Source organism: Chanodichthys erythropterus, chromosome 3 (assembly GCF_024489055.1).
Source record: "Chanodichthys erythropterus isolate Z2021 chromosome 3, ASM2448905v1, whole genome shotgun sequence".
NCBI classification, from domain to species: domain Eukaryota; kingdom Metazoa; phylum Chordata; class Actinopteri; order Cypriniformes; family Xenocyprididae; genus Chanodichthys; species Chanodichthys erythropterus.
Window position 1 is genome coordinate 30,436,408 of NC_090223.1, and position 144,179 is coordinate 30,580,586.

The window sequence follows — 144,179 nt, forward strand, 5'->3', positions numbered from 1 at the left end:
GTTCATATTTCATGGTGTCTCAAAATAGCACAGTTGAGTACACTTAGATGTTCTTAAGATTATCTTTTTAGAAGAATTTTTAATATATTAAGTACAAAATTAGTAAAATAGAGCACTTTAAGTACATTATGAAAGTGTACTTTTTTCTACCTGGGCACTTAAAACAAGGTAAAATATTTGCCAACAGGGTAAGAAAAATAAAGTTAATTCAAAGGGAAAATTATTGTACTTTTTTAAGCATAAACTCACATAATATTGATACATTTTTCAGAAAGCAAAACAAAATCATCATTTAGCTTCTCAAGTAAATGTATCTTGATTTAAGAATGTTTAGATATTTGTACTGGAAAATAATACTAAGTAAGAACTTTTTTTTTCAGTGTCACAGCAACAATCTATACAACTTTGCCCATTTGTAAAAATATTTTGTCTTGATTTCTTTGGCAAATGTATCCACAGCACTAAAACTCTCCTAGATAAGCTGTTTGAGCAAATATCCAGCAGGGAGCAGTAACGTAATCCCCCTTTCAGTCGCCAGCACTTCCCGTAACTCCTGCTCACCTAAAGTCCCTCTCTCGAAGCCCCACCTCTTACTGTCTCCTTCTCTCCATCTTCTCCTCCCTTAACCCTTTTGAAAAACCCATTCAAACCTTCACTATTCTCTCTCTCTCTCTCTCTCCTGCCCTCTTCGCTCCTGTGCTCTGATTGGTTCCAGATCTGCTCCACTCGCTGACTCGACATTCCACAGCTGGCCACAGCACCGTTTCACCTCGAGGCCTTGCCAAGAGTCGAGGGGGGAAAAAAGGAAGGCAAGAAAATAGGGAAAAGTTAAGGACTGAAATGAAGAATTAGAGAAAGTAAAGAAAGAAGTACAAAGTGTAAGTTTCATTCCATGTACTGTTTGGATTCAGCGTTTACATGAGCTCATCACACCAGCTGAGATCAAGCAAATCGTTACAGTGAGGTCAGACTTCCTGTTGGGCAGCTCTGTGTTTCAGCATGTGATTAGAGAGAGAGATACTGCGGTGCTTGTGACAGGCTCATTCTCATGCACTTTCATCTGTCTATTTCTGTCCGCAGTTCTTTTTTTTTGGTTCTGCACCACTGAACTTCAAACGTACCATCGTTTCATTTGATGCGTAATTATTATGATTATCATTTTCAGAAGGATCCCTGAGGGACCTGGATTCTGACCCAAAGAACATCAAATTCAGCTGCACAAATTTTGAAAAAGAGCAACAAAAATGTCACAACAAATAACTTCAAAAGTCACAGTCTGAAAAAGAAATACTGTTGTGGCATTACCTTGTAGTGTGTGTGATTGTGCGCTCTCATAGTCTGGAAGTTCCAGTCAATGTGATTTTTCGGGGGACTTTGTTCCCTTTTGGCACTAAAGGATAACTATGACATGAAAAATATGCATACAAACTGTATTTCCATATCCGGATAAAGAAACAAAAAAAAAAAGAAAACAAACAAAAACAAAATGCTATTTTCCACACTAGCCAATCCAAACAGCTCCTCTGAGATGGTGGAATTTGATTGGCTGACGGACTTAGATGGATGGACCTTGGGAGAAAAAAAGTTTCGCCTCTGTTGATTTTGGTTGATCATCTGCTGCGCTCTACACAGCTTTCTCAGTGTCTTTAAAAACCACGAAACAAAACCGCAACTCTTTTTTCTTAAACGTAAATTCTCTCAGTCAGTTGCTGCCTTAGCAGAATTATTGTGCTTGAATCAGTTTGAACACCTCCAGCATTATTCGCCCTGTTCGTTCAACTCCATGTCTGAAACGAGAATGTTTTTTTCTGCTTCTTCGGAGGGGGCGGAGTTAGTGCGACTGTACCGAGCGCTCTCATAGGCGCCCGTGGAGCCAAAACTCCGCCTACGATACAGATAAATCCCACCCACCACCAGAGCAATCAGAACGAGCGCTGCCACCAGGACCTGAATTAATACATGGAGATGGTCGACCTCAGCTGGAAGAAAAGAGAAAAATCAAAATATTCAAATAAAACAATTACAAGCAACCTTATGATTATTCATTCAGTAGATTTTTTTAAATAATGTTTAGGTAAATGTGAGGTTTAAATATGATTATAACTTACAGTGAAATACAGGTTCTGTTGCGGCTCCTATTGAAAAAAAGGAAAAAATGTAAATCAATGTATAAGTATTTTTCCTATTTCATATATTCTTAGATGTTAATTTTTTCCTTGAGGTCAACTTAGTCTAGTTTTTTTATTTGTTTTATTTCTTGTTATATACTACCATTTTGTGTTGGTAAGATATTGTACTGTTTTTGAACAAGGCTGCATTTATTTGATCAAAAATACAGTAAAAACTGTAATATTGTGAAATTACAATAAGCAATTTATTATTTTAAAGGGTTAGTTCACCCAAAAATAACACTTCTGTCATTAATTACTCACCATCATGTCGTTCCACACCCGTAAGACCTGTGTTCATCTTCAGAACACAAATTAAGATATTTTTGAGGAAATCCAAGAGGCTTTTTATCCTCCATTGAAAGCAACGAAATTACCACTCGTCACTGCATGACTACGGTGGTTCAACCTTAATGTTATGAAGCTAAGAGAATACTTTTTGTGCGCAAAAACAAACCAAAAATAACGACTTTATTAAAAAAAAAAAGTTCTATGCTCTGTTTGACTGTTAAGACCCCGGTATACTTCAAACGAAATCGAAGAACGAACTGATATGACGTAATTTTGAACAAAATCAGGCCAAAACGAAGTTTGTTTTGTGTTCTTTTTGGAAGTTTGAAACGGCTTGCCAAAGCGAACGTTCAGGAAAAGTTCGCTCCAGCTGCAAAACACCTTCGTACTACCATTGGTCAGTGACAATAACGTAACAGGAGGTGTGCGCCGAGGCTCCGCCTTCATTCGCGTGGGACACGTCCTTGACTCATTTCGTGTGTTTGAGTTCGTTGAGGTAAGAGCTCCGCAGGTGAAAACATGAACACACTGGATAGCCGCTTTATAGTACAAAATGTGTTGTGCAGTAACACTGTTTTTCATGTTTGATACTGTAAAGCTGTTTGATTTTAAGCAATCTATTGAATAAAGTGCTATATGAAGACGTGACGTGACTGTTATTATGTTTGGACGCTTTTCTTATACTTTCTATAATAAATGCTTGCTGTTTTCTCATTTTTTGTTGTGTTTATTTTGTTACCGTGAAGAAAGTGCACGGCACATATTTACATATTCATCTAACCGTCGCTCTCAGCGGTGTGTGCGGCGTCAGATGTCCGTTCACAGTATATCGCTGGTCATGCATTTCGAACTTTGTTTTACCCCTAAACGAAGAATGAAAAAGAACTTTGTTTGAAGTATACCAGGGGCTTTACACAATTGGTGCAGTGCTGCGTTTCCGTGTTTACGTCCGAACGCCGGCTCATTATTGGCCGGCTCCTGCGTCAGCATCACACGTGAACATCTTCGGCCAGTACTGAGCCGCCGTTCAAAAAAGTAGAACGCAGAACCTAGAAGCCTGCTACAAAAAATACCATAGCAGAAATGACAGGGGATTTCATCAAAAATATCTTAATTTGTGTTCTGAAGATGAACAAAGGTCTTACAGGTGTGAAACGAAATGAGGGTGAGTCATTAATGACATTATTTTCATTTTTGAGTGAACTAACCCTTGAAAAAGCAATTTATTCCTGTTAAGGCAAAACAGGAAAAACATACTAATAGGATGATTTGCTACTCAAGTTACATTTCTTATTATTATCAATGTTGAAAACAGTTGTGCTGCTTAATATTTTTGTAGAAACAATAGGTGCATCCCAATTTGCGTACTTATACACTATTCTATGACGTTTTTAAGTATAAATAGTGTGAGTAGTGTGTTAATACAGAAAATTCCAAAAAGAAAAAGTACACTTTAAATACCCGGATGATACACTAAATTAACAGAGAAAAACAAAGTGTGGAATAAGTGTTGCAGATTTAATTATGTTGCAGAGGGGGAGGGGCTATCAGACTCCAATGTTTAATGACAAAATATCCTTATAAAATTCACACACTACACGGATAAGTACACAGTACATAAGTACATAGAGTATAAGTGCATCATTTGGGACACAACCTTTTCTACTTTTTCAGGATTCTTTGAGTTCAAAAGAACTGTTTTTATAATATCATAAATGTCTTTACTGTCAGTTTTGATCAAGTGAATGCATCTTTAAATTACTTTTGCCTGACCATTTATCACCTGCTTACTGACCTTCAGAAATCAATGAGGCTAAAAAGACTTCTATGTACACATACTTTTGGATATAAAATGAGCAACAATACTTTGCTATGCTTACACATGAGCTACGGGTTTTACTTTTTCTGCCCCATCCTTCAATAACAACTTTTTTGCAAACTCTTGATGACATTGTCATTACACATAGGAATGTTTTAATAAGTTTGTGCTTTTGTGTAGCTTGTTTCTATATGCAGTTATATGGTATGTTTCCAATATGAATGTGACAGTTCATACCTCGTGGTCGTTTACAGATGACTCCATGTGTGCGGTTTTTACAGGACCCAGGCCTCCAGAGGCCAGTGTTGCTCTGAACCCAGAAGCAGCTGTTGGCGGACAGCATGTTCAGATTAGCGTCCTGCTGCTCCCAGTTACTGTAGTCCACTGTTTCACTGTCGGACCACTCCAGACTACCTTCTGTAGAATCAAACACATAGACAGAGGTCTAGATAAAGGAGATCCAAATCATAAAGGAAACAAGTGTTAATTATTAATCTTCTTGCCTTTGGAGTTAAAAATCATTCCAAGCCAAGCGCCATGGGCCTGTTGTTGAAAACTTTGCATGTGTTCCCACACAAAACCGTTCTCGTTTTCATCTGATATTGACAACAGTTTAGCTCCCACTGAGAAAGAAAAAACAAGATTACTTAAGATTATTGCATGTAATATGTTCCTGTGCCGTTCTTGTTGGTATTTCCTGTGAATGGACGTTACCTTTGCCACACGTGCGCATGGCCTCGTGTTTAAATTGTAGCTCGTGCAGGATGAACGAGTAGCAGTGGTTTCTGAAAGGAACCCAGGACCAGTTACCTACAGGTTGTGGGCAAAAACCCGGATACATCCACCTGTGGTCTATCCTTTTCTCTGACACAGAAACAGAACAAGCAAAATGCAATTAGACCACACCTGCAAATGTTGTGCAAAAATAACCCCACAGACAGATCCAAACACACATTTGCTATGTCTGGAATGGAATACCAGCATACTGCACAATATAATTCTGGCTCAACCAAACTTGAATGATGCACAAGAACCCACTTCTGTTTATGTTCGCTGATCAAGGTTTATATGTGATCAAAGATCAAGTTGCAAAGGCAGTCAATGGATGGACAGCCATCTCTCAGATTTCATCAAAAATATCTTAATTTGTGTCCCGAAGGATCTTACAGGTTTGGAACAACATGAGGGCGAGTGATTAATGACAGAATTTTCATTTTGGTGTGAACTAACCCTTTAACTGTGGATGCATATTGCACATTTGTGTCAAAGTAGTAGGCTACTTCATCTGGGAGTTCCATGCACATAAAAAATTGACATACTGTCCACAGCATACTACAAAAACAGTTCTGGTAGTATGCCATTCTGAAATATACTGTAAGATTTTCTTACCCGTGTTAATTTCACAGATGGCTGCATTTAATTTTGTATTACAAGCAGCAACAGTCCATTGGCCCTCAGTGGTCATGTGACCACATCCATACATGTGATTGGGCTCTCCATCCCGCCAGTCGCTAAAAGTGATCTCCTCTTCGCCCAACCATGTGTAGCTCCGCCCCTGGAAATACAAGAAGCTTTTGCTGAAGCTCTGACATGTCAGGAGAAGAGACGTACAACATGCACACAATGTCACTCACCCCATCGTTGTGTAGTGCAATCCAGGCGGGTTTGCGGAGAGTGCTGAGGAGGAGGGTGAGGTAGGCATGCTGCCGAGGGTCCCGTACTGCAGCCAGTGTTCCGTTAACGGATTCACACACCTGCAGAGCTGCATGCCAATCCAGACGCTTCTGCAGGATCCGGTACTGCACTCCATTAAATTCTAATGAGTCATCTAATGATGGGGGAAGAGGGTCTATGCCAGGTGGCAAGGCAGGGTCTGGAAACAAACGCACACAGGATATATAACACAGCATATATTCAATGCATATTTGTGTGTGCCTGTCAAATTTGGGACGTTCCTGTACCTTTATCCTTCATGCAGATGAAGCCATGTTTCTCTGCGTCACACTTGCGAGATGCCCACATGCCCATCATCCGATGAGGACTACCATGGAGAAGCACTACGCAGTTACCCTAATGGGACACACACATATGCATATATTAGGCAGACGGTCAGGCAGACAGACAGACGGTAGGTAAGTAAGTAGGAAGATAGACAGATGGTTGAATGGACGGACGGACGGACAGCCAGACAGATGTCCAGCAACCAGCGACACCTGCAGGTAAAGTTACAGCTCAAGTCCACATCTCTTGCCTCCTCTGAGACCATTGAGTTTAAACAGACCCCCTAAAGCATGCGATGGGTTTGGTGAAGGGTAATTGATAATGAATTGGGGAAAGTCATGTGAGAAGAAGCAATGCCTCCATTGCGCTATAATTGGATATGATTGGTTAGGGTTGGATATAAGGGGTGTAACGGTACACGTATTTGTACCTAAAATTGTCGGTAAGCGTCTTTCGGTTCATACGGAGTACAGAGTTGTAGCCCATTAACCACTTTTAACCACCATTGACCACCAATAAGCAATAAGCTCTGTGTTTTACTACTTTCAATAAGAAACAAAGTGTCATCCCTCAAATTCTGTCCATTTTATCACGAAATTCAAACAATAAATGCTGTTTTGTCACTCTTTGATGTGGCGTGACAGATCGCTGTATAGGAGCACGAGTGAACGCGATCATCTCTTCTTCTTTAATACTAGTTACAGAATAACATTTAAATGAACATCAGAAGGTATGTTGAAAGATATACAACTTACAGAAATGTATCTTATGCAATCGATCAATTTGTGTTTGAACCGCGGAAAGACATCAATGAAACAGCTTGTAAACAATATAGCATTTTTCTCAGAAATGCCATTCACAGCTTGTTAGTTCACTAGAGAAATGAAACCTTTCACTAAATATATGCACTTTATTAGCCTATATTCATTATATTTTACTTAACCTGTATTGATTATTTAATGTATATGTTTAATGTGTTTAATAAATCTGTCATGAAAACAAGTTATTTCATGATTATTGGTTTTTGTGCGATAAATCTTGTTTTCGTGCATGTTCATGTATCTGTCTGAATGAACAAAAATGATGGCGCTAATGGGAAGACTAATTATAAAGTAAGTAAACAACTCACCCACTTAGATATCACTGCTTTATGTCACTTCAGAATCAAACTTAAAATGACCTAAAAATATGAAGACTGCTTGGTTTTTAGTGAGAAATCAGCTTAGTGAAATTAAAAGTACATCTTTGTGTTTACTGAGCTTGTTTACGAATGATCTGAAAATAAGGACTATTGAAAAGAACAGCTGAACATCAGTACACAAATAAAATATCTTGTTTAAATTGTTACTGCCTTTAGTTATTATTTTGGAATAAATGTAAAACTGTGCAAAAACCAGACAGACAGACAGACAGACAGACAGACAGACAGACAGACAGACAGACAGACAGACAGACAGACAGACAGACAGATAGATAGATAGATAGATAGATAGATAGATAGATAGATAGATAGATAGATAGATAGATAGATAGATAGATAGATAGATAGATAGATAGATAGATAGATAGATAGATAGATAGATAGATAGATAGATAGATAGATAGATAGATAGATAGATAGATAGATAGATTGATTGAATGATTGATTCTGGGCATTCATAAAAAAAATCTGTGCAAAAACCCGATAGACTGACTGACTGACTGACTGACTGACTGACTCATTCATTCATTCATTCATTCATTCATTCATAAAAAAAATCCAGTACCGGGCTTTTCATTTGTCTGTTGTCCACAGGTTCTCCAGGGGCCCAGTTAGTGTAGCTAAGCAACCCGGGTTCAAACCACCTGAACTGAGCCTGAGATTCTGAAGTGAGCCCCACCCACACATGGAAACTGCTGTTGGGTAACAGAGTCACAAGGAACGCTGAAGAGAGAGAGAGAGAAATAGACAAAATTCAGAGGTTAGTCTGTTTCCATTCACACAAGTTATTGCAACACAAACAAATTGAAAGCAGGGCCCTAAACATCAGAGACATTGGGGCATGTAAGTCCATATATTTATAATAGCTGTCTATGATTCTTATTCTTTCACAATTTTCTTTCTTGCTTTTTCATGTAACCTAGCTTTTCTTCTGTAGCGTGTGTGCGTCAGTGTGTGTGTGTGTTTGATTTACCCTGAACTCTGTGGTTTGGCACTGTCACTATCGTGGCTTTGTGTGTCAGACACGTCTTGGAGGCAGCCTCCCAAGTGCTACGACTCGACAGCTCCTCTCCAAACACCTTATAACACTGGTGGAAAGAGGAGAAAAACAGAAATCTTTCCTTATATTCTAAAGGAAAAAAAAGATATAACCAAAATGCAATATCTTGCTTCATTTGTGAAACGACTGTGAAAATTTGTAAAATTTGCTACATCTGTGAAAATTTAAAAAAATAAATAAATAAATAAATAAAAATAGACCACTTTTCATGATCTAATCAATTCCTAACAAAATTCCTGATAAAAATTCCTGATAAAATCAAGACAGTCAACTACTGTGAAAATTTGTAAAATTTGCTACATCTGTGAAAATTAAAAAAAAATAAATAAATAAATAAATAAAAATAGACCACTTTTCATGATCTAATCAATTCCTAACAAAATTCCTGATAAAAATTCCTGATAAAATCAAGACAGTCAACGACTGTGAAAATTTGTAAAATTTGCTACATCTGTGAAAATTTAAAATAAATAAATAAATAAATAAATAAAAATAGACCACTTTTCATGATCTAATCAATTCCTAACAAAATTCCTGATAAAATCAAGACATGACCAACATTTCTCTCAATTAACATCCCATTTCAAACGGAAATATGTCACATTACAAAAAATAAAATTACTGTAGTTGGGATCACTGTTTTTTGTTGAGTTTAAGTATGCTTATAAAGACGAACAGTTGCAGTCAAAGTAATCAAACATTTCTTAAAAGGTATTAAGTATATATATACATATATATATATATGAATAATAGATTAACCAAAAGAAATGGAAATAATCAACAAAACAAAATTTTAATGCAACAGCCTTGGAAGTGTAAAAGCAGACAGGATCTGGGAAAGGAGTTTTCACCTTGTGTAGGAAAGGACTCCAGCCCTGAGGACAGCCGGCGGGTACGAGAGGAGGAGCGGGTGTGGGGGGGATGGTACCCGTCACATTTACCCTCTTACACACGTACGGAAGATCGACGTGACACTTCTGGTCTGACCAGTCACCTGAGAAAACATTAAAGCAATTTACTAAACTCATTGATGTTGAATCACATATTATTGCCTTATATTAGACATTCAAATTTTTTTAACCTTAAGCCTGAGGACTACTTTAGTTTATTAAATTATGAATGTTTAAAAATGTGCAGTTAAAAACGTTGCATGTCAAATCAAGGTAAAGATGACATATTTTTTTGTTTCTATATGAAAGTGTAAAAGTGCTCAAACCTTTTGAGGCGGAGATTTGGACACATTTGGGCTCTTTGCTGATTGGTCGAGGCTGTCCTAGTCCCCAGGACACATAGTTGAGCACCGAATGATCAGACCACCTTAATCTCCCATCATTCTTAAATGTGTGTAACCCAACCCACCACAGATCATTTTCTTTGCGGGACATCTAGACACAGTAGAAAAACACAAATCTTGGTTGGTATTCCAAGTACATTTCATATTGAGTCAAGATTAAAAGTAAATATTTGTAAATATACTCTCCTACGTACAAAATATTCACCCCAAAATGAAATGTAATGTCATTCCAACTCCATATTTCTTACCATCTGTGAAACTCAAAATTATACTTATATAGGATATTCACAATATAAATCACTGTTACCAGTCAACACCCTGACATTCTGTCTAAAATTTCATTTTGAGTATTATCAAAGTCCCTTTAAGACAATTCATTTCACTCGGCGGCCATCTTTGAAACGCCTCTCGGGCATCCTGGGCATCATGCAGCTCCTATCTCTTTGAATGGGGAAACATCAGATTCTTCAAAACTGTTCGTCAACCTTACGATTAAATTTCATATTTGAAATCACCAATGAAATCTAATAACAACCGGCTCATAAGTTTAGTTTCTAAACGCTCGAATCATGACCAAAAAAAATGTATTTTTCAGGATGGATCAAGCTAATGCGCAGACCTAAATGGTCGGAGGCGCGCGTCTGACTGTTTCTATAGAAACCGGTGATTCTAACGGCCGCTGAAGTGATGCAATGACTTTACCAGTCAGCGATTGGCTCTTATTTAGAAGGCGGGACTTATTCCGCCATATTGCGCGTTACACTTTCTCCCATTCAAAACAATATGAGTGACACGTCTTGTGTTATTCTATAGTCTGTTATTATATAAGAAAGAAAATAATGTGAGTTTGGAATGACATGAAGGAAATGCTGCAGTTTTTTTCATTTTTTCATTTTCATTTTAATTTGATGCCAGATCACATTCATTTTTATAAGCATACATCTTAGACGAGAGTGTGTGTGTGTTTGGGTCTGCTATGTGTGCGTACCTTGCGTAAAGTGCTAACCAAAAACTGATTTTCCTTAGGAGAGTGCATAGAGACTAGGGAAGCGTCGAACCACGAGCAGATCCTCTGAGCCTGGTCCCACGTGGAGCGGTGTTCAAACATTTTATACTGGGCCTCCTCAAAGTCAACCCACTCTAAACCAGTGTCTACACAAACACACACACTTATAATAATCTCACATTTCTTAGATTAAACATCATATTCAGCTCACAAACAAGCTTGTTTTGATTATATTACAGTCTTACATTTCTAAAAGCAAAAAAAGATAAAATGGTAACATGCACTGTGACAGACCTTCATGGCTCTCGGGTTCTTCTTCTACCTTCCCTTTGGGTATTTTGCAGATCCAGTCTAGCTCAGACTCACAATGTGATACCAGCCAGTTGGTGTCAGCCATGTTAGCTGCTCCGCACTCAGCAGAACCATAATTCCCTCTGCCAAAGTTCTGATAGGTCACCTGAAAGAGAAAAAAAAGAAAATCATTGACTTTATATGTTAGAATTCCTAGCACAAATCTAATGTGGTGGTACCATAGTAAAGTAATGGCAGCAGATCACAATACCATGGTACATTGATATTTGCCATGGTACTACAAAGAATACAATGGTAGTACGTTTTTGTAAATTATCTTTTCTTTGGCATTGGTTCTCAACCAGGTCCTCAGCAAACTTCCAAATTACTATTAAAATAGTCAGTATACACACTGCTGTAGTGCAATGAAATACAATGAAAAATTCACAGCATTTTAAGAAACTCACAGCAGATCCGTCACTCCATGTCCAACTGTCACTATTCCGGCGTGAAATCCCGATCCATAGCCAGTGCTGCTCGTGATCCTCCGCCTCCCTGCACACACAGCCAATCAGAAGGCAGAACTGTTATACAGTACTACACCTTTAACCAGCAGTCTACACATGATGCATTCTACTTATAAAAGCTGAGTTCGGCTTAATGAGGCGCCGTGCAGACCGATCCGTGCTTGACAAACGCAATGCATTCCGGTTAGAAATTTTTCACGATCGGCCTGATTCAACAAAGACAATGTTATGTTCATGTGTGTTTTGAGCTTATTCTGACACATTCAGCTTGGCTGATGCTCACAAATCCATGTTTTTATAGCAGTAAATACTGTGTATTTTCATGTCATTTTAATGTTATATTGTGTCATGTTTATCAAAATAACACTGTTTTTAAAAATTAATTAATAATTAGAGCCACTTTATTGGTATTTAAATACTATAGGCTTGTGTTGAACTTTATTCTTGTACATTTGACACTGTATTCTGCAGTACAGAAGCAGTGAATGAAAAGTGTTTCTGTTGCTTCATGAAAGCATCTGAGACATCTGTGTATTTGACAAATACTGCATCTAATCCACTTCATCTGTGATAAAGTACACAAACACCTTGTGAGTGTCACTACAGGAAGCCGAAAATGTCTGATTTCATGTCTCCATTTTCATCTCCTCCCTGCCTGCAGCTGGCAGATAACATCTAATATACATCGAACACCTATTGTCTTAGATAATAACTTATCTTACACATAACAAACATCTAACTATTTTAAGGGTATTTGAGTGTAAAAACTGGTGAAAAAAGGAAACTTTACAACAACATTCATTCTCACACAAATCACATTACAAATACACAGTGTTTCTTAAGGGGTGGATTTTAGACCTATACCCTTCATCACACACACCTACCCAAAGGCCTCATGGAGGATCTGGAAGACAAAAGCCTCTTCCTCCGGTGTGCTGAAGCTGGCGAGCTGAGCTCCATGTTTCTGGCAGAATTTGTAAGCTTGAATCCAAGTCAATCTCTTCTCCAGTGCACCTGCATGAAAGACCTACAGAAGTACAGCCATGAGGCAACACCCTTATCACTGACACCAGGGCTAGACAAAATTCAGTTTTTAAGAATATGTAAAATTTTTTATAATTTTTATACAGCCACGCTAACCGGACATTGAACTGGAATTGAATTGGAATGACTGGAAGAAGAATTTATTGGATTGTAATTCAACTCAAAAGATTTGTGATTATCAATGTTTTGATAAATTTATCATTAACTGTGACATTTTATTCCCTGATTTATAAAATTTCTTATTAATTTCTATTAAAAACAGTTTCATTACTGTCAAAACAATGAATGCAGTCATCAATTTCAGCAACATGAAATGTCCACTACATTGTTTTCAGATTTGTTTGACAACATTATAAGACTTTGTTAAATTAGAGCAATATGTGAAAATAAATGTTAATATAATCTAATTTCTCTAGAGTTTATGATTAATTCATACAGAAACTTTTTTAAAATACTTTTTTTTATATATATATTTCAAGCAAAGTCAAATTTATTTTTATAGCACTTTTCACAATATACATTGTTTCAAAGCAGCTTTATAGAAAATCATGATGTTAATGTTTAAAATATCTACATTTCTTCATGACTTGTAGTTGCATTTAGCAGATTAGAGCTGGACGATTTTTTTGGACGAGTTTACATTTTGCAACAATACACGCAGTCAAGCAGATGAAATCACTCTATGCTCTATGCGAACATATGGTACAATTATGCAAATAAAGTTGGACATACTTATATATCCAACTTTTTATAAAGAGCTGGGTTATAAAAAAAATTAATTTTGCAATTTAAAAAAATCATTTTGATTTGAATCAATCATTTTGAACTTGTATGTGGATAAAGTGGGATATAAAATATGTGACCGTGGACCACAAAACCTAGCCTGGTAATACCAGACTCTGCTACTTCACTTTGCTTCGTAGACAGAGTCTGGAATGGCATAATAGAGAAGTGTTTTCTCTCTCGCCAGGGGGCGCTTGTCTGAAGTTTAAAATCATTGGTTACCCGTAAGCCAATCAGATACGTTTAGTTATGACGTATGTTATGTGCCTGTACAGCCGCATCGAAGCACAGACATCATGCATCGAACTCAAATCTATGATTGAACTTCCACTGTAAACCTGTTGTAAACACATGATAAAACAAATGTTTATCAAACACTCTTCTTGTTCTGGCTTCAGTTTGAAAAAGAGTTGAATGTTCTCCATAACAGAGCGAATTGCATCCCGTGTCTCGTTTCCCATTTCCGCGGTCGTTTCGGTTTTCGATTTCTCTAACCTACAATGTAAAACTCGGCGCTTAACATCTACGTCACGGCTCTCAGCCCGCCCTCTGTTCGTTGATTGGCCCGGCTGTTTCCAGACCGGTGGTAAACAGAAAGCTCTGACGCTGTCTCAGACTGAGTACAGAAGCGAAATGAAATTGAGCGGAAGTAGGAAGTCTGACGTAGTCAGGCTACACAAAACCAGTCATGAGGGTAATTTTTTTTTAAATTGAGATGTATACATCAGCTGAAAGCTGAACAAATAATCTTTCCATTGATGCATGGTTTGTTAGGATAGGACAATATTTGGCAGAGATACAACTATTTGAATATCTGGAATCTGAGGGTGCCAAAAAAAACTAAATATTGAGAAAATGGCCTTTAAAGTTGTCCAAATGAAGACCTTAGCAATGCATATGCACTCACAAAAATACATTTTTGATATATTTACGGTAGGAAATTTACAAAATATCTTCATGAAGCACGATCTTTACTTAATATCCTAATGATTTTTGGCATAAAAGAAAAATCTATAATTTTGACCCATATAATGTGTTGTTGGCTATTGCTACAAATATACCTGTGTGACTTATGACCGGTTTTGACAGGCAGGGTCACATATATGGATCTGTGTGGTAATGCGGTTTATATTTAGCAACAATATTTAATCATAATTCTGCATCCAAATACAAATTCAGTTCAAATTGGAATTTCCAAGGCATTTTCAGTTCCGAAGAGGCGCACAGCTGTGACAGACACACCTTGTAGCAGTGGTGGAACTTATTGGTGCTTTTCCATCCTGATGGGCATGATCCTGTCAGAGAGGGTGTAGGCTGAGGAACAGGAGGGCTGGGGATGAAAGAAGAGTCCTGATTCTGTTTGCAAATGTATTTGGAGCGGACACTGGCACAGTCCTTCACCTCCCACAGACCCATGGCCTGACCTGCCACCATCACCACACAGCCTCCCTTCATCCGTGCTGCGCATCAAGCAGGTTCATGATTAGCATTTTTATGGTTTAGTACCAAATGATAAAAGACACAAGCTACTCAGGTGCACACATGTGTGTGCGTGTTTTTGTACCTGGCTCGTCTCTGTTCCAGTTGGTGTATGTGAGCTCGTCCCCTGTTATCCAGCGGAAAGGGCCGGTGCTGTTCTCATTATACAGGCCGAGCCAGAACTGGTCATCAGACCGTCCAAACACCAGGCTGCTCACAAAGGCCTGCTCAAACCTGGAAACACACACATGTGCACCTCATAAGTTACTTCATAATTCAGTGACTTCAGGAAAAAGCACACAAGCTGAATACAAATCCAGTCCATGTTGCTAGGCTTGAGTCCAGTACCTGTTATTAATAATGGCGAGTGTAGCATTGTTGCTAGCGCACATTCCTTTTGCATCATTAAAGGTTAGAGATTCTTCTCCAACCTTGAAACACGAAGGACTGTGCCATCTCCAACCCTGAGGAGAGTCAACAGAAGGAAAGAGAAAGAAGTTTGCTGTGTTAAAATGCATTTTATTATTCTTGCTTGAAAAATAATGCACTGGTAGATGCTCCTGAACAGCTCAGCATATATTTTAACCCAGAGATTTTTAAATGTTTAATGTATTGTTACAACTGAACGTAATCCATTTGTGGGGGGCATAATGTGGCAATTTGTACTTTAATTGTTTGCATTTAATTTTTCTAATTAAGTGCATGTCCACCAGCACAAACCAGCATAAACCAGTCTGGACTAGCAAGGAATCTTGGTCAAAGCTGGTTCTGTCAGTAGGTGAATTTTTGACCTATGGCAAAATGAATGATCCCCCATATGTGGTTTACTGGGACTCTCTATAGCCGTAATGGTTTTTATACTGTACAAACTGTATATTCTATCCTCCTACACTACCCCTAAATCTACTCATCATCACATAAAACTTTTGGCATTTTTAGAATTTTGTTTTGTAAGCCATTTGATTTACGAGGACGTGTAAACCATGTTTACATTGTAATACCCATGTCATTATACACATTCGTGTCCTCGTGAACTATTTCTACAAGAACACACATACACACACACTGACACACACATTTTAAGGAATGTATCTAAGTGACACGTCAGCGCTTGGCAAGAGGCAGTAACTTGACCTGTCTGCCAGCTGTCTGCTACGCTGTTTAAGACATCACAGAGAGACAGATGTGTTCCCTCACTGTCTGACAATCACAAAATCACGATGACTCCATATTTAGCAGCCCGTTCCAAAAACTGAACAAATTAAATTCTTAAAACTAGATTTTCATCTGCAGAAAGTGCAACCTGTGACAAAAAAATAATGCATTCCTGTGATGCAATGCTGAATTTTCAGCAGCCATTAGACTTCAGTGTCACATGACCCTTCAGAAATAATTCTAATATGATGATTTATTGCTCAAGAAACATTTCTTATTATTATCAATGTTGAAAACACTTAAAATTAAATTTTGATTTGTTTTTTCAGAATTCTTTGTTGAATAGAAAGTTTGAAAGAACAGCATTTATTTGAGATTAATCTTTCATAACATTATACTGTAAATGTCTTTTCTGTCAATATTGATTAATTTAATGCATACTTGCTGAATAAAATAATGAACTTAAAAGTATTAAAAATCATGATAACCCCAAACTTTGAATGGTAGAGTTAATCAATCAATCAATCAATCATAATAAACCAATCACAATTCAGTTTGCAAATATTATGTTAATTTTAATGACTGAACATTCTATCAGTATAAGTCAAAAATTGCTGAAAATGAAGTTTGAATGGGGCTGGAGTAAAAGTAAATTGTGGAGTAGAAAAATAAAAGAAAGAAATAAGAGATAATATATTGTAAAGCACTGCAATTTTATGAAATTGACAAGGCACACATCACTTTTACTACTGTTCTCATTTGTGATTAAAACAACCTCCTAACCCAAAATATTCATAACCATCCATTTGTGCTATACAGATATGAATGATATCTCAAATTGTGTGGCTTACTGAGGAAATGTGTGCTGTATTACTTCTGCAAGTATTAGGACTTGTTTTTGTCCGGTGGATGATAAACAGGTAAAAAAATCCCATAGACCTACATTAGAGGACACATATCTCTGGAGCAGAACATCACAGTGCAACCAACCAGAACTGCACAGCATCAGGCTAAAAACCAATCAGACACTTTTACAACCAAAGAGCAATGCCCTGGTTTCAAATGTGCAAGAACTGTTTTAAAGCTTTATGGTGTCCACAAGTAACCTCTGAACTCTGACCTAGCTGATGGCGTGCAGGGTCACAGCTCTTATTTAACCAGGGTCACAGCAAGGTAACAGTAATAATGCACACACTCATTTAAAACAAAGATGGTTTCACAAAGAGAGACCTGAATGAATTGTATGGAGGGGTGAGAGACGTGGGCAATGAGAATGAAATTTAGCCGACGTATGCATATTTTGTGTCTGTGAGAGTGTAACTTGGTCCATGACCTCAAACTTTTTGAAAACAGTTATGAAGACTAGCGTGTGTGAGTCAGACTTCTCTGTTTATTGTATGCTTGTGGCAGGTCTGGGTCTACTGACCACATCTGGAGTTTTAACAGCATGACACAGCAGCGACTGTGAATAGAGGCTTTATGTAGAGAAAAAGAGGGCGACAGAAAGTATGTAAGGGGGGGAAATCCAGCTAAACAGAAGTAACAAACAGAAGACTGCAGGAGCTGCAGAGAACAAAACAAGAAAGGATAATTAGAGGATTAAAACAAATAAAAAAAGGATGAATGACAAAGACGAATGGGAGACAGAAGGAGAAAGGCAACAGCCTGATTTACCCGTTTGCAGCCGTGGTCCTCTATCCGGTCGTCAGCTTTCTGAGCCGGTTTCTTACAGATCGAGGGCAGCGAGTAATTACATGGGCTATCGTTCCAGCGGCCCTCCTACAAACACACACACATACTGTATAATGAGGGGTTATCGTTATGAAGCTGCTGTAAATTTAGCCTTTTAGGATTGCTGTCTTAATCGTGAGTTTAAAGAAAAACAGATTCATAGCCATTAACATCAGTCAGGCAGTTCTAAAAGGATATGGTTTGAAACACTATGGCCCGGTTTCACAGACAGGGCTTAGCCTAAGCCAGGATTAGGCCTTAGTTCAATTAGGGTATTTAAGTAGCTTTTATAAACGTTCACTAGAAACATTACTGGTGTGCATCTTGATTCAAAACAATGGTGCTGGCATATTTTAAGATCTGTCAGTACAAGTTGTTTTCAGTTAAAACGGCTCAAACATGCATTTTAGTCTGGGACTAGCTTAAAGGGATAGTTCACCCAAAAATGAAAATTTGATGTTTATCTGCTTACCCCCAGAGCGTTCAAGATGTAGGTGACTTTGTTTCTTCAGTAGAACACAAATTATGATTTTTAACTCCAACCGTTGCTGTCTGTCAGTCAAATAATGGGAGTGAATGGGAACTCTATTAATAAGAGTCGAAAAAACATGCACAGACAAGTCCAAATTAAACCCTGTGGCTCGTGACGACACATTGATGTCCTAAGACATGAAACGATCGGTTTGTGCAAGAAACCGAACAGTATTTATATAATTTTTTACCTCTAAAACACCACTATGTCCAACTGCGTTCAGCACTCGTTCTGATCGCGCTCTGACAGCGGAAGTGATGTCTAGCACTCATTGAAGTAAATGCGCGAGACATTACTTCCGCTGTCAGAGCGCGATCAGACCTCACTAAGTGAGTGCTGAAAGCAGTTGGACATAGTGGTGTTTTAGAGGTAAAAAATTATATAAATACTCTTTGGTTTATTGCACAAACCAATCGTTTCATGTCTTAGGACATCAATGTGTCGTCACGAGCCGCAGGGTTTAATTTGGACTTGTCTGTGCAAGTTTTATTTACTCTTATAGTAGAAGTTTCCATCCACTAGCATTATTTGACTGACAAACGGCAATGGTTGGAGTTAAAAATCATCATTTGTGTTCTACTGAAGAAACAAAGTCACCTACATCTTGGATGCGCTGGGGGTAATCAGATAAACATTTAATTTTTGGGTGAACTATCCCTTTAAAGGGTTAGTTCACCCAAAAAAGAAAATTCTGTCATTAATTCATGTCGTTCCACACCCGTAAGACCTTTGTTAATCTTCTGAACACAAATTAAGATATTTTAGTTGATAGCTCCGTGAGGCCTCCATAGGGAGCAATGGAAACTTCCTCTCTCAAGATCCATTAATGTACTAAAAACATATTTAAATCAGTTCATGTGAGTACAGTGGTTCAATATTAATATTATAAAGCGACGAGAATATTTTTGGTGCGGCAAAAAAAATTAAATAACGACTTATTTAGTGATGGACGATTTCAAAACACTGCTTCAGGAAGCATCGGAGCACAGATGAATCAGTGTGTCGAATCAGCTGTTCGAAGTGCCAAAGTCACGTGATTTCAGCCGTTGGCAGTTTGACACGCGATCTGAATCATGATTCGACACACTGATTCATTTGTGCTCCGATGCTTCATGAAGCAGTGTTTTGAAATTGTCCATCACTAGATAAGTCGTTATTTTGTTTTTTTGGCGCACCAAAAATATTCTCGTCGCTTTATAATATTAATATTAAACCACTGTACTCACATTAACTGATTTAAATAGGTTTTTAGTACCTTTATGGATCTTGAGAGAGGAAGTGTCCATTGCTCCCTATGGAGGCCTCACGGAGCCATCGGATTTCAACTAAAATATCTTAATTTGTGTTACGAAGATTAACGAAGGCCTTACGGGTGTGGAACGACATGAGGGTGAATAATAAATGACAGAATTTTCATTTTTGGGTGAACTAACCCTTTAAGCCTTGTCTAACCAGGGGTATATCTTTAACTGAAACACATTATGGGTGAATCCCAAAAAAAACCTGCCAAGAACACATCTGTATATTTCACCCCAAAATTATATTTTATTTTTTATATCATTTTTTTTTTTATTATTTTCTTGACAATTAAGCTTATTCTACACTACCGTTCAAAAGTTGTTGTTTTTTTAAATACTTTTATAAAAAAGTATATACTATAATACTATAAAATTATATATACTATTATACTATAAAAACAGATTTTTTTAATACTTGTTCCATTTATTTGATCAAAAATACAAAAGAAACAATGATATTATAATTTAAAATGGCATGGTTTCTATTTTAATACATTTTTAAATGTAATTTGTTCCTGTGACGTCTTCAGCATCATTACTCCGGTCTTCAGTGTCACATGATTTTTCAGAAATCATTCTAATATGATGATTTGATGCTCAAGAAACATTTATTATTACCAATGTTGAAAACGTATGTACTGCTTAATATTTTTGTGGAAACTGATCCTTGAGTCGTGATTCTTTGATGAATTGAACATTCAAAAGAACAGCATTTATTTGAATTAGAAACATTTTGTAACATTATAAAAGTCTTTACTGTCACTTTTGATCAACTTAATGCGTCCTTGCTGAATAAAAGTGACCACTGACCCCAAACTTTTTTATATACCATGTATACACACATATATATATAATATATACTCACAGGACCCCAGATGGTGACACAATCCTCGTTAACACTTCGGAAATTGTTGGGTTCAAACGGATGCCAGTAAGTGAAGATGACTGGAGTGCGATCCGTCCATTCAAAGTTCATCTGCATAGCTGTATCATGTAGACCAATCCACAACTCCTCTATGTCTAAGAGAGACAGGAAGAGAGAGAGTCTGAAACATCATGGAGATTGTGCCAGATTATATAAAATATTAAGCTTGTTTTTTTTTTGTTTTTTGCTTTTTAATTATTATAATTACTATATATTTTATTTTTAATGTCCAAAATGTACAAAATTTAGTGAGGTTTATGCTCAACAAAAAAGACAATTTACAAGTCAATTTACAAGACAATCTCAAGTTTTTACTAAAAAGACTAAAATACTGGTAAAGAAAATCTTATATTTATTAATTTGTATATTTATAAATGGGCATTAGCATGTCTATACCTTTCTTCATATGCTTAGTGATAAATTCGAGCTCTGGCAGGGTGTGGATGCTAACGAGGTTAGCATCCATCTTCTGACACATTCTGTGGGCGGAGCTCCAGTCCAGGTTGTCTGAGTTCAGCCTATAGCAGCCCGCCTGGAAGTTCTGCCAGCCTACATCACACTGGTACCGCCCGTCATCTGCCCAGGAGTCTGTTTCACACACAGACACAGGTGAAATCTTCAAGTCAAAGCAGACTTTCAGGTAGATCAGCAGAATCCAAACTAAAATCTCCAAGGCATGCAAAAAACATGCAATTTTGGGTCAAGATACTCAAATTGCATGGCTGGGCCAGACAAGGTTTACCTCTGAAATAAATCAAAGCATATTTAATCATTTAAAGTATAAGTGTAAGCAGCGGTAACAACGCTGTGTAAATTTATATGTGAACCACAAGCCACAAATGTGCATTCACACACTGCGCACATACCTGTGGTGAAGGGGTCAAGTGTGGCGTTCGGGCGTTTCTTGCAAATGTAAGGCAGAGCCACTGAACAGTCCCGGTTGTTCCAGCGACCCTGAGCATCAGTGCTGATCACTCCACAGTTTTCCTCCTCATCATAGCTTGGCATTTCTACAACACACACACAAACACGCATGAGATAATAACACATCCTTCCTAGTAGAAATGCAAATGAGCTCTTTCATATCTTCTGTGCCAAATAAAGTAAAAACTACTAAGAACTCTAAAGAGAGCAGAACAATGCAGAAAAAGTCTTAAAGTTCAATAAAGTAAAAAAGTTTCATATGTAAGAAAAATATGTAGTCAGCTGGTCATTATACTGTTTGATCACTGGTCATTATCAGGGGGTAAATAATGATCTGCTGACTGCACATTACCCCATTTATTACATGGACTAACAAGTAAACAAACAAGTAATAAATTCAGCACCATTCAAAAGTTTAGGGTCGGTACGAGTTTTAAATGTTTCTGAATGTAGTCTCTTATGCTCACCAAGAACTGTTTTCTAAATGATTATATTTTAAAATGTAATGTATTCCTGAATTTTTCAGCATTATTACTCCAATCTTTCAGTGTCACACGATTCTTCAGAAATCATTTGATGCTCAAGAAACATTTCTTATTATTTGATTTCAGCACTGATTTTAGTTGAAATCATTTAATTACTGTATGTGAGAAGAAAACTGTAAAGTGCTACAAAAGACATGAAACTACCACAGTTATGCAGCAAGATGTAGCTAAACTTAAACAGTGTTGGTGTCATTATATGAAAATATTTGACTGCAGAATGCTTCAAATGTCCAGAATCACATAGAGAGCCACATAATAAATAAAAAGTTGCTGCTATTTTCAATAGCTAAAGTTCTACTAATTCAGTATCAGGGTGGATGTGGTTATATGAGGGTGTGGCCTCACCTGCTTCCCAGTTTAGGTATTTGAGAGGGGCGGAGTCAGCCCACTGCCAGCCACCATTGAGATCCAAGTCATTCAGACCCATCCACAGGGTGGCGCTGTAGCCAGTTAGCAAACCTATGGTACACACATACTTTATAAACACATTCCACAGAGTTTTAAACAAAAGTGAGAGTAGCAATTTTGGTCTTGTTTTTTAATCAGAAAAACAAGAATCCTTTGAAAGAAACCAGAATCCTTTTTAATCTCTTTCCAAACCAAATAATTTCAATAATGCAATAATGTTTATTTCCATCAGTCTCTCACCGTTGATATAGATTTGTTCCTCTACTTTAGTGATGCTGAGCAGGTCTGCTCCCTGCTGTTGGCAGCTGGTTCGTGCTTCACTCCAGGACAGCGTGGCCTGAAAGTTAAACTGGTAACAGTTATCCATCAAAGGGTTTATGTCCCAAAACGTCTCACAGTCGGAACCTTCGGAAAGAGAGAGGGATGCATTTTAGTGAGCAGGAATGTGTGCTCAATGATGTACAGTAGTCTCACATTCCAGCTGCCAGACTAAAACAGTGAAAGAATGTCCTGAATTTAACAGGTCAGGTCTGTGAATGACATGAACAGGATTCAGCTGAATTCACTCACTCTTTACTGGGCAGAAGCCCCAGCGTTGGTCCTTTCCATAATCATGAGTAGTGGCACACCAGTGAAAGCCATCTTCCCTGCCCACACTGGTGCAGCTGTGGAACCACTGGCCATCATACAGGAAGGGGAAGTAACATGGGCTGCCGTGAGAGTTTCCTTGGATGGTGTAGATTTCTATAAAAAAGTCCAGAAAGCACTCTTGATTACCAGGGAAGACAGATAATTATAAATATAAAGCTTGAATATGGACAAAAATGTCTGCCAAATGAATAAATGTAAATGCAGAAGAGGAGAGGGAATGTTTTATCATGAAAAACATAAAAACCATACATTTGATAGATAGATAGATAGATAGATAGATAGATAGATAGATAGATAGATAGATAGATAGATAGATAGATAGATAGATAGATAGATAGATAGATAGATAGATAGATAGATAGATCTATTCAAACCTTGGATGGGCCTAAATCAGGGTGTGTCTGAGTCATATCTGAATGCAACAAAAGGGGAAATGAAACTAAGGGACAACTACACAACTTTCTCAATATAAAGTAACCAACGAACTAATAAACACATGATTTGGGCAGATCTTGCTTTACCTATAGTAACAGAAGGGTTTGACATATGAAGATCCAGTCATATTGTAGAATGCTTTACCATGCTCCTATCCCATAAAAACTGTTGTATTCTTCTTGCTGGTGGGATTCTCTTTGACTTGATTACCAGGGAAGACAGATAATTATAAATATAAAGCTTGAATATGGACAAAAACGTCTGCCAAATAAATAAATGTAAATGCAGAACAAGGTTATAATCGTTAACGAAAACGAACGAAAAAACGAAAACTAGGTGGGAAAAAACATTGTCTTTAACTGAAATAAAATAAAAACGAGGCATTACAAAAAAACGACAACTAACTAAAACTGTAATTTGTGTTTGGCAAAACTAACTAAAATAAAATAAATATATAGATTAAATGTCCTTAGTTTTCGTCTTTATCAATGTCTTTCATAGAGCAAACGTTTAGCTGCATTTCCTTTCCCTGCGTCTCTACACACACACACACACACAGCCCCTCCCATCAGTGCACACCGCGTCTCCATGAGAACGAGTGTTCGACTTTGAAAGCAAGTTCGCTAAAGGTTGGTATCTCGTGAACACCTTTACACAAACACACATTAAGAAGTGGTATAAAAATATTTTTAATTCTGAATATAACTTTGTCAGCGTGTTAATGTCGACGCGAGAAGTGATTGCTACTGCAGCACGTTAACTAGACGCAAGTTTGAGGTAAAATGCACTTGTTGTCGATGTCAAAACACTAACGTTATATAAGCTGTGATTCAAATATTAAATAATGTAATTTGTTTACTCTTACACTGAATATTTGCTGCTTTAATCCAAATGTGTTTGCATAGTTCACCCAAAAAGAAAATTACTGTGAGAAAAAAAATCAAGTTTACAGAGTTTTAGTGTCACCGAAGGTAAACTGCGTTGCTCATTGTGGTTAACGTTACCTCTTAACGTGCTCTTGCTGAATGGCAAGGATTGCACTATGGACTATTGTACCTTTTGTATGTTTTCTTTTTTTTTTTTTTTAACTGTATTTTATTTTTCATAACGAACAAGCTGCGATGTCACATTTCCGCTGATTTGTTGTCTGTGTGTGAGGCGCGGGCGCGATTAAACAGCTGTCTTCGCAGGGGACTTGCCTCATCGTCATGGCAACGGTTCGTAGTCAGATCAGATTACGTCAGAGTTGGTTGCCGTTTGTTGGATGGTCAGACTACCAAACTAACGCCGATTAAACATGTTGAGTCCGGTGAAAACCGACTCAGACCAACGCCAACAGGGGTATCACACCGATCCGATCAAACTCCAACAGAGTTTGTTGGCGTTTGTCGGTGCGGTGTGAATTGGCCTTTACACTGAATGTATGCTGCTTCAATCCAGACGAGTAGGCTATTGTAAATTTAGTATAGGGTGTGAAAATTGTACACCTGTGGTATTTGTATAGGGTGTGAATTCTGTATAGAAGATGTGTAGATTTTTGGTAGATTTTTTGGCAATTTTGTGAAGGTGTCACACACACACTAAAAAAATTGAAAAGCTGTATTTAAAGTTTTTTGTTGTTGTTGTTATTTGTCATGTTCTTTTCTCAGATTGAGCTCCCTGACAATCTGACAGAAATGTCTTGCTGTGGCTTAAAAATGGGTTGAATAGGCTACATGCGGTTCATGTATGTCTTCTTTAGTCTGTAGGTTTTTTACTGGCACACGTCACTTACACATTTTGCACTTACTGCGGAGTGTTGAGACTGTTCACATATTTGTGCCCATATGTACATTTTATGTACTGGTTTTATTTTTTAATGAATATTTTCTAAAATTGTATGATGTTTTTGTTGAGTTATTATTACACAATACTTTTTCTGACCTTTTTGAATCTTGCCCTTGACAAATAACCCAAATTACAAAAAAAGACTAAAACTAACACTAAAACTAATAAAAACTAAACTAAAACTAAGCATTTTCAAAAAATAAAACTAAACTAAACTAGCAAACCCACTTTTAAAAACGAATTAAAACTAAACTGAATTTGAAAACAAAAATATTAAAAAATAATAAAAAAAATGAATGAAAAATGCAAAACTATAATAACCTTGATGCAGAAGAGGAGAGGGAATGTTTTATCATGAAAAACATAAAAGCCATACATTTTATAGATAGATAGACAAATAGATAGATAGATAGATAGATAGATAGATAGATAGATAGATAGATAGATAGATAGATAGATAGATAGATAGATAGATAGATAGATAGATAGATAGATAGATAGATAGATCTATTCAAACCTTGGATGGGCCTAAATCAGGGTGTGTCTGAGTCATATCTGAATATAACAAAAGGGGAAATGAAACTAAGGGACAACTACACAACTTTCTCAATATAATAGCCCCATGATATTGAGTAACCAACAAACTAATACACACATGATTTGGGCAGATCTTATATTATTGGGTGTCGATTAGGAGATGCCCCAGAAGGTCAGGTATATTATTGGGTGTCGATTAGGAGATGCCCTGTCTCCTAATCGGAAAATCAGGTATATTATTGGGTGTCGATTAGGAGATGCCCCTTCTCCTAATCGGAAGGTCAGGTATATTATTGGGTGTCGATTAGGAGACGCCCCGAAAGATCAGGTATATTATTGGGGGTCGATTAGGAGACGCCCCGGAAGATCAGGTATATTATTGGGTGTCGATTAGGAGATGCCCCAGAAGATCAGGTATATTATTGGGTGTCGATTAGGAGATGCCCCAGAAGGTCAGGTATATTATTGGGTGTCGATTAGGAGATGCCCCAGAAGGTCAGGTATATTATTGGGTGTCGATTAGGAGATGCCCTGTCTCCTAATCGGAAGGTCAGGTATATTATTGGGTGTCGATTAGGAGACGCCCCGAAAGATCAGGTATATTATTGGGTGTCGATTAGGAGATGCCCCGGAAGATCAGGTATATTATTGGGTGTCGATTAGGAGATGCCCCGGAAGATCAGGTATATTATTGGGTGTCGATAAGGAGATGCCCTGGAAGATCAGGTATATTATTGGGTGTCGATTAGGAGATGCCCCGTCTCCTAATCAGAAGATCAGGTGTCGATTAGGAGACGCCCCGGAAGATCAGGTATATTATTGGGTGTCGATTAGGAGATGCCCCTTCTCCTATTATTGGGTGTCGATTAGGAGATGCCCCGTCTCCTAATCGAAAGATCAGGTATAGGGTGTCGATTAGGAAACAGCCCGGAAGATCGGGTATATTATTGGGTGTCGATTAAGAGACGGCCCGGAAGATCGGGTATATTATTGGGTGTCAATCAGGAGATGGCCCGGAAGATCGGGTATATTATTGGGTGTCGATTAGGAGATGGCCCGGAAGATCGGGTATATTATTGGTTGTCGATTAGGAGACGCCCCGGAAGATCAGGTATATTATTGGGTGTCGATTAGGAGATGCCCTGGAAGATCAGGTATATTATTGGGTGTCGATTAGGAGATGCCCCGGAAGATCGGGTATATTATTGGGTGTCAATCAGGAGACGGCCCGGAAGATCGGGTATATTATTGGGTGTCGATTAGGAGACGCCCTGGAAGATCAGGTATATTATTGGGTGTCGATTAGGAGATGCCCTGGAAGATCAGGTATATTATTGGGTGTCGATTAGGAGATGCCCTGGAAGATCAGGTATATTATTGGGTGTTGATTAGGAGACGCCCCAGAAGATCAGGTGTATTATTGGGTGTCGATTAGGAGACGCCCCGGAAGATCAGGTATATTATTGGGTGTCGATTAGGAGACGCCCCGGAAGATCAGGTGTATTATTGGGTGTCGATTAGGAGACGCCCCGGAAGATCAGGTGTATTATTGGGTGTCGATTAGGAGATGCCCCGGAAGATCAGGTATATTATTGGGTGTCGATTAGGAGACGCCCCAGAAGATCAGGTGTATTATTGGGTGTCGGATTAGGAGACGCCCCGGAAGATCAGGTATATTATTGGGTGTCGATTAAGAGATGCCCCGGAAGATCAGGTATATTTTTGGGTGTCGATTAGGAGACGCCCCGGAAGATCAGGTGTATTATTGGGTGTCCATTAGGGGATGCCCCGGAAGATCAGGTATATTATTGGGTGTCGATTAGGAGACGGCCCGGAAGTTCGGGTATATTATTGGGTGTCGATTAGGAGACGGCCCGGAAGATCGGGTATATTATTGGGTGTCGATTAGGAGACGGCCCGGAAGATCAGGTATATTATTGGGTGTCGATCAGGAGATGGCCCGGACGATCGGGTATATTATTGGGTGTCGATTAGCAGATGGCCCGGAAGATCGGGTATATTATTGGTTGTCGATTAGGAGACGGCCCGGAAGATCAGGTATATTATTGGGTGTCGATCAGGAGATGGCCCGGAAGATCGGGTATATTATTGGTTGTCGATTAGGAGACGGCCCGGAAGATCGGGTATATTATTGGGTGTCGATCAGGAGACGCCCCGGAAGATCAGGTATATTATTGGGTGTCGATCAGGAGACGCCCCGGAAGATCGGGTATATTATTGGGTGTCGATTAGGAGCGCCCCGGAAGATCGGGTATATTATTGGGTGTCGATTAGGAGTGCCCCGGAAGATCGGGTATATTATTGGGTGTCGATTAGGAGCGCCCCGGAAGATCGGGTATATTATTGGGTGTCGATTAGGAGACGCCCCAGGTGATCAGGTAAACCTCAGTTAGGTGCGTAGAGGAAAATCTACCACAATAGACAGACAGACAGACAGACAGACAGATAGATAGATAGATAGATAGATAGATAGATAGATAGATAGATAGATAGATAGATAGATAGATAGATAGATAGATAGATAGATAGATAGATAGATAGATAGATAGATAGATAGATAGACAAATAGACAGACAGAAAGATGCAGTGAAATATTTGATACTTAATAGTCAGTTCATGTCTATGTGAAACTTCTGCCTCCCTTCTTGAACTCTTAACCCGCCCCCTCCTTCCCTCTTTGCATTTTCACACTTTCTTCCTCTCAGTTGCCCCTCTGTTGGAATGTAGCTGTTACTATAGAAACCCCTGGGCATTCTGTCTGACTGTACAGATTAGCTCTCAGTCAACAAAAAGAGAAAAAGAGAGGAGGGGGAGATGTGAAGGAAGTGAGAGAGATGAGTTGCTAAGACAAAAGGAAGATAACTTCATAGGAAAAACAGAGAACACGTCAGACTCGAGAGAGAGTGTGTAGTTGTGTTACAGTTCTACCACTGCTGTAGCTCAGAGATGTGGAAAAGTAGGACACTCTCGATAAAAACACATATTCACTTCCAAAAACTTCTCTCTCAGTTGAACTTTTAGAACTTACGCAGTTTCATTCTTGTATATGCAAACACACACACACACACACACAAAAACAGCTCTTTGTTGGCATATGTCAGTGGCAAATTTCTGTCAGGAACAACCCGCCATGGCAGTGAGACCAAGAAACACAGAGGTGAGAGGAATCTGTGCTGTGTGTGAAGTGTCTTCTTCTGAAGGACTTTAACCTTTTGCAATATTTTAATAATAATATTTTTTAAATAAAGTATTATTGTATTCCAACTATGTTTTGAATGTGTATAATATGTAATATTATAATATTCATTTAATTAAATATTTTATTGCAACTAAATTCTGTTCTGAATGTGTATAGTATTTAAGTATTAAAGTATTATTGAAGTACACCGATATCTCATGAGGTGGAGAATGATTCATTAAAAAGAATTGGCTGATAAGAGTCATTTGTTCATGAATCAGATTACTCTGGTCTTGCTAAGTTTGTTTTTATAACCAGCAAGGACAATGCTATAGAAAGATATGTCTACTCTATTTATTGTGTTGTTGTTGTTGTTTTTGTATTATTTTGTGGCACCCAGTAGTATCTCTCTCACTCTCTCACATCACATTCAATTGGGACTGAATCTGACAAATGAACTGAAACATCATTTGTTTAGTCATGGTGCTCTAGATTCAGTAGCATCAAAGCACAAGCTCCATCAACATGGGCAGAAGAAAGCAGATGTTCAAGAACTAACATACAATTTCATGACATTTGGTTAACGCTAACATAACCAAATGTCATGAAATTTTAAAAATATAATGCTTTAGCCTACTATAAAACCACAATGACCATCAGTAATGTTATGACCTAAAAATACATGTAAGAAACTACTGTGGGGTAATGAATGACTGTGATTTGAGATGTAAATTAGTCACTATGAGACAGATTGTCTGATGAGACTCAGACTGAGAGACGGCTGGGCCTCAGCACTGTATACAAACACAGATTAGACTTTTTAATTGGCTTCTTTTTTGGTGACTAGCCGATCCAAATTTGGAGTTGCCCTTGGCAAAAACTCCACAATCATGGAGAAAATATTTTAGTCTAAATATCACTTAGGTCCAAAAGACATGTGGCCTTGTTTAAACGTCCTTTCGTCTGTCCGGACAAACCTTCCCTTACACTTTGTTTCTTTTTTTAAATAATCCTCTCTTGATCCTTTTATCGTTTCTTTTTTCCAGCCCCTTTAATTTCAATATTTTCTAAAACACAATGTCCTAACCATGTGTGACAGCGACAAGCAATAAAAGTCATGCAAATCTGAGTTTTTGTCCAAACCATCTGCGACAAGAGGCTGGACATTTTGTTGATTGCTGGGTTTATTAGTCATGTTTGGTTGCCCCTCCACAATGCAATCTCATTGGTCCAAAAATCATGCTTAACATAGCTGTACACTACTATTCAAAAGTTTGGGGTAAGTAAGACTTTTATTTATTATTTTTTGAAAGAAATTAATACTTTTATTCAGCAAGGACGAAATGTAAAATGATGAAAAGTGACAGCAAAGACATTCTTAAAGGTGCCCTAGAATTTAAAATTGAATTTATCTCGGCATAGTTGAATAACAAGAGTTCAGTACATGGAAATAACATACAGTGAGTCTCAAACATCATTGTTTCCTCCTTCTTATGTAAATTTGATTTGTGCAAAAGACCTCCGAAGAACAGGCGAATCTCAACATAACACCGACTGTTACGTAACAGTCGGGATCATTAATATGTATGACCCCAATATTTGCATATGCCAGCTCATGTTCAAGGCATTAGACAAGGGCAGCCAGTATTAACATCTGGATCTGTGCACAGCTGAATCATCAGACTAGGTAAGCAAGCAAGAACAATAGCGAAAAATGGCAGATGGAGCAATAATAACTGACATGATCCATGATATCATGATATTTTTAGTGATATTTGTAAATTGTCTTTCTGAATGTTTCGTTAGCATGTTGCTAATGTACTGTTAAATGTGGTTAAAGTTACCATCGTTTCTTACTGTATTCACGGAGACCAGAGCCATGTCATTATTTTTCATTTTTAAACACTTGCAGTCTGTATAATTCATAAACACAACTTCATTCTTTATAAATCTCTCCAACAGTGTGTAATGTTAGCTTTAGCCACAGAGCACTATCAAACTCATTCAGAATCAATGTAAACATCAAAATAAACACTGTACTTATGCGATTAGACATGCTGCATGACGAACACTTTGTAAAGATCCATTTTGAGGGTTATATTAGCTGTGTGAACTTTGTTTATGCAATGTATTATAGAATTGCGAGCTTGGGGACGGGGAGTGCGAGCATTTAAAGGGGACACGCACTGAATCGCCGCATTTTTAATTACTCCCAAAATTAGGCAGTTAAAAAATTGTATAAAAAAATCTATGGGGAATTTTGAGCTGAAACTTCACAGACACATTTAGGGGACACCTTAGACTTATATTACATCTTGTGAAATAGGGTTCTAGGGCACCTTTAATGTTTCAAATAATTTCTATTTCAAATAAATGCTGCTTTTTTTACCTTTTTATGCATCAAAGAATCCAGAAAAAAAACTGAATACAGTTTCTGCAAAAATTTAAGAGGCAGCATAACGGTTTTTGCTTCATGAAATTAAGCTTGAACCACTGTAGTCACATGGACAATTTTGACAATGTCTTTACTACCTTTCAGGGCCTTGAAAGTGGTAATTACATTGCTTTCTATGGGGGATTGGAAAGCTCTCGGATTTCATCAAAAATATCTTAATTTGTGTTCCGAAGACGAACAAAAGTCTTACGGATTTGGAACGAAATTAGGGAGAGTAATTAATGACAGAATTTTCATTTTTGGGTGAACTAACCCTTGAAATATGAAACATGAAATATGTTCTGATTGGCTGTGATTTGCTTCATTGTAGACAGACAAATTACGGGTTAGGAGGAAATGTGTAACTGTGAGAAAGAGAGAAAAGAAACAACATTTAATGTGCTTACCTCGGTATGACTTGGCGCAAAGGTCTTGATCATCATAGACTCGCCACAGGGACTTTTGGGAGGGGGATCTTGCAGACGGGGAGTCAGCGACTGAGACATTGCCGCTGTTGAGGAGTAATTTAGGGGAGGGCAAATAAGTTTCAAGTGTCTCCAAGAACTTGCTGCAGCTCCAGGTCCAGCGCACTCGCGGAGGCTCGTAGTCGCACCGAAACACGCCCAGCGGTGACTTGTTGCCAAATGTGCTCACGTTGCCCACGGTGATGCCCAAGCAGAGGGAGGAGCCAATGTTGAAGAGCCGCCCCCTGGTCACCCACTTCCAAAGCTGGGCGTCACCCTTGCAGGAAGAGGAGAGGTAAAGCATGTGATCTCGTACCCCCAAGCAGCCCAGCGCTCCCTCGTGGTAAAACGCAAAAGTGTCCAATTCATCTGTATGTGCTGTTGCAGAAAGAGAGAGACAAGAGTTATTAGCTTGACATATTGTAGAAGAGACATCTGATAACCCTATAATTGTAAATATGGAAAGATCATTAATGCCAAGCATAGACATTTATAGAGATTTTTAATGATTTTACCCACCATTAAGCCAAATGACTGTTCCGACAGAAACAATTTCCGTCAAACTCTCAATGTCATGTGACCAAAGCTGTTTTTGCCTCGCAGCTATTTTCATAGTATATTATTAAAGCAGTAGGATAAGCAAACCCTGTTTGATTCTCTTTCACCCACTCATATGTTCAACAAAATCAAGTAGATCACAGCCAACACAAGCAAAGCACAAATCCTGCTCAAACAATCCCACAGAAAGTTTTATGTGCTGTGACTGGCCTCGATTGTAAAACACTGATTTAATTACAGGTGAAAAGTAATTGTTTGGGGGAAATCTGGAGCTTCAGGTTACATTCTGTGTGTGCTTGCTTCGGTTTTGGAACACATCATATTTCTGACTGCAAATAGATAGTAATTAACCAAAACAAAACAAAAATGTGCAATAGAAACTGCCATGAGAAAACGCATTGGCAATATTCCTCTTTTGTGTGAACACACATATTTATCGCAGTTTCATCATAACGGAGAACTCTCCAGCACCCATCAGTGGTTTGTGGTATTCTGAAATGAGGAGGCAAAACAACCGCTCTGTGTTTTATATATATATATATATATATATATATATATATATATATATATATATATATTTATTTATTTATTTATTTATTTATTTATTTTTTACTCACAAAGATACATTCTTGTACAAATGTTTTGGGGTAAAAAGGGTTTTTTAATCTTTTGGAAAAAAGCTGGTGCTCACCACTTACTCAAAAAAAAAACAGTAAAAACAGTAATATTATGAAACATTATAACAATTTAAAATAACTGCTTTCATTTTTAATATATTTTAAAATGCAATTTATTCCTGTGATGTCAAAGCTGAATTTTTCAGCATCATTACTGCAGGCTTCAGTGTCAATTTGTTTGATTTCATGCTGTTTTCAATTTAATTTAAAATTTTGAATTCTTATTGAATGAAAGTATACATTTCTTTAAAAAAAAAAAAAAATAGTTACTGGCCCTAAACTTTTGAACAGTAGTGTATACATTTGCACTGGACTAAAATGTATTAAATTTATACTAAAATATATTAAATGTACCATCAAACCTAATTTAGTCAGATATCTTGGTCAGGTCAAAGTGTCTGAATAATTTTTGGTTCCAAATTTGTATCAGCTTTACTGATAGTCCACTGTATGAAGAATTTTTGTGTATAATATGTCACAGTTTACTTTCTTTTGCTATCCTCACTTACAGAAATGAACTATAGTGTCCTGCACCCACTAGTAAAAAATATATCAAAAATGTCTGAATTTTTTTTTGGTTTGACTGTATATATCACAAACATCTTAATAAAAATGTTGCATTGTTTAAAAATCACTGTAATGACACAGCAATAAATAACAACTCACAAATCATCATGTACTTTTGATTCTGGCATGACTGAAAGAGATGATATCCGAGTGGATGAGTTGCTTCAATGATTTGTATACCAGTTGCAAACATAGGTGACATTATCCTGTTGACGAGGTAATTATTTATGTGTGTCAATTTTAATCTCTTATTTCACAATATTGTTTTCCTTATACTGTCGATTATTTTCTTATCTAATTTTTTCAAGGAGGAACTTCCTTTCCTTGCCTCCTTGAAAAAAATGTGCCTGCATGTCATGCATGATAGAACTGCTGTACCGGCTACTCACATTGCAGTAAGAATAGACAAATATACTGAAATATATTATACTGTATATGTGTTGTTTAGCGAGAGAAGGAAAAGGAAAAGAGATGGCAGGGAGGAGAGTCAAATAGACGGCTGAAGAGCCAAACCCGGCAGCGTTCCCGAAAGCCAGTCTGGTTTCTTTTTATACTTCCATTCTGCTTTTCTCTCTCTTTATCTGTCTCTCTCATGCACCCTCTCATTCCTGCAGGGGGGAATGCAAGGTTACAACCACAACGTAAGAGAGAAAAAGAAAATCAGAGCAAAAGTAAGATAGCCTGAAGAGAGACCCGAGACAAACAGCTGTGTTTCCAAACAGAGTAGTTCTAAAGCAGGGGAATGGGAAATGGGATCACTCCAAAAACAAACAAGAGAGAGACAAAAAAATGTTAAACGAGACCCTGGGAGACTTTCCGAATATCGTCAAGCAATGCTTAGACATATATTTCCATAAGTAAGCATGCTGTAAAAAATGTTAAGAAGCTCTATAAGAATGTAAAATAGAGATAATCAGAGCTTTTTTAAAGATAAATATCTACAGTGGCCCCGAAAAAGTATTTGGAGACTTTTTGCCAGGCCCTGGCAACACATCACCTATGGAAAAATCCTTTCAAGTGTCTAACTTGTGAGATGTAAAATAACAAAAGTTTAAAATGTGAACAAATCCAACTAGGACAATTCTTTCCATGAGGTCCTGATTCCACTTATTAATGACACGCAATCCGTGACAAACTGGGATTAAAACAAGTCTTTCCGTCTTCCAGCAGAACAGCAGAAGAATTTGAGGGCATCATGTGATCTGAGCGAGTCATATAATTGGTGGAGGTAAGACCCTGGGGAGACATACTTCAGGAGGAAGGAAGGTAAAGACACGCGCGTTTACACAAACATCAAAGCGTTTCTCTCCACTTCTGACGGAAAAAGGGCGAAGCAGGCTCAGACATTTCTTGAGCATCATCCTAATGTCTTCACAATGAAACAGGGATTTACTGAGATGAATAATCATGGGAGTTTGAATAAAGGAAACAAAAATAAATGGCAATGTTTATGATAACAAACTCTGATCAAATATTTTTGATAATCAGTCAGGAATACATTCTCAGGTTTAGTTTGAAACTGAATATATAATTAAATGATAAAGTCAATCTTACTCTAATGCACAATAAAAATAAATAATAATAAAATAAATTTAAACATTAATAGTACTACTACTACTACTAATAATAATAATAATAAACCTTTTTAAATAAATAAATTAAAACAAAGGTCATTTAAAATAATAATATTACTCAGGTTATTTTTCTCATTATTTTTTAAATCAATCAATAAATAAAAAACATTAGTACTATTAATAGTAGTAGTAGTAGCAGCAATAATAATAATAATAACAAGTTTAATTTCATTTTTCTCATTGAGGGCCAAATAAAAAGAATAAAAATGAAAAATATATATAAAATTTTAAAAAGCATTACTAATACTAATACTAATCTTTCTCTCAGTGTAGGCCTAATAAAATGTAATGCATAAAAATACATAAAATAGCAGCAGCAGTAATAGTAGTAGTGGTAGTAGATGTAATAATAACAATAAAAATAATGACACTTAAAACTGCAAATTCATAAAAAGGAAAGCTATCATCAAACTATCATCATCAATGTGCCCTTGAGCAAGGCAGGTTACTTAAAACAAGGCTGCTTCAGGGGATTGTTGCTTTGGATAAAAGCATCTGCTAAATGACTGCTTACTTCCAGAAATATTGCATAACATAAAACAAAAAAAATACCATGACAGCTGGCACAGGATGTCACATAAGCCGTAATAATGCATGCAAAGAGCATGCAGTGTTAAAAAACCATTAAACATGAAAAATGGCCTGTAAATCAGCATTGTTGTGTGATTAAAGATAAATGCATAGCTAATATCGATGATTTGTCTGATGTACAGTTAGAGCACTGCGAGAATGCAGAATGCCATCCATTACAAGGTTTTCGAACAGTTATTGAGTAGGCTGACAGCTTACAGGAAGGAACTCTTTTTTCAGGCTGTGGTTTTGGCATGAATGCTCCATAAAACCACCTTCTTCCAGATGGTAGAGATGAGAACATATCACGGCACGGATGATGCTGCACAGCTAAACAAATTGTTTTTGCGATCACTGATTATATAATGCTGATGATGACATCGATATGACTAGTGTGGGCGAAAATGTCTCTTCATCACAGTCTGTGGAATGTTTCCGATGAATTTTCGTTTAAAGTTGGTCTAGGCACTGGCAAAAGGGATCTGATGCAAGATTTCCATCTGAAACAGTTATACCTCGGAAGCTGAAGGCTAACCAACACAGGAAACCTTGCAAAAAAATTGACATTCCACCTCAGGCAACAACTAATTGATTACCTGAGGAAAAATGTTGTTATCTTAGAAATGAACTATGTTCTGATTGGTGTTTGACCAATATTGGCTTTCTTATGTGCATGGTGACTGATAATAGGCTAATATGTAATGCAATACACTGTACTAATGAAAAGATTGATTGTCCATATGCAATGGACTTATTTTACATACTATTTACTCAACATGAACAGTTGATTGATCAATTCTTGATCACAAAAATGGTTGATTTTACTAACAACAAACAGTGACTCTACACTTTAACATACTTCTGTATTATCGCCTACATATTAGAAACTAGTCGATGCCTTCTGAATTTAGAGTGTAATCCCCATGACAAAATACAGAGGACACCACGAAATGGAAAAGGCAGAAGAAACAGGCACTCAATGGGGGGGACTAATAGCGTGAGCTCATGTGGTGGTATGTGGTTTTCCTGAACCCCTGATTCTAAGCTACCAAAGCTAAACGTTTATTATTATGACAGATGTATTTTTGTTTCTCCCTTCCCCTTTTTGGAGGAGGGCAATGAGTGAAGGATACAATATGAGAGAGAGAGAGAGATGGAGTTGGGGGAAGGAAGGTAACAAGCCAGCAGGGAGACAGGGAGGGAAAAAAGTTGTGAGGGAGAAAACGGAAGGGTGCAGAGAGAGGTCAGGGTTTTGTATAGATTATCCTTTTATTCTGTAAACACAGAGGTTGACCAACACACAGGAAATTCCGGCTGGTATTTGTTCCTCAGCTCCCGATACTGAGCCCTCAACCTAGTCAGAGCTCTGACCTGAGATCAAACCCCAAAATGAGGTCCGGTATAAAAGTCTCCTCATGGTTTTTACATGCATTGGCACTCAAAATTAAAAACATCAATAATTGAAAAAAAAATAAAAAATTTAAGAGAAAAAAACAGCTGCAAATAATAATAATAATAATAATAATAGTCAAATAGTATAAACATTATAATGTCAAAAGGCCAAAATGCATGAATAATACATTTTTAAAAATTATCTTTGACCATAATAGATAATAAATCTGCTAAACAAATATAAATCTGAAGCATCAAATGGTCAGAATTTCATCAAATTTTATTTAAATAAATATAAAATTTTAAGGACTGAAATGCTAAAACTGATCAATAAAACTACTGAATTAAAAAAAATATATATTCACTACAATAAAAAATAAAATCAACAGATTATGTTGTTGTGTGATTTTAAGTCAAAAAGCTCAAGACCAGAGATGAGCCAATATTACCATTTTAAGAGCTACACGAGAGAATAAGAAACCTTACAGCTTCTCATGCTAAGAATTATTGATTCACAGTTCCAACTCTTACAGGAATTGAGTGTTGAGTCTTAGCCTGTGTAACACCACTGCTGTTCTTCAAAACTTTTTTTTCTTCTTTTTATTAGAGATGTGACAGTCCCTGACACAGAGGTGCAAAAACCTATCCTGTCTTTGCTAGACTGTGAAGTTGAGAGAAGCACTAAAAAGTATACAAGACCCCCAAGAAGCAGACAGCCTTCAGCTGAGGCTCGTTATTGTGTAACCGGATATTTAGGGCACATCTGCTTACGGGTGAGAATCAAGCGCTTGAGAACACAGGTTAACAGAGCAGTGAGAAACCACGAACATACTTCTGCAAACAGGCATAACGACTGTGCTTTATCATTCAAAATGTCCTTTCGCCCACTAAAGTTGCGCTATAAAACATAAAAGCAGTGCCTAATGGTGTTGCGTTGTCTATGAACGAATACGTTTTCTGAACAAATCTTTTGAGTGAACGAATCGAATCGTTGCATTCAGGCACTGAATCGTTCATAGAATCGCCGTTTTAAAACGAGTGCTTTTCCTGAATATGGTAGGCCTATGAGCAAACAACAGGCTCTAAAGCATAAACTTTATCAGACTAATAACTGAACGAGTCAAATGTGGACTCAACAACAGCATTCAACAAAAAACTCGTTTGTGAAGGAAATGAACAAATGAGGCTTGATCAGACACGTCCTATATCTACAGTTTAATAGGCTACAAAGAAATTATGCAAAGCTTTGTCAAAATGAAGGAAAAAATTACAGCTATGGTTTGTTGTCAATTTTAGGGAAATGTTTATGATGTTTAAATGTCATTTCTAGAGTTTCTTCTTTATATCCTAGTATAACCAAGGAAAGTCTGTTCACTTGGCGGCCATTTTTGCAGCTATTTCGGGTATACAAAACCAAGTCCAATCTATTTGCATGGAGGAATCTTGAAATCTCAAAAACTGCTCTGCAAACTCATCTGACACGAACTATCCCATAAATGTTGTTTCTTATGCTCAAATAGCGTTAAAAAAGCTTATTTTTCAGGCTAGACTAGCCAATGGGCATGTGCAGTCCTAAGCGCAAGTTTCAGGTTTCTCTGGGAACAGGAGCTACTAATGGCAGCTGCAGTGACACAATGACTTTATTAATTAGCAATTGGCTCTTTTACCTAGAAGGTGGGATGTATTCTGCCAAATTGCGCATTGCAGTTCTCCCATTCATAACTAATAGGAGTGAACCGTCTTTGTATATCAGTAGTCTTTGGTATAACCATGCAATGTTAAAGGTGCTAAAGAGGATGCTTTGTTTTATACATTTCTGCAATATTATTTGAAACTGTGTTTACTAACTGATAAAAGACTATTTATTAGGTGCACTGAAAGGAATAATATTAATATACATCATCTGTGCACGAGGTAGGGCCTTAAAAACATCAGCCAATCGCGTAAACGACTGGCCCTCTGGCTTGTCAATCACTGCCGTGACATTCCTTGTGAGAGACGAGCATGGCTGCGCGCTCCAGTAACTTTCCACACTCCACAGGCGCTGAATGCAATGTTATTGTCAGGAGACAGGAATAACAACTGCAGATTATGAGTTACCTGCAGTGAGTCTGACATAATGAATCCACTAACACGACACAGCGAATGCCGTTGGTAAACACTCGTGTTCCAATACTCGTGCACGAGTTTTGGGAGGCGTTCCCTTCAAAAACTCACTAACAGTCTTTGGTTTTTCAGTCGACGAAAAGATCCTCTTTAGCACCTTTAATAAAGCATCTAACAACTTGATGATAATAACGAATCAGCTGACAACACAATTCAGTGACTCAAAAACAACACACCAAAGGGTATTCGCTTGTCGCCACCTACTGGCGTAGCTACGTCAATAAACATCAATAAACGAACCAGTTAACGATTCTCTTAGTGAATCGATTCAAATGATTCGAATAACTAGAATGAATCAATATCCACACCAGCAGCGCTCGCACTCCCCTCCCCCTGTTCTCTCTTCCTCTTCTCACATCTGGTTCCACTCAGAGTTTGGACTTTCGTGGCATTCCTTCACACCAGTGCACCCGGAGCCAACACAACACAACACAACAGCACCCCAAATAAAACCAAGCCTCGTTATTAGTATTATTTCTAATTCACAAAACACTTAAATAATCATGAAAACAAAGAAGTCAGAAAAAAGGGCAAAGACATCATAAAAAAGTGATAATAAAGCGTGAATGTTTCCTACCTGAGTGCACGGTGCTCCGCTCCAGGCTTAATACTAGAAATAAATATAAAGTGCATCTGCAAACATTTATCCACGCGCGACTCCAGCAGCCCTCCCGGTGCCCGCCACCGTGCTGATGCATGCCCGCGGAAAGGTGAAGCGGAGAGAAAAACGACTGGTTTTCCCCCTTCCCGTTGAAACAGAAGCAGGAATTGTGAAGGACAGACGGGCTTTGAGAGTGTCAGTGTCGCTGTGTGCGTGGACTGTGATGAGTTTGGAGTGAATGAGAGGGGCAGACCGTTCACTTTCACTGCACACGCACACACTCACACGTCCCAAGAAAATGAAGTGGAAGAGGCGGAGAAATAAGTTTGAATGACTACCCGACACCCGGGATAAGTGTCCAGGACTGAGAATTTAGCAGAAGTTCGCAATACTTTGTTCTCAGGCAACAGAATCTCGACACTCTTCGTTTTTTTGTGCAATATTATTATTTATTCACATGCAACACTAGCTTTACCTGGGGAAAGAAATAGCTTACTTGAAAGTCTCCTCTATCAAAAGCTAGTAAACGTCCTACATATTTCCTGCACATGAAATTAGACTAATTACATTCAATGCACTGCAGACCAACAGAATTTATATACATTTAAATAAAATGTATATTAAAATATAGGTCGCTCCCAACAAATGGGGTACAACCAAGGGCCTAAAACTCAAATGGTCAACAAATGGTCAGTGGAAGGAAATGCTTAACCTCAGGAGGTCAAACTAAATTATAAATTAACAATTTTATTTTAATTCTTTTGTTTTCTAGTTATTTTACAACAGTGTTACCAAAATCTGATAATTTAAAAAAGTTTTAAACACCAATATAGAAAATAAATAGAAATGGCAGAATTGATACTGTTACATATTAAATATTATATAATACAATTTTAAAATATTACATTTTTGGTCACTAAATCAAGCTCATTAAAAAAAGCACAATAAACTGATCATTAGTTCAAACAGATTATGTATGATTATGTTTCAGTCAAGAGCTTGAAGACCTGAAGGTGACAATGGTCAAAATCACCATTTTAGGCGATATAAGGGGGGTGGGATGCAACTTTTCATGCAAATTTAAGTTATAATTGTATGCTAATGTAAGATAACAGTTATAAAATAATAGTTTTTCAAACATATTATTAAACAAGCTACAGTCCGAAAACATTATTAAATCATGCTCCATAATGCTTTAAAGTCATGTGATCACATTCATTCAATTATTTGTCCCATTACGTTCCAAAGTTTTACATTTTTTCATATTTTATATATATATATATATATATATATATATATATATATATATATATATATATATATATATACTTTTCTGCAAGTATTTCTATATATATATATTTTTTTTTTTTATTTATTTTTTTTTTCAAATATTCCGATTACAGGGACAGAAAAGTGAAGTAAAACTGTCACTCGTCACTTGCAGAAAAGTGATTCAAACAAGAACCGCATGTTGAAGGAAGCACTTTAAACTTAGTCACATGCTATTGGCATTTTCTGTTTCTTACTTATTGCCAGTATGAACACAATTAATTAGGACAATCTTCGTGAGACTATGGCGAGGTGGGAGGAGAATACTTTAATTCAAGCTGTGAATGTTCTTGACACTCCTTGCACTATTTGGCAGTCCAGGACAGGTTCTGTAATGTAATCGTGCATGAGATCACTATGCCAGAGTAAACAAATGGGTGGAGCAGTTAGGGTGGAATAGTCAGACAGGCCTTGGTTTGGTAAAGTAATCATCTACAGGTTCTAGCTGCTGCTTGCCTAAGTGTTTGTCCAAAACAATCCCCAAATGGTGAGTCACAGAGACTGGAAGTCTGCTTAAGCTGTGATGTTTTTTTTTTGTTTTTTTTAATATTATACATGTATAAAAATGAATAATGCATATTATTATGATTTTTACAGAGACTTTTCAGGTATTGTTCAGGTTCAAAATAATTACAATACTTGTAATTGGTAACCATGAAGTTCAACAGCTGTTGAAAAGGGTTTAACGGTCCAAATGCATTTGGCTCGGCTTCAGGCTGAATAGGTCAATGATTCATCCAGCACCCATCCAAACTATCGGTTTCTGATTGAATGGGAAATTATATGGTTTCAGAGATTTCACAACCCATTCCCAATCACCACATATAACAAATACACACGCTTTCTCAGCCATCGAAATCCACAGGCCTTGCCTCCCCAACATTATTCCAGCAGCTTTCACATTGAATTTGACTTCAACACAGTCATTCTGCAAAGGTCATGCCATTGGAGCAGTTGTGCTCATCTTGGCATTCAACTGATGGTTACGGCAAATCCAGCTTTGCTGAGGAGCTGGAAGAAAATCACAGACAGAGATACCCTGAGGTGAGAGAAGCAGCCTGTAGTCTTGTATACAGGTACATCTCGCCCACTGAACGAATGTGCGACAGATAACGGAAAAAGCACCATTCTACCCACATTTGAGAGTATTTCAAAACATCAAGTGATTTAACTTGTTTCAACTTGAAAAATTCATGTGCAAGTAATCTGATAAAGTAGACCAATTTAACTAAAATGCACAGCTAAGATGCCAAATTATAATAAAATTATATATATATATATATATATATATATATACACACACACACACACACACCCGGTAACACTTTAGTTTAGGGTCCAATCCTCACTATTAAGTTGCTTATTAGCATGCATATTTCTAGAATACTGGCTATTTATTAATTCTTATAAAGCACATATTAATGCCTTTTTCTGCATTAATATGTTCTACATCCCTTAACCCTACCCAATACCTAAAATTAACTACCTTACTAACTTTAATAAGCAGTAATTAGGAGTTGAGGCAAAGGTCATATAGTTTATAATGAGATTTGGACTCTGAAGTGTGTGTGTATATATATATATATAGAGAGAGACTTTAGACTATATATCTGGCTATAAGAGACTATAATCCCTTTTGACATTACAGTACAGAATAGCTCTTTCGGCATTATCCTGAACATTCAGTGTAAGTAACAATCTAGGATAGGAAGTAGAGGAAGGTCGTTTTTAAGTTTTGTTACAAGCTGTCCACACATTGGCAATAAATTCTTAACCCTAGCCCTTTTAACCATTGCAAAACTGTAAAAGTAAAACTTTAGACAGTATCTGTAAACATTTTAGAAGACAAATAAAGCAGACAACACAAATTAATAACCAATAGTATTTAATGATCGCTCCGAGTTCTGCCCTGTACCCCTGAACTAGCTCCGCCCCCGCTAGAGAGTTCTTTCCCACAAACAGTAAAACAGGATCAGGCAATTAGCCGTATCACCAGACCTAAACATATATGACTGTGTGTAATTTTTGAACGCATTTGTGTCTGTGTGTTTCTATGTGAGGCACAACACTTTTAATCAATGAAAAATAAAATCTAACTTTATCTCATTTTCCAACATTAGATTCTGTCCAAAAGACAATGAGAAACAAGAACATATTTGGGGGAGGGGGGGGGGGTCGGTTAGTGTCGCTAAATCTAAAAGAATATGCTTCCTAAATGCAATTTAATAACAGCGTAAAGCAAAAAAAGGACAGAAAAATAAAAACACTCAAGTCAAACGGCACCACCTACTGGTAGAGCTCAGCTTTGGTCATAGAATGGGGGTGAAAGTGAGTAGGACAAAAAAAAAAATAAAACCCTCCAGAGACAAACAACTGGGCTAGACCTGTCCATTACATCTCTCACATGGTACAAACATCTGATTGCCAGCATAGACGATCAGCTAACCTAGAGGTCCTGATGCTGATTTGGCCTCAGCATTTATTGTGTGATCTGAGTTCAGAAAGGCGTTTAAACTAGGGTTAACTATTGTTGAAATGAACCCACTGACAGTATTGCTTCCAAAAGTTCATAGATCCGTTCCAAAGGCAAAAAAAGAATGAGAGAGAACGAGGAAAATGGGCTGGGACGGGCTTTTTGTCAGCAGGGAGCGTCTCCAGATTCTTTAGGAATATTGTACACTTGAATGCACATTAATATGAGGCTTGTCCCATCAACGGTGCTGCCATGTAAGAAAAATCAAGCTGACCTCGTTATAAATGTGTCTATACATGTGTATGCATGTATTTGTGTGTTGTGGGGTGCAGGGCGTCTCTTCCACCAGTCTTGAGCCGTTGCAGTTCCATCCTTCTCACATGTAATACACCCTTTTTTGAATTCCTCTCGCTCTGGCTCACTCTAGGGGTGTTTTTTTTAAGTACCCTCCCATCCAAAAAATTAAAATAAAACAAAACAACCCTCCAGATGCCTGGGAGAGGAAGAAGGGTGGAGGGGGATGCGTGTCATCTCCATCCCTCTCTTACCCTTTCCTCCTGCTCCCTCGCTTGGCAGGTAAGGGGTTTGAGACCCCTTCCAGTACACTGCAGAGAGGGGCGGGGCAAAATGCAAATGCCCCACACCCCCTGCTCCGATCAAAACAAGCGAGGATGGACGGGACGCTCAATTTGAGGCGCTGCTGTTAGAAGAGCTGGAGGTTGAGGCGACGGCCATGCTGTTGTTACCGGTGGCAGCCACAGACTTGCGTATGTGTGGGAGGAGGTAGGGGTCACTGGCCAGCTGGTGAACGTCAATACGATCCTCCTTACGGTACACCAAACATCTGCGAATGAAGGCCTGGAGTAGACAAGGAATTCACTGGCATTAGAAAATGTTTAATTATTAATTATTATAGCATGTAAAAGCAGAAAACTAGGGCTGCACAACGATTGATTGCGATTAATCGTTTGCAAAATAAAAGTCTGTGTTTACGTAATAAATGTGCATGTTCTGTGTATAATAATTATGTATATATAAATAAATACACACACATACATATGTATATTTAATAAAAATGTTATATTTATATATATATAATATAAAATATATTTATATATATATATTTATATATATATATATATATATATATATATATATATATTTATATATATATAATATAAAATATATTTATATATATATATTTATTTATTTATTTATACATCTGTGTATAATAATTTTGTATATACAAATACACACACACACATAACACACATTTATTACGTAAACACTTTTATTTTGCAAACGATTAATCGTTATTAGGTTGGCATCTGTTTTTATTTCATATTCATGTTTTTTTTTTACATGAAAAGGTATTTTTAAAATGGCATTTCAGTTTTTAGAGTGGTCCCAAAATTTTGGGGGTGAAGTTTGTGCCATAAAGCAAAAAAAATTATTCAGAACCTACATTTTATGTAAAAAGGCAGCAGACAATAAACAATATTGTTCCAGAGACATTAGCAAATATTAGCCAATCTGGCTCACTAAGTAACTAGTCATTATTATGTTACGTCTCCTAGTAACACAAAACCAAACTAATGACAGAGTCCCACAACCTTTTTGGTGGCACTAATGTGAGCACAGCATTTGAGCAAGTTGCTTGCTAAAAGATTAACATGGGACAAACAGAGACAACAGTTTTCAGAAATAACTGTACATTCCATATAACTGACAGATTATTAAAATCAGTTGTGGCCCTAATTATTACTCTGATTTCTTTTTATCTGAAAATGGTTTCAAGGTCAAAGCAGGCAATTATTTTATTGACCCCAAACCTTTGCATGGTACTGTAACTAAAATGCCATCACTATGTCAACACCATGTGTGAATAAAAATCGATTTAAAAGAACTGAATAGGATTTACAATTATAGTCAAAAGCGGAAGAAAGATGCAACCTTTTTAAATCTAAAAATATGTACCACACTGAGGATATACTCATGGGGCAATCTGGATATAAAAAGGATTAATAGGAGCCAGTAACTCTTATTTCATGACACTCAGAATCTTCAACAATACTGGCAAGCTCCAACTCATTCTGCCACCAAATCATGATGTATCCCGATCTTCAAGCAGAAGGAGTTCTGAGTGATATCAATCTGCAATCTGACTTGTAATGCGGCCTGGATTCATATTCACATCATATTATATGAATTATATTCACATTATAATATATGTTGGTTTGTTTGTCCCACCCCAGACTGAGCCTGGTTTCTCCCCAGGTTTTCTCCTCCATTCTGTCATCTGATGGAGTTTGAGTTCCTTGCCTCTGTCACCTTTTGGCTTGCAAAGTTGGGGAAACTTAATATTCAGTAATACTATTAATTTGCCTGCACTGACACTATTGGATGAGAGCTGGATGATGACGACATCACTGGTTTCTACAGAGCTGCTTTATAGATAAATTGATCTTGAACTATAATTGATGAACTTTACAGTTATTGAACCAAACTGAATCAACACAGACCTGACTTCAGCTGAGTGAAGATACCATTGTGCTGCTTTACAGTATAATTTAATTGTGTTTTAACTACTGATCAGTATTTTCCCGTTTATCCCTGTGAAGCTGCTTTGAAACAATCTTTATTTTATAAAGTGCTATATAAATTTAAAGGAGATTCTGGAATCCACTGCCGCTTCAATATATACCCTTTTGAGTGAACTGTAATGTGAGACTTATAATCAAGGTATTAACCAATAATCAATATTTATCCTTCTATACATCACATGATTTTAAAAATTTCTTCAAGTCTATGTAATTTTATTTAGTTATACATATCACCAGTCTGATTACAGGAATGTGCTCTCTCCATGTATTTTTGAATGAATTGAGAATCATAGAAGTCTCTATTTAGTATCCAAGAGTATTTTTGTGTGCATTTTGCATATTGCATCAAAAATTTCTGGAATGAAACACCAAGATGTGCGTAAATTCTAAAAATCCACATTAAAAAAAAAACCCTTGCTTGCTTGAGTCAGATATATTTTCTATCCGATAAGAAAACAAGTGCATAAACTACGAAGGAAACACATTTACGGAATAAATTCCTCAATGCTCATAAAAAATCTTGTTGCAAAGCATCTGAAATGTCGTCAATGTGGTTTGGTATAATTCCTCCCAGAACTGTCTTACATGACTGCGTTCCTAAACAGCAGCATCCGCTTCTAAAAGCAAGATAAAATTGCATTTTGTCTGCACAATCTGAGACGCAAATAATTCATGATATACAAAAATTATTACATACAGTGGCTTCTCCTACGTTTCGTAGTGATATTTAGCACCAGTTTATCAGGAAGTGAAGATTTTGTTCTTATTGACTCAGCGGATGGAATGCTTTATTCGCAAATGTTTTATGCAATATTGTGCATAAGTTAAATTCGCAACTTTGGATGGAAACATAGCTAGTGACTGTAGGTTTGACCTAGTGGTTGTCGAAATGTCAGGTAAACACTTGATTTATAAAAAAAAAAAAAAAAACATACTGTTTTGTGTTTAGTTTTTGGAAATATCAACCACTTCTAACTTGTCAAGAATGCAGCAACAGTGTTAACTCATTTAGCCCGGCTTCCAGACAGTAAATATGTATTTGTTTTGTATTAAGTTCTTGAGAGAGGCATCTAACCGGTTAAAACTTTTCATCTTCTATTACTACAGTACCTCTTACTGAGAATGAGACCATGTTATCAGTATGTTTTGGGGAAGTATCCTGTTCAACCTTGAAGAAGCTATGTATCCCGTGAATCTGCGTATGTGTGCTGGTATTCTTGTTGCAGATCAGTACTGGTGATAGATGGACAACTGGCACCCTAGATGATGGAATGACTTGTTTTTCTCAACAATCTGGTTCCTAAACCAGGGTACTGGTGTCATACAGATAATCAATGGAGATATATGCCTCTGCCTATCAGCCCATGTGTGGACATTGTGGACAAGATTATCTATTTCTTAGCCAATCAGAATCATTCAACCTCAAGTAATGACGTAGTTAGTATAATTGCTGCTCCTATTGAACTCCTATTGAGTGACTTCGGCTGATGAAACTATTCTCAAGTAAAATTCTTCAATTTATTTATTTTTTTTAACCCTGACTCCAGGTCTTCATTCATTATATCTGGTCCTTAACTGTAAATCCCCTACAAAATAAAGGTGACTTTACCATGAAGAAAAGACAGAGACAGTGAACAGTCTACAAAGGTACCTTAGCTTCAGGTGAGACTCCTGGTTTGGGAGGAAACTGCACCTCTGTGGCTTTGAGAATAGTGTTCTCCTGGAGGATGTCCTGCTGGGATTGATTATGACCGAACGGCTGTGTGGTGAAGAATGAATGAAAATGATGAGGAGAGAAAGGCACTAATATCTCAGTGGACAGTGACTACGCAGCCAGTATTAGAAAATGTATTTGTGTGTTTTTTACCTTCTTCCCATAGAGGCACTGGTAAAAGATGACTCCAACGGACCAAACATCTACTTTGTTAGAGATCTTAGGTGGCTCTTTTCCAACCACAAAGCATTCTGGAGGAAGATACCTGGAGCAGAACAAGGCAAGTTTAGCATTTTGGGCTCAGCTGCTTATACAAACTTTTAGACCACAAATGACTTAACAACATTGTCAGCTCTGTGTTGAGGGAAATGTCACTTCATTTGACCAAATTCAAGAACTTCACAAATCCTGGTCATTGCAGACCACTAACCAGTATGTCCCTGCCCCCTGTGACGTCAGCTCCATGCCGTCCACCCCGTAGTTGTCGTCGTCCATGATCTTGGACAGCCCGAAGTCTGTGATTTTTATCTCTCCACATGCTGTGCCATTCACCAGCAGAATGTTACCTAGACAAACACAAGGATCAGTGCTCAACAGAGCCATCTTGAACCCTTTCTCCATCTGTTCTCATTCTGGTCATATGCATGTTATACCTGGTTTGAGGTCGTAATGGATGATTGGCGGGCGGATTTCATTTAGGTACTTGAGGGCATTGACGACCTGCATTATGATGGATCGGGCCTCTTTCTCTGACATTAGCTTGTGCTGCTTCAGGTAGAAATCCAAATCGTTCCCCTCACAGTACTCTAGAACAGTGCAGAATCTAGAAACAATACCACATAAATCAAGACCTCTTTCATCTCTCCATTTTAATGAGTGAAATAATGGAAAACAAAACTGCACCAATCAAATACGTAGATTACACAAAATTAGTGAAAATGATGCACATCTTGAAATGGGCTTTAAATCAGAGACCATTTATATTTCAATAAGACAAGAGCAAGTTTACTCACGAGTCGGTATCCAGGGAGAAGTAGTCATACAGTTTGACTATTCTAGGATGGTCCAGTTCCTTATGGATCCTATATTCTCGACAGGCATGCCTAAAAACATTTCATGTCAATTCATTTTAATTAACAAGTCGTGCTGAATAAACTTTTCTTCATTGACAGAATAATAGACCATATCTGAATCTTCAAACATAATGAGATCAATGATATTGGTATACAATTTTTGACCAATTTGTGTCAAGATTTATATTTTACATTGTTATAAATGAGGCCTCAGAATTCCAGTCTGGTTCAGAAAGAGAAATGCATTCTGGGACAAGCACACTTGGCTCCTAATGTTGAAACAAAAGATTGAGTAGTTTTTAAGAAGCAAGGATGGAAAAGGTGTTTTCACTCACTTGTGATAGTTCTCTTTCTTCTCATCTCTCCAGTTCTTATTAAGCTGGTGAATTTTCACAGCCACATACCTCTGCTCAGTCAAATCAAAGGCCTGGAGAAAGAGAAAGGAACAGGAAGAGAAAGTCAGGCTTAAATAGCAGCACTAGTCGATTAGTGAAGCTGCCTAACTTACCTACTTTTTTAACCTTCTATTTTAAGTCTGTGTCCTATGTGAACAGCTACATGATTTTTTTTCTTTAAGATGCACTAGTCGATAGGGATGGGCATTTTTGGCAATTTTTCATTTCGATCATCGATAGGTTTCAAAAACAAGTAATCGAGTACTCCTGGGCGGGGCGTGTTTGGGGGGGGGGGGCATGGAGATAATGAAAATATTTGAATACTTATGAAAATGAATGTTAGATAACTCTGTTAGATACAAATTATAGATGTAACATTAAAACTGGTATCTGTATAAAAGGATGCAAATGCCAGTGAACTTTAAGTTACATGCTATAGCGAGAGTGAGAGTGAGTGAGAGCGAGCTCCCACTGTGATGCGCTTTCATGACAGCGTGCTGAAACACTGGCAAGGACAGAATTTACTATAGATTTCTATACAGTTCTCATCCATTCCATAAATTGCCTGCACATTTTTGAAGCCATAAGAATTCAAACGAATTAGCATATGCCATTGAACAAATATGACGAAAAAAGCACTGCTGCATTATTATATCATTAGTAATTTTTTTTTTTTTAAGAAACATCTAGCCTAAAAGCAATCAAATATCGGCATTGTATTTGAGCATTAAACTAAACATGGATATGCAGCGCATTCAGTATATTAATAAATGTTGATATCACAACGCATCCTATATTAGGTTAATCAGATGAAAAACTTTGCAAATGCAAACGTGAGCTTGACCGAAAGTGTAACTCTTGTTGCGCTTTAAAAATGCAGCCAACAAAACGAAAGCACAACAAATTCTCATTCTATTAGGCTACATTAGTGTCACTATTGTAAATTTTTATTTATTCTAATATTTCAGCAATATTTTGGATTTAATTTGCACTTTCTAATTAACCATAATGTTACTTTACAGTATGAAAATCACTGATGATCATATGCGCCTATTTATGTTTCGGCTGGTGGGTGCCCACTCTCCATAAGAAAAAGCACTTTGAGATTCGTGACAGGACAAAGTTTGAGCGCGTTCAGTGCAATGGTCAAAGAAATCCACGTCCGAGCAGAGAGATTTGTGCTTGTGATGAATTACATGGATGCGCTCTCGACATTAACTAAATAGAAACTGCTCAAATGGACTATAAAAATGGAAAGAAAGCGGTGTCTGAAAGCTTCAATCGATTTTTATTGGTTGAAATTAAATGAGAATATCTTGTGTTTTTCCCGTGGGTGCTCGGCGCCTATGCTGATGATTATTGCCAAATTAATTATGAATATAATTTAAAGGATATTTTCAGCACAAGATAAAAGCTTGGCGCTGCACAGCTTGAATTAAACTGTATTTTCATCTCATCAAAGTGAAGCCAGACATTCTCTCTCACTTCTTTTGACGCATGCTGTGGCAAGCTAAACAATCAGAGCTCAGGGCGCTGCCCAAAGTGCTGCTATAACCAATCAGGAGAAGAAAAAAAACAAACAAAAAAAAAACATTTTGTTTACATGATCGATCGTCGCTGTCACGGTTGAGTAGTCGATTGAAGTTGCACATCCCTACTAGTCGACAAGTCATCCAGTCAACCCACTGACTAGTTGATTATGTAAATATGTATATTTGTACATCCCTAAACATTCACATACACATTTCCCATCACAGATCTGCTTACCTTGTAGACCTCACTGAAGCCTCCTCGGCCCAATAGATGCAAGAGCAGGTAACGGTCATTTAGCGTGGGATGATCTTTAAACCTGAGAGTTGAAATCACAATCGATCAATGATTTAATAGATAAATCCACCATAATCCACCCGTTTAAACTCTAAAAAAAACCTTCAAAAGCTCTTTAAAAAAATAATCCCTGTACTGAAACCAAAAGTGTGGAAATAAACTTTGAAAGTGCCTACTGGGAGTTATCTTCATTGTGGATTCTCTTGAGCTCTCGGATGTGAAGATTACGCACACGCTCCAATCGCTCCAGCTCCACTTGAATCTCTGCTTCCTCCTGCAACACACACACACACAGCACCAAGACATTAAGACCCATTTCCTTGACAACATGAATTTAATCATACATGTAATATGAATGTGTTGATATGAATACCTTCTTCAGGTGCCCGAGTCTCAGTTTAAAAATTTCTTCTTGCTCATGGTATTCTGCTAAAGATAACCTGTGAAGACAAACAAATTAGGATAAAATCCAATTAAGTTGAAATGCTAAACTACTCAATGCCAAACATGATGGAAGACAGAAAACTCACATCTCGTTTTCCGCGCCATTGCTCTTGCTCTTGCGTTTGTTGGGTTCTAGGTTTGGGGGAGGAGTCTGACTGGCGTTGGGTGGTTTCTTCTTCATCAGCAGTTTCCTCTGCCTCTCTATGTCCTCTCTCTGCCCATTGACCCTTTCCTGTTGTCTATACAGACACACAGCAGTGTAAGAAAGTAAAGTCTGATCAGTGGTTTCAGGCTACTAAGTCGAGAGATTTTTATGTTACACGTTTCTTGGAATTTCTTTTCATATTTCAAAGTATCATCATTCATTAAGGTGTCCACATCCTCCACCCTTTGCATGCTTGTTTCTTAAATATTTTCGGGCTAATATCATAATCCTTACTTATACTAGGGATGTGCCAATGACACTTTTTCCAGAACAAGTCCGACACTTTCATTTTTGGTACTTACCAATACCATTACCTCCATTTTCATTGCGTTTATAACTTTAAAAAAAATATTGGGTAAAGAAACCTAAAGAATATGAATCATATTAGTTGGCTTAATTCATTTATCTAATTGATATTTCCATCAGCTATTTTCACATTTAACTATGCCTGTTAAAATGTATTATACAAGCTACTGTAACTTCCACTGTTCATTCTAGTGCTCCATTTCATCTTTCATTTACTATTTAGAGCAGCTCCAGCAGGGCTCAAAGCTCAGAATTTTTTCTACTGGCTTCAGATATTTGCACTAAACTTCTTGCATAGCATGCCAGTACCAAATTGAGTTCTTTCATGCCTTCTTGCACTTCAATATTTAATTTGGCAAGGCCTAAAAAATGCCCAAATGATAAACTTTCATGATGATGCAGCAGCACTGGCCCGATCAGGACAGTGATAGTTCCATCAACTGTCCTGAGCACTGTTCACACTGGCCCCAGGCCATCGGGCAGTCCTTATTGTGGAGCCCTGTCCAGTGAAATGGCACAGTAATCACATGAGGTTCTCATGTAATAATGCAGTAGTGTTATAAATTAATCATGTAACAATTCATGTTTTTACTTGCATATATAATTTAGTTTTAATTCAAATGATGCACGAGCATGAAAAACAAGTGCGCACACTCTCTCTCTTTTTACGGTCAGTTAATATGTTTCTCCTTTTCTTTTCTGTGCTATTGACATATTACAGAAACTACATAAATTTCTAGTGATATCTGTGAAAAAGAGATGCACTCGACAAGTGTATGCGTCTGTGCCACTGCGCATATTTCTATTATCAGATCGCGCACAGCAGCTACAAAGGCATGAATATTTAATTTGTTCAATATTCCATTAAATAGACACATTTACTTAATAGACATCCTTCTTTGATGTCCCCTGTGTGGTATCAGTTTTTGATATTGGTGCATCCCTATCTTATACCAATATGAATAAAGACCTGTTCGCACAAAACAAATGTTCCACCAAAAACATTGTAACATTGTAATTTAATGTATCAGTTTAGACTGACCCAAAGATTTACATGCCATAAATGCAACAGTTCTAATCTCTTTTAGTGCAGAAAATCTAAAGAAAAAAGGGGGCTGGTGTTAACCCCAAAAATCACACTACTACAATTTTATGGAAGAGTTAACATACTTTTAAAATTATGTACATAATTTTGACCTAACATTTACTTCTTTTGAACAGTCATGTACAATGAAATAAAAAAAGACAATTACAAGAGCACAATTTTTCAGTAGCCCTTCACTGCAGAAGATGAGATCCAGGGGGCAGAGACGGGTAGGTTTAGAGATATGTAAAGCGGGAGGAGTTGGATCTGGATCCAACCTTGCCTCCTGGAACTCCTGTTCTGTAGTGAGGACCATCTCCAATTTTTATCTGCTCAGCATAGTTTAAAACAGTTAAATATAAAAAAAAAAAAAAAAAGAAACAAAACAAGGCTTCCTTTTTAAAGTTGACTATGATAAGCATTTGCTTTGATTCTGAAACAAATGCCTCTATGACACATTTCTGGTATTGACTACAACCTTCAAATGCATACTGGAGGACTTTTCAAGGGACTAGATATAATTACTAGATAAAAACATACAGTTAAATCCAGATATTACTTAAGTCCTAAGATAATACACTCAATCCAACTGACTGTTTGCCAGCAGCAGAACAAATGCTGGTGGGTTAAGCTGGTCTATTGAAGGTGGCCGTAAATGTTTACTTAAACCAAAGTAGAGTGGTTTTACCTTCTTCTGTAAGAATTCATCACTTAACCTAGCTTTGAAAGGACAATGTTTACCAAGTTTTTGTTTATCTAGTAAAACGATCGGTCATTTTCTAAAAAAAAACAAAACAAATGTATATGCTTTATAAGCACAAATGATCACCTTGCATGTGTTTCCACTTTCCGTATTCTTCAAAAAGCTTACGCTGTATGTCCTACACCTTCCTTATTCAACTTATAGAACGAACGCGGCGTATACATATACATTTGTATTTTTTTAGAAAATGAGTGATGGTTTCTCTAGATAAAGTTTAAAGCCCTTTGAAGCTGCACAGAAACTGTAATTTTGACCTTCAACCGTTTGGAGAGTCCACTGAAGTCCACTAAAAGTAGAATAATCCTGGAATGTTTTCATCAAAAACCTTAATTTCATTTCGACAGAGGATAGACACCCCCATGTCATCCAAGATGTTCATGTCTGAGTAAATGATCAGGAAAATTTAATTTGAAAGTGGACTTATCCTTTAAACTAAGCCAGAGCGCGTACACACCTCATGCACCGGATGCCGTACGCGCACAAAGGGCAGTTGGACATAGTGGTGTATTAGAGGTAAAAAATTATATAAATACTGTTCGGTTTCTCGCACAAACGGATCGTTTCGTGTCTTAGGACATCAATGTGTCATCACGAGCCGCAGGGTTTAATTTGTATTTGTCTGTGCATGTTTTTTTTACTCAGATTTTGTTCCCATTGACATGCATTATACGACTGATAGACTGCAACGGTTGGAGTTAAAAATCATCATTTGTGTTCTACTGAAGAAACAAAGTCACCTACATCTTGGATGCCCTGGGGGCATCAAATTTTCATTTTGGGGTGAACTATCCCTTTAACACCACTGATATTTTCATGGTGAATATTTAAAATGCAATAAAAATGTTCCTATATAGGGTTTTTAAAATCTATTTTTCGATACAAAATGGTAAAACTGACATGCTAATTTTGTTAGAAGGCTATAAGGTCTGTGCACATATGAGCACCCAGCAAGATCCTGAAAGCAGCACATTCATTCACCAATCCTGAATGAGTCTTTTATGGCTAGCTCTCCACACGTGTGGGGTGAAACCAACCATATTCTGTCAGCGCGTGTCAAGTGTGCGTGCATGCAACATTTGCCTAGGCTCTGAAGTTTGAGAGGGTGTGCACGTGCAACTCACGTACTTGACTAGATTCTGAAAGGCGTAGCCATCTGTCCACTGCTCAGTAAATGAGGCTCCGTGCCGTACGGTGGTGAAATGGCCCAGACGTAGCCGGTCCTGCATGCTCTTTTCTCTGCATGCAATTTTCTCCTGTTTGGACTGGGGAGAAAAAAAAAAAAAAAAAAAACACCCACAATTTAGTAATTGCATCATTATAACATATGTAACACATGCAGAACACTACCACACATTTACCTTTTCGATAAGCAGTTTCTTACTCATGGTCACACATTTATTGAGTCGTTCTTTACATCGTTCCAGCATCTTCTGCTGCTCATCGATTTGTCTGCGCAGGTCACAGTTCACCTGCAATGCACAAACCCACCAACATAAATGCCATTCTTCAGCAGTGCACTTTAAAACCTGATTTAAGCCACAGTTCATTCATGTAAAACATTTTAGTGAGTCAAAGTGTCATTCATGGCTGAAAGATTCATAATACAACAAATCACTCTGTGTGTACACTGCCGTTCAAAAGGTTTGGTCCATTTTTTAAGTTTATGAAAGAAGTTTCTTCTCACCAAGGCTGCATTTATTTGATCAAATACACAGCAAAAATAGTAATATTGTGAAATAGTATAATTTAAAATATCTATTCTATCTGAATGTATTTTAAAGTTATTTAATCCTGTGATGGGCAAAGCTGAATTTTCAGCAGTCATTACTCCAGTCTTGATCACATGATTCCACATCTCACATAATCGTTCAGAAATCATTCTAATTTGCTGATTTGATACTCAAGATCCATTTCCTATTATCATCAATGTTAAAAACAGTTGTGCTGCTTAATATTTTTGTGGAAACCATGATACACCTTTTGATTCATTAATTCTTTTGATCACTTTAATGTGCCCTTGCTGAATAAAATTAATTCCCTTAAAAAAATAAAAAAAAAACCTAACAGACCCAAAACTTTTGAACGGTATTGTAAATTGAATAGTGATGCCGTTTCCCCACAGGCTCTGTTCTCAAAAAGAGGCTGCAAAATATTTAGAAGATTTCCATATCAATGCTATGTGTGAACGAAATCGTACCCTGAGCAGGTCGTCAATACGTCCCTCTTTCTTCTCCAGATCTGAACTCTTACTGCTCTCCAGCGCCGCTAACTTCTCCATTGTCAACTCAGACTGAGAAAGAGTGACCAAAGCTGGGGGTTAGCGTGAGGATCTGAAAGTGTCTGAAGGAGTGAGCGTGTTTTTGGAAGTGTGCGTTACCTGTGTGGCTCGGTGCTGAGTTTGTGTAGAGGTTGGCTTGTGGGAACAGGTCAAGTGGGAGTGGTCTGTGGTTACTGAGCTGATGGAGGAGGGGCTTCCTTGCTGCACCTGTCAATCAAAACCAAAAACTCATTACCTTCAACACAAAAAGCAACCAGAAAAGGTCTTTGAGGACTTGCCAGTCCTCCGCACCGCAACTCTCATTTTTATTTATAATAACAATAATTACTGCTACTGTGACATACAGCACATGAACACAATTATAATTATAACTTCTTTGATTATAATGCTTGTACTGAACTGCTTATACACAGCTAGAGCAATAACTTGTCATCTGCTAAGCATCAGTTAAAGCATACAACTTGCAATGCAAACTATATGTACCCCAACCTCTCATCCCTACAATTTTCTTTTTGTTTTTTTTTATTATCTATAATATTTATTATTGTAGAGCATCACTCAAAGTGTTGTTTTTACTGCCTAAATGCAAGCTGAACATATACAGTGGCATGAAAAAGTATGTGAACCCCGTGCAGAATCTGTGAAAATGAGAGTTATTTTAATAAAATAAGAGGGATAATAAAAAAATGCATGTTATTTTTGTTTAGTACTGTCCTGAGTAAGATATTTTACACAAAAGATGTTTGTGTTTAGTTCACAAGACAAAACAATAGCTGAATGTATTAAAATAACCCCATTCATAAGTATGTGAACCACTGATTCTCAATACTGTGTGTGGTTACCTGATGATCCACGTTTTTATGTTTTGTGATGGTTGTTCATGAGTCTCTTGTTTGTCCTGAGCAGTTAAACTGAGCTCAGTTCTTCAGAAAAATCCTCTAGGTCCTGCAGATTCATCAGTTTAAGCATTTTTGCATATTTGAACCCTTTCCAGCAGTGACTGTATGATTTTGAGATTCATCTTTTCACACTGAGGACAATTGAGGGACTCAAACTCAACTATTAAAAAAAGGTTCAAACATTCACTGATGCTCCAGAAGGAAACACGATGCATTAACTTTTGAACATGATGAAGATGTCACAATTTTTCCTATTTTGTTTAAATATCATTATTTTTCATTTAGTACTGCCCTTCGGAACCATCAGAAGATACTTGCATGTTTCCTGGCAGAAAACTAAGTACAATTTACCTTAATATTTGAATTCAAAAGTGCATTAAGGCTCTTAATGCATCGTGTTTCCTTCTGGAGCATCAGTAAATGTTTGAACCTTTTTTAATAGTTGTGTTTGAGTCCCTCAATTGTCCTCAGTGTGAAAAGATGAATCTCAAAATGATACAGCCACTGCTGGAAAGAGTTCAAATTAGGGCTGTAACGATATGCAATCGAAATCGCGATACGCAGGTCCACGAACCTGTATCGCGATGTGAGAAGGCAGAATCGCGACACACCCCTACCGACTCCCAGAGTTATCCTTCCTGTCCAGATCCAATGCTACCACATTTTTAAATTACTATAAGTATTAGGGGTGTAACGATTTATCGTAGATGGTGTGTCTCAATCAGCTCTCTAGTTCAGTAAGTGTTTCGGGCACACATTGAATCTTGCAAGCAGGTTTAAACGTTTCTCATGTCAGTCTCTTGCATGGTCGCGTGAGAAAAGTCGTGGCTTTCTTTCACCGCAGTGCACAGCAACAGCTGTGCTCACAGAAAAGCAAAAGACGCTTGCGATGCTTTGCTTTAAGTTCTGTGGCGCCGTTCACATATTGCTTCTTTTCCGCGTGCAAGTCAGTTATTATTTTCAAATGTAGGCAGGCGCGCTCATAATGGGATCGACACGCATACAATTCTCAACTTTTCAGAATGCCGCAAGCGCACCGCAGGTCGTGTGACAAGAATCAACCGATCAGCTATGGCCTTTCCGTAACAAAACATCAAAAGCTCAGCCGAACAGCTGATCATAGCTGTACATGGTGGTTTTTATATCTTATCTCCATCAATATATCTCGTAGTAAAACTAATGCAAGGGCTAGAAATCATTTATCCTTTGCAGAAACATCCTCTTGGAGAGCTCAGTTCATTGTTGCATAGCAACGACCGACGCCACGGGAGCGCAAGCACTTTGGAAAGAAGGAGAAGCGGTGCGGCCGCGCCTTCCACGCATTTTTTAGACGCGATATGTGAACAGCCCCATTCATAATTCTAAGTTCATGTTAAATTTAACATTTTTTTTCAGTGACAGACAGCCCTATTCAACTGTTAATTTGAATACAGAAGGTTTTTATTAAAATTTTATATTTATTTATTTTATTGAAATGTGATCTTGTATGTACAACAAGGAAAATTATTGAAATTTGTTCATGTTTTTTAATAAATCTTGTTTGAATTTCAGTTTCATTTTGTTCAAAATATCGTGATACGTATCGTATCGTGCACTTCGTATCGAGATACGTACCGTATCGTGACCTGAGCGTATCGTTACACCCCTAGTTCAAATATGCAAAAATGCTTGAAAACTGATGAATCTGCAGGAGCTGGAGGAATTTTCTGAAGAACAGAGCTCAGTTTAACTGCTCAGGACAAACAAGAGACTCATGAACAACCATCACAAAACATAAAAACAGTCGTGGATCAACAGGTAACCACACACAGTATTGAGAATCAATGGTTCACATACTTATGAATGGGGTTATTTTAATAAATTCAGCTATTGTTTTGTCTTGTGAACTAAACACAAACATCTTTTGTGTAAAATATCTTACTCAGGACAGTACTAAACAAAAAATAACATGCATTTATTATCCCTCTTATTTTATTAAAATAATTCTCCTTTTCACAGATTCTGCAAAGGGTTCACATACTTTTTCATGCCACTGTACATGTATATATGGCTGAAATAACAAACCATAAGACTTTAGCTCTTCTTCAAAACACAAATTAAGATATTTTTATTGAAATCTGAGGGGTTTCTCTCTCCACTGAATGTTCAGGTAACCAAAACCTCAATCATTTTTAAAAAAAAAAAAAAAAAAAAAAAAAAAAATCCATATGAATCAAAGGGTTTAAACCAAGTCTTGTGAAGAGTTATTATCGCTTTTTATGATGAGCAGATTTAAATTACATCTAAACAATGATTGACACATACATGGAGCACATCTCATCTGGTAAGTACGTGTGTGAGATGCTCAAGAACCAATGAGGTTTGTTCTAGTGTGTGACATTTGAATAGAGATCAAAGGTCTGGTGGTAGGAATGAGACTTACGGCAGCAGGAGGGTTGGAGAGAGAGTGCTGAGGAGAGGACCGTGCCACTGGAGGAATGCCACGCGCTGGACTGGTTCCAGTACCACTACCCCCTGCAAACTACACAGAAACACATGACTTAGAGGTTAAATCAGAGGAAATGAGCTTCAAAATAGAAAGAATGCATGAACTACATGCACCTACCTCAAAATAATCACTAATTTTGTGCCCTCTCCCTCCTCCTTTGCCTGGGTGAGGGGGGGAAAAAAAAAAAAAAAAATCAAAGCAATAGTCATTAAGAAATGACTCTAAAAGACATAATGCAGACCTGCTATAAGAACCAGAGCATTCGGCAATCAATCACATTAAACATCAACACCCAAACTCACCCTGGTTGTCAAAAGGGTCTCCTTTCCTTTTACGTGTTCTCTGGTCATTAGATTTCTTCTCTGGGGTCTGAGTAGGGAGAGAGAGAGGGAAAGAGAGACAGACATTGTAAGCTGCCAGGCGAAAGCAAGAATCCATGACATCACCTCATTCCACAACCCCATTCATTCCAGAAGTTTCCATTGAAATTTTAGAGGCTGTAAGCTCATATAACCTGAAAGACTGGACATCAACATCCAAAGACTACAGAGACACAACAGTCTCTGCATATCTGCCTGTTTTCAAATAAATTGCATCCGTTTTAGTTTACAACATCTCGTAATGCCTTTTTTCAACAACATGGTTAAAGTGTAATATCGCTGATTTTCAATCTGCTTTCTATTGTTATAATGACCGTAGTACATGTAAATGAACAATGTTTACGAGTTCTACATGTTATCTGGACTGAGAAATTCAAGTTTGCCAAGAAGTATTTCCTACTAAAGCAAGGTGGTATTTGATTCTGGTAAGCATATCCATAGCAGACTGGTGGGAGTGGCCTTCGGAAGACAGCAGCCTTATTTCTCGGTTGCGTGAACGGCACTCTCAGATAGCCGTGCTGTTCACACAGAGGACGACAACTTTAACATTTTAATAGTCATTCTAATTCTAAGTCCAGACCACAACTATAACAATAACAACACAGAGGAATGATATTGTTGGAATCATTTTCAACTATTTTTCCAGCTGATGAACAATAAAAATCACTGAGACCCAGTCAGAATCCAAGAAGCACAAACATTTAAAGCATCAGACGACATAACTGCAGCATGCTTATAATAAACAATGTTATCATTCATTCAGGTGTGAATCTTCACTTGCCTCACGATTTGATTACAATTCAGAGGACAATGATTTGATTATAAAACAATTCTCATCCAACTCCTTCAACATCAAGCATGTCCACACTTAACTTTCTCATTCCTGCATGATCCTTTTAAAACAGAATCCAAAACTTCAGACAAAAGTATTTTGCTTCTGATGGACATACGCAACGTTTTTTTTATTATAGGTTATATAATGATTGTTCTTTATTTAGCCTACAATAAAACAGTACATTAATATGCATGATAACTTTTTTTATTTAATTAAAATGCCTATTATGATTTTGCATCGATGCAGAATGCATATGGAACTTTTTGTGTGAATGTAACTTTAGTCTTGCTTTCTGTTTGTCCACTTTAGAGTTGTAATGTCAGTCAGTTCAATACAGTTCACTTAAAAGCACGACTGAAAACGAGTGAGTGAATTCAGACACCGAGTGCCCCGGAAGGGCTGCTGCTTTTGCATAGTTTGTGCTTGCCGTTTAATAATCTTTTGAAACAAACTGGCATCTCCAGCAATAAGATGAAAGGATTTATCTTGAATTCTGTCATGATAATGATGATGAATAAACCTTAGATAAACAATTTAATAATCATTTAAAAATAAATTTATACCTGTATTATATTACGCTGTATTGGTTTGCAAAATAAATGGATGGATGAATCAGCTGCGGGCGCCATTTCTGGCACGACGAAGGAATTAATTTAGCTTGTGACTCTCTTAGTCCATTATGGGTATTCTCTAGCCATTGAGCATACATCACTTGTACACTCCTTATTGCAGTGCACTGTGGGACTGAATGAGTGAACTCAATGTCCACTATGATTTCAGACACCACTAAAAATGGCTGTTCCCCCAAATTGTGCCCCATTTAAGATTATAGGGGGCGATTTCAGACACAGGGAGGGACATTATTTCTGTAATTTCTTATGTTGAAAATATTTGCATACTTTTGTTGTGCATTTCACTGACTAACAAAATCCAGATGCCAAATAGTAAAGAAAGGAGCAACTAAATCCACAAGTCAAAAAAACAGAAGCAACAAAGTCTTCCCAACCACATGCCCTGGATGATCTTATTGGTAAAAACAAATAAAACATGGTGTCAACTACAACATTTGAACAACAAGCTGGACCTCCCTGACTGTCAACATGAAACATGTTAGCTGACGATTGCATCACCTACTATAGACCGAAGCAGAAATACTTCAGAGACCCAAAGACCGTTTCACATCATAAGCTCCAAATGTGTACTAACCTCCAGCTCTTTGTCACTGAGGGAGCCCACGCTACACAAGCTCTGGTTAGATGACTCGTTGTGTCCAGAACCCTGCAGAGAGGAAGACAACAGATAAATGGATTTGCATTTCCTAAAGGAAAGATCGGTGCTTGCAAGGCAGGAGAAAACAGTGGTTAAGGTCTTTAGGCCAGTGAAAACGAACTGAAATGCATAAGAGCAGCTTTGTCATTGTTACACTTTTTTCGGTTATGTATGAAGCAATACATAGATAATAAATAATATGTTTCAATTTCACTTTCAATTTAGATTTGTCACGGTACCAAAATTTCAGTAGTTGGTACCAGTAAAATGTTGCGGTTCTTGGTACCAATTTCTGTACCAAAGCAAAAACTGTTGAATCAAGTACTACTTATATATGTCTCATCTATTGGTTATATCACTGTCAATCATCGCAGTTTCCGATTCAATAGCACATTTCAATATGGTTGTCTATCCAGAAACTTTAAAGTGTAAATAGCAGCATGAAAAACTAAACATATTCAGATTGTGAATGGGCCATAAACAGAAAGCAATAGAAGAGCCCTCCTTTTATAACCGCTAAGGCTGTCAATCTCTAAAGCACAAGCTCAATGAATTCTGCACTCTCGCTTTAATAAAACTGTCTTAATTGTACAATGAATCTCTTATTACATCATGTTTACACTTTGTTGGTTGTAATGAAAGGATTCACAAGCGAGCGGATTGTCTAACTTAATGACTAGCACCTCTTATAGGCCACACTCAACAGATATGATTGTGATTGGATACAACGCTTAACGGTTGGTATAAAAATATTTTTAAAATATAATAAAAATAAAAAAACACACCGTAAATAGAAAACTTTGAAGCTCTGAGAGGTTGCGCAAACAAACAAACCAGAGTGTTTGAAAGCAGTGTCTATCAGAGGGTACCGAATATACCCAGTACTATTGGTGCTGCAGAAATGCTGGCACAACAATATACCGACTGGTATCGGAAATACTGGTAGGTTTGAAAACCCTATTTAAATCAAAATGGCTTTTTTCTAGAGGTTTTTCTTGAGAGCTACTGGAAAATATTAACTGCCCAAATAGCTTTAATAATAAATATAATTTCAGGCATTCAGGTATATAACATCCAAATTTCATTATCCATGATCCAGTCACATTACTGAAATAGACTGGGTTACAAATGGCAATTCACAACAACTTCAACTACTTTAGCAAACTGTCAGATTATATGTCATATTTTCATCCACAAACAGCAAGAAAAAAAAAAAAAAAAAAAGATTTGTGACTTGCCCCAGTTCCCCTCCATTTCAAAGACTAGTAATTCCTTCCTAATTCTGTCTCTAATTCTCTCTCCTTGTTGTCTGTTGACCTAGAAGTAAATTAATTATCTAAAACTGAAAAGGGTTTCATGTTTTGGGTGAAGAAATGAACAAACAAGGCCAAAAAGTGTAGCTCTAGTTCAGCAAGAATGTTGAATATGACAGTTTTTAAATCATTACCCGAGTTTTATATGCGTGTTATTAATGTTGTTAACTCAAACACGCTTGTGTAAATAAAGCCTTCCTGCTCTGAGCTAAACATTCAATGAGATACAGAGAGAAAGCGTGACAGATGCTGGTCATTCTGGTCAGATCAGGCTAAAACCCAACACAATCCAATAACAGCGATAAAAGCCCCTGTGCTGCACACATACTGATGATTCTTAATCATTCACTTGGTGAAAATTCTCACACCAAACCAATGTAGAGAAAATGGTCATGCTAACTCTCCGACAACATTAAGCTTTGGCCAGTCAGTGGGGAGGACTCGCATGGCCATGGCAGTGACCAACTAATCTTAGCCACACTAGTTTCAATGTCGTCATCTGATTGGATGAATTCTACAGGATTTCTGAGAGATGTGTGGGTCGCGTTCTTTAAAGGTACACCTGGAAACAAAGCCGTCGTGTCTCCAAACTCTTGTCATCAAAGAAGAACACCGTTGTGTTTAAAACTGTGACAATTAGTTCTTATCAGGATCAACTAAACGCTGGATTTTCAAAAGTATGTGAAGTTTACGGCATAGACTCCATGCCAGCCTGTTAAAGTAGGGACATTGATGTTACATTTTATACACCCCTAAACAGGACGCTGAACAAAACGAACTATGATTTGTTGCTTTACATGTCAGTTAGGGTGACCTCAGAATCGATTCGCGGATCAATTCTGAGATTTTCCAAATGAATCGCGATTCTCTCTCAAATCGATTCTCAAATTTGCTAGTTTGCATTCGGAAAATCTCAGAATCATTTCTCAATTTGCGATGCATCGATGTACTGCCCCAGCCCTAGAGCACAGACCTTCTGCTGCCAGTCTGAAGGTCTGGTTACACAAGACTGATGAACAACTAACACTGAAAAACCCACTGTCCTACTCAGAACTGATCCAAATCTTTTCTTCAGTAAAAGACACGTGTTTGCAAATGCTGATTGATATCATTCTGGGGTTCTCCAACACTAAATTGACTAATGAAATAGGAAAACAAAGACAGATCATCTATTTCTCAACTCACTCTTGGCCAGAGTCCTTTAGTCGTTAGTCACCCCTTTCCCTTTATAGCACACTTTCATGACAGATAAGACTATTTGATGTGATTGTTTGCATCTGAAAGATGTTTTTAGAGCATTCAGAGCTATAATTTAGAATGCATGTAAAAACTTTTTTCCCAAAAGATGTTTATCAGATGTTTGTACAAAATAGACACTTTCTAGATGAACTGCTCTTAAACAGACATCTTGGAGATGTACGTGTGCTATCTGGGTTAGGGCTGGACGATTAATCGAAAAGTAACCGAAACCGAAATTCAGAACCTCTAACCGACGTAATTTTCCCATGTCGGTCATTTCAGTTTTTAATCCTGTTAATACTTTCCCCTTAAAACATTAGCCACGACTCCACCCCGTCCAGTCAGTGGCATAAAAGCAAAACACGGAGATAAACGCCGGTTCAACACAGTCATAGCGCGTGAGCGGTGAGCCTTGCGTCTTCACTAAACTTTGTCAGATGTGTTTGTTTTAAGGTTTGTACATTCAAGCGATTAGACGATCAGATGTATTATTCCGAGCTACCGTGCTCGCGCAGCTACATAGTGGCAGGAACACTCATACAAATAGTAGCTGCGCAAAACGTGAAGATCTGAGAGGAGAGGAACGCAGAAACTAGTCAGCGCTGTCCTGTGATTTATCACTAAAGGAGCTTAGAAACAACTTCTTATAGCATATATTTTCTACTTTCGAAGTAACCATTTGCAACCCACAGCTTCACAATGAACAGAGATGGTAAGGCTAATTCACACGCAATCACTTGTACTGGTACTGTGCTAATTTATCTTTATCTGATTTACAATGAGCAGAAATCTGTAAGAAATGTTATGAAGCATAGATGAAATAACTGCTGAAAGTGAGCTGTTATGTCAGATCACTCTTTAAATAGGAAAAAATATCCCACCTTTTAATAGTCAATCATATTTACAGTACAAACCTTGTCAGTGAACTATGAGGGCAAAAAAAAAAAAAAAAAAAAACAGAGACAAAATAATCGTTCATTAATCATAATCGAGGTAAAATGTTCAATTAATCGAGGTTTTGATTTTAGGCCATAATCGTCCAGCCTTAATCTGGGTACATCCATCTTTGACTAAAATAGCAAGCAAGCAAGATTTCAGCAACTAACGGGAACTAGTGGGACTAGTTATGCACAGAAAAAAAAAAAAAAAAGATTTAAAAATAAAGAAATAAAATAATTTTGGAGGGACGAAATCATGACCATAACAATGACGTTTAATTAGAGCACAACGTGGATGAGCTACACAGGTAAACATGTCAGCAGTGTGGAGACACTTCGCTGTGATCAAATTATGCTAGAGTACCAATAAGTTAACAACAAAAAAAATATGTTCGGCTAAAATATTGAGGGGTCTGCTTGTTTCCAAAGAACAATTCAGTTACCCAGTAGCCCAAATTTAAAGTCACCGTGAAATCAAAATGGAAAATTCCTGTTGTTTTTTTTTTGCAGTATTTATTATAGATGATAAAATTCCTGTGCCCTTATAATATATATATATATTTAATCAAAATAACTTCCCCTCCCTCTTCCAGCGACATCTCTTCTCTAAAGACATGAGGGCGGGACAACCTGTCACTCACATGACATCACAGCAATAGCAAACCACAATCATTCAATCAATTCCCAATGGACAAAATCATGTCCGGCTCAACATTTTTTCTTGTTCAAGAAGCCGTTTCACTCGGATGCATGTTAAATTCCCCAACACACACTTACGCAAACGTTTATCACATTTGGAATTAAAAATAAACTGTAGACTAATATGGTCATGTAGGCCAAATGATGAGTAAGAAATGATTAATTAATTGCTTTGCAGGGTCTTCAGACTATGCAAGTCCATTAGTTCACCTCACCTCCCGATCCAAGTCGTTCTTTCTTTAGTCATCACACGTTTATCATGTCTGCTCCCCACAATGATTATTTCACCTCTCATGTCTTCGGGTTTGAGTTGTTAGTTCCCTCGTCAGTGTCTGATCTGGGCCGTGACAGCTATAGACATTTATGGTGACAGCCCCATATGCAATTCATGCAGAACCGGAAACAGAAATGATTAGTTCGCCTCTAGAGTCTTTCGGGTTTGAGCCGTTCGTTCATCCCGTCACAGCCCCATAGGCTGAATGCAGAAACTAAAATGATTAGTTCATCTCTCGAGACTTTGGGTTCGAGTCTGAGTCCTTCATTCTTTTTTTACGTGACCGCTTCCCGGCTCAGTGTCTCACAACAAATACCTTACATTCGTAGTACTATTAACTGTATGTTGTATTATATCTAGAAATTATCAAAAGATATGCGCAATAAACATTTATATTATGCCACTATGTCCCTTCTGAACAATCTTTTTAATAGAAATATTAGACCAATATGTTCAGCCTTTATATAGGAAAATCAATTATTAGGCTAAAAACAAAAAATATAAACTAAAAAAATAACTACACACTTGTTTGTAAGGAAGGTTCTGAATGGCTGTCACAACACGTGAAAGAAGAACGAAGGACTCTGACGCAAAAGACTCGAGAGATTAACTAATCCTTTCACTTTCTGCACTCAGCCTGTGACGTGATGAATGACTCGAACCCGAAAGACATGAGAGGCGAACTAATCATTTCTGTTTCCGGTGCAGAATACAGCCTTGTCTATGGGGCTGGGACTTGATGACCGAACGACTCAAACCCGAAAGACTCGAGAAGTGAACTAATCATTTCTGTTTCCTGTAAAGAACCTATGGGATGTTGCACATGTGCAGTCAACACAAAATGAACAAATCGCTCTCTGGGACAACTTGTTATTCTCGAGTCATATTAAAGATTCGTTCAAAATGAGCAAATCGTTCGACACATCACTATTTACCAAAACTTTTGTTTCTGTTTTCGGCCAAATAAAAACTTTAATTGCCCTTTCAGTGAAAAAAGGGACACTACCTTAACTTGACATTCAAATCTCTTTTTGGTCCAAAACGCTGTCCTTCTTAGACTAAGGGTAATGATGACATGCATGAGTGAAACAACAGCTTTATTCAGACAGCTGGGCAGAAGCAAGAGGAAAAGTGAACTTAACATGTAACTGAATGCACGAAAGCAGACAGGCCCAGGGCCTAGACAAACACACGAATAAGAGAAGATGATGAGGTCTAATGTGAGAGGGAATGTATGTGCAGGAATTACTGATGATCATAAATAGATAGAAAAGGGGGCAGAAACATATCAGTTTGTGACCGGACAGACCTTGGCAACTCCGACTCCTGTGAAACGGGCCTCCAGCAGCTCCTGCCTGCGAGGATCCAAGCTGTGCAATTCCTCCATCATGGCTGGAGAGAGAGGAAGAGAGAGTGCATGGCATTATGTATCCATAGTGATGCTGACAGATTGACGGGACAGTGATGTGTGTGTGACATGTTGAGTCATGTGTCCCCAATACATGTTTTCGAGAGCATTCTGAGATTCATGACTCAGCCTCGCCACCACCACTAATTCAGTCATTAACTCAATCCAACCTAAAGCCATTTATCCTATTGATAACCTACGGGGAAAACACCATGATCATGCAAGATCTTGCGACACATCAATTCATGTCAAAGCACATGCAACACGTAACGTTAACCTGTAACGTTAGTGCATTTAACAAAGAAACATTGATTTTTAATCAATCAGACTTGTTCGCTACCAGAAAACTAATAAAATCGGTGCAAAATCATACACTGTAATAAACATTTTCCGAGAAGGTTGCCGAGGATTAACAAAAAAATAATAATATTCACAATGAACCTTGAACAACTCTATACTTCTTAACTAATCAACCAACCAAACTATTACAACGATACAACCACCGAATTAGATGTTAGTTAAATCCCATCCGTTGCACGTCTAATATGATTTAAGGTTCATTTTGACAAGATTCCCTTGAATTTGTAATCTTGTTTCAACATATTATACATCATTTCAAGATTACATGATGAATTGGCATGGTTAATAAGTTATCATTCTAGCTCAATTATAAGAGGTGTGCGATTGATTGAAATAACCAATAACTTCAAGAAAATCTAAAGAAATAACGTTTTAAAGGGAAAAAAGGTTCATAAAGGATCAAAACAAAAGAAACAGTATCTAAATACCGTCTCAATATCTCTTTACCCCTGGGTTTTGCTTCTATTGTCTGTTGTTTCTACATTGCCCTGCGAATTCTTCTGCTAGCCTCCTTAAACCTCCACATTTGTTTTTGTACCTGTATTATTGGAGTCTTTTCTCCCTCTTGCCGATTTATTAGATCTCTTTTCTTCGACCGTTCTCCTCCTCTGCTCTCCCGTCTCGCCCTTCCCTGTCTCAGCCCGACATCTCAGCGCTAGGCCTCAGCCGAAACCCCGACCCTCGCCTGCGCTCTGTGCCTGCTGTGTCGCTAGGGGACGCCAGCTCCGCGTCCTACTGTAGTCCGAGGACTGCGAGACCTCCGAGGCCTTGATCTCCCGAACCCGCCTTTCTCCGCTGGCCTTCAGCGATATCTATTTTCTACCAGATCTGAGACATGTGGTACCTCGCTACAGATCCACACCTAATGATTTACAATCCCAAAATACTCGATTCGCTTCGAAGTTAGTTAATCGTGTTGTTGTTAGGAGATATTTAGCTTCTCGTTTGTCTTCGCTGCTCTGGGTCAGCACCGAACCGGGATCAAGTCCTGGAATGATAAATCGGCTCTTTAAATTCCGTTCACACCTAACGTCTCCCTTTTAGAAAGATTAGATGATGTAGACGAAGAGAATCCTTTTCCCAATCAGATTCGCGAAATCAGAATCGATTCGGTTCGGTTCTTAATTTTTGCAATGTAAACAATAATCGGTAAATCTCATATTTTCTCGTGAGATTGTGCAAGACATTTCTACCTTTCAACCACGCCCATTTCCACTAGCAAACACTTATTAATGAAAGGAAAATAAATTAGTTTTTTTTCTGTATTTTTATAATAGTGTGTTGAGCTGTGCACATGCAGCATTATTAAAGAAATATGTCAACTTTACTGTGGACATGATTTTGCCCAGCCTTTGCAGTCAGACAGTATTAGATAAAGGGTATAAAACTTGAAAATGAAAAGTTACAACTTATTGGACAGTGACTCAAATTGTCCTGTATTATAGTGATCATTTAGATGAAATGACAGAAATGGCAATTACTCCTAAAGGGTATTATTTTACACTTCTCAATGGATGTGTGCAATGTAAACTGTAAATAAATGTAAAATTAGATTTTTCTTTACTAGAATCTCTCTTTAAAATCACATGCTAAATGAATAAATGTAAATGAACAATTCAAATGTGATCTTCCACGTTTTTTCATTTCTCAAAACTAGAAAATAATTTTTTCGCTTACAAAGAGTAATCTTTTGCCAAAGAAATATTTTATATCAGCAAATAAAAATAAAATCATCATTATTTAAGATCTGATCAATTTCCATGACAAAAATTCCTGATATTTCCAGGTTTTTCCATGAATGTGGGAATTTCACTGACTTCAAAACTCTAAAAATAGTTTAAGAGCCCATGAAATCAAAACAGGAGTTTTGTGGCTTTTAGTCCACATTCAGCTTTGTGTTTGGTAAAAGACTAAAGACAGAAAAAAACTGAAGCTGAGAGTCAGAGAGAGGCTTTGATTTAATACCATCATGTAGTTTATTCATAAGATTAAAAAAAAGTCCTTAAAAACATCACTCAGTATGATAAACAAATAGTTTAAGGTCCTCAGGTGCATCATGGGAAGTTGGGAATTCATGTCCTCCATCAACATTCCCAAGTAGGCTGCATAAGATTGAGTCTCCATTTCACTCCATGGCATGTGTCAGCACTGCAACCCGTTCTGAACATAGCAACACTCTCATAGTTCAGCCCAGATGATCTCGATCTCTCCAAATAAGCAGCCTTGATTCTAAGGAGGCGCCAGGACCTTGCGATACTTGCACTGTACCCAGACTCTGTACATCGTCAGCTGCTTTCCTCTGTTCACCTGTAAGCGCCGGTCCACCAAGTTCTGCACCTTCTCCAAGCCGGCACTGGAGAACAGATCATGCAGCTCATCTAGAAGAAAATGACAAAAGTCAGAAAAAAAGTCCCTGTGAAATGTGTGCCATCATTTAACTTAATGTATTCATCAAAAAGAGGTTCTTATAACATGCATTTACCTTGTGTGAAAAAGTAGACGCGTGTTCCATCCCCTCTAACATAGAAATTTTCAGACAAGCACCTCCCTGATTGAGTAAAGGACAAGCAATCACTTTGTTGTTGTATTGCAGTAATTTACTACAATACCAGCTTCACAGTCTATTTCTTGGCAGATGCAGTCAATAAATACAAATTTAATTTAATGACAAGACTACATTTTTGTATACAAAAACAACTCTCTAAAAGATGTGATAATGTTTTTTCTGGATCCATCTTACAAAATAAGTTCTTCAAAGTTCCTCATGCAAATTGTTAAAAATGGGGCAGACCAAAAAATGATTTACAGTAAAGGAATGTTACAATATTGACATTTTGGTGGTTCACAATTCCCCTTCACAATTAGGACTACTTGCTGCATTTGTGTAAGCGTTTTGAATGTGATGCAAAACAAGCTATTGCAATCCAAAAAATCCTCTTTGAGAAATTATCCAACAAAAAAACAGACTTTTCACAAAGATGTAACATCTACCTTTTTTGAAACGAAGCTGTGCCATGTCGTAGCGCCCATAGTCTCTTAATAACAACACTCCTCCAGGTTTCAGCAATCGTGCTAATCGATTAATGGAGTTCTGCATCCTGAAACAGATGGATTAAGAAGTTGATGCACTGTTTAGTGGTCGACAGATCACTCAATTATGTTTATTGTCTGATAATGACATTGGCTATGCTGTCAGCTGATGTATAACAGCACACTTATTACGTAATAACATTTCAAACAAGCTAATAGACCTGTGGCCTGTTGCATAAAGCCAGTTTCAGTTCAAGATTAGTTTGAGCAAACCTTTTCGGGATCATGAAGGTGGATTGGTTTTTAAATCAGGTGTGAGTAAAGGGACATGTATCTGATGCAATAAAGCCACTTCCCCTGTATCTCTCGCTCCAAATTAAATCAGCTTATAGTGAAAACATTTTAGAAACAAAATTGCTCAACATTTGCTGTTAATTATTCATTACATTTATATTAAATAAATTAAAATTATGATTAATTCATGACATATTCATATAATTAGGCCTATTATATTAATTGACAATATTAAACTTTGCTTTTAAATTGAAATAAATATAATACATGCATAATAGACAAAAGCTTTTAAACAGATTAAGCATAAATGTATTCTTTTGAGCTCTTTGTGAAACTATATTAATTATTGTTTGATTCACATGTATTGATGTAGTCAGATCTTTTCTTTCAGCTGCCTTCGCAAACTTTCACTGTATCAGTGTTTATTCCTGCTTTGAAATGCGTTTAATTTCATATTTTTCAAAACGATCTCTTAATCTTCGGAAGAGACATGAATTGCGTGGCTCTCTCACGAGAAGTGAATCAAACTGACGTTCTCTTTGTTCCGTGTGATTGGCTGTTAGCCACACGTGTCACACTTTCAGGTGCACGCGCTTTGCAAACTCTGGATTAAACCTGAGTTGACAGAGAAAGTTTATACAGAGCGTTGTATAACAGTTGATCCTGATCTGAACCAGGTTGGATTTATCTGGATTTGTCAACTCCACCTACTCTGAAACTCAGAGTTTGTTTAACTAGCTTCATGCAACAGGCCAATGAAATAGTGGTTTGAGTTTAAAATGTTGTTGTGCCTAAAATGTTGTTATTGCCTTTGTCTTCGCAACAGAGAAAATTACTTTTAGCTGCTTTCACTGCTGCTAAGAAAATGTTAGTCAGTCGCTGGATTCCTCCACATACAATGAGCAGGCATGTATGGGCCTTATCTTTGCTGGACGTTATTTCTTTGGAGCTGTCAACAGCTCGCATTCATGAAGCAAACACTTTAAAGACTTGGAGCACTACTTTTGATGTTGTTAAATCCTTTCTTTCTTCTTTTTGATGTAAAATTATTTCTATATTCCATGTATTTTTTTTATACATTTTTTATATTATTGATTAAATACTTCACTACACTTTTGCCACTGAAATGTCTTGTAATTTTCAGCACAGTATAAGTCTACCTGGTGGGTGGGTGGGTGTGTATGTGTGGGGAGGCCTGCATTCTGATATGCTGTATCCTTTTTATTTAAATTATTACTCAAAAAAAATTTTTGTTGTGCAAAAAGAAACAGTGATAAGAGAAACATGAAACTATCACAACCGTGTAGGAAACCAGTTGCCTGGGGCTTAACAGTCACTATATAAAAGTAAATAATGCTGCAACTGACCAATCAAAATTACAAATCATCTACCAATAGATTTGACTGCTTTAAAGCAGTGGTTCTCAAACATTTTGACTTCAAGACAATATTCAAAGGCCTTTGTGTCTGAGCTGATATGTACTTAGGGTTTTTCTGTTGTAACTAAAATAAATTAACTCAATTTTTATCAATTTAGTGAATAAATTATTAACAAACTTAACTTCTTAATAAAGTAAATTTAAATAATTTTAGTCTTACTTCTCTGGATGCAGGGCAGAGAGAACAAATATGAGGACAATGACATCCAGACTGTGGTCTGGCATTGGATACTCTGCAGATGCATCACTCATATCATGGACGAATGCGTGACAGCGTGACGAGTCATACTCAGGATTTGACTGGCAAAAAATAATGAATCAAACAAGTTTAAATTAAGACCTGCTGTAAATGTTAAACACAGATTCCTTGATTAAAAGAAATCAAGAAGCTTCCAGTTACTTTGACGAGGTCAACAGCCGTGCTGGAGAAATCACAACCATAAACAAAGAGGCCTGGGTCACTGCAAAGCAAATAGAAAAGAAGTTATTTGATCTGCATTAGTAACAAACAATCTGGACAGGTCTGGTTAGTTTACATCTGGACTCACTTGTTGGTTTTTAAGATGGGAAAGACTGTATTGCCTACTCCACAGCCTACCTGAACACACACACACACACACACACAAAATGAGAAAGTGAGCATATTCTACTGACAGGGCTTTCATTTTATAGAACAGTTTTCCCAAAAATTAAAACTGTCATCATTTACTCACTCTTAAGGCCTGTTCACAGCAAGGATGACGACTATAATGTTAACGATAAAGATATAGAAAGATATAGTTCTAAAATATGTTTTAAATATACATAAAAATAGCAGAGTCCACACCACAACTACAACAATAACAGCACAGAGAAACAATATCGATGAAATCACTTTCAGAACAATTTTTAACTAAACAATTTTAGAACAATCCAGCTGATGAACGATAATAACATTGCCAGCTAATCAGGATCTTTCCTGCATCAAAAAGATCAAACATTTAAATAAAAATTGCCCATTGGTAGGGCTTCTAATATTGTCATTAGAATTACACCAGAAGTTGTTGGTGTAAATGGGCCTTTATTTCATATAATGAAGGCCAATGGTGTGATGTTAATGGTTATTTGGGTGAATTACAACACTCACCTCCAGGATGCGATAGGATGCAGAGGCTCCAGGAAATGTAGTGTCTGTGGGTGAGGAGGGAGAATCTTCACCATTTAACAGATGTGCTGTGGTGTCCTGTGGAACCCTCTGTTGAGGCGCCAGCTCGGGGAACTCTGTGAACAGCCAGTGGCGATCCTTGAAGAAGCGGTTCTCATGAATGGTGTAGAAAACGTTCCAGTACTCATTAGCCCTGCAGTCAAATTCCTCTGAAAGAGAAATATAAACAGACAACATTTAGCAAAAAACAAAAAACATCCCTCTGAGCAAGTCTTTATAACCAAGGAAGTAGTCTAACTCATTAAAAACCTGCTGATACAGACCGTGTTGTTATTGTAAATGAAAACAATTTTAAATTCTTTTAGGAAATAAAACTTAAAATATAACTGAATAAAAACCTAAACTTAAAAAAAGTCTTAAATGGAAAAAATATATATAAATATATTTAACTGTATTTTTGCATGTTTAAATTTTATTTGTATTATAAGGCATTATAAACAAAAATGGGTGATAAAGTGTTTGATACCTTGTTTTTCTGCTGGGAGAGGTTGACTGTTTTCCTGCACTTTTTTCTGGGCGGCCTCCTCCTGTTCTGCTGACCACTCCACATTATCCCTACAAGAGGTGAAACGCCATCAGAGTGAGTGAGTGAGAAAGCAAGCAAATAATAACTACTATAATTGTACAATTATATATTAACTACAGCAGCATACGTTTCTGTTATTTACGTCATACACATAAGCTACAGCTAATCAATGCTTTTTTTTTTATGTCATTCTACATATATCGTATACTCATAATATACTGATATATTATATATATATAAATAATTGGATATATATATATATATATATATATATATATATATATAAATAATTGGATATATATATATATATATATATATATATATATAAATAATTGGATATATATATATATATATATATATATATATATAAATAATTGGATATATATATATATATATATATATATATATATATATATATATATATATATATATTGGATATATATATATATATATATATATATATATATATATATAAATAATTGGATATATATATATATATATATATATATATATATATATATATATATATATAAATAATTGGATATATATATATATATATATATATATATATATATATATATATATATATATATATATATATATATATATATATATATATAAATAATTGGATATATATATATATATATATATATATATATATATATATATATATATATATATATATATATATGGTATTCTGATAATTTGAATATATAAGCCCTTTAATTAAACCACTACATAATAAGAAATATATTATGCGTTTTGAACTTTCTAAAGAATTAAAGGATTAGTTCACTTTCAAATTAAAATTTCCTGATAATTTACTCACCCCCATGTCATCCAAGACGTTCATGTCTTTCTTTCTTCAGTTGAAAAGAAATTAAGGTTTTTGATGAAAACATTCCAGGATTTTTCTCCATATAGTGGAGAAAAAAGTAGCCCAAATGGTTGAAGATCAAAATTACAGTTTACAGCGATCTCAGGCAAGAAATAAGGGTCTTATCTAGATAAACCATCGCTCATTTCCGATTTTTTATTTTTTTTTTTATTTTATAATTTAACAATAAATGCTCATCTTGAACTAGCTCTCTTCTTCTTATTCTTTATTAGAATTCCAGCAGTGTAGACACTGCTAAGTGTATTACTGCCCTCCACAGGTCAAAGTTAACTAAATTGTCATATACAATATGCTAGTGCAAGTATATAACAATTAGTTCAAACTTTGACCTGTGGAGGGCAGTAATACACTTAGCAGTGTCTACACTGCCGGAATAGAGGGTACGCATGTGACGTCACCATCGACCGTTACGACTGCGGTCACACCCACTGAGTGGCAAAAAGACTGAGCGGCAGCATTGGTTTTCAGCACGAATGTCACGAAGAACACACAAAACACTTTCAAAACGGGAAAGAGCTTTGTGATTTGACTGTACAAATAGCTTTGACACAAAACCTGAGGCATATATTTAAAAACTGCTGAAAGCTACAGCTACAAAAAGCAAATGGATCACTGCAATTCACAGAAACAGCTGGACTCCAGGCAAAGAAACATGGATTTGCAGTTATCATTTTGTGTGGAATTGTTGGATTTTGAGGTAAAATCATACCATATATATATATTTTGTGTTGACAACTCATCAATTAAATATTTTCCATCTTATATTCTGCATAATTGGGTGTTTTTAAATAAACACTAACAAAAACTATACTATAAAACCACATCTGTTTTAGGGCTGGACAATATGACGATATAACATTGATAAGTTATTACGCAGATTTAAACCTACCTATATTGTAGTTATATAAAATATTCACAGGCAGATTTGCTTTATGTATTTCCCCGCCGTCGAAATCAGGCACATATAAATGTCAGGAAACACGATTCCTGACTGCATGTCAATATCCATGATTAGGTTTATTTGACAAGTTGTAAAGGAACACATTCAATTCCAACCTTTAGTGTATTCGTGTGTTTTACTCGCGTTTTCGCAGTTTCCTCTACTAAATCCAGTCATGCAGCAGGTTCTTTTGCCACTCAGTCCAGCTGAGGGAGCGTGTTTTCGGCGGGAAAAAGTGACGTCGATGCATACCCTCCATTCAAATAGAGAAGAAGAAGAGAGCTAGTTCAAGATGAGCATTTATTGTTAAAACTTAAATAATTTCTTTATTTATTTTTAAGAAAATGACCCGTTGTTTTGCTAGATAAGAACCTTATTCCTCGTCTGGTATGATTTAAAGCCCTTTGAAGATGCACTGAAACTTTCATTTTGACCTTCAACCGTCTGGAGACCATTGAAGTCCACTATAAGGAGAATAATCCTGGAATGTTTTCATGAAAAACCTTCATTTCTTCAAACCTTCACAACTGAAGAAAGAAAGACATGAACATCTTGAATGACATGGGGGTGAGTAAATTATCAGGAAATGTTCATTTGAAAGTGAACTAATCCTTTAAGTTCCCACACTGTTTGACTAATGAAACACACACACACACACACACACACACACACACACACAGTCAAACCAAAATTTATTCAGACACATTGAACATTTCATTCATTATTACAGTTTATTCACTATAGTTTAAAAAATGGTAATAAAATATGACAAGATCTCAGAGTTAAACTGTGTCAGAAAAAAAAAAAAATCTTAATTATGTCAGATAACACAAGCAAAACATGGTCAGGTCAAAGTGTCTGAAAGTGTCTGAATTTTTGGGTATAATATGTCACAGTTTACTTTATTTAATATATCCTCATTTACATAAATGAACTATAGTGTCCTGCACCCACTAGTAAAAATATATACAAAAATCTCAATCATTTTTAATTTGACTGTACATACATACATACATACATACATACACATATTTATATACACACACATTATATATATCTATCTATCTATAGATACAGAAAGATAGATATAGATAGATAGACAGACAGTGTTAGGAGAACAATTTATCTAAACTCAAATGCATAGCTATTTAAGCTATTGGATTCAGCTTAGAATCATTTTTTAAGGCTTCAAAAAAATGATATTCTATTCTACATGTCCAGTCAGTCAGTGACTGCATGGTCAGACAGTGTCAGTGTCTGAAGTCTGTAGTTTGTGTGTGAATGAGAGAGACAGCCAGTCTTACCACGCGTTGTGCTGAAACACCTGTCGCGGGTCTGTGAGGAAGCGAGTGCCGAACTGCGGTCGTTTCTGAGCCTCAGCGGAATTCTCCGTGGGTCCATTAGCAGTTTCTGGCATGTTTTCTACGGAGGAAGTCTCAGAAGCAACAGCAGGTGCCGCCATGATCATGCGAACCGGATGCACATGTTGTTCAGTGAGAGTGTCTCCGCCCAGCTCTGCTGCTCGCCGGGAAATATCGCCACCTATCGACCATTATGAGGTATTGCGCACAGACTCAGTTGAGAGAAAGTGGTTTCTCACAATTTCACAATATCACAATTAAGTTGACATCATGGTTCAGTGGTTCATATTTCAGTGGTGCTATGTAGCATCTAACAACTGGCTTCTGGCAATTTATTAATATATTGCAGATGTTTCTTTCTTTAACTAAAACTGTTTCAAACAGAAATGTGCTAGGCCTATTCATTTGAGTCTTTTGCAATTTCCTGCTCCAGACAACACCCTGGCTGGGTGGTTAATAACACATTTTTCTGTGGTGTGACAAATCATACTTTAAAATGACCAGGGACTTTAAAACATGCACAAACAAACACAAACATGATTGACATGGTTATAAAACAATTTTAAAAAATTGTCTTTTAAAGAGTCTTTTAACTGTTTTGTTATTGTGTAAACAATCATATATATATATATATATATATATATATATATATATATATATATATATATATATATATATATATATATATTCATAGAGAGCTAATAATAAATTGAATACATCACCAGAGAACCTCTAGTGCAGCTGCTGCCATGGAAACAACAGTTCCAGAAGAGTTCAGTGAAACTCTAGAAGCAAGTGCATGTCTCGTATCTATGGCAACAAAAGTTTCAGAGGTAGCTGCAGTGTATATGCAAGAATGTGTCAAACTAAGCCTGGAAGCAAAGTAAAAGTGTTTACGTTATTTTACGTCGTGCTTTGCACTTCATGCTGACACACAGGACACCATTATCATAAGGCGTGGGTCATTGCTCATATTCATGTCAAACTGAAGAGCGTTCCTGTTATAACAATCTTTTCTTTAAGAATCTCTTCTATATGGGCTTTGACACTTCATGCATTAATGAACCCACCAGTGATAGATAGAGAGATATGGAATGTTGTTGATATGATCATTATCTGTGCCTGAGTGGGAAATGACAGTCGTCCCCACTTCTCCTCTTCAAACTTGGCATATTCAGAGCAGTCATGAGCAGTTTCCACACAAGTGTAGCCAAACCCAGCAACAGGATAATAGAGAGACATCAGGACCCTTAGGACAAAAAATAGACCAGAAGTGACAGATTGGGATGTATGTTACAGTTCATATGAGGGCCATATATAAGAATGAGATATTATGTGCCTCAGAGTGTCTCATGACACTTCATGACACACAACCTGCCTCACTCTCACCCACTTCCTTCCTCTCACCTGGTTCTTTATCCCTCGTTATGTTGCGGGTCAGTTTGACCCGTTTCGATTTGTGAGTTGACTGAAATGCTGGTTAACCTACACTGCCATTCAAAAGTTAGGGATCGGTAGATTTTTAATGTTTTATAAAGAAGTTTCATCTGCTGACCAAGGGTGCATTTATTTAATTAAAAATACAGTAAAATCAGTAATATTGTGAAATATTATTACAATTTAAAATTACTGTTTTCTATTTGAAAATATTTGAAAATGTAATTTATTCCTGTGATGCAAAGCTGAATTTTCAGCATCATTACTCCAGTCTTCAGTGTCACATGATCCTTCAGAAATCATTCTAATATGCTGATCTGCTGCTCAAGAAACATTTAATGTGTACAATTGTACAAAATATTTGTGTACAATATTTTTTTTTCAGGATTCTTTGATGAATAGAAAGTTCAAACGAACAGCATTTATTTAAAATATAATCTGTTGTTACATTTTAAATGTCTTTACTGTCACTTTTGAGCGATTTAATGCATCCTTGCTGAACAAAAAAAAAAATGAATTTCTTTATATTCTTCTCAAAAAAAATAAAAATAAAAATTCTTACTGACCCCAAACTTTTGAACGGTAGTGTATAATGCTACAGAAGCTTTGTATTTCAGATAAATGCTGTTCTTTTGAACTTTCTATTCATCAAGGAATCCTGAAAAAAAAAGTACACAACTGTTTTCAACATTGAAAATAATCATAAATGTTTCTTAAGCAGCAGATCAGCATATTAGAATGATTTCTGAAGGATCATGTGACATTGAAGACTGGATAAATGAAAATGAAAATTCAGCTTTGCCGTTCAAAAGTTTGGGATTGGTATTTTTAATATTTTTAAAAGAAGTTTCGTCTGCTCACCAAGATTGCATTTATTTAATTAAAAATACAGTAAAAAACAGTAATATTGTGAAATATTATTACAATTTAAAATAACTTTTCTTGACATTTTGGGACTTTTTCAAATTTAGGGTCATGAACATGCATAAAGTTTCAACACGCTGATGTGTTTTGACATATACACACAAAATTAAGACAACTGTGGTGACCCAAAATAATAATAAAAAATGTATTATATTTTGTTATGCTGGTTTTTAACTACCTTTGTGAAGGTAAAAATGAGCTTTTTCCCATTTATTTCAATACTGAAAAATATTTTGTCAGCCACAGATGGTAAACATTAGCTATTGTTTCTTTTTCAAACTATCTGAAATACTAACGTATGTTGTTTTTCTTGAAATTTTGTGACTTTTTCTCATTTAGGGTCATGAACATGCATGCACAGTTTCAACACAGCGCTGTGTTGTGAAATGTGCTTACAGAAATTGTATACGATCGTACTGTTCGTGGGTCAATTTGACCCTTATGATTTTCATTCAAATCTTTTAAGGCATCTTCATCTTATTATAATGTGAATTACTGTATTAATACATAAGTGACTTTCATATTTTATGTTCTAAAACTAGTCTGTTTTTCTTTCTCTATCTAAAGGCCTGTAGGATAAATGCAGGATCAAATCTGTTATCCTTATACTTTTTCAAACCTAAATTAAAGTCTTAGCCTGAAAAAGAGTTAAATAAAACAAGCTAATTTAAAAAAGACGTGAAAGAACAGTTATGATTACTAATGTTAAATGGTTAGTTCACCCCAAAATGAAATTTCTGTAATTAATTACTCACCTTTATGTTGTTCCAGAGCACAAAACAATCTCCGACGGGTGTTCACGAGAGCACCACAACGCATGCATGTTGACAGAGCAGATGTCGTTGTGTGAACATGTGTCGGAGATTAATATTTTGTAGATAAAGTGGAAACACAGCACTCGCGTCGCTTCATAAATATGAGGTTTTACCACTGGAGTCACATGAATTACTTTAATGATGCCTTTACTACCTTTCTGGGGCTTAAAATTGGCAGTTGTGTAGGCTGTCTATGGAGGGACAGAAATCTCTTGGATTAAATTAAAAAATATCTTAATTTGTGTTCTGAAGATGAATGAAGGTCTTATGGCTGTGGAACGACATGAGGGTGAGTAATAAATGACAGAAATTTCTAACCCTTTAAATAAGAGTTGAAAATAAGGCCAACCACTTTAAGACTAGTATGCAGTTACATAGCACTGCATTAAAAAATTATGATAATAATAACTCAATTCCACCTGTACAAAGTCATAGTAACTCAAATGTTTCGACAAATATAACCAGCTGAGATTTACAGCTGGGTGCAGGAACAGGTGTGATGTCTCGAAGAAACCAGCCTTGCTGTAATTTGGTGGTTTGAGTTTCACAATATGTAATTTGGTTCATTTCTAAATGCTTTTTCCCAGCACCTGTTTGTACAAGTCACAGAGGAAGTGTGTGCCAAAATGCATCGTGCGTCACAGGTGTTCTGATATTACATTCTGATAGTATTGTTTAATCATGTTGCAAAATTAAATGCACAGTTCTCCCAAAAATGACTTTCTTTCATGGAACACAAATGGATATATTTAGGAGAATATACAAACAGCTGCTTTCCATAAAGTGAGATGTGATTCACACTTTGCAGCTCAAAACAGAACAAAAAAAGCAAAGACTAAAGAGTTTTGTGTGCAGAACTTAAGTTTTTATTTGCTGTACAATTTTAGATAATAGACAAACAGGAATTATAAATTATAATTTGAAAAGTAGTTTAAAATACATCAATTGAATACAAACAGTGCAAATAAAGTGAAGCTGTACTGAAGTGAGGAAGTGAATAATAAAATTGTGTCTAAAGCAATTTTGATGTCTAAAGACAGTAGTGTCTTACAAAAGTACTTTTCCTGTGAGTCATTTGCAGGCGTGTTTGTTTGTGTATGTGGATGAAATAGCATTTATTACCTCCTGTTTAAAGGATCAAAGGATTCTGTGTGTGTGTGTTACTTTAAGAGAGCATTTCACATACCCGTTTCATCATAAAAGGGATTTATTTGAAAACTGTTTGTTGTAGGCAGAGAACCGTAAATGGCAAAGCAGTCCAGTTCTCTAAAATTATGTTGTGTCAGATGAGGTGTCTGGCTTCTGTTACACTCGTGATTTTGCCAAGACATGTTCCTGGATCAATATATTTTGTTAGTCCTGAAACAACTTTTATGTCCAAAATTATGTGCCTTCATGTGCTATCAGAAATTTGACAGTTCCCTCTTCTGAAGTCGTGATTACGAAGTTTTGAAATGGGAGAGCGTTCATGTGCAATTTTTTACCATGATAGGTGAATAACCCTGATGTAGAGGCACCTAAACCTGTTCCTCAAATATGATTGATTGGTTGGTTCGAATGTAGTTCCAGGAATAAGGCTGATCCAGGAATATGTTGTACTTGGTGAAATCACATTCACCCTATAATGTATTAACACTGATGCAAACTGTACTTTAACCTGACCAAAAAATAAATAAAAATACTGAAATTAATATTCAGAAGATGACAATTGTGAGACAAAAAAAAAAATGTTTCTATACAAAGTGACACTGCACTTACTACAGAGACATGTTACAAAGTTAGAGATTTAATTACTTTAAAATAAGTTAGATCGTAGAAATCATTCATCAGAAAACGTATTCTCTCTCTGAAAATTACTCTAAAATTGTAAACATTAGATTTGTCAAAGCCTCCCAAAAAGCTTTATTAGAGTGGACCTGTGTAGTTCCTCTACCAAAAGTGCTACCAAATGGAACTGCAATAATAATGACTGTTTTCAGACAGGTTTTAGGGGCTGTTTACACGACACCCTTTTCTTTTTATGCGTTTATGGCCGTCCATTTACATGACAATGACGTTTTGGGTGCCTGAAAATGCACAATTTGAAAATGGGGTTTAAAGTACAAGGTTTTGAAAATGGTCTCCGTGTAAACAACAAAAACGCGAATCTGTGAAAACAATGACTACATGCACATGCATATTACATGTTCAGTCTATAGTGTTTCATTGCCATCTAATGGCCTGACAGCAGAATACAGCTTTTTTAGTCGTTTTCACAGATTCGTGTGAATGGGGATCGTTTTGACAATGGTGTCATCTGTACATGGAAAACTCAAAGGAAAAAGTTCTCCGTTGTAGGCATATCGTTGGCGTTTAAATGTACACTGTAAAAAAAATCCCAGTAAAATTTACGCTAAAAAACCGGCAGCTGTGGTTGCCAGAACTTTACCGTAAAAAATACAGTAGCAACATAAAAAAAAATCTGTTAAATTTACGGTAAAATAACGTATTTCATTAACTGATATAATGTTAATTTACCAACCCAATGAAGTACTAATATCTGTTTTGTACCTTTATAATGCACTGACAGACACCAAACACAGTGGTGATAAGAGTCACATGATGAATCAAAGTTCATCACAAGCAGCTTTTCCACAAGCTGAGAAGGACAATACTAACATATAGAAGGTGCGCACAGTGTCATCATGGTAACATGCATAAAATTTTAAAAATGCAATAAACATTAATTTAACAACATTAGATGTAACATAAAACCCTAATGTACATAACTGATTAGAAAAAAATGAGAAAAACTAAGAAGAAACAGAGTTATTTCAACGAAAATATATCAAATGTGAAGTGTCACGCAGGGAATTGTGGGAATTTATGGTTTTTCACTGTAAATTTTTACAATGAATTGTTATTTTTCACTTCCAAAAACTGTGAATTTAACTGTATTTTACCGTAAAATTACATTAAATGTACCATTAGATCTATTACAGTTATTCACCGTATATAGTACGGAAACTTTCTGTAAACCAATTGACAGTTTTTCACCGCAGCATTTTTACAGTCTTTTACTGTTAAAATCACGGTAATTTTTTACAGTGTACCCTCAGACACATTCCCAGTCTGCCCTTGATCAACCAAACAGACAGTAATGTCACTGACTATGTTTGGGATGGACGGACAAATAGTGGATGGTTTTAATACAGTAAATGACCTGATATTTTTGTTTCTGTATAATAAAGGAAGTACAAGTCTTTTAACACCAGAAAAAGCTACACACCTTTAAAAATAAAACGACATCTTGAGAATGCATGCTTAAAAATTAAGTGTTTGGTGGACTGAAAACAAATTTTTGAAAACATAGCGCATAGCGTTTCTTTACAAAGTGACATCGCCAACTATCTGCCTGGCATGCACAATACAGCATTTTTAATCGTTTTCGCGGATCTGTGCGAACAGGGATTGACAACACTGTCGTCTGTACTCAAAAAACATAAAGGAAAAGCTTTTCCGTTTTTAGTGCATTATTGTTGTGTAAACAAAGTCACACCAATCCCACAACAGCATTATAGCATTATCATATACTGCATAATTAATAACATAAAACAACTGTTTGTTTAGCATATATAACAACATTTATTATAAATAAAATAACACCATTGAGGTAACTGTGGTATAAGTGAAAAAACTGACTTTGGATCATTGAATCATTAAAAATTGCAATTGAAGTTACTTGAGTGCTTAATCCTGTTTTATACACACAGAACCATATAAGATTAAAGTGTATTCTTATTATCACAATATTTACATTGCAATGGAGGGAAAAATTGAGTCAAAATATTGTTTCATTGGCCAAATTATTGTCACGGAGACGAACTCCGTGATTCCCTCCTCTGGCCATCGGAGGGAACCATCACCCGAATATTAGCACACACACTCACCCACACTACATTTCCCATAAGCCCGTACCTTGGACTGATTACACCTGCAGCTGAATCACATTACCCGGACTATAAAGGACTGCCATATCCACCTGTCAGACGCGAAGTCTTGTTTTGCCGTGGTGAACAATTCCGAGCGTTATTTCCTGTTTGATTACTTGTTGCTGTCTGCCTGTATACCCGTCTACGATCCATTGCCGCCTACCTCTGACGTCTGCCTGTTTTCCCGTTTCTGTGAGTGTTATCTGCCAGCCCTGACTTACTGCCTGTCTGACCACGATTCTGCCTGTTCCTTACATACCAGTTTGCTCCTGTCTGACCCTGCCTGTATTACTACGATTCTTCTAATAAAGCATGCAAATGGATCAATGCCCGAGTGATGATTCGTTACAGAAGACTTCGCCAGAACAAGATCCAGCTGCTTTTACCCACCTGTGTGCTACGATGTCTGCTCAGGCCAGCCAGCTCGCCGCCCACCAACACCAACTTAATCGCCTCACTTCCATCACGGAGGAACTAGTTAAGGCACTACAGAGACTGCAGATACCCGCGCCAGCGGCGCCCTCTCCCCCCGCCGCGGCCGCCATTAACCACGCGGCAGGAACGCCGTCGCCTAGCAACCCTCGTCTCTCACTGCCAGAAAAGTTTGACGGTGATCCAACCAAGTGCAAGGGCTTTATCCTCCAGTGCTCACTCTTCATTAATCAGCAACCAGCTATATACCCCACGGAGACCAGTAAGATTGCTTTTGTCTGTTCTCTGCTTACTGGTAAGGCACTAGAGTGGATAACTGCCATATGGGGGGAGAATGGGTCCACCTTTTCCACGTTCGATTACTTTATGCAGCAGTTTAAAGCGGTGTTCGACCACCCGAGTGATGGGAAGGGAGCGGGTGATCGACTGATGGAGCTGTCACAGGGCAGAAGGACGGCGGCTGAGTATGCACTGGCATTCCGCACTCTCGCCGCTCAAACCAACTAGGTGAGTGATACCCTGAAAGTTTGTTTTAGACGCGGATTGTCTCATGAATTACAATCAGAGCTGGCATGTCGAGATGAGGGGAAGAGCTTGGACCAGTATATTGAACTCGCCATTCACGTGGACAACCTGATTCGAGCTCGCAAGTCTGGCCAGAGACGTAATGTCCGCCCCATTCAGCAGACAGAAGCAGAAACTCCAGAACCCATGCAAATCAACGCATTCCACATCTCCGAGGAGGAGAGGAATCGCCGCCTGACTAATAGACTTTGTTTGTACTGTGGCAGTCCCGGTCATGTTCGTAACACTTGTCCCGTCCGCACTCGTCCTGAAAGTCAGCGCATGGTGAGTGAATCCAATCCCTATTATCACTCAGATTTAACTGTGTCCGTACCTATAACCCTCCAGATTCAGAACACTCAAATGAATACCACGGCTTTACTGGATTCAGGGGCTGCGGGGAACTTCATTTCCCAAGCGTTCGCACAACTACACAACATTCCTCTAATAGAATGTTCTTCTCCCCTCACAGTGGAAGCCATAGACGGGCGACCCCTGGGCTCCGGACGAGTCAACACCATCACCCAACCCTTAACCATGCAAACCGGCATATTGCACACAGAGTTCATACATTTCCATGTGTTACCCACCTCGACCTCGGCTATTATACTCGGATTACCCTGGCTCCGCACGCACAATCCCACCGTCTGCTGGAGAGAGGGTCAAATATTGCAATGGGATAAGAATTGTTTTACCAAATGTCTGTCTCCTGTCACCTCTCTACCCCTCAGAACAGTCCAGGCCGATGACTCTTCACCCGGTTCCGAGTTCCAAATCCCCTCAGATTATCAGGATCTATCGCTGGCATTCAGCAAAGTACGCGCCACACAATTACCACCGCATCGCCCATATGACTGTGCCATTGATCTTCTCCCAGGAACAACACCTCCTAGGGGCCATATCTTCCCGCTCTCCCAACCTGAGTCAGAATCCATGAAGAAATACATCGAGGAGGAACTGGCTAAAGGATTCATCCGTCCATCCACGTCACCCGCTTCAGCGGGCTTCTTCTTCGTGAGTAAAAAAGACGGAGGTCTGCGTCCCTGTATTGATTATCGTGGTCTCAATGATATAACTGTCAAGTTTCGCTACCCATTGCCCTTAGTGCCTGCAGCCTTGGAACAGCTCCGAACAGCCAAATTCTTCACCAAGCTCGATCTACGGAGTGCCTATAACCTACTTCGCATCCGGGAGGGTGACGAATGGAAAACCGCCTTCTCAACGGCCACCGGACACTACGAATATCTCGTTATGCCCTTCGGGCTTGTCAATAGTCCGTCTGTCTTCCAGTCGTTCATAAACGACGTGTTCCGAGATATGCTTAACCGTTTTGTTATTGTTTACATAGACGATATCCTGATTTACTCCGATACCATGCAGGAGCATGTGCAACAGGTCAGACAGGTTCTCAAGCGCCTCATCCAGTATCAGCTCTATGCCAAGGCTGAGAAGTGCGAGTTCCACAAGTCCTCCATCTCATTCCTGGGGTACATCATCAGCCCCGAGGGCGTCGCCATGGATGAGGGAAAGGTAAACACTATCCTGAAATGGCCGCAGCCCCAGACTGTCAAAGAGATGCAGCGATTCCTGGGCTTTTCAAACTTCTACAGGCGCTTCATCCGCAACTTCAGTTCCATAGCCAACCCTCTTACAAGTATGGTCAGAAAAGGTCAGAGTCAACTCAGATGGACCCCTGAGGCCTTACATGCTTTTCAACAGCTCAAGGAACGCTTCACCTCCGCGCCCATACTGCACCACCCCGACCCGTCACTGCCATTCATAGTCGAGGTGGACGCATCTAACACAGGTCTCGGCGCCATCCTATCCCAGCGTCAAGGTAATCCTCCTAAAATGTTTCCCTGTGCTTACTATTCCAGAAAACTGAATGCTGCTGAACGAAATTACGATGTCGGGGATCGGGAGTTGCTGGCCATGAAAGCGGCTGTTGAGGAGTGGCGTCACTGGCTGGAAGGAGCCGTGCATCCGTTTGTCATACTAACGGACCACAAGAACCTCGAATACCTCCGCACCGCCAAGAGATTGAACCCCCGTCAGGCCCGGTGGTCCCTTTTCTTCTCACGCTTCAACTTCACCGTGACTTATCGACCTGGCTCAAGAAACACCAAAGCGGATGCCCTTTCGCGTCAGTTTGAAGGTGAGCAAGAACACAAAGATCCAGAAACCATAATTCCATCTTCTCTTGTTATCGCACCTGTACAGTGGGACGTTATGACTGAACTGGAACAGGCCAACGCAGAGATCGAGGTCCCTCGAGAATGTCCTCCGGAGAGAACATTTGTACCACCGGCTCTGCGCCCTCGGATACTGGAGATGGTTCACAACTCCCCAGCAGTCGGTCACCCAGGCATCACCGCTACTATACAAGTCATACAGAACCGCTTCTGGTGGCCTTCCCTATCGAAAGACACTACTCAGTTTGTCAAAGCCTGCTCGATCTGTAACCGTCATAAGTCCTCTCATCAGCTCCCAGCCGGTCTGCTGCATCCTCTACCCGTGCCCCAGCGTCCTTGGTCCCACATCGCAGTCGACTTTATAACTGATCTCCCTGTTTCCAACGGCTACACCACCATACTCACAGTAGTGGATCGCTTCTCCAAGGCATGTCGTCTGATCCCATTACCCAAACTACCCACCGCTATGCAGACTGCCGAACACCTCTGCCAGTGGGTGTTTCGTATATATGGATTACCCGAGGACATTGTGTCAGACCGAGGTTCGCAATTCACATCTCGCCTGTGGTCCGCTTTCTGCCAAGCACTAAACATCAATGTCAGTCTCACATCCGGGTACCATCCACAGTCCAACGGGCAGACCGAACGTCTTAACCAAGAACTCACCCGCTTCCTCAGATCATACTGCAACGGCAATCAAGACGACTGGTCCCGGTACCTCCTATGGGCTGAATACGCCCAGAACTCTCCGTAAACCAGCAACCGGCTTAACCCCGTTCCAATGTGTCCTGGGCTTCCAACCGCCCCTGTTCCCTTGGTCTGGTGAACCCACCGACGTACCAGCTGTCAACGACTGGCTCAACCGTAGCGAAGCCACCTGGGATAGAGCGCACACACACCTGCAACACGCTGTTCGCCGTCAGAAGGAGCAAGCTGACCGCCACCGTCGCCTCGGACCCCTTTACCGCCCTGGTCAGTGGGTATGGCTATCCACAAGAGATATGCGCCTGCGACTCCCATGTAAGAAGTTAAGTCCAAGGTACGTTGGCCCTTTTCAAATCACGCACCAGATAACACCAGTCTCATTCCGTTTGGCATTACCTAACCATTATCGTATTTCTCCCACTTTCCATATGTCCCTGCTCAAACCCGCCGATGGCCCCCACGAGGAGGGGGAGGAGAGGTCCAGTGACGAGGGCCCCTCACCCGTCTTGGTCGACAGTGAGGAGATCTATCAGGTCCGAGAATTGTTGGATTCCAGACGTCGCGGTCGCACACTCCAGTACCTAGTTGACTGGGAGGGGTTTGGTCCGGAAGAACGCTCCTGGGTCAATTCGGATGATATCCCAGATCCCAGCCTGGTGGCAGAGTTCCACACGAACCATCCGGATAAGCCAGCCCCTCGTCCTCGAGGAAGACCGCGACGTCGCCAGCATCCTCGCGCCAGGAGGCGCTCGCAGGGGGGGGGCTCTGTCACGGAGACGAACTCCGTGATTCCCTCCTCTGGCCATCGGAGGGAACCATCACCCGAATATTAGCACACACACTCACCCACACTACATTTCCCATAAGCCCGTACCTTGGACTGATTACACCTGCAGCTGAATCACATTACCCGGACTATAAAGGACTGCCATATCCACCTGTCAGACGCGAAGTCTTGTTTTGCCGTGGTGAACAATTCCGAGCGTTATTTCCTGTTTGATTACTTGTTGCTGTCTGCCTGTATACCCGTCTACGATCCATTGCCGCCTACCTCTGACGTCTGCCTGTTTTCCCGTTTCTGTGAGTGTTATCTGCCAGCCCTGACTTACTGCCTGTCTGACCACGATTCTGCCTGTTCCTTACATACCAGTTTGCTCCTGTCTGACCCTGCCTGTATTACTACGATTCTTCTAATAAAGCATGCAAATGGATCAATGCCCGAGTGATGATTCGTTACAATTATACACTACTGTTCAAAAGTTTTGGGACTGAAGGATTCTGTTCACCAAGGCTGCAATTGTTTGATTAAAAACACAGGAAAATAAATATATATAGTAAAATATTATCATTTATAATGACTTTTTCAGCATCATTACTCCAGTTTTCAGTGCCACATAATTTGTGAGAAATCATTCTAATATTCTGATTTGGTGCTCAAGAAAGTTCTTCTTATTATGAAATTTATTATTTTTTGGAAACCATGATTTTTACTTGATGAATAGAACGTTGAAAGTCTAAAATGCATCCTTGCTGAATTAAAAAAAAAAATCATACTGACCACAAACCTTTGAATGGTACCATTTTAATCATATAATAATAATAATAATAATAATAATAAAAATGTTTTGGTACATTCTGCAATAGTCACAACAGTTCTAAATAGTCACAAGTCTGGGTGAAACCAGCTGTGACTGGCTAAGATATGTTGTGGAGATGATCAGTAGTTCTTCACAGAGGCAGTTGTAGTTTCTTAACTGCCCCGATATGCTACATTTTGGAAGGTGCTGGTGGCTCCTTTGTAGAGCGGATTATTAGCCTTAAAGACAAGTTTCATAATGTTAATACATATTAATGCATTTACCATTGGGACCATATTGTAAAGTTACCATCAATGTCATATTACACTCCTATGATTCTAGAGTCTTAGAAAAAAGGTTCAGTGGGGTTCTTCTATATAAAACCCTAGGGTTCATGACACGGTTTTAAAAGAACTCTTTAAGACAATAAGGGTCTATATAAGGAGAAATGTCACATGATTGCATAACTTTCATGTTTTACGGTTATTTAATTTTTTCTACTGATATGGTATGTTTATGAGCCGCTTTATTCATAAAAATGAAAGTTAAAAAAAAAGAATAAAAACAAAATTGATTTGTTAAAATTAAAGCCATTAAATGATCCCATGATGGGAACCACTAAAAGGTTCTGTATATATGGAGCGCCTGACAGAACCCTTTAAGATTCTATATAGAACCTTTTCTTAGGTGAAGGTGTTATTTTGTCTGAGACTAAAAATGGCTAGACTGGAGCATACTGGTAGGTCTGAGAGGAAGTAAGACTAGTGCAAGATGCTGATAACACTTAACAAGATATGAAAAAAAAAAAAAAAGTCTGAATGCATGTCTCACCGCTTCCCACTTAGCCTTGGCTTTCTCTTCCTCAAACTTGGCAAATTCATGACGGTCATGAATGGTGATCAGGAGCTTCCACACCAAAAGTGCAGCCAAACCCAGCAGCAGGATCGCACCAGTGACCGATAGGACAACCACCAAGGCATCAGGACCATCCTGACACACTGTAAAAAAACAAATCAGCAATTACAAGACTTATTCTAAGGGGGGGGGATCATACTTTATATTCATTTGCCATTGAGTATCTAATTGCAGCAGTTTAGATTTAATAAAAGAAACAAAACACTCAGGAGCACAGGATAAATGCAAAAGAAACAGAAAATCACATGATAATGCAACAAGAAGAGACAAAACACAAGTGAAACTGAGGACTATACAGAAGGCCAAATGAGGAACCAAACAAGACACAGGTGTGCTTAATCATAACAAAGAGTAGCTATAGAACCCAAGAGACGACACTCTTTTTGAGCAACAGCCACTAGATGGCGCTCCGGAAGCGCGGCCACCATTATGGGCTGAAAATAACTGGACAATAGAATCCTTCACATCTTACGCACCCAAAATCTGCGAATTTCACAACCAAATCAGAAGCGCAATAGAACAGTTTTTAAATTAAGTCACCAGTAAATTGTATGGCTCCTATAGTAAAAGTTGTATTGTCTTATATATGTTTTATTTTACCAGTTGTGGAATCCAACCATTCATCCATCTGAGGTAACGTAGTTAGCCTACTTTATTGAATATTTCCATTTTATGCAACTTTACACATTTATTAATAGTAAATTAATAATTAATAATATCATCGCTGTTTGCAGCGAACAATATAGATCAGACCTAGTGGAGTAATAGTAATAATAGTTTCACTCCACTAGGTCTGAATTGAAATATATATATACTGTACGTTTTAATGGATCACGCTAAACATAATGATCTTATAATACATGATGCATTGTTGTGTCTGTTATCGCATAATTCCCACTTTTGGAATACTACTCTTTTGGAGCACTGTTTTTCGCATACTAGTAGGGAAGTATTGGATTTCAGACTCAACGACAGAATCTGTGACAGTAGGAGAGGTACAGCCAGTATCTACCCATCTCTGACAGAGGCACAGAGAGTTTATCAGCATGAGCAATGTTTGACAGCTACATGTCACATATTGTCTTGCTCTGCCCCTTTTATCTTCTCACCTGGTTTTTTAACAAGATAGAGAAAGGATTTTCCACTGGCATCTTCATAATACTGGAAGTTCTGAACACAGTCATCCTCATCCTTATAGCTGCAGTTCACTGCGTTCTTCTCATGAAAGACTGGAGAGAACAGATGATTAATAAATCAGCAAGAACAAAAACTGAATAAAATATACTGCATGAAAAACTCAAGGTTAAGTCACGTATAGCCAAACGAGGCCGAGGTAAATAATGGCATTATTAACAGAAATCAAAATATTGCATTTATATACTATAAAATTAGATTTATATACTTTGACTGTGTAAAATAGAAAAAAGTTGTTTTAAATTGTAATAATATTTCACAATAAGACTATATTTTTGATCAAATAAATGCAGCTTTGGTACAGTAGAAAAGACTTCTGTCAAAATCACTTTTAATAAAATCTTAGTATATACTTTAAAAGCGGATTTATATAGGCTACTGCGGTTGGGAGGCATGTATTGTGGATTGGGTGGAGGTAGAGATTACCCAGTTCATCCACCAGCACAATCTCATCTCTGCAGACGTGATTGCAGTTCTTCTCAAACAGATCCCCTCTCTTATAATGTTTACACTCCACACACTCCCTGCAGATGCACACAGATAGCCACTTTAAACAGTTAAGTAAAGAGAAAGAAAGCACATAAACATACTCCACACACAAACATTAAGCTACCTAAATAAAGATATACCATAGTCTATTGATTTTTACATAAATATTCTAAACTTTCACCCTACCCTTTAAGTCACAATATATATATTTTTTTTGAGATGTCACTCCGAAGAAGTTTCATCATGTTCTGTGATTCTTCTGAACGCTATCCTCACTCACTTTTTGATGGTGCAGGCATCTGGGCAGGTGGGACACTTCTCACAGGTTGATCCATAAGCTCCTGGCTGAGTGCACTCACAGACGCCACACGCGCAGTGGCCACGCCCACTACAGAGCATTCCTCCACCCCCCATACAGGTATCTGTGCGGGTCGAACAGTCACAGCTCTCGCCGGACCATCCGGGATTACAGTGACAAGACCCACAGTTGCACTCACCATTACCTAACAGAGACAACAAACAGATTCAAACCTTATAGGAAAATAATTTCAGGAAGGTGATTGTGAAGTTTTTCCATAAAGGAAAAATTCACCCAAAATGAAAATTCTGAAAATTACAGTTTTTTTACAGACGCTAGGACACATTTCTCAATACTTAGGTCACTTTTGCAAAACTCTTCACACAGTGAGCACAACAGAAGTCTATGTGGGCTAAACTGAGGATCAATTATCATTGCTTTGGCACAAAATGCATTCAATGACTACATCTCTCAAATTCCACGAATTCTTTTCTCACTCAGACACAACAACTGCCAAAACTCTTTGTACTTACAGGCCATTTTGCACATGCTTACATACGGTTTTCAAAACTGTTAAACTTATGTTCAAAACAATAACATAATACAAAACTGAATAAGACAGCAATTTGCTACATTCCTACAGTAATATTTTAATAAAATATATTTTAAATCTTAAAATTAAATGCTATAAAAACAATTGAATTGTATCTGTATCAGTGGATGGTGTGTATACAAATTCTTGTATTTTGGAATTATAAAAATAAATAAACTACATAAAATATTGACAAATTCTGCATCATGTCTGATTCATTCCAGTAACATATATTGCAGTGAAATTATAAACAGAGATGTGTCCTTGTTTTACATAAGAAAACATTGTATAATGCTACATGTTGTTAAGTGTTTTTCAGGTAATTGTTTTGTGGGTGACAAAGTGTGTTTGTCGGCTGTCAACCTTTGCTAGTGTTCTGGAAGAATGAGTTGATTTGAGACCTGAAAAAAGTGTTTTGGTAGATTTAGTGCATTTTGAATGTGAAATGAACTGCTGTGCCGAGCTGAAAGTTGGTTAGGAGAACTGTGTGAAGAGTTTTGAAAAAGTGGCCTAAATATTGAGAAATGTGTCCTAGCGTCTGTAAAAAACTGTAAGTCCTGAATAAAGTGTTTTGGTAGTTGTAGTGCATTTTGAATGTGAAATGAACTGCTTTGCCAAGATGAAAGTTGGTTAGGAGAACTGTGTGAAGAGTTTTGCTAAAGTGACCTAGGTATTGAGAAATGTGTCCTAGCGTCTGTAAAAAACTGTAATGTATTATTTTTTCAATGGAACATAAAAGCAGAAATTGTGAACAACCTACAAGCAGCTCTTGCGATAAAACAACTGTTCATAGTGACTACAGTTGCAAAATGATTCTCTATGATACCATAAAAAGCAGGTAGCATTATACGTTTTCTTTTGTAAAATATCTTTACGAAACAAGAATGACACTCTCTACTGTTTATAATTCACTGCAGTAAATGTTACCTAGTCCAGTATAAAATTATTACTCCTAAGTTTTCGCCTTTTGTATAGATGCCAATGAAATTGAAAGACTAACACCTGTGTAGGTGTTCTGTTACATCTAATTGCTTTGATAGTATTTGATTTTTCAGATTCAGAATATATTTCAATATGGCATTACTGTAGAAAGCAAATTTCTGTCTTATGAATTTTTGTATCATTTTTAACTTTAGTTTAACAGTTCTGAAAAGACTACGTAAACGTGCAAATTGGCAAGTAGATACATAGAGTTTTGGTGGTTTTTGTCTCTAACTGAGAAAAGAATTCATTTAATTTGAAAGATGTCATCATTAAATGTATTTTGTGTCAAAGCAATGATAAATAATCCACAGTTTTCCCACATAGACTGCTGTTGTGCTCACTGTGTGAAGAGTTTGAAAAAGTGACATAAGTATCGAGAAATGTATCCTAGCAATTGTAAAAAAAAACTGTATTATCAATGTTGGAAACAGTTGTGCTGCTTAATATTTTTGTAGAAACTGTGACACTGATCCTCTGATGAATAGAAAGTTCAAAAGAACAGCATTTATTTGAAATAAAGTTTTTCTGTAATATTATAAATGTCCCTACTGTCACTTTTGATTTTGATTTTTGATTCACTTTTGATTATATTCACAATTCCATGCTGAATAAAAGTATTTCTTTAAAGAAAATCTTGACCCCAAACTTTTGAACAGTTCATATAAATGAATATATTCTAGATTAAACCACAGGAAGCGTGTGAATTCTGATGAATTATGAAATAATTCTGACAAAATATAAAATGATGTTACGTAATACCGACATAGTGTTATTGATGCAACAAAACATTAAACAAACATTTTCCCCCAGTTTCACAGACAAGGCTTATTCTAGTCCCAGATTAAATGCATGTTTAAGATGTTTTAAAAGAAAGCAACTTGCACTGGCATGCCTTAAAATATGTCAGTGCTGTTGTTTTGTCTCAAGATAACAGTAATGTTTTTTTCTAGGGCATGTTTATAAAAGCTACTTTAATGCCCTTATTGAACTAAGGAGTAATCCTGGCTCAGTATAAACCCTGTCTGTGAAACCAAGCCCAACATTTCCCAATCTATCATGTTCATTTCAACACACAGAATTCATGAAAGAAGCATAAACCAGAACATTTCAAACAGGTGCCAGTTGCATAAACACGGTCACTATGTTAAGATTAAGTCTTAAAGGGTTAGTTCACCCAAAAATGAAAATTATGTCATTAATTACTCACCCTCATGTCGTTCCAAACCTGTAAGACCTCCGTTCATCTTCAGAACACAGTTAAAGATATTTTAGATTTAGTCTGAGAGCTTTCTGTCCCTCCATTGAAAGTGTATGTACGGTAGACTGTCCATGTCCAGAAAGGTAATAAAAACATCATCAAAGTAGTCCATGTGACATCAGTGGGTTAGTTAGAAGTTTTTGAAGCATCGAAAATACATTTTGCTCCAAAAATAACAAAAACTACAACTTTATTCAGCAGTGTCTTCTCTTCTGGAATCCTTTTCATTGAACTGATTCCATTGAATTGAATCCATTGAATTGATTCCATTGAATCCTTTTACGTGGTTGTTTTTGGCGATTAGGACATCCGCGACATGCACACTTACGCACCATTTTAAAAAATATAGCAATACCAAAATACAAACAATGTAGAATAGCTTGAATACAGCGTGCGTCTCCCTCAGACTGTAAACAAAGCTCGGGAGCACCGGATAACACGTCATCAGCGTCTTACATCAGCAGCGTCACTGCAGAGTCGTGAACCAGGATTGACAACAGACACGGAAGAGAATACAATGCTGAATAAAGTTGTAGTTTTTGTTATTTTTGGAGCAAAATGTATTTTCGATGCTTCAAAAACTTCTAACTAACTACTTTGATGATGTTTTTATTACCTTTCTGGACATGGACAGTCTACCATACATACACTTTCAATGGAGGGACAAAAAGCTCTCGGACTAAATCTAAAATATTTAACTGTGTTCTGAAGATGAATGAAGGTCTTACGGGTGTGGAACCACATGAGGGTGAGTCATTAATGACATAATTTTCATTTTTGGGTGAACTAACCCTTTACGAACTAGCAGTTAGCCAAGGAGTAATCAGACTTTTCAGATTCAAATTAGACCAATCTTTGTCTTTGGTTTGTACACTGTTTTATTCATTTTGTGTGTGTATGTGTGTGTGGTCCTGGTTTGTACAGTATAAAAAAGTATATGTATTTGGAAAGTCCCCATAAAACATGTGTGTGTGCATGTCTACTGCCACATATATTTTCATTTATTTATACCCAGAGGCTATACTTGCTGACCCTTATTCTTTATGTAGTTCAAACACCCATATACCAACTCTAAGCTATTGAGCTATTGTCTAATCAAACTAAAAAAAAAACTAAAAAGCGTTTAACTAACAATACCTATAACACATGCTACTCAAAGCCTCATATTTTCGACCAATACATTATGTCATGCATTTGACTCAATGTTTAACTGAAGAGAGAATATGATGTGTGCAACCTAAATCATGTGACAGACTTCAGGCTGCTGGCACTCTAAGCAGGTAATGTGCACAGACATGCAAACCTGAAGATCATCATTCCATAACATCTAACAAATCAAGCATAAGTCAGACTGAGTCGCTGTTTTGGTTCCAAATGTGGATCAAATTTTGACCTAATATGGTGAAACGCTGTCTCTGCGATGAGCAAAAAGCTGTGTAATCATTTACAAACACGCAATGCTAAATGTATTTATTTTTTTCCAGATACAATGAGTCAAGGCCATTGTGTCCAACCTTACCTGAACACAGCTTTTCTTTGGAACGCAGGCAGCTGAAGTCGTCACATTCACAGTACGGCCCCCAAACCTTCCCAAAATCACTCGAGCGACAGGCACACTGGCCGCACACGCAGTCTCCGCGTCCACCACAGACCGGTGACTCTGGGTTAGGGCTACAGTGGTCTTGTTGGCTGGGATTATATTCGCCCTCGGAGCACTCGCATCGAGAGCCCAGTCGGCCCGGATCGCACAGGCACACGCCGCACTCCAGCGTTCCATTGCCGTGGTGACAGGACGGGCTATCGGGCTCAGAGGACTGCTGACAGCCACATTCACAAGCAAAGTCCACAGTGACCTGAAGGCTGTCTTTAAAGCCCAGTGGCTTCACGATGAAGGTCCGATTCTTCTCTTTGGGACAGCTGTGTAGTTTTGCCACAATGTTAAATGAAACCTATGGGAGAGTAAGATAAAGAGCATATGCCTATAGCTTAAACTGTAGAGTTGTGGTGCTAACAATGCTAAGGTTCGATTCCCAGACAATGCGTGAACTGATAAAACATATGGCTTGAATGCAGTATCAGTCGCTTTTGATAAAAGCATCTGTCAAATGTGAATACATTCCTTTTATTACAGAATGAATAGTGTTTAAATTGAACCTTACTGACAGGTACATAAACTATATAGTTGCTAACTATATAATTGAGTGCATCGGGTGCTGACCATATCTCCAATTTTGAGTCCGCTGCAGGACCAGACACCTTCATTGACCTTTCCATCCAGGCATATTGAGCTGATAATTACAGATAACTCATTTGGCACACCCAACAGCTCCAGCTCAACCTTAGACCGGATCTTCTACAAAGACAAATGGCACATAGATCAAAGGTCAACCTCTCTCTGACTTCTCCCTTTATTTGAGTTTAAGCCCTACTGGCTTGTAATGGTAAAATACAAGAGTGTTCAGAGTGGCATACCACCTACTAAAATTGAATTGAATGAATTTATGTATACTTTCGATGAATTTTTGTAATACAATACACACGAAAACTATGTATTTGCAAAGCTAAAATCTGGTTCATTTGTTGAAACACTTAAAGATATGAAAGAACACATAAAAAAATCAAAGCAAAACAGAACACACAGTTCTCATAACTAACAAGTTCTCACAAATCGGAGGCTGTATTAATTCCTGCCAAAGTGATTTACCGCATATGCATCCAGAATGAGTTGCACAACATTTCCAGAGTCTTTGGAGAGCGTTCCAACCGCAGAGCCAGGAATCAGCTCGCTGTAATTCTGTGAGAATGCAGGAAACATAAAAAACTCCCATTAATGAGTTTGTAAATGTGTGCATGTTATGCACTAACGTGTTGTAAGCATATGTTTGACAAAAAATATAGAAACTCACTCGATATAGTGGCATTATATTGCTGGTTACAGCAAAGATGAGGTTGATGTTATTCTCAGATATCTTGTCCGTGATCATGCCAAGTGAAGGATAGTCCTACAAATACACATACAAAATACTGTATATAGTTTCAAAGGTTTGCGGTCAGTAAGATATTTTTTATGTTTTTGAGGCTGCATTATTTGATCAAATATTTTAACATATTTTCAAATGTTTTCAAAGGAATTTTCAGCATCATTACTCCAGTTTTCAGTGTCACAAGATCCTTCAGAAATCACAATATGATGATTTGATGCTCAAGAAACATTTCTTAATATTATCTTATAATCACTGTGCACTAATAATAATCTAACTCTGAAATAGAGAAATAGTCACTAGGACTGAGTGTTGTGATTCAGAAAAATTCTGCTGTGCTATAGACAGCATCCTTCTAAGGATAAAAAATAGTCTTTGAGGAATTGTTTCAACCTATTGAGTAATCTGAACTATTAACCCTGAGACATTTTTTGATGATCTTGTGGTTCAGTTGTTCTAATCTAAATTTATGCGGGGCAGAGGAACTGAGATGTTTTCCTTAAATCTAAACTATTCGTATTAAGACTGATGATAATGAGTAATAGATCATGCCATACTGACTGTGAAGTGTACCTGAAATCCCATAAAACCTGTTGTATTCCTTTGTTCGGAGAGAGATTCTCTGGAATTGATGAGAACTCTCCCGACCGTGATTAAAGCTTTAAAGGACAAAAACTGGAGTCTCTGGTTATTGCTGCAGCAAGTCAGGTTAGGAAACAAGGTTTAAGGGGGTCAAGACGTTGACCCGAAATGTTGTTGAGTGTCGATTAGGAGATGCTCCGAAAGATCGGGAAATTTATTGAGTGTCGATTAGGAGACGCCCCAGGAAGGTAACTTAAGTCAGGTGCGTCTTGGAAAATCTACCACATTATCTTATTTCTATTATGTAATTTTATTTTTTTACTTTCCTTGACTCATTTTATTGTTGTATTTTATCATCTCATTTCTACTATGTGATTTTTTGTCTGTATTTATATTATTATCTTATTTCTATTCAATGAATTATCTTATTTGTATATGTGTATGCATGTTTTCTTGTTTCTTTGTGTATTTCTATTCTGTAAAGCACTTTGTAAACACTGTTTTTAAAGGTGCTATATAAACAAAGCTTTGCTTAGTATTTATTATTATTATTATCATCAATGTTGAACAGTTGTGCTGCTTAATTGTTTTGTGGTTTCAGTTCAATCCGATGAATAGAAAGCTCAAAAGAACAACATTTATTTGAAATACATAACTTTTGCCTTTACTACTAGTCTTTGCTGTCACTGATAAATTGATTTTTTTTTCCTTCATTATTGAAATGATAATCTATATATATATATATTATATATATATGTGTGTGTGTGTTGGCTGACCAGTATAGTGGACTTGTCATATTCATTGTCGTTATTGATGTGGCACTCTCCATCATGGGGCTGGACGATTCCGGCAAGCTTTGCATCCAAAGCCAAATGACTTCTGTCATCACTTGTGAAGATTAGCAAATGAGATGCATCAGGCCTCCATCCAATCTTCTCCTGGTAGAAAGAGGAAGAAGGTCATATAGAATGGTAAAGAGAACAGATGAAACACAACCTAAGAGAAAATTTGAGAGTAAGTGGATTTCATCGAGTTGTTTAATTTGTAGACCGACCGCTAATGTTCCCTGATGCATAAGGTTCATATTGTATGTCCTTTTTTCTTAACAAATAATCAAAATGTAGCTCAAAATGCTTTTCTTTAGGCTTTGAGACGACAAACAGAACAACTTTACTCAGATTTATTTTTAAAATTATTTTTCCACTAGCTTATTGTGTAAAGGATGAATGTTGTCAGTTTTTCTTTGTGTGTGCATTTTGTGTCACCTTGCATACTACTGCTTGCATGATAGCATCAAATCCTCCCTCAGGAGCATCTCTGTTTCTAGACACTTTCTGTTTCTTCACTTCTTCTGTGAACCGCTCTACTTGCTCCGTCAGAGACAGTACATTACGATAGCCGAATTGCGGTGGGCAGGGTTCAATGGACCTACAACAATCCAAACACAACAAGGAGACAGAAATCACCAAACTTAGTCACTCCCTTACTTGCTCCAAATGTCATTTGCTTCTCTATTGGCCAATGTGAAATGAACTTGAGCTTACTTATGGCAAGGATTCCTGATGACTTCTTCAGAGTAAATGTACATATAAGGGGAGAGCGGTTTGTCTACAAAAGCTCCGAATCCCATGCGCAGATTACTGGTGACGCCATGTAAGGCAGTGGCCAGATCATTACCAAGTGCATAAAGCTTCTGAAGGTCGTCCCTCATGGTATTGGTCATGTCCATCAGGTAGTACAGGTCAACTGGGTAATCAGATACTTGCTTCACATTGACAGTGAATTTCTGTGAATCACCTTAAAGAAATGGGAGGGAAGTAAAAGTTAGAACTATCTAAATTGAAAGACAAATGTTTCACAGACAGGGCTTAGATTAAGCCAGGATTAGGCCTTAGTTCAATTAGGACATTTAAGTATTTTTTATATACATAATCTAGAAAAAAAATATTACTGGTGTGCATCTTGAGATAAAACAATGACACTGACATATTTTAAGATATTTCAGTAAAGGCTGCTTTCAGTTAAAACAGCTCAAACATGCATTTTAGTCTGGGATTGTCCTAAAGAGCATAAACGAATCAGTGTATCGAACCATGAATCGGATCGCGGGTCAAACCGCCATATTGCTGAAATCATGTGACTTTAGCGCTCCGATCTGTGGGTTCAACACACTGATTCGTTTATGCTCCGATGCTTCCTGAAGCAGTGTTTTGCAATCGGCCATCACTAAATAAGTTGTTATTTTGTTTTTTTGGCGCACCAAAAATATTCTCGTCTCTTTATAATATTAATATTGAACCACTGTACTCACATGAACTGATTTAAATATGTTTTTAGTACCTTTATGGAGCTTGAGAGAGGAAATGCCATCGCTCCCTATGGAGGCCTCACAGAGCCATCGGATTTCAACTAAAATATCTTAATTTGTATTCCGAAGATTAACGAAGGTCTTACGGGTGTGAAACGACATGAGGGTGAGTAATAAATGACATTATTTTCATTTTTGGGTGAACTAACCCTTTAAGTCTTGTCTGTGAAACCAGGAGTAAGACTTCTGTTTTCTAATAGCAGAAATTGACATGGATTCTTTGAGAGCATGATCTGTTTGGGGTCATATACTTTAAGATTTAAATATCATGTGTAAACTTCATGATTTGTTCTGATCGTACAAGATCTTGAAATCTCAAAGTCCGTAACATGCTTTAAAAAATATGATGATAAATATAATATTGGTCTAGTGGTTTTTGTTTTGGTCACAGTAATATATAAAAAGAATTTTAAGACTAGAATAATAGTGACATTTTGTTGTTGTTGTTATTATTATTTAAAAAATAAGAAAATAATAATAAGGCTTTTTTCCTTTGGGAATATAATAATAATAAAGTATTGTTACTGTTGTTATTGCGTTGCTATTACTGTCATTGTTGTTAAAAAAATTGCAAAAAAAAATTACATTTCTTCTTATTGTTGTTTTTTAAAATATATAATAAAATAATAGTTTTAATAATTTCTCTGGGATCCCATAGATCAAGATCATAGTATCAGGGTTGAATGTCAAAAGAAAAGAAAAGAAAAGAAAAGAAAAGAAAAGAAAAGAAAAGAAAAGAAAAGAAAAGAAAAGAAAAGAAAAGAAAAGAAAAGAAAAGAAAAGAAAAGAAAAGGAAAGACGGGGAATTTACCAAAAACTATGCAATGAGAAATATGTAATTGGATTGCAGTGGGAAACATGAGTTAATATATACAGGGAGCATGTATCTGTAATAATGTTTGTTTTGTTGAAATAGCAAACCTGGCCTGAGGGTTAGGTGGATTTTTTGGGGTTGGATCTGAGTGATATCGCTGGCTGAACCCCTTGCCTTGTCACTCAGGGGTACGTCCTCTAGGGTCCTCGTACTGCTAACTGGAAACTCAATAAACTTCACGCCACAACCAGACTGAATGAGACTGTCTTTGAGATCACACCGGGACATACCTGACCTTCCCTTTCCAAAGATCTAACAGACACACACATAACAATCAGAGCGAGACATTTCAAACAGCCATTCGAGTGTCTGTGCGGGTGTGTTCATTTATGCATGTGGATGAAACCGTGTTTATTACTGTACCTCCTGAGAGCACCAAGCACAGGTTGGATCGATCGACAGACATTCTTTACAGGTACTCACTCCTCTGGAAGTGCAAATGTTAGAGCCTGGAGTAACAAGACTGTCATTAATCTCATACACATACTTTAAATAATTTCTTGCTAATCTTTAGAAATTAGTTTCTTTCAAGTTCCATTTAACAGCCTCTGTGTTGAAACAAGTCAAAAAGTAATCAAATGCAAAAAGTAAAATGTTTGCAGCACATACACATTCTTTACATTCTTTGTGTCATTAACTAAACAAACAACAAATAACAAAAAGCAAACTTACTCGCAGCTGAGGAAACTAGAAGTAAAACTGGTATCCAAACTTCCATCAAATTTAGTCCCATTTTAACAGAACCAAATTACAGAGGGCCTCCTGCTGTAGAAACACTGTTTCAACTCTGATTCTCTAATGTACAAACTGGGAGTGGAAACTACCATTCCGAGACATGTAAGGACAGATGACCTAATGTGTTTCAGCATTTCGCAAATGCAGTCTGTTTTATCAAGACACATGTAATGTGTAGCCACAGGCAATATAGCCTAAGACTCAACATGTGAGCACTCCCTTACTAGAAAATAAGTATAAGTATACTTAAGTGACGTTCAAGTATATTTTTAAGTATACTTAATGTAGTAAGTACACTCTAAAAAATGCTGGGTTAAAAACAACCCAAGTTGGGTTGAAAATGGACAAACCCAGCGATTGTGTTGTTTTAACCCAGCGGTTGGGTTAAATGTTTGCCCAACCTGCTGGGTAGTTTTATTTAAACCAACTATTATTTAAAAATTGCTTAAAATGAACCCAAAATAGTTGGGAAATTAAAAACCAGATGCAATTAGAGACAACAATAATAGACAAAAGGTGAATGTTTATTAATAAGCTTTAATATTTTATTAATGTAAATTTAATAGTTTAATAGTTTATTAATATAAATGTATTAATAAGCAATTTAATAAATGTTTATTGTTTAATAATTATTCATTGAACATTAATAAATGTTAATTTCCAACATATTTTGGGTTAATTTTAATTAAGCAATACAGTAATTTCTAAACAATAGTTGAGTTGAATAAAACTACCCAGCAGGTTGGGCACACATTTAACCCTCCCGCTGGGTTAAAACAACCCAATTGCTGGGTTTGTCCATTTTCAACCCAACTTGGGTTGCATTTTTTAGAATGTATATTAATATCAATGTACTAGAAGTATACTTGTAAGTGTACTGTTTCAGTACTACTTGAGACTAAATTGGCCCTCTTTTGGGGTACGTTTAAACGAAATTAATGATATGCTTAAAACAGAGAAATGTTTCCTTTGAGTTTTCCACGGACGACACCATTGAACGATCCCCATTCACACGAATCCGTGAAAATGACTAAAAATGCTGTATTCTGCTGTCAGGCCATTAGATGGCGACACTATTTTCACAGATTCGCGTTTATTACACCGAGACCGTTTTCAAACTTTGCACTTTGAAACCCGTTTTCAAAATGTTGCATTTTCAAGGCCACCAAAACGCAGATGTCGTGTAAATCAACAGCCAAAATGCATAAAAAGTTTTATGTTTTTAGTTGAAAACGGTGTCGTGTAAACGGCCCCTTAGGGGCTGTCTTGTTTACAAAACACAGTTTTCAGCTAAAAACTGAAAACTTTTTATGCATTTTGGCTGTTCATTTACATGACAACGGCATTTTGGGTGCCTGAAAACGGGTTTAAAAGTGTAAACAACAAAATCAAGGATCTGTGAAAACGATGATGTCATGCACATTTTTATCAACAATTGAATGTGGGTAAGTCTTATATATAAAAAAATTTAAATAAATTTTTTTTTTTTATTAATTTAAATAATAATAAAAAAAAAAAAACATTTTAAACAAAAAGCTTTGAAAATCACATTTTTATCAAAGACTACATTTGGATCGGATTCAGAACGATGATCAAAGCAGATGAAGTAGATTGTTTCCAAAGGTTCACAGTCCTATAGCTCATCCTGGGTCGACATTTCATTCAGTAACGTTAGGCAGTTTTGATGCTGTTTAATGTTTGACGATCACGTTATTTTACATTTGCGTAAGCAATCTTCTATCACTTATTTCTGCTTCTTCTTCGTCTGTGTTTTGATCCGGAGATTCTGAACTATTTCAGTTCTCTTTATGTTTCCTGTCCCTGAAAGAGGACTCAGATCCTTTTTTGGTCCACTTAAGTAGGAATGTGGTCTCAGACCTCTTTGTGTTCATACTGTTGCTTTTTGGATCAGTGTTTGATGGCTGACCCTATGGCCTTCAAAATTCGACCCCATTCACTAACTTATTCAGTTACCTGTTTGTGAAGATTTGTTTGGAGTGTTCACATATTGGCCAAAAATGAGGCCTACACGAACCGTGCTCAGACCCCTGAAAAGGACCAAGTGTGAAAACACCCTTACTTAATTAAAATACACTTTTGAGTATATCTCAATCAAAAGATTGAGAACAAGAATGACCAAATATACTTAGACTTTTCTCTCAGTAAGTCAAGTATACTTTAGTGCAGTTTTAAGTATATTTCTGAGAAGTAGGCCTACATAAAAAAGTAGACTGAAAGTATACTTTTTTATTTTTTAGTTTAAAAGAATTATACTAATAGCACACTTGAATAAACTTATTTTTCGTAAGGTCTGAATGACATGGGGCCTCTGCATTTTACATGCACATGTAATCAAAGGCACAGTATAGAATTCAATAAGTTATTTTTTTTCCAGCAGCTTCCTTTGTTTTGTTTTTTTAGAAGTTGCTGCTTTACATAGTATAATCATCTAAAACAAATAAAACTTTTAAAAACAGCCACTAAATATGGGGCATTTACTATTATTTGGGTCATCATTTTTTATTTTTCCATGTATTCCTTTTGTGTGTCTGTTTGTTTTATTATCTGTTTATATTTAAGACTTTTGTTCAAAGAATAACTCAAAGCTGTATAATAACCACACCTTCCACCTCATTAGCCAAGTTGAACCAGTTGTTTGCCACCATCTAGTGGCCATATAAACGTTACTGAAAAGCATGTCAAACATTCACCTCAGCTATGTTAATTGCATTCACAACATATTTCAAAGAAATATGCACTTCATTCCTGCATGAGATGAAAATATTTCTTATGGAATTGAAAATTACGAAATTTTACTGGAATGATTAAGATCCGATAAAGTAGTAAATTGAATCATTTTAAAAACTAACTGTACAAAACAACAGCAAATAAAGAAAAAAGTACAAAATGGTCATATATAATAAAATATGCAGAATAAAAAACAGAATAAGATAACCAGAACATTTTGGCTGTACATTATGTTTAAAAATAATTGGCTAAGTTATGCAAAAATATAATTCACTCTTAAAACAAACAAACAAAGTGAGAAAAAGAGAGAAACAGTAAATTGTATAGTAGTAAATTGTTAATAATTATAAAAAAAAAAAATAGAAAAACATAGACAAAAACATTTTTTCATGTTTTTGTGCACAAATTTACGTGTGCATGACCCTGAATTTTTATTTGCCCAAATACCTTATAAAATCCAGCGCTGAAACTGCAAACCTCATTCGCAGTTCGTACAATTAAATATTTTATGAAACAGGTTAACTCTGTGAATCTCTCTCTTTCCAGCTCTCCGGATTCTCTCTACATACGTTTATTTTTACAGTCCATTAAAGGAAGTGGGAATGGAGGAAAGGATGAGATGCATGCTGGAGAAAAATCACATCTCCATGCTGAGCATGAGAAAGAAGCCCGAGACAGTGCTCAGATCTCCTCTACAGGATATAAACTCTTTTCCTCTATAGGTGGCTCACACTTCACCTTTCTTGTTATCCATCCTACTCTCTTGCTTGTTAAACAGTAGATTTTGCTTGATGCTTGCCATCTGTAATGTTGTATATCACTGTGTGTGAGAGTTACTGTTATTTTTGATCATTCTTTTGCCCTCAAAGCACTGTAGTGGAAATTACAATTTGATCCATATGCTAATTGTTTCTGAACCCAGCTAAGCATTTTGACTGTGCTGTACATAGTTAAGCTTGCTCTAAATGTGAAGGTGGCATGATAGAATAACACCTGTAAGACCTTCGTTCATCTTCAGAACACAAATTAAAGGTGCCCTAGAATCAGAAATTGAATTTTCCTCGGCATAGTTGAATAACAAGAGTTCAGTACATGGAAATGACATACATTGAGTTTCAAACCCCATTGTTTACTCCTTCTTATGTAAATCTCATTTGTTTAAAAGACCTCCGAAGAACAGGCGAATCTCAACATAACACCGACTGTTACGTAACAGTCAGGATCATTAATATGTATGACCCCAATATTTTAAAAAAATATTGTGCATAATCAGTGCATAGTTAATGATGCCCCAAAATAGGCAGCTAAAAAAATTAATTAAAAAAACTCTATGGGGTATTTTGAGCTGAAACTTCACAGACACATTCAGGGGACACCTTAGACTTATATTACATCTTGTAAAAAAACAATCTAGGGCACCTTTAAGACACTGTTGATACAATCTGTTGGCTCAGTGAGGCCTCTATTGAGAGCAAACCCACTGAAACTCTAAAGGTCCATAAAGGTACTAAAAACATATTTGAAACAGTTCATGTGAGTTCAGTGGTTCTACCTTAATATTATAAAGTGACAAGAATACTTTTTGTGTGCAAAAAAAAAAAAAAAATAGCAACTTTTCAACAATATCTAGTGATGGGTGATTTCATAACATTGCTTCATGAAGCTTCTGAGCTTTACGAAACGAATCAGTGAATTGGAGCGCCAAAGTCACAAGATTTCAGGAGTTTAACCATTTTGTTAGGAGATCCGAATCACTAGTTTGAAACAAAACACTAGTTTGAAACACTAGTTTGAAGCTCAGAAGCTTCATGAATCAGTATTTTGAAATCAGCCCATCACTAGATATTGTTGATAAGTCGTTTTTTTTGTTTTTTTTGGGGGGTGTTGGCGCACAAAAAGTATTCTTGTCGCTTTATAATATTAACCACTGAACTAACATGAACTGTTTCAAATCTGTTTTTAGTACCTTTATGGATCTTGAGAGTTTGAATGGTTTTTCTCTCAAAACAGGCCTCACTGAGCCATCGGATTTCATCAAAAATATCTTAATTTGTGTTCTGAAGATGAACAACGGTCTTACAGGTGTAAAACAACATGAGGGTGAGTAATTAATGACATTATTTTTGGGTGAATTAACCCTTTAACAGATTTCTGTTAGTAACTCTGTCCTTGTTATTTCTTTGATCACTAAGTCATGCAAAAAAATGCTATTTTATTTCCTGCCATGATCTGTTCACACTGTTTTATATCTGTGACAGTATTGACGTGTGAACAGCATCTCATGTTACTTTCCACTGAAAGTCACAACATTAGAATCATTTTATTTCTTCCCAAAAACACAAAAGGAAAGTAGTTTTAGGCAGAATGTCTGAGCAGCTTTTTACCATAAAATGAAGGTACAGAATAAATACAAAATAAATCAAACAATCAATGAAACACCATAATTTATGTTTCTCTGATATACTGACATGGAAAAGTTTTCTTCAGGATTTATGAAATTAACTGTTGAACAACTTGTAATTAATAAGGAAATAAATAGCTGTACAATTTGAATCCTTGGTGCTTTAAACTCTCACTTTTTGTGACATCTGCACTGAAAACCATGTGTAGTAAAAGACCAGCATGGATGGTCAACAAGCATCACCACCAGAAAGACCATGATGGTCGACCAGCAGCAAATGAAGAAGTAGCATAAGTATTTTTGACTTGTGGTGCTGCATGGCTTTGCTTTGTAGTCGGTCTTTGCCAAGTCTTCCACACAAGTCATGAAAAGTGAAGCCAAATCATTTCACACCCTGGTGGCTGTCTACAGTAAAGGTCATAAACCCCGCCCTCGCTATGAAAAAAAAAGAAAATATTAAAAACACACACACCCAAAAAATGGTTTCTGTCATTTTAGGTAGCTCTTATCATGATTGTGTATGTTCAAGTGTTCATTTTTCTAATAAGTTGGGTTTTAGTTAGTTATTTGATGCAGTAAAAACTGGGTGGGTGTCATGATTGACAGCTGTGATTGACTTTTTATGGATAGTAATGCGTTATGTTAATGTTATGTTACTTTTTCTTACCAGGGTAGCGTTTCCCAAAAGCATCATAAGCTTAAGTGGGTCATAGCTCCATTGGTGGCAATGGTTCTACCATCAACTTAAGGCATCTTTACACAGACGATTTATGGCTGTTCTGAAGCGGGTCTGTACCTGCTCAGAATTCAGTGTAAAGACGCAATGCCGTATTAAAGAAGACCTAAAATACGCCGAGTCTGACCCACCTCAGCCCCTAGTATCAAAGGCGAGTCTGATTCTGTTCTGGTTCAGTGTAAATGAACGCGAAATATAGCCGCTCTAAACTACGTCTTTCCATGACAACCAAAAGCATTCCAGTCAGCTCAGGCGGCGCAAGATTCAAGAAGCAAGAGACGAAACATATAACTTAGGGCAAATAATAAAAATAATGTCTTCCAACAAGGGGCATTAAAGTAAAAGAGTCCTGTACTCACATCGTGAAGCAAACCACCAAAATAACAGCAGAGAATCGTCGTGTGTCATCAATTGGCTTTCGCCGTTTGTAATCTTCCTATTAAGAGACTGTCGGGTCAACGCGCTGCTACATTTCTCTCAGATAAGGTAAATGCTTAAAGGAACACTCCACTTTTTTTGAAAATAGGCTCATTTTCCAACTCCCCTAGAGTTAAACAGTTGAGTTTTACCGTTTTCGAATCCATTCAGCCGATCTCCGGTTCTAGCGGTAAGTTACCACTTTTAGCATAGCTTAGCATAGTTCATTGAATCTGATTAGACCGTTAGCATCGCGCTTAAAAATGACCAAAGAGTTTTGATATTTTTCCTATTTAAAACTTGACTCTTCTGTAGTTAAATCGTGTACTAAGACCGACGGAAAATGAAAAGTTGTGATTTTCTAGGCTGATATGTCTAGGAACTATACTCTCATTCAGGCGTAATAATCAAGGAACTTTGCTGCCGTTCCATGAGTGCAGCAGTGCAATGATATTACGCAGCGCCCGTGAGCCCCTGCTTGCACAGGGAACGTGCCCTGCAACCATGGAGACGTTTTTGAGAAACGCTGCGTAATATCATTGCACTGCTGCAGCCATGGAACGGCAGCAAAGTTCCTTGATTATTACGCCGGAATGAGAGTATAGTTCCTAGCCATATCAGCCTAAAAAAATCGCAACTTTTCATTTTCCGCCGGTCTTAGTACACGATTTAACTACAGAAGAGTCAAGTTTTAAATAAGAAAAATATCAAAACTCTTTGGTCATTTTTAAGCGCGATGCTAACGGTCTAATCAGATTCAATGAACTATGCTAAGCTATGCTAAAAGTGGTACCATCAGACCTGGAAATCGACTGAATGGATTCGAAAACGGTAAAACTCAACTGTTTTAACTCTAGGGGAGTTGGAAAATGAGCCTATTTTCATAAAAAGTGGAGTGTTCCTTTAACACAATCGGCGTCACTTTGATTGTGTACTGTCATATTATATTCCAAAAATCATCTCCTTGAGGACGATATTTCACCCACACACGACGGTCTGTCTGGTGATCTGCTGCTGCCTGATACACGCAAATGCTAGCATCATTTGTTGTTTCCATCTCTTTGAAAAAAAAAAAAAAATGTTCGACCTCTTTTAATCCTGTTGTGAACTACCCGGTGTAATAATGAATAATTTTGTTGCATCGTTCAATTTTATTTTATGACAAACATCAAAGCGTGAGATATAGCACGCAGTTTACTAACTTGTTACTTTAAATGTTCTTATTTTTTTTATTTCGAGTTATATTTAATTGTTTATTATTTAATTATTTTTAAATTAATTTTGTTAAAACTCTTAGTTTTGAAATACTTATGTTCAAAGCATTGTTTCCCGCGATTTTAATTCCTGTGTAAATGCGTTTATGCCGCTTCAGAACAGCATTAAACGTTCTGTGTAAATGCACATTTTTGTGGTATTATGCCGCTTCAGAGTTGGTTTCTGTGCCGCTTTTTCTGTGTAAAGATGCCTTTAGGCTTACTATGCTTTTGGGAAACAATTTCTCTCAATTGGCGACCGGAGAGGTGTCAGTCAATAAATGTGTAAACGAAGTAACTTGTGTTGCTGGTTTGAAAAAGTAACTCAGATATTTTCTTATAATGTAATAGTAATGCACTACTTTACTTATTACTTTAAAAAGTAATCTGATTACTTGTAATGCGTTATACCCCAACACTAGCTGTAGGTGCTACTTCAGTTCAAGAACATACGCAGTAAAACAGCGATAAAGGCTTGATAATTACTGCAACATATACATTGTTAGTTACTGGAAAGCATGCATATTTGTTGATATTATTATCTGGAATATGAACAAATAGCCACGCGGACCAGGGACTGAGGATGTGAAATCCAGTCAAATCTGTAAAGCCATAAAAGCTCGATGTACCAAATATGATACTCAACAAACAAATAATTCTTTACAATATTTTGTCTAAAAGTTCAATAAATGTGTAAAAGTTAAAAAAAAATTGATTTTTCTGACAAGTAATAATATGTTTGGCATTAAAGGGTTAGTTTTCAAAAATGAAAATTCTGTCATTTATTACTCACCCTCATGCCGTTCCACACCCGTAAGACCTTCATTAATCTTCGGAACACAAATTAAGATATTTTAGTTCAAATCCGATGGCTCCGTGAGGCCCTCATAGGGAGTAATGTCACTTCCTCTGTCAAGATTCATAAAGGTACTAAAAACGCATCTAAATCAGTTCATGTGAGTACAGTGGTTCAATATTAATATTATAAACCGACGAGAATATTTTGGTGCGGCAAAAAAACAAAATAACGATTTATTTAGTGATGACCGATTTCAAAACACTGCTTCAGGAAGCATCGGAGCGTTATGAATCAGTGTATCGAATCATGAATCGGATCGCGGTTCAAATCCGCCAAACGGCTGAAATCACGTGACTTTGGCGCTCCGAACTGCAGATTCGATACACTGATTCATTTATGCTCCGAATCTTCCTGAAGCAGTGTTTTGAAATCGGTCATCACTAAATAAGTCGTTATTTTGTTTTTTTGCCGCACCAAGAATATTCTCGTCGGTTTATAATATTAATATTAAACCACTGTACGCACATGAACTGATTTAGACGCGTTTTTAGTACCTTTATGGATCTTGACAGAGGAAGTGACATTACTCCCTCCATATGAAGGCCTCACGGAGCCATCGGATTCAACTAAAATATCTTAATTTGTGTTCCAAAGATTAATGAAGGTCTTACGGGTGTGGAACGGCATGAGGGTGAGTAATAAATGACAGAATTTTCATTTTTGGGTGAACTAACCCTTTAAGAAAAGTATTGTGTCATAGGCTGCCATGCTTCATTTCCAAAGTTTTTGTAATTGGCTTCAATCCAAACACACTACAAAAACGTGATGTCCATTGGGATAAACGCAGAGCCTGAATATGTCAAGATGAGATAATAAAACTTAGACTTCAAAAAATCACTTTCTTTAAAATATCATATAGGTGCATCCAGCTCAGGGCGTGGGCTTCTGGTGATTTTCCAGACCGATCATGAGATGACATTTTTGAACACCGGATCAAATCCCATTGATGAGAGCATTCTCTTAGCTCTGACAAAGAACAGTCTCCCTGGCGACATCCAGGCTGATCGCGCGCGCTCTCTCTCTCTCTCTCTCCCGGTCCCCCACCCCCTTCCACATGGACCATACGCACGCACACACGAAACCTGCGCGCAGGTCTCAACTGAGTTGCATTGGCTCTGCAAATGGATTGGGCGTTGATCGTGGTTGTAAAACTACTTATTGACAGCCAAGTGTGAGAGAACGCCACAGAAACGGCACATTTGTATCCAATTTGCGTGTAAACTGGTGGCATGAACAATCCCAAATGATTTTAGGAGATACTTTTATTACTTTTTTCTCCTCACGAAACTTGCCCGACTCAACAGGCAGTTGCAGAAAGTGACTTGATGCCATAAGAGTCTCGACTGTCTTCAGCTTCAGTGTTCTGCGTCTCCCCTCAGGATGAACGGAACGTTTTTTAACCACACGGTGTTTACGCACGGCGTTCTGCTCAACCGCAGTCAAGAGCTCGCGGGGACACTAGTTGATTGCTGCACGGGTAACGGGAGCGAGGTGACCGCAAACGACGGTGGCGGGTCTTTAGTTCTCGCTCATGACGAGCGCAAGCTGTTCGTTACGCGCATGGTGCAGATCGCGGTGTTGTGCGTTCTTTCACTCACAGTGATGTTCGGGATCTTCTTTCTCGGTTGCAACCTCATGATTAAGTCCGAAAGTATGATTAACTTTCTGGTCAAGGACCGGAGACCATCCAAAGATGTCGAGGCGGTGATGATCGGACTGAGTTAGCCACGGGTGTCACCTGCAATTGTCCTCAGATTGGGAGGCAGGAAGATATGCAACTTACGTCTTTGTGTTCTGGGAAGAAAAGGCGATGTGGATGAATTGTTCTTGAAGCAAAAATGACAGAGATACAGCTGCACGTTTACAAAATGAGAATGTATTTATTCATGTTTACGTAGCTTTTTTGTATTTGAGGTCATTTTGCTTGTGATTTTTTTACATTGAAGTGTTTACACGTTTTTACCTCATAAAAAGCAGAGTATGTATTCCTGCATTATGTTTGTAAAAGTAGCTATGCGAATTATACAATGACTTTATAGCGTGAGGGGGCTCGACTTGTGAAACTAAAATTGTAGCTATTTTGGGCGCAACTATTCTAAAAGTTCCTTATGTACAATATAGTTTAAACAAACACAAATATTTTTGTCATAACACAGTGATACACGATAACTTGTGCTTTTTTTGTCGCACCCGCACAAAAATCGGCAATCATGTTGTCATGGTTACTTCCTTGCCAGCACAATTTAACCACATGTTAAAATAAGCGGTCTAACTTTTATTATCACTGAAAATCCTGTTTGAAACCTATATATGCTTGCATGAAGAAAAAAAAAAAGTACATTTACTAAGATCCTCCAAATCTTGTGTTTTGACTTTCTTTTGGTGGGGGTGGGGGGTGAGGGTCAAGCCTTATAAATGGAGAAATATTGACTTCCCCAAACCCACCACCCTGGTTTGTACTAGACAATCACTTCCAGAAGCATGTTGTTGTGTGAACGGTGACTTTTGCACCTTGAATCGCAGGTGTCTTGATTTTGAAGATGTCAAAATGTATTTTTCTTGGAGTTTAACTTGTGGCCGAGAGCATGTGAGGGGGGAGATGCTCGTCTGGTGGGGGTGTTTTCAAGTGATTTCTTCCCTGATCCCAGCGGTTGACGTCTCTCCCTCTGCATGCGCGGTGCTCGGTGTGTCAGGCACTTTCTAGGTAACACCTCAATGCTGCATGGAATATTTTGTAAACTATACTGACTTGAAAACTTGAAGTTGTGCAGCATGCTTTGAATAAAGTTGTTTAAAACATTGCATTGCATTTGTTTATTTCTCTCCAGTGGTCAGCCATGCTGAACAGTGTAAGTGAAATAACTGGACAATTTTGCCACATTTTAAAAATATGAAAAAGGTTCTTCTTCTGGCTTCACTTTCGATAGGTGATTGGTGCAGTGGGGTCAGTGATAATCCTTGGGAATCCATTTTTAGTTTTCATATAATTCTAACACTTGCACATTATACAGATAAAAATTCTCTATATGATGTTTTATTAACATAGTTTGGGAGGAACAAGTCAAATAAGCTATCCAATTATCACATCATCTCAAACCAGCTGTCAACAATCAGTAATCAACATATCTACCCAATCAGAATGAGTACAGGCATATATATATAACCACAGTCAACTCAACCATGAATCCTCGACAGTTTTCAGCATCCCTCCACCACCCCGTCTCCTCAAACTCACTTGGTTACTTCCTAACCTAAATAGGGGGTGGGGGTACTCGGTACTCTGTGTTCGGGCTAAATACTGAGCTCGGAGCCCTCTCCCCGGACAGCGCGCCAAATACGTATACCATTTATTTTATCTGACTTATTTGTAAGTGTGAATTGTGAAGTAAACAGGCATATCGTCAGGTGTCTTTCTGGTCATTTATTAGTACATCTGCAGAGAAAGTCTGGTTCTGCTTACAAGCTTATGACATAAGAGTCTAGTCTCAAATTTATTTATAAAGCCCTTTCCACTACAGAGTAAACCAAAAGGCTGCACAATAAAAAATCTACAAATAATAATAAAACAGACAAAAAGCACAATAATAATAGAATTAAGAATTCATATGAAACAAATTTGTAATATATCCTTGGGGCCAGACCATGGACAGCTTTATAGACGTAGAGCAACACTTTAATGAATCCGATATTTAACGGATAACGGAAGCGAGTTCAGCTTTTCCAAAACTGGGGTATTATGCTCCTTTTCTTTGTGGTTGTGAGCAGCCTCACAGTTGCATTCTAGACCAATTGTAGTTTTGAAATAAGAGATTGACTTTACTGACTACAAAGTGGGAGGAAATAAATGCGTGAATCACTATCTCAAGATCAGCAGCAGACAAAAAAGATTTCATTATTGTAGCAGTCCTCAACTTTTTACCACACACTTAATCTGATCAGCAAATGTTAAGGATGAGTCAAAGATTACACCCAGATTCCTTATCTGGGGCTGCACATTTGCTGACCATGGACCGAAAACGTACTCGGTTACTAACGTAACCTCGGTTCCCTGAGATACGGAACGAGTACTGCGTATGGGGAAAGGTCTCCCTTTTTCCCCGCTGCTGAAGCCTTTTTCAATAACGCAGTGTAACTGCACCGTCATTGGTTCACTCATAGACAAGTTGTTGAACCAATGGCGGCGCGGCATAGCTGCGCGGCCTATGGCGACAAAGCGCGCGAATATTCCCGCCGAAATGGGCGGGGTATAGGGCTATATAAGCAGGCGTTTCGCCATAGGATTTCAGTGTCAATCGACTGAAGCGACGACCCTGAGCCGCAGCCTCGTGGCACGGCAAGTGACGCAGTACTCGTTCCGTATCTCAGGGAACCGAGGTTACGTTAGTAACCGAGTACGTTCCCTTTCGATACTTCACTCGTACTGCGTATGGGGAACGAATTCAACCACGCCGTGCCACGGCTGGGAACGATATAGCTTGCATTTGGCCACCCAGAGGGGGCAAAAGGACAAGCGGAGGCAAAGCCTAACCGAACCCATGGTTACACTGAAGGAAGATACTTCCTATGGTGGCGTGAAGCGGGACCTGTTGGAAGCCGCTAATCACACCGACAGGACCCGAGCTTGTAAGGTCGGGACATCGAGGTGATAGAACCTGACAAAGGTGGACGGCGAAGACCAGCCGGCCGCCTCACAGATGTCTTGGATGGAAACTCCGTTGGACCAAGCCCACGAGGAAGCCATTCCTCTAGTGGAGTGGGCCCTGACTCCTATGGGGCAATTAGTGCCCAGTGAGGAGTAGCACAGGTTAATAGCATCCACTATCCAACGGGAAATGCGTTGTTTCGAGACCGGAGACCCTTTGGTGCGGCCGCCAAAACAAACAAAGAGCTGATCTGACTGTCTGAAAGACTGTGATCGGTCTATGTAGGTCCTCAATGCCCTGACTGGGCAGAGTAGCTGCAGCTCTGGTTCGTCCGCCGAGGGAGGAAGAGCAGAGAGCGAGATGACCTGAGCTCTAAACGGAGTTGAGAGCACTTTAGGGACGTAGCCATGCCTAGGTTTCAGAACGACCTTAGAGTCACCAGGCCCGAATTCGAGGCACGCAGGGTTCACGGAGAGGGCCTGCAAATCGCCAACACGCTTTACCGATGCTAGTGCTAGTAGCAGAGCGGTTTTAGCGTTAGGGGCCTGAGGTCGGCTGAACCCATTGGTTCAAATGGGGCTCCTTTCAAGGCCCTGAGGACCAACGAGAGGTCCCAGGAGGGAATAGTGAGAGGGCGAGGAGGATTCAAACGCCTAGCACCTCTCAAAAAACGGATCACGAGCCCGTTTCGTCCCACCGATTGGCCAGCAATAGGAGCGTGGAACGCTGCAATGGCTGCTACGTAAACCTTAAGCGTGGAAGGGGAGCGCCCATGTCCAAGCGTTCTTGGAGGAAAGACAGTATGGAAGATACGTCACTCTCCACAGGGTCTATGTTGCGTGTTGAACACCAATCAACAAAGACTGACCACTTCTGGTCGTAGAGGCGCCTCGTAGATGGGGCTCTAGCCTGAGAAATGGTATTTAGGACGTCCTCGGGGAGGCTAGTCGGCTCCCATCGAGGGACCAGAGGTGCAGAGCCCAGAGCTGCGGCTGTGGGTGCCAGATTGTTCTGTTTGCCTGAGAGAGGAGGTCCCGTCTCAGGGGAATCGGCCACGGGGCTCTTAGAGAGAGCCTGAATAGCTCTGAGGACCAAACCTGGTTCCTCCAGAGCGGGGCCACCAGAAGGACTCTGTGCTGGTCTTCTGATACGCCTGATGACCTGGGGGATCAGTGCGATCGGAGGGAAAGCATAAAGGAGCGTGCTGGGCCATGTGTGGGCCAGAGCATCTACTTCCTTCGAGAAAAATGTTGGGCAATGAGAGTTGTCTTCTGAGGCGAAGAGGTCTACCTCTGCCTTCCCGAAGAACTCCCAGATCGTGAGGACCACTTGGGGGTAGAGCATCCACTCGTCGGAGGGGATGTTGCTCCGTGACAACATGTCCGCACCCAGATTGTTCCTGCCAGGAACATGAGTCGCTCTGAGCGACTGAAGCCTCGGAAGAGCCCATTCCAGCAGACGTTTCGCCAGAGCGCATAAGCGGCTGGACGAAAGACCGCCTTGGTGGTTCAGGTATGACACCACCGTCATACTGTCTGACCGAACTAGAACATGACGTCCCGTCAAGTAAGCCTGAAAGAACTGAAGGGCTTTCATCACTGCTAGCATCTCTAGACAGTTGATGTGTAAATGGCTTTCCCTCGTGGCTCCACGAGCCGAAGGCCGGTCTGCCCTCGCACACAGCGCCCCAGCCCAAGTTGGAGGCGTCTGTTGAGAGCACCGTCCTCCGTGAGACCGCCTGTAAAGGGACTCCGCGTTGGAACCATACTGGATCCATCCAAGGTTTCAGGGCTAGACGACAGGCCCGATTGACCTTGGAGACATAGGCGGCCGTGCCGCCATGCGCTGGGAGGAACCCGGAACTTCAACCAGTACTGAAGAGGCCGCATCCGAAGAAGGCCTAGCTGCAGCACCGGGGAGGCGGAAGCCATCAGCCCTAGCAGCCTCTGGAAAAACTTCAGAGGGAGATAGGCTTTGTTCGTGACAGATGCCGTGAGCTGCTGAATTGCCAGGGCGCGCTCTGGCGAGACTACTGCCGTCATACGGACCGAGTCGAAAACTGCTCCCAGAAACGAGATTCGTTGAGTGGGGCATAGCGAGCTCTTGGCTAAGTTGACCCTGAGACCCAGGCATTGTAGATGGCTGAGGAGCACGGATCTGTGGCGTTCCAGCTCGTCTCGCGAACGGGCTAAGATGAGCCAGTCGTCGAGATAATTCAGAACCCGGATTCCCATCTGTCTCAGAGGGGAAAGCGCCGCGTCCATGCACTTGGTGAAAGTGCGGGGAGCCAGAGACAGCCCGAAGGGCAGGACCGTATATTGGTATGCCACCCCTTCGTATGCGAATCTCAAGAATCGTCTGTGACGGGGGGCTATCTGGATGTGAAAATACGCATCCTTCAGGGTCCAGCGAGCAGAACCAGTCCTCGGGGCAAATGTGCGCGAGGATCTGCTTCAGCGTCAGCATTTTGAACTTCCGTCTCGTGAGGGAGTGATTCAAAAGCCTGAGGTCTAGGATGGGTCTGAGACCGCCATCCATTTTGGGGACCAGAAAGTAGCGGCTGTAAAAGCCTGTCTCGCTCTCTGACGGAGGAACCATTTCCACAGCTCCTTTTTCCAGCAACGACATGACTTCGGCCCGGAGGACATGAGCGTCGTCCGGATTGACCGATGTTTGAAGCACCCCGGCGAAGCGGGGGGCCGTCGTGCAAACTGGAGCGAGTAGCCCTGGTTTACGATCCCCATGACCCATTCTGACACATCGGGGATGGCCTGCCAGGCCTCGGCCCGAGTGGCTAGGGGTTGAATAATGTTGGGTGACAGACCGCCGTTGAGAGGGTCGTACACCGCGAGGGGTGGAAGAGGAAATTTGCTCTTTTTGTGATGAGGTAAAAATTTGTCCGCCGTGAAAACGGCGTTTGGAGTGGGCGCAACAGGTGTGGGCCCAGCTGTCACTTGGAGTATGTTTCCCACGCCCGGAAATAAACGAGGCGGAGGGGAAATTACCCGTGGGAGCTTTTGGGGTGGTCCGGTCGTAACGGGACGGTCCCCCATCCTCTTCCTGTCCGACGAATCAGGACGACTTCGGAGGCACCGGGTCCAGCACAATCCTGGGCCGGGGTCCCTGGCGCCTCGGGAAGGGAGGGCGCTTCGCAGGGCGCGAGCGCTGGCGATGCTCCTGGGCGGCGCTGCCTGTGTTGCAGGTGGGGCTGGTTTGTTCTGCTGAGCCGGCGCAGTCCTGGGGCGGCTAGACGCAGAAGCGGAGCTGGAGCGCTAGGCAAGAAATGCCTCATAGCCTGAGACGATTTCTGCGCGGCAGTAAAGCGCTCAGTGAAGCCATCCACTGCAGGCCCGAAGAGACCAGAAGGCGAGACCGGGGCGTCTAAGAAGGCCGTCTTGTCTAGGTCTTTGATCTCCGTTAGGTTGAGCCACAGGTGGCGCTCCAACACGACCAGGCTGGCCATGGAACGACCGATGGCCTGGGCCGTAGCCTTCGTAGCTCGCAGGGCAAGATCCGTGGCGCTGCGGAGATCTTTGAAGGCTGGCGCGTCGATTCCAGACTCATCCAGAGAGCGGAGGAGTTTGGCCTGGAATGCTTGAAATATGGCCATGGTGTGGAGCGCAGAGGCAGCTTGGCCCGCCGAGGTGTAAGCCCGTCCAGCCAGAGTAGAGGTGGTCCGACAGGGCTTGGAAGGAAGGGCCCTCTTCGTCTTCCAACCCACAGCCGCGGGAGGACAGAGGTGAGCAGCCACCGCTTCATCTAGGGGTGGCAAGCGCTCGTATCCCTTCTCCTCGGCGCCGTCGACGGCGGTGAGGGCGGAGCGGTGCGTAGTGTGGAGGCGGGCAGAGTAAGGAGCGCGCCACGACTTCGTCAGCTCTTCGTGGACCTCAGGAAAGAAGGGCGCTGAACGCTGGCGAGGTGCTTGGCGGCGGCCTGGCAGAAACCATTCGTCCAGGCGGCTGCGAGACGGCTCCTCTGGAGGGGCCCACTCGAGGTCCAGCTCTTCAACGGCTCTAGACAGGATGCGGAAGAGCTCGGCATCCATGCCCTGGCCATGCTCGATGGGTTCCAAGGGAGGCGGTGGAGCGGGGTCTTCCGGCTCGCCAGCCCATCCTTCCGCTTCGGAAGCCGCAAGAGACATGGAGTCGTCTTGTTCGTCGTCTGTTCCCCGAATGAGACGAGGTCACTCGCTTCTGCGGAGGGACGCTGCTCAGGGCGAGAGAACAGAACTGGAGAGAGTTCCCTGGGAGGAGAGGGCGAGGCACGCGGGGGCTGGGCCGGCGTGAGCTCGCTCAACTCCTGGCGCTGAGTCGCTCTACCCCGCTGTCTTTTCCTCGCCGGACCGCGGGAGGAAGGAGACGGGAGGGCGCGAGCGGCGAGATCGCCCTCAGTGAAGAAGGCGACCCGCGAGCGCAGGGAAGCGAGACTCCGCACACTCGCAGTGCGGGCATGAGTCTCCAGCGAGCGCGCCGTCTGCGTGGGGCTTGCTCCAGGCAAGCGACACACTCGCTGTGTCCATCGTCGTCGTGCAGGGGGCCCTGCAAGTACCACATGAGTGGCGGGGCATCGTGAGACGCCGCTGCCGTGAAAACGGCAATTGGGTGGCTCTTTTAGAGCGGCGAGGGCCGCGGAAGCTCTTAAAGCGGTGAAAACCGCTGGAAATCGCTCTTTAGAGCGGCGTTTAAGCCGCGGATGAAGCTCTCAGGCGGCGCGCCGGATGGCGGCAGGGGACGCACAGGAAGCGGCCGGAAGCGGGAAGCGGGAGGCGGCGGCTCGGCGACGGCGCTAGAAGCTGCAGTCCGCGAGGGCGCCGGCGCTTTCTTCCACCGGCGAGTCCAGGCGAGTCCGCTGCGGGAGCCTCTTCAGACGGCGGCGAGAGCAGAAGGCGGCGAGCTTCTTCGGCTTCAGGCGGAGATCAGCGAAGAGAAGTAGATGTCGTCGCTGAAGGAGAAAACACTGAAATCCTATGGCGAAACGCCTGCTTATATAGCCCTATACCCCGCCCATTTCGGCGGGAATATTCGCGCGCTTTGTCGCCATAGGCCGCGCAGCTATGCCGCGCCGCCATTGGTTCAACAACTTGTCTATGAGTGAACCAATGACGGTGCAGTTACACTGCGTTATTGAAAAAGGCTTCAGCAGCGGGGAAAAAGGGAGACCTTTCCCCATACGCAGTACGAGTGAAGTATCGAAAGGGAACATCTTTTATGTCACTGTCTACCAGATTTGGCCCAAAAATGATAACTTCAGATTTAGTCACATTTAGCTGGAGACGATTTTGCTCTAACCAGCAAGCACTTCACCTCCTCAAGACATAATAACAACGATGAATGAAAAGATGATCCTCCAGGCAAGTAAATCTGAATATCATCAGCATAAAGATGATACGACATACCGTGTCTTTTAAAGAAAATACCTAAAGGCAGCAAAAATAATAAAAACAAAATAGGCCCCAAAATGGAGCCCTGAGGAACTCCACAGTCATGAACTACAGAGGAAGATATTCCCTAAATCCTCTGAAAAGGATGTTTCCTTCAAATAAAAGGAAAACCATTTTAAAACAGACCCACAACATGCTCTATCTATTAAATCAAAAGCACTAAGGTCAAGCATAATTAGAGCTCCTTGACTACCCGAGTCCCCAATGTGTAACAAGCCATGTCCTGCCCTGAAACCAGACTGAAAAACATCTAGCACATAATTTTTAGCCAAAAAAGAAGTCAACTCCAGTGTTGACACTAAAAAGTGTAATTTCCTACCTTTCCATCTAACACACAAAACCTTGACATAATGCTTTCAGTTTTTTCAGTGAAAACACTTAAAAACTTCTTACAACATTCTGTAAATGGAGGTATAGTGACACAAACAGGATTAAGAAACCTATTAATGGTTTGAAACTAAATTTTAGGCAAATTTGAGTGGCTCCATGTGATATTTGAAAAAAAAATAGGCAGCTTTAGCATCCTTTACACACTGTAAAACCCAATAAGTTCAGAATACTCAAAACATTTAAGTAAACTAACTCATTTTTTTTAAAGTTGGTAGAACTTAAAATTTTTGTGACAAGTGGGGCGGGCTGAGAGCCATGGAAGCGGATCAAGACCAGTGCGGTGCACAGGTGTCTCTCACCAACAATCCCATCACCAGCATCCCTTTCCCAACTCATCTTAATGTCATACAGTTAATTTACATAAACATCACATTCAGATCTTTGTTAAATGTTACATAGCAAATAACACATGCTATTATAACTATCAGAGAGACTGTCATTACATACTTGCATATATATAGTCAAACAACTGTATATGCACATATATGCACATATACTTGCATATATGTGGTCTTAAATGTTTTGCAGCTCATCCTCAACCTAACCACAGGCTCTACTCTTCACCCTACAAAACTTACATAACAGAACCCCCCTGAATCCCAACATAACACAACATTAAACATTAACTTATATCTCCATATGTTAATCTTGTGCAAAAACACACAAAATAACACTTAATTTCAACAGTTATTTATATGGTCTGACGCAAAGCATGCTGGGATTTAGAAATCTGCTACAGCTCAACTCAATCATATTAAGTTCAGCTTACTACATTGAAATTTTGAGTTTATGCAACATTTTTCTATTAAGTACAATGAACTTTCATTATTATTTGAGTGAAACAAACTCATTTAATTTAATTAATTTCAGTGTTCGGTTTTACAGTGCAGCTTTCTGAAACCTAAGAAGTGAAGCCCGTAAAATCTGATGAGACACCAGTAATTTATTTTTCTTCCAAGTCCCTTCTTCCTACACTGCTTCCTCAAAAGACGAGGGCTGATGATTTGCCTTACAACACTTAATGTGATCTGTAGCATTAATTTTGATCATGGCTTGTCTAGAAAAGAAAGCTGGAAAAAACAAAGACGATGTGTTTGGAGCAAGTGGTGGTTTGGTGTTGTCTCACTAATTGCATCAGCGGGTTCTGTGCTCCTATTGGTTTGTGATTTGACGCTTGTCATAGGAGAAGTCACACTGCAGGACTGTGTGTCAAATCTTCTGACACTGCCAGAATTTCGTCTGAGGTAAAATGTGATTGCAAAGGTCATTAATCGGCTCTCAGCGAAAACATGTCAAACCTGCGATCAAAGATCTTTTAGGATTCACAACATTTGTCTCAGACAGCCAAATCTTGGTCAAAATCATATAGTGTGAACCCAGCTTAAGACATCAAGTCCCAGTCAAGGACCTTTTTTTTTGGGCACACTGTCTGTTGTCTGCTTAGAGAGACTTTACTGTGCCTGACAGAGAGTATTCAGAGTACTCAAATGGTGAAGTCACTGCCAGTGACTGGTTTTCAGTGGTTAAAGGTTTAGATAATAAATCGTGTCAGTTTTTGATGGACTAAAAGTGATCTTTATGGTCTTGGATATGCCCAGAGTGCCTTTAAAGCTCATGCTGGAAGCTTTTTAATGTTCTGCTGTTTCCCATAAGCATTTGATCATTGACTCAATATGTCTGAAATACCTAAAATCCTTGAGGCTAAGCATATCCAGGGTCATTTCACCATCACTTAGAAGGAATGATGAACCTATGTAGAGCCCTCGACCTGTCTAAATTGCCCCACTGTCTTCAAGGAACCCATTAGTCCTGTTTCTTTGAACACTCAAATTAGAGAAGTAAAATGCTCTTCTGTACCCTGTTAACCATGATAAATGCCTTTGACTGTTCGATAGCATGAAGAGCTCTTGACACACATTACACAAGATTAGTCTGTGTCAGCCTTTTTATTCTCTCTCACCTTTTTTTTTCAGTCAAAGTGCCCTGGAAACCTGTAGAAGCCTTGATGGGAGTTTTTCAATCCAAGCCAGCATACATGCAGATGAGAATTAACATCTTTCTAATCACATTGCAGCTCTTTTGGCATGAAATTGTTCTGGTAGGTTTGATGTGATGAAAAGCACTCAGCTAGAAAATAGAGTTTGGTTATTAGATCAAATGCCATTTGCTGGTCAAATGATTTGATGCTGAAGAAAAAGAAATGACTCTGTGCTTGGAACTGAATTATACATACAGAGTCAATTTAGTATCATTAATGGAGGCTGGAAGGGTTTTGTAGGGCAAGGCACCAAAGACATCTCCAATTATCACCTCACATCATATAAATTAATAATATTCTGGTTCACTTCCCTCTTGTTATATACTTTCCAGTATACAGTATTGCTGCAAGGTAGCATGAATAAAGGAATGTTGCAAAAATAATCAAGGTGAATTTAAACTAAAAATTTGAACTGTTGTCTGGAAAAGGCGTTTCACACCCGTAAGACCTTCATTCATCTTCAGAACACAAATTAAGATATTTTTTTATAAAATCTGATGGCTCAGTGAGGCCTGCATTGACAGCACCACAATTTACACTTTCAGATGCCCAGAAAGTTACTAAAACATATTTAAATCGGTTCATGTGACTACAGTGGTTCAACCTTAATGTTATGAAGCGACGAGAATACTTTTTGTGCGCCAAAAAAACTAAATAACGACTTTATTCAACAATATCTAGTGATGGATGATTTCAAAACACTACTTCATGAAGCTTTGAAGCTTTACGAATCTTTTGTTTCGAATCAGTGGTTCGGATCATGTATCAAACTGCCAAAGTCACGTGATTTCAGTAAACGAGCCTTCGTTACGTCATAAGTGTTTCGAAATGTTTAGAAATTTCAATGGTTCACATGACTTTGTCAGTTTGATACAAGCTCTGAACCACTGATTCGAAACAATAGATTCGTAAAGCTTTGAAGCTTCATGAAACAGTGTTTTGAAATCGCTAACCCTTTAAATATCAGATTGGGGCAAGTTGTCATGTTTTTTAAGTGTTACTTTATCTTGCTGTCTTAAGAATTGCTCTGTGTTTAACTTTTGATTTTATAATTTTTATATAAATATTACAAATTACAAATATTACAAATATTAATGTATTTTTTCAGTATATTTAATCCCAAAAAGTTCAATGTGTGTTCAATGAGTATCTTTTTTTCTGTGCAATAATAAATGTTCAATAGCTTTCTTTTCATCAAATAATCGTGAAAAAATCACAGTTTCACAGTTTCCACAAAAGTATTAAGTAGCAGAATATTGAGAACTGTTTTCAACTTTGATAATTATAATAAATGTTTCTTGAGCATCAAATCATCATATTAGAATGATTTCTGAAGGATCATGTGACACTGAAGACTGGAGTAATGATGCTGAAAATACAGAGTTGCGTCACAGGAATACATTAAAATAAATGACATTTTAAAACATTCAAATAGAAAATGGTTATTTTAAATTGTAATAATATTTCACAATAATACTGTTTCTATTGTATTATTGATCAGCTAAATGCAGCCTTGGTGAGCATAAGAGACTTCTTTTAAAAACAATAAAAAGTTTTACTTACCCCACATTTTGAACGGTAATGTCAATTCAATGGAGTAAAAAAGTGTGACAACTAGCCTCTCCTATTATGAATTAATCATCCAGACTTTTTCTGGCTAAAACACATCTCTGTCCTATCAGACACAACATCGTGAGATCACAATAATTCCCCTATGCAGGAAAGAGGTTGGGAGAAATAATGATTGTTTAAAAAAAGTTGGTACATGAGGCCTGATTAGATCAATGCTAAAGAAACCGCAGATACCACTGGACCCATTGATTCTGTTACCCCATCCCTTCTGTGTCTCTCTGAGGTTTTTTTTCTCTCCCCCTCTCTGGCCTGTTGCTTAGTTACTGCTTAGTGTGCTGGAATTGTGGAATTGTGTTTGAGATAGAGAGGTAGAGGGATAAGCCACAGTACACAGGCTTGATCTGCGCCATTGTGTGTGTGCAGGTGTCTGCGTTTCAGTTCTCCTGACAATACTTCCTCAATAATCTCCATTACTCACCTGTGACTCCACTTTCATTCATGCACTTTGTGTTTAGAAAGAAATGCCTAATAGATCGCCAGAGCTCCAGACCCGATCTGAAGGGTCAGCATGGGCTAATAACACATAATACATGTTTGGATTGAGCTCTGCTGGAGAAACTGATCTTTGACCACATGAAGCGAATGTGTGTGATGTGTACTCCCAGAAGAGGGCTGAAAGGTGACAAAAAAGAAGCAGGAATAATTAATGCAGAAGGTAGAAAGCTTTTATTTGTGTGTGTGTGTGTGTGTGTGTGTGTGTGTGTGTGTGTGTGTGTGTGTGTGTGTGTGTGTGTGTGTGTGTGTGTGTGTGTGTGTGTGTGTGTGTGTGTGTGTGTGCAGAGCAAGTTTGAACTCTGCAGTAAGAGGGTCTCCTCACCGAGTGAGTCTGCCTTAATTAAAGCATCATTATCTGCTGATCTCACTGATACGCATGTATTCCTAAACTAGACAAAGTCATACTTGATTGAGTCCCTCAGTTTGTCCTCAGTGTGAAAAGATGGATCTCAAAATCATACAGTCACTGCTGGAAAGGGCAAAAGATGCTGGAAAATCAAATAATTTGCAGGACCCGGAGGATTTTTCTGAAGAACGCTGGGCAGTTTAACTTCTCAGGACAAACAAGAGACTCATGAATCGTTAATCGTTAAAATAGTCCACATGACTACAGTGGTTCAACCTTAATGTTACAAAACAAAAACGTGGATCGTTTTTGCGTGGATCATCCAGGTAACCACACAGTATTAAGAATCAAGAGTATGTAAACATTTTTATAAATTAATCTATTTTTTTGTCTATATGTAAGCATATTTTATTTGAAATATCTTTTTCAGGACAGTACTAAATAAAAAATAACATGCATTTTGTATGATCTCTCTAATTTTGTTAATCTTCAAAATGTTTATTATTTTCTGCAAGGGGTTCACAAACTTTCAAGCAGCACTGTATATATACTGTATACAGACAGTAGTGGCCAAAAGTGATGTCTGAAGGGGGATGTTTGTTTTTAATGACCCCAAGTTAAGTTAATTAAACCATCAAAATATTATTTTTCAAAATACTTTAAATATGATGGAAGGACAAAACACTAAATTTTATTAAAGGGTTAGTTCACCCAAAAATGGGTTAGTTCACCCACAAAATTCTGTCATTAATTACTCACCCTCATGTCGTTCCACACCTGTAAGACCTTCGTTCATCTTCAGAACACAAATTAAGATATTTTTGATGAAATCCGAGGATTTTTTTTTATCCCCAGCAAGCAACATAATCGCCACATTCAAGGTCCAGAAAAGTAGTAAAATCGTTAAAATAGTCACAGTGACTATTGGTTCAACCTTAATGTTATGAAGTGACAAAATTACTTTTTGTGTGCAAAAACAAAACAAAAATAATGACTTTATTCAACAATATCTTCTCTTTATATATATATATATATTATATGCAGTCAAACCAAAATGTATTCAGACACCTTGAACATTTCATTCATTAATACAGTTTATTCACTATAGTTTAAAAAAATGGTAATAAAATATGACAAGATCTCAGAGTTAAACTGTGTCAGAAACAATTAATCTTAATTATGTCAGATAACACTAAAGCAAAACATGGTCAGGTGAAAGTGTCTGAATAATTTTTGGTTCCAAATTTGTATCAGTTTTACTGATAGTCCACTGTAGAATTGGCTAAATTGAAGAATGTTTGGGTATAATATGTCACAGTTTACTTTCTTTTGCTATCCTCACTTACATTATTTAACTACAGTGCCGTGCACCCACTAGTAAAAATATATCAAAAATATCAGAAATTTCTGAATAATTTTTGGTTTGACAGTGTATATATATATAATATATATATATATGTGTGTGTGTGTGTGTGTGTGTGTGTGTGTGTGTGTGTGTGTGTGTGTGTGTGTGTGTGTGTGTGTGTGTGTGTGTATATCAAACATATATCTAAAATATAGTACATTTATTTCATTTATATTCAGAGCGGTTGGCATTGACAGCAGTGGAGTGGATCACAGGTGTTAGGAAGACAAAGAAGGTGAGACCAGACAACAAGTAAGCAGAACTATGAGTATATATTTGGTTCCTAACTGAGATGTGACAGGTGTGGCTGCTCAAAACTCTGGTGATTGTGATCGGATGGGTGGAGCTGAAGGACCTGGTGCTGAAGGCATGCTGGCTGAATCCATGACAGTATACTAATATATATATATATATATATATATATATATATATATATATATATATATATAAAATACACTACATATATTTATCAAATGTATTTTGTCCAGACACTTTTTTTATTTATTTATTTGCTATGAGTTTCTTTCAAATAAACGCACATAGATACACGCACAGCTGAATTCCTACCTTTTAAGTATGGAGAATGTAATTGTGCTTGCTTTGAGAGCACTCTAAAAACTGCTGGGTTAAATATGGACAAAACCAGGGATTGGGTTGTTTTTACCCAGCCATTTTTTTCAACCAATTTTGGATTTATTTTTTTAGCCAGCAATATATTAATATAGTAAAAGGCATATTTTTGCTCACCCCCAAATAGGGGCAAATTTGTGGGGTATTTTAAGCTGAAACTTCTCCAGACCAGAGACTTATATTACATCATGTGAAAGAAGGCATAATAGGTGCCTTTTAACCCAACCTACTGGGTTTGTCCATATTTTACCCAGCTTGGGTTGATTTAACCCAGCATTTTTTAGAGTGAGTATGATGTTTTTTTAATAATAGCTGAAGTCAGCGACGCCAAGAAGTCTCTCACACAAACTCAAATAAGTCAGAAGCAGAAGTAAGCACACACAGCACCATGCTGCGAGACCTCTCTGGGTCTTCTGGTTAGCGCTAGACTGCTAATGCACTCGCTGGGTGATCTCAGCAAAGTGCCATTTAGACAGAGAGAGGAGGTTTGAACCCCCCACAGAAAACAAACAGTTCTAACTATGTGGCAAAGGAAGGTTAAAAATGTGTGATCTTCCTGTTTTACTCAGAATCAATTGTGATAATTATACTTAAAGAACAAACAGAGAACAGTGCGTCCTGTTTAACTGCACATACTTGTTTGTGAGCATGTTTTTGTATGTGCAGGTTTTTTTGTGTGTCTCATTGCTTTGTTGAACTTCACCGCTATAGTTTCTGTGTGCAAGCATCTGTGCGGTAGGAAAAGGGAGTGAAGCCTACTTGGTTGCTAGGGGACATCTTCACTTAAATTTAGTTGCTAGGCTGCCAATTCCCTCAGTTAAGTGGAAACATCTCCCCACTTTTCTGACCGTTCACCCTGCAACCTCCTCTGTCTCTATCCATGCATCACATTCCTTTCCTTCATCTATTTATCCAACCAAAATAACCAGCCATCTGTCACTATGCATAAAGGTTGCCTGTTGCTAAGAAGTGTAGAGATCCGTCAGTATCTAAATTTGTGAAGTACGCAGTATTTCAGCTACGTGCTGGACTCATAGGAATAGTAATATGTGCCTCATCTAGCCAGGATGATGAATAATTGTTCATTGTGATCTGCAAAAGAAAGCACAAAGGACGTTAGTAATGTGTGAAGTCCACTGAAACAGTGTGGGAGATATGCAGCATGTATGTGTTTACGCTCTTAAGCTTCTTTCATATTAATCCATGCAATAAATGATGGAAAACACAAGGCGAGTACACAAAGAAGGGCTGAAAAACATGGCACTGCAGTCTTATTTATAGCAGCAGCTGGACTAATTGCATTCTACACAATAATCTAATTTGACCACATCATAATGCTGAAGGGTTTGGTGAATAAAGTGACCTTTGCACAAATTAATTAAGCACTTTTTTCAAACCAGCAAATCATTCTTACAGGCAGGTTGTCTGACAGGTAGAAAATAGTCATTTGCTTGGAAGTAGAATAATCCTATAATCCTGTTATTATATTTCAGTGCCTCTATTAATTAAAATACGCTTTTATCACTTTTTTTGGCAAAGAGAGTGAAGAATCAATAGTGAGCGCAGAACAGCTTGAGTTTCACAGAAAAGTTTGCTCTGGTTTTATCGACACTCCGTTTTTCATTTCTTAATTTATCCCTGTCTCTTCTCTCCCACGGTTTTCTCTGTCAGTATGACATTTGCCAGCCACCGCATGCACGCCCGTCCGCCCGCGCGCTCTCAACAAACTCGCCTGGCAGCATCTCTCGCACTGTCCTCACTTTTTCAAATTATTGGAACATTTCTCTAGAGAATACAGTACTCTGTGTAAATCAATCCAATAGACTTTGTTTGTTTCATAATTCCTGTGATATTTGGACCTGCATTGGCCTGATCTCTTGGGAAACCAGATGTCATTTTAACCTGTTCAACCCTTAATTATGTTCAAACGGCCATTTATATATATATATTTCCCATGCTTTACTCTAAATGTAGCCATAAACTTATATTCTTATAATTCTGATTCGTTACATATAATGAAAGTGAATTGGGTTCAAGGTTGTGTTGGACATTGATATTTGGACACACACCCCGAGACATTGTTCAAAATATCTTCTTATGTTTTCAACAGAAGAAAAAAAAAAGAAAGTCATACAGGTTTTGAAAGACAAGAGGATGAGTAAATAATTTATTTTTGGGTGAACTGTCTACTAAATATTGTATTAAATATATTCTGCAATATTAAATCATATTTGACTTGATTAAACCAAGTCAAAATATGATTTAAAGGTGCAATGTGTAAATTTTAGGAGGATCTATTGACAGAAATGCAATATAATATACATAACTATGTTTTCAGTGGTGTATAAAGACCTTACATAATGAACCATTATGTTTTTATTACCTTAGAATGAGCCAATTCTATCTCATACACCGCAGGTCCCCCTTAAATGTTAAATCGCCATTATGCGTGGCTTGTTTCTACAGTAACCCTAAACGGACAAACTGCTCTGCAGAGCGCGTTTGCTTGACTAGCTTCCCTCTGCTGTCTCATACGATGACATATTTGTCCTGTGTTGACCACTGTAGCTTCTCTATAGAGGGTATGCATCGACGTCACTTTCCCGCTGGAACGCGCTCCCTCAGCTGGACTGAGTGGCAAAAGAACCTGCTGCATGACTGGATTTAACAGGGGAAACTGCGAAAACGCGAGTAAAACAAACGATTACACTAAAGGTTGGGCTCTACACTAAAGTGTTTCTTACAACTTGTCAAATAAACCTAATCCATGGATATTGACATGCAGTCAGGAATCGTGTTTCCTGACATTTACGTTATATGTGCCTGATTTCGACGCCGAAGAAACACATAAAGCAAATCTGCCTGTGAATATTTTATATAACTACAATATAGGTAGGTTTAAATCCGCGTAATAACTTATCAATGTTATATCGTCATATTGTCCAGCCCTAAAACATAGTTTTATAGTATAGTTTTTGTTAGTGTTTATTTAAAAACACACAATTATGCAGAATATAAGATGGAAAATATTTAATTGATGATTTGTAATAATATATAAAAATACAATATATACGGTATGATTTTACCTCAAAATCCAACATTTTGACACAAAATGATAACTGCAAATCCATGTTTCTCTGCTGGAGTCCAGCTGTTTCTGTGAATTGCAGTGATCCATTTGCTTCTTTTTCTGTAGCTCTCGGCAGTCTTTGACACAAAATCTGAGGTATATATTTAAAGTTATTTGTACAGTCAGTCGCAAAGCTCTTTCCCGTTTTGGGTGTGCTTTGTGTGTTTTTCGCGGCATTCACGCCGAAAACCAATGCTGCCGCTCAGTCTTTTGCCACTCAGTGGGCGTGACCGCAGTCGTAACGGTTGACGATGACGTCACGTGCGTACCCTCTATATTGTCATTTACATCCTCACCACTAGATGACGCTAAAATTTACACTATGCACCTTAAAATAATCGACATGTTCAATCTTTGCACAGAATCTTCTATATTCCTTCAGTCGCCTGATAAATAGTCTATACTACTTTTTTATCAAGTAAAAAGCAGGTAACACTTTATTTTACAGTGTCCTTGTTACACATATCACATGTAGTTACTGTGTTAAAGCTGCTGTCCGCGATTTTTGGCCCTCTAGCGGTTAATAAACAGAACTGCATGCGTCTTGCGGAGGAACATTCTAGCCGGAGCTACTTTTCTCCGTGTATGTCTATGGCGAGTCACACAGTTACTGTGATACTCTGCGGCGAGTCCTACCAGTCCGGTCTGAAATAGTCCGAATATAAACACTTATTATAAGTGTACTATAATGATTCAGGATAAGACAAAAACACGGTTTGGAAAATGGATTCATGTTGTATATTCTCATTATGTAATTTTTGTAAATTTTTAACACAAAAAAAGTTGCGGACTGCAGCTTTAATAACTATAAATTATGCTTAAATACATGTGACTATCCCTAAACCAAACCCTAATCCTAACCCTAACCCTATAGCAAGTACATGTAGCAAATTTTTATTACTCAGTACTTACACCGTAACACGGACACCTTAAAATGAAGTGTAACCAAAAAGCCTTTTAGCATAATTGTAAAAATGGCCACCTTCAGATCCTGGCACACGTCTCTTTGATTTTTTTTTTTTTTTTTTTTAATGTAAGTAAATGCAAAAATAAAATTTATATTGTTAATAATATTTCAAGATGAACATTTGTTGGACTGAGCTTAGGTTTAATTGATAATACATACATAATTTTTAGAAAAATCATTTTTATTTTAAATGTGAGCATCATGATACATAAGGATTTTGAGGAACGTTTCTTTGTACATCTCTCAACCATCAATTTATTGTATTGAATTATTTGTTTGCATTAAAACTAAAGGGCTTTGATCATAAGAATTTAAATATCATATTATATTATTTGGATATATACAGCAGAGTGACAACTGATATTTATATGCATTTTATGTAGCCTGCTATATGGTTATAAAAATTGTATTGATTTACATTACAAACTATGAGAATTTCATCTTCCTTTCTGGCACTATAAATGTCAGCAACTCCATCAAATTGCATATTTTGCCCAGTATGCGTTGAGGACGTGTTTTATTTTCCTCCTTGAGTACGAGCACCATATTCTCTTAAAAACAACAGTGTTTTTAACTCTGCTCTGATGTCTTGGACATACAGTCTGACAAGCAACCGTAGTAAAGAACTATTATAAATCACACAGTGTGCACTCAGCGAAAATATGAAGTCCAGCATCGGTTCAGCAGAACAAAATGTGAAGCAACCAGCCAAAAAATATCCTTTAAGAGGATTTACAGTAGCTTTCCAACTTGGACCACAAAACTCAGATGGAGGTGATGGAGTATGAAAGGAGGTCAAATAGAGTCATGGATGAGTTCAATTCTTGTTATTTCTAATAAATCAATCAACACTGACTATATCTGCAAAATAAAAAAACATGCGATCACACTTTATATTAGGTTTCTTTAACTACTACACTAACACTAAACACTAAATTAATCATTTGATACAATGCACTTATTGTGTACATATGTTATTACATTACTTATATTTTAAAAAATACCTGCACATAATTACAGCTGTAATTCCTTTCTGTAATTACATCTTTAATTACACTGTTGAGCCTTCCATTACACCACTTACTCACACCACCAAACCTGTCCCTTACCTTACCCGTATCCCACCTCAATAGCAGCAGAAGTGTTTTCCAACACAACATAGCACGTATTTTTTGATGCAAGTATAGAAGTTACAGACACCTAAAGTTTGACCAAACATGCTTTTTCAGTTTTGGACTGACTGCTTTAGAGGTGAAAACGGCACGTTCACTAGCAGCAGATGAAACTGATATTATGATTGTGGATTATATGCGTGTATTTGTTTATACATGCAAAGTGTGTGGCTTGTCTCAGTTTGAAGGTACACGAGTGACATCATGACTTTTAAAAATAGTAACTGCAAATGAACTCAATATTCCGATACCAACATTCCTCATAAGTGCACACACACACACACACACACACACACACACACACAAACACACACACAAACACACACACACACACACACACACAGTGTCATCACCACCTAAAGCCTGCGATCGCAGGGTAGGGTTACCATAGCAACCAAAAGAGATAATGGCCATATAGCCGGGCACATGCCGCAGGGTGTGTGTGTGTAAGAGAGAGAGATGTCTGTGTCAAAAAGTCACTGACACTAAGTGGATGATGGCTAGACATCTTCTGTTATAATACATCAACCAGTTTAGACCTCAGCACTGATCTGAATGATCTGGATTTTTAGATCACTCAAGTGAATATTTTGTTATTAAATAAGACCATTTTATGGTATTTATTTTGTTGTATATTATTTTACAGTATACATGTACATAATATATTACCTAGTAATAATATATACCTAGTTATTACCCAGTTATTGTAATTACTGTAACAAGTACGTCATATATGAGGAACAGGACTGTAAAATACAGTGCTACCATTTATTTTACAGTTTCTGATAATGAAAGGCACATTCATATAATAATTATTACATTTTGACATGAAAGCTTAATAAACAATACCACCATTAATAATCTGTACCACCTTTTACTGTCATTGTTCAGAATACACAGTCTAGTGTTACAGAGACTTAAACAGACTGACACTAAATACTAGTACAGTGTTTTAGTGATTAAAGATGCCATCAGTCTCTAACACGAGATCCTGCTGGGATGCCTGGCACTTGCTAAATGAAACTATTAGATGAAAAATAGATCTTAACTGAAACAAAAATTGGAAATGTTTCCCATTGCATAAAATAAAATAAAAGTTTAAAAAATACACTACTGTTCAAAAGTTTGGGATTGGTAAGATTTTTTATATTTTTAAAAGAGGTTTTGTCTGCTCACCAAGATTGCATTTATTTAATTAAAAATAAAAAAGTAAAAGCAGTAATATTGCGAAATATTATTACAATTTAAAATAACTGTTTTCTATTGGAATATAATATAAAAGGTAATTTATTCCTGTGATGTCAAAGCTGAATTGTCAGCATCATTTCTCCAGTCTTCAGTGTCACATGATCCTTCAGAAATCATTTTAATATGATGATTTGCTGCTCAAGAAACATTTATTATTATTATCAATGTTAAAAACAGTTGTGTACTTTTTTTCAGGATTCCTTGATGAATAGAACATTTAAAAAAAACAGCATTTATCTGAAATACAAAACTTTTGTAACATTATAAGTAAGTTTTTTTTTGAGAAGAATTTAAAGAAATTATTTTTTTTTTCAGCAAAGATGCATTAAATCGCTCAAAAGTGACAGTAAAGACATTTAAAATGTAACAACAGATTATATTTCAAATAAATGCTGTTCGTTTGAACTTTCTATTCATCAAAGAATCCTGGAAAAAAATATTGTACACAAATATTTTGTACAATTGTACACATTAAATGTTTCTTGAGCAGCAGATCAGCATATTAGAATGATTTCTGAAGGATCATGTGACACTGAAGACTGGAGTAATGATGCTGAAAATTCAGCTTTGCATCACAAGAATAAGTTACATTTTAAAATAGAAAACAGTTATTTTAAATTGTAATAATATTTCACAATATTATTGTTTTTATATTTTTAATTAAATAAATGCAGCCTTGGTGAGCAGACGAAACTTCTTTATAAAACATTAAAAATTTTACCAATCCCAAACTTTTGAACGGTAGTGTATATATATATATATATATATATATATATATATATATATATATATATATATATATATATATATATATATATATATATATATATATTAAAATTAAAACAATTGAAAATAAAAGCAAATTCAAAATATTAATAAATACTATATAGTAATACTAAAATAACAAAATATGTAAAATAATAGATAGATAGATAGATAGATAGATAGATAGATAGATAGATAGATAGATAGATAGATAGATAGATAGATAGATAGATAGATAGATAGATAGATAGATAGATAGATAGATAGATAGATAGATAGATAGATAGATAGATAGATAGACTGTGTGCAGAATTATTAGGCAAGTTGATTTTCTGATCATATTTTTTTTTCCAAGCACATTTTACCAATTCCAATCCACATCAATCTTTGTTCACATCAAATTGTTCATCTCTGCAAGACAGACATTTCAGGATAAGAAATGGAATAAAAGTGAACTCCCACACCTTACTGCCAGATTCTGGAAGATAAATTCTTCAAACAGTGGTACAAGAGGATGTGGTGCTGGTCCTTCAGGAGTCACTCTCAAGCTGTCGGTCTATAAAAACCCAGTCTTCATGTACTTTATAACACTTCAGCTTGTGATTCTTATTAAGAGCAGGTCGCTTTTTAGGATTCTTCACCTAACCTAAGTCTCTGAGATCCTGACACCTCACACTTCTGAAGACTCCAGGTAGGTTTCAGTACTGGGAAATGGTGGTGCTGGAGACTAAAGGGTTCCTGGTGGTTTCACACTTAATTCTTCACCTTAATACGTAATTATTTTGCAGTTAACGTGTCTTTTCTTTTCCACCTGTTTTTGTATGACCCCGCTGACCCAATGAGCATTTTGCTGTCCATTGGTCATGCTTTAACTTTTAATTTCTAGTATTGCATTAATATTGCGTCCTTCTCATGAGTATTTAATAATTTTTGACTTTTCAGTCTGAGTTAAATCTCTTTTTTGGCTCATTTTGCCTGTAAAAAAAAACCTGCCTAATAATTCTGCACACCTGAATATAGGGCATTTTTCATTTCCAGCCTTCATGAACAATTATATATCACTTATAAATGATTAAAAACAATATTAATAATAGTTATTAAGATTAATGTGGATTGGAATTGGTAAAATGTGCTCGGAAAAAAAATATGATCAGAAAATCAACTTGCCTAATAATTCTGCACACAGTGTATATATATAAAATTAAATTAAATTAAAAGGAAAACTGAAAATAAAAGCAAATTCAAAATATTAATAAATGTTATAATAATAAAATAACAAAATAAAATAATATAAAATAAAATAAATAAAAAATAAAATTATATATATATATATATATATATATATATATATATATATAAATTAAAATGAAAACTGAAAATAAAGTTGATTCAAAATATAAAGCAAATTCAAAATATTAATAAATACTAAACAAACACAAAAGATGCAGAAAGTGTTTTATATTAAAATCTGTTATTTATATGTTTAGTGTGATGAATTAATGGCTGCTGAATGCATGAAATGCTTCAAATGCAATTGAAAACAATCACTTAAACTGTAAATACTGTACATCATATACAGCTTTTATTTTTGCATTTGATTTAAAGGACATCTTCTGCAATAAATGGTAATGTTATTGAGTTGGGTCACCATTTGTTGTCCAGAGAATACAAAAAATGTTAACCTAAAAATGTGCTAAATTAAAAGTCAACTTAAACTCAATCGTCCTAAATACATAGGGTTAGATCAGGTAAAAAGTAGCTTAAGGTAACTATTGAAGGACACCACTTGAAAAACCACTGATAAACTAGCCGCTTTATAGTCTTGAGGCAATTTTGTTTGTGAAGGAGTGAAGATTGTCTATAGAATATCATGAAATGAGATAAAGAGAGAGACAAAGAGGAAGAAAAGACTCTTTTAGCAGCGGAAGGCTCATGTATCTAAATTCCTCTTATCACCACCTTTCATTGATTTTGTTCTCATCCAGACTTGAACAGATTTAATAGAGTTAGTGTGAAGATACAAGCAGCTCAGATGGAAGACACCGAGCTAAATGTTGTACTTGATATCTCAGAGCCAAATGCACTCATAATAAATGAATCTGTCTTGTTTTTCCTCTCTCTCTTTCTCTCATCTTGTTTCTCAATGTGCCCGCAGTGACAGGGCTTTTAAAAATAGCCTCTCTTCCTCCTGATTACGGCACGCGTCTTGATTAATTACAGTGTTTGAGGTGTTACTGTGTGGTGGGTGTGATCGTTGTGGGAGAGGAGCATTGAAATGAGTGAGAGAACCGGAGAGTGGGAGCACACCGAAGGGAATACGCAGCGCTTTCATTAAACTCTCGTGCCTCCAAAAGTTTGCTACAGTTAAAGCACTCGCTGGTTCAACAACGGACCTAACACTCTAGGTTCTTTATTGACATTGGTGGTTCCATGAAGAACCTTTAACATCTATGGAATCTTTTCTTTCCACAAAATGTTCTTTATAGTGGAAAAAGGGTTGTTTAGATCAGGGATGCACTGTAAAAAAATATTTTCTTGATTTATTATTACAACATTTTTTCTTTTGTCAAATCAACTTAGATAATTAATGTGGTTCACATAACATTATTTTGAGTTTCTGTTGATTAAACCAAATGCCTTCAAATTTTTAATTTCAATGAACTCAAAATTTTAAGGCAACCAGGTAACTTACTTTTTTATGTTAAACCATCAATTTTTTTTTTTTTTTTTATGATGTCGAGGGCCAGTAGCCTGTGCAGTTATTTTGCACTATGTAAGTTATTTTCTTTGAATGTTTGATTTGCGATTCAATAGCTGCTTTAGGTAAATAAGAATAACAAAGTAAATTGAATTAATGGCAGTACATAAAGTAATAGTAATATAAGTTTGCAATATCAAGCAGCAACAAGCTGTTTTGTGCAGCTAAAAATAACTGGAAACATATGAGTCCAGAAGCCAATTTAGAAATGGCTGCGCCCGCTCTAACATGAGAAAAAAGGTGGATAGGAACGGGTCCAAAAGTCTATTAATTGGGGATTCAAAATCTAATTTAAGCCTGGAAATAAGAGAACATCTTAGAGAAAGTTCAAAATGAAACATTATGATGGAAAATGATGAAAATCAATTCACAATTTCAATTCACATTTCACATGACAGATCATGTGACTTTAAAAATGCTCTTTGGATCATCTTAATGCTTGAGAACAAGATCATCAGGTTTTACACAAACTTGTTGATCTCATGCAGCTTGAGTGTTGCTCTCATTAAATCAATAGAGAGCATTCAAATACTTAGACATTCTGAAATCAGGTTCATATTTTTGTAATAAATATAAATTGTATTAAATTAGAAAAATGCAAGATAAAAGCATTTTAACCTTTAAAGCAAATGGTAGGGAATATAATACACTCTAAAAAGTGCTGGGTTAAATATGAACAAAACCAGGGATTGGGTTGTTTTTACACAGCCATTTTTTTTCAACCAATTTTGTATTTATTTTTTTAGCCAGCAATATATTAATATAGTAAAAGGCATATTTTTGCTCACCCCCAAATATGGGCAAATTTGTGGGGTATTTTAAGCTCAAACTTAACCAGAACAGAGACTTATATTACATCATATGAAAGAGGGCATAAAAGCTGCCCTTTAACCCAACCTGCTGGGTTTGTCCATATTTTACCCAGCTTGGGTTGTTTTTAACCCAGCATTTTTTAATACAACAAGACTAATACTAATGTGTGAATAATTAAAACAAAAATTACACTTTGAATCAGTTGAGTGACTGACTCTCCTGTATCTTCTTTCATGCATGAAATTAAATCATGGACACCAGAAAGCAAGTGCTGCCACATCTTACTCATCTTGGCTTTCTTTGACCACAGCTTTCTTATTTTTGTTTTTAGCAATGGATATCAGAAATGTTAGCCTGTGGCCTGCATATTTGAGATTATACACATACCAGTGCACACATAAACACACTATGTTTACCGTACAACAGTTTACCACATGCTGAACAATGCCTAATTTTATTGGTTCCCAACAGAGCTGAAAAAAAAGTCACTTCAATAATGCACGGCATGTTCAAATGACTTTGATACTGCTTTGTTTCATTGTGATACTGTTAATCTGTGATGTCCTTATGTATGCATATATACAAATTATTTTTTATGATTTAAGTAAGTGTGAAAATCTGTTCATTGATTAGATCGATTCATTTCTTCATTTATCATACGTTTAGGATGCATGAGGCTGAGAATATAACGACAGATTTTCATTAAAATCTGACATAAAAATGTACTGTATGTACAATATTTCTACCTTTGTTGAGACAAAAGGCCTCCACCGGTCCTTTATTTTGTCAAAAACAATTATATAGTGCCGCCCAGTGGATATTTTAGGTACTTCAGAGCACTAATATTAACTGTAAGATATAATAGTTCTGTAAATATATTTGTTAAATCATATCATAGCATAAGCATACAATGCCATTTTAAAATTAAAGGGGCAAACAAAAGTATTTGTTGTCAGTAAGGTACTCACAACTGAAGTTATGAACATGCATCTTTAGGAGCCAAGTTGGCTAACCAGTTGAGCTGAAAAAACATTTAAAGTTTTTTTTAATCTTAAGACAAAAACATCGCAAGACAAAAAGAAAGAACCGGCAACACAGGTTCTTTGCTTTAAAGTCGGCATGAAATCAAAATAAAAGCCGCTTTAAAGTCAAAATTAAATCACAATTGACCCTATTTACTTTGTTAGTGCATATTAATACACTTAATTTTATTAATTTTTCAGTCATAAATCTCTAACCGAGCGCTGATTGGTTCTTTCTATGCCATGGCACAGCCAATCAGAAGTAATTCCAAATCCACGCAACCATATATATCGTACCCAAGCTGCGCAACGTGAAGCGCTGTTATCCCTCCTCCTCCCCAGTGCCACCTGTACAGATCTGCTACGGGGTTCGGCCATTCTTGCAGCAGCCTTTTCTTTGTTGTTTTATTTGACTAAGCTGAACAAATTTGTATTTGCTCAGCAGCAACAGCAGCAGCGTAGCAGATTTCGTAGGCCAAAATCAAGCCATGTATACTTCATGCCCCATGCCAATAAATGCTGGTTGAATTTAATCCACTCCGAGAATTGAGAACTAGTCTTGTAGTGAACACAAGACTAGTTCTTTCTCTGATGACGTCAGTTTGACGGCTTGGGTTGAAAACACTTCAACCACTCCTCTCCAACCATTAGTCTGCTATGAGTGAGAGATAAAAGGAGGAGCGCTAAAATAAAACCCTGCCCTCTATTCAATATTCCATTTTACTTGGAAATACGTGACAACACTGAAGGAAAGTGGTTTGCAACTTCCGGTTCACAGGGACTTTAAGGGCCCAGTCCATCAAAGTGACGTTTGTAGTCTTATTACATATTATCTAATGAAAACGCATTGCATCAACACCTGGCATTTAATGTGGTAAAGTGAAACTGCATCCGAAAACCGCGGCAGCTGACTTGTTGCATCGCTGCCCTAACAGGCTTGTAAAGCCCTGGATACACTGCACGATTTCTGACAACGACAGTAATGTCTAGCACTCATTGAAGTATAAGCGCGAGACATCACTTCCGCTGTCAGAGCGCGATCAGACCTCACTAAATGAGTGCTGAACGCAGTTGGACATAGTGGTGTATTAGAGGTAAAAATGATATAAATACTGTTCGGTTTCTCACACAAACCGATCGTTTCATGTCTTAGGACATCAATGTGTCGTCACGAGCCACAGGGTTTAATTTGGACTTGTCTGTGCATGTTTTTTCGACTCTTATTGATTGTGTTCCCATTCACTCCCATTATTTGACTGACAGATGGCAGCGGTTGGAATTAAAAATCATCATTTGTGTTCTACTGAAGAAACAAAGTCAACTACATCTTGAATGCGCTGGGGGTAAGCAGATAAACATCAAATTTTCATTTTTGGGTGAACTATCCCTTTAATAGGTACTTACCATCAAGTCACTCACTTCACCATCACAGATGATTCCCTACAAGTTGCCCCAGGATGCTGCTGTCCATTTGGCATGGCCTGACAAGAACAGAAGTGCAATATATTGACTTTTATATTATGCTATTAGTGGTTGTTGTTGTTTTTTTGTTTTTTTTCAAAAAACATACAAATGCCAATACTACACAAGCAATTACCAGGAAATGCATTCCCAGACATCATTCCATTCATTATTAAATGAATACCGCATGTGCACACCCAACAGATAACATTAACTTCCCGCATGTATCACTTTGGCAAAGATAGTTAACCATGTGTTGGGTGTTCACCCATATGCCATCCACACATTGTTCATGAAACACAAGAAGAACCAGAAGAACCAGAGAGAGGGGAATATATATATATATATAACTATTAAGTAAACTTTCCCATGTAATTGAATGCAACAATATGCACAAATAGATTTAAATACAGTTTACATAGAAATTAGTTCTGCTTTATGAATAAAGCCATGTGTTTAAATAGCAGGAGAAGCTGTGAATGTAAAGCTGTGAATGTAAAATTAAAGCCACTAACCTTTGTAGCCTTTGTCTGTCTATGGCCTCCATTGACAAAGGTTGAATAAAAAGGTCAATCAAAATAAAAGTAAATGTCGATATTGTGATTTATAAATAATTAACATGCCATTATATTGGTAGACCAGAGCCCAATTTGTTGATGGCTCATAAAAGCATGAAACAGACTTTTCAAAAATAAATGTGAGGAATGTGTTGTAAACATGCTCCTGCTTTTGAGAGATGACACACTCAACCAAGGACGTGTGAAATAGGGGTGAAGGTGCAATAATTAAGTGCACTGTTTTTAATAATAATAAAAGCAGCACAATGAGTGGAACAAAGGGCTAACTACCTATTAAATGGTAGTTAAAATCCATATTCAATTTCTTAAAAAAAAAAAAAAAACCTTTAAATTTTTAATTCAATTTAATTCTATTTAATCACGTTTAGAATTTTTGGATTGGGGCTCTTGCGGCATCCGACGGGAGTTCAATACTCACTGCGATCGGACGGTTAACCCCTGCTGATGGTGGGTGGACGTTTAGT

General features: G+C 37.9%; 4 protein-coding genes across 6 annotated transcripts; all 4 read right to left on the reverse strand.

Moving 5' to 3' along the window:
* Positions 1–1,750: 1,750 nt before the first annotated feature.
* mrc2 (mannose receptor, C-type 2) lies at positions 1,751–40,454 on the reverse strand. Its single transcript, XM_067381717.1, has 28 exons — positions 40,171–40,454; positions 31,973–32,407; positions 23,053–23,226; positions 22,723–22,887; positions 22,420–22,533; positions 21,472–21,615; positions 21,002–21,193; positions 20,546–20,700; positions 17,794–17,898; positions 15,313–15,428; positions 15,050–15,198; positions 14,728–14,945; positions 12,543–12,685; positions 11,599–11,686; positions 11,135–11,297; positions 10,823–10,986; positions 9,757–9,925; positions 9,392–9,534; positions 8,454–8,568; positions 8,046–8,203; positions 6,240–6,348; positions 5,913–6,151; positions 5,668–5,833; positions 4,993–5,142; positions 4,782–4,901; positions 4,516–4,695; positions 2,109–2,135; positions 1,751–1,979 (listed from the first exon to the last, which is right to left on the reverse strand). Exons 1-28 carry the CDS (start codon positions 40,289–40,291, stop codon positions 1,759–1,761), a joined length of 4,443 nt encoding a protein of 1,480 aa, XP_067237818.1. The 5' UTR covers positions 40,292–40,454; the 3' UTR covers positions 1,751–1,758.
* Positions 40,455–43,388: 2,934 nt separating this feature from the next.
* tlk2 (tousled-like kinase 2) lies at positions 43,389–69,953 on the reverse strand. Its single transcript, XM_067381716.1, has 21 exons — positions 69,329–69,953; positions 68,332–68,414; positions 62,497–62,568; positions 60,378–60,444; positions 60,193–60,236; positions 60,010–60,108; positions 56,788–56,895; positions 56,608–56,700; positions 55,769–55,879; positions 55,536–55,672; positions 52,139–52,291; positions 51,982–52,048; positions 51,785–51,882; positions 51,549–51,630; positions 49,722–49,813; positions 49,327–49,416; positions 48,967–49,136; positions 48,744–48,879; positions 48,467–48,578; positions 48,251–48,358; positions 43,389–44,854 (listed from the first exon to the last, which is right to left on the reverse strand). The coding sequence occupies exons 2-21, from the start codon at positions 68,410–68,412 to the stop codon at positions 44,681–44,683; spliced, it is 2,094 nt and encodes a 697-aa protein (XP_067237817.1). The 5' UTR covers positions 68,413–68,414; positions 69,329–69,953; the 3' UTR covers positions 43,389–44,680.
* A 794-nt stretch (positions 69,954–70,747) lies between these two features.
* mettl2a (methyltransferase 2A, methylcytidine) lies at positions 70,748–78,613 on the reverse strand. 2 transcript variants are annotated; one of them, XM_067373211.1, is made up of 9 exons: positions 78,425–78,613; positions 75,223–75,311; positions 74,679–74,905; positions 74,101–74,150; positions 73,953–74,013; positions 73,713–73,852; positions 71,782–71,888; positions 71,273–71,338; positions 70,748–71,168 (listed from the first exon to the last, which is right to left on the reverse strand). In XM_067373211.1, exons 1-9 carry the CDS (start codon positions 78,586–78,588, stop codon positions 71,020–71,022), a joined length of 1,053 nt encoding a protein of 350 aa, XP_067229312.1. In that variant the 5' UTR covers positions 78,589–78,613; the 3' UTR covers positions 70,748–71,019. The 2 variants fall into 2 exon arrangements, with proteins under 2 accessions (XP_067229312.1, XP_067229319.1); XM_067373218.1 differs by lacking the exon at positions 78,425–78,613 and adding an exon at positions 76,112–76,372.
* Positions 78,614–91,155: 12,542 nt separating this feature from the next.
* Positions 91,156–104,459, reverse strand: itgb3a (integrin beta 3a). Of its 2 annotated transcripts, none has more exons than XM_067381719.1 (15): positions 104,306–104,459; positions 103,997–104,082; positions 103,681–103,885; positions 101,936–102,188; positions 101,657–101,819; positions 101,168–101,329; positions 99,735–99,830; positions 99,533–99,622; positions 99,047–99,181; positions 98,348–98,777; positions 93,977–94,199; positions 93,634–93,731; positions 93,123–93,242; positions 91,930–92,096; positions 91,156–91,337 (listed from the first exon to the last, which is right to left on the reverse strand). In XM_067381719.1, exons 1-15 carry the CDS (start codon positions 104,364–104,366, stop codon positions 91,272–91,274), a joined length of 2,355 nt encoding a protein of 784 aa, XP_067237820.1. In that variant the 5' UTR covers positions 104,367–104,459; the 3' UTR covers positions 91,156–91,271. The 2 variants fall into 2 exon arrangements, with proteins under 2 accessions (XP_067237820.1, XP_067237821.1); XM_067381720.1 differs by having other exon boundaries at positions 103,997–104,060; positions 104,306–104,382.
* Between the last annotated feature and the right edge of the window lie 39,720 nt (positions 104,460–144,179).

What these genes read in the sequence shown, in the direction of transcription:
- itgb3a (XM_067381719.1), bottom strand. Translation starts at nt 104,366, where the DNA reads ATGGGACTAAATTTGATGGAAGTTTGGATACCAGTTTTACTTCTAGTT. An exon ending in TGCAAGCAGTAGTATGCAAG is followed by an intron (nt 101,330 to 101,656) that starts GTGACACAAAAT and finishes TCTTTCTACCAG; the next exon opens with GAGAAGATTGGATGGAGGCC. An exon ending in GACTCAAAATTGGAGATATG is followed by an intron (nt 98,778 to 99,046) that starts GTCAGCACCCGA and finishes ACTCTCCCATAG; the next exon opens with GTTTCATTTAACATTGTGGC.
- mettl2a (XM_067373211.1), bottom strand. Translation starts at nt 78,588, where the DNA reads ATGATCATGGCGGCACCTGCTGTTGCTTCTGAGACTTCCTCCGTAGAA. An exon ending in GTGTTTCAGCACAACGCGTG is followed by an intron (nt 75,312 to 78,424) that starts GTAAGACTGGCT and finishes CACCTCTTGTAG; the next exon opens with GGATAATGTGGAGTGGTCAG. An exon ending in CGGCTGTTGACCTCGTCAAA is followed by an intron (nt 73,853 to 73,952) that starts GTAACTGGAAGC and finishes ATTTTTTGCCAG; the next exon opens with TCAAATCCTGAGTATGACTC.
- tlk2 (XM_067381716.1), bottom strand. Translation starts at nt 68,412, where the DNA reads ATGATGGAGGAATTGCACAGCTTGGATCCTCGCAGGCAGGAGCTGCTG. An exon ending in CTCAGCACCGAGCCACACAG is followed by an intron (nt 56,701 to 56,787) that starts GTAACGCACACT and finishes ACTCTTTCTCAG; the next exon opens with TCTGAGTTGACAATGGAGAA. An exon ending in AATGGCGCGGAAAACGAGAT is followed by an intron (nt 52,049 to 52,138) that starts GTGAGTTTTCTG and finishes TTGTCTTCACAG; the next exon opens with GTTATCTTTAGCAGAATACC.
- mrc2 (XM_067381717.1), bottom strand. Translation starts at nt 40,291, where the DNA reads ATGCATCAGCACGGTGGCGGGCACCGGGAGGGCTGCTGGAGTCGCGCG. An exon ending in GCGGAGCACCGTGCACTCAG is followed by an intron (nt 32,408 to 40,170) that starts GTAGGAAACATT and finishes TTTCTGCAACAG; the next exon opens with CACATACAGATGAATTGGAC. An exon ending in CACTAAGCATATGAAGAAAG is followed by an intron (nt 20,701 to 21,001) that starts GTATAGACATGC and finishes TGTCTCTCTTAG; the next exon opens with ACATAGAGGAGTTGTGGATT.